This window comes from Marmota flaviventris, chromosome 16, assembly GCF_047511675.1.
Source record: "Marmota flaviventris isolate mMarFla1 chromosome 16, mMarFla1.hap1, whole genome shotgun sequence".
Classification (NCBI taxonomy): domain Eukaryota; kingdom Metazoa; phylum Chordata; class Mammalia; order Rodentia; family Sciuridae; genus Marmota; species Marmota flaviventris.
In genome coordinates, this window is record NC_092513.1 from 16,739,358 (window position 1) to 16,880,083 (window position 140,726).

A 140,726-nucleotide genomic window follows, 5' to 3' on the forward strand; every position below is an offset into this window, starting at 1 on the left:
GTGACCCACCCCTCGGGCCTTCCCACCTACATTCCATTACCGAAAACTATAAAATGGAGAGACAACCGCACTTCCACGGATTCCACCTCTTGGGTCCCCTTCTTCCTCCGGGAGAAGTCTTTTCTGCTGTCCTTTAATAAACTTCGAATTTCTACTCTGACCTTGCCTCGGCGTGCTTCTCTGGTGTTATTCTTCAACATTGGGGAAGAAAGGACTCGTCACCAGTCAACAGCGGTAACACTATGTGTCACAGGAAAAAAGAAAGTAATTAGCTGTCACCGCGCCACCCATCTGTCACTCCAGTTACTCAGGAGGCGGAGGCAGGAGGATCGAAAGCTCAAGCCCAACCTGAGCAACTTCGTAAGACTGAAAATAAATAAAAAGGGCTGGGAATGTAGCTCAGTGGTGGAATGACCCTGAGTTCAATCCCCAGTACTACAAAAAAAAAAAAAAAAGAAAAAAGAAAAGAAAGATAGAAAGAAAAATATAAAGTAGAGTCATGGCAATTCACTGGAGGAAGAAATCTGAAGGAATTCAGGAAGACTTTCTAGAAAGGATCTCAATAGTTATAGAGGACAGTCTCACAACCGGAGAGGGCCTTTGAGGGGTGGGAGGCCATCTGCACAGAAGAGGGGCCACATAATGGAGAGAAGTCAACTGAATAAACCAGAAAGCCATGGCCTGGAGATGATAATGAAGCCAGATTTAAAATTAGGTAGTCAGTGTAGTTAGGTAAATCGGGTCTAATATCGAGTGAAATCTAAAATGGAGGCCGTGCGGAGAATGACTCGGGAAAACACAGGACAACTCATGGAAGTCCCGAAAAGGCCCTAGGCCAAAGTCCACCTCAAAGAAATGTTAATGAACAGCCCCCAGCAAAAAGGTGCTGACTCAAGTCCTTCCTGACCAGATTACTTCTTTGGCCCACCTGTGTCCCACCCCTCGGGCCTTCCAACCTACATTCCATCACCAAAACTATAAAAAGGGGAAACAACCGCACTTCCACGGATTCCACCTCTTGGGTCCCCTTCTTCCTCTGGGAGAAGTCTTTTCTGCTGTCCTTTAATAAACTTCTAATTTCTACTCTGACCTTGCCTCGGCGTGCTTCTTTGGTGTTATTCTTCAACATTGGGGAAGCAAGAACTCGTCACCGGTCAACAGCGGTAACATATTGGAGGTCCCAGACCGAGATTTTTCTACACCGAGGTAAGCGCCTCTCTATGCACCCCATGTCTGTTTGAGGTGCATCTTTCTCTCTCTTTCTTTCTGGAGGGTAAGGTGGGCACCCGACGGCTACTTAAACGCAATTAGTGCAGCCGCCACTCTTCAAGACTCGGGTGAGAGGTTTCCCGGCCTAGACAGCTCTCAATCACCTGTTCTATACAGAGCAGGCATGTTGGGTTCTGCCAAAGCCGCTTCCAACTTTTCTGTCTGGGCCTGGAGAGCAATTGGCGTGAGTACACAGTGTCCCGAATCCCGATCTGCCTCGGATGCGTGGAGGTGGAGGAAGGAGTTTGGAACAACTGCGGAATTCCGGTCTGGGCTACACTCAGATGATTCCTAAGGTTCCTTTCTCTTGAGCCCCCTCCCGACAGCCCTCAGGGGTATCTAGGGTGATCGGTAGATGAATGGCACTGAGGGAAAGCCCCAATCACATTTGCCTCCGTATGGGCCATGCAACACTCCCAACCTCGCATCCATTCCTCCTGGATGCTCCCCTTCCTTCGCAGGTCAGAAATGTTAGCAATTCAGGTTGTAGGACTGAGAAAGGCATGAGATAATTAGCAAAATCTGCCCAGGTTCTCTAAGATGCATAGGTAAATTTCACTAGTCTGTTTTACCGCTCCAATGTTTAAAATGTGTTGTGTTCCTTAAGCTGCTAGAGAGGCATTTTTAGAATCAACTCCTCCGGTAATCTGCTACCTTACAACCAGTAGATATCCCTTAACACTTAGGCGGCTCCTTCAGTCTACAGAGCAAAGGCAACAAAAGAGCACGTTTCTCTTTTGCAATGGGTTTTTAGTGGCAGGGAGGATAAGCAGTAATGCCCTTAAGTCTGAATCCTCCCAGGGTCTCTGGCACAGGGCAAACTGAGACCCTAGCACTTTGCTAAAGGGGACCAGAAACCCCTTGGCAAAGCAAGGTGAGAGACGGGTTTTCTGGACCGTTTAGGAAGCTCAAACTTAGGGAGACGTCCCTAATGAGAACAGTTTTCTCTGGCGCGGCGTGGGCGCCTGAGTCCTGTTTTCTTCTCACTCAGACGGGAGCTTCTCTCTCTCCAATACGCCAGGTGCACTACTAGCCTGCGTATTGAAAAATTGGGACAATCAAGAAAAAGCGCCTCATTTTCTTGGCCTGGCCTCAATACAAACTCTGAAGAAACCTGGCCACCAGAGGGAAATATCAATTTAATACAATTTTACAGTTTGATAAAATTTACAAAAAGGAAATGGTGTGAGGTGCTGTATGTTCAGATTTTCTTTGCTCTAAGGGAAAATCTTAAATTATGCCAACAGTGTAAAGTAGACTTAGCTATGATATCTGCCATGAAGAGAAAAATCTTGGACTCACTGAGAAAAAAGAATCAAGAGAAAAATTTGGGCCGATCAAAGTACATAACCCCTTCCCCCTTCAAGACCTAAGGCAGATAAAAACTGACTCTCCTGGAAAGTTAGGAGACATGCCAGATTGCCTGGGATTGGATCTATCCAAAGGAGCTAATCCTGTAAGTAAAAGGGAAACTGAGGATTCCCAGCAGCTGCCAGAGCCATTTTCGCTTTGGGGAATTTCCTCATTTTTCCCTGCACTGTAAGGATTGCTCCATCTCTGTCCACTTAAAAAGAAGGGACACTGAATGCAGTAAAGTCAGTCACACTGAGACCCTTGATTTTACACCTCTGTGAAAACATCTGGTCCACTCATGAGGAAATCTATGGTGCCACTGATAAGAGTCATAATTAAATGGAAGTTCAAAACCTGGAGAGATTTTTTCTTATCTGGTCTGTTTTAAAGGTTATTATAGATTGTTTCTTGGGGATGAACTTGGCTGAATGTGTATCTAAAAGATTTTTTTATTGTAACATCTGGTATCTAAATGAGTTTGAAGCATTGCATAATCTTGCAGTTAAAAGTTGGGGTTAGGTAATTGTTTAGTTTGTGATTTCAGATAATTCATGCCGGAGAACTTAAATACTTAGGATAGAAAATTAAAAGAACTCTACTTCCAAGTTGGCAAGTAATTCCCAATCATTTAGTTTTATTTTGAACTGGGTAGCCTGAGAAGATTTCACTAGGTGTACCAGTGCATTAACTTGGGCAAGGATAGTAAATTATGATATGGTATCTGTTCCCCTCAGTGTGTAAGATTTAGGAAAAATGTTGAATTGGAACGTTGGTCTGGCTTATTGAAATAACATTGAATAGCAACAGTCTTAAATTTTTAAAGCTTAATTTTGGATATACATGGTAGTGTGGTTTTTTTCAGGTGATTTAATGTAACTTAACTTCAGAACAAAGGAAGTAGCTTAATGATCCTGAAGGAATTTCTTCTGATGGTGGCTTTTGTATTATCAAGAAAGATCCTATTTTCAGTTTTGTGTGAGCAAGTTTTTCTAGTGTAGGAAAATGTAAAGACCACCCATCGCTCAAATGGCTCTCCAGCCTATTACTTCTCAATCGGACTTCTATCATGGACCACTCGATAGACCCGATTTTTAAAGGGGGACTCCAAACTGCTTGCCCAACATCGTCCCTTTTGTCAGCCTGAAGAAGCCAGAACGGTCTTCGCCCCCATTCCTTACAGCAGTAAGGAGTTCCCCAAATTAGAGGGGGGAATGAAGCCAGATTTAAAATTAGGTAGTCAGTGTAGTTAGGTAAATCGGGTCTAATATCGAGTGAAATCTAAAATGGAGGCCGTGCGGAGAATGACTCGGGAAAACACAGGACAACTCATGGAAGTCCCGAAAAGGCCCTAGGCCAAAGTCCACCTCAAAGAAATGTTAATGAACAGCCCCCAGCAAAAAGGTGCTGACTCAAGTCCTTCCTGACCAGATTACTTCTTTGGCCCACCTGTGTCCCACCCCTCGGGCCTTCCAACCTACATTCCATCACCAAAACTATAAAAAGGGGAAACAACCGCACTTCCACGGATTCCACCTCTTGGGTCCCCTTCTTCCTCTGGGAGAAGTCTTTTCTGCTGTCCTTTAATAAACTTCTAATTTCTACTCTGACCTTGCCTCGGCGTGCTTCTTTGGTGTTATTCTTCAACATTGGGGAAGCAAGAACTCGTCACCGGTCAACAGCGGTAACAATAATAAATAATATTTTGAAACTAACCACATGAAAGACGACAGATAAGCTACCACCTCATCGGTTGTAAGTTATCAAGATGCAAAGCAGCAGTTGGTATGTGTTTGAATTGTATTTGTTTTTGTCTTTCCTGGTCGCTTTGCTTTCCCAACACGGAGGAGAGGGAAATGGGCTCAGGACGGTGCTGTCCGGCTCGCATCTGCACTAGCCTGCATGGGTGGCCTCTCGTGGGTTTCATTTAGAAAGGAAATGAAATAGTGCTGTTGGTCGTAAAGTTTTTATTTTTTCCCCCTGGGCTCAGCAGAGCAGCCCTGTGAGGAAAGCTATGTACCTGGCAGAGGGGTTCCCAGGACCAGCCTGAATTTGTAACAGGTATGAAAAAGAAGTGGTTTCCTGGCTTTGAAATGTTTCTCCAGAACTCATGAATTTTTAATTCTGTAAATGAAAGAATAACCAAGTAGGACCCTTGGAATCAGCCAAGCCAATCCAATGCGGAGAGCTTTGCGACAGGCACCCTGACTGAAAATAAAGTCTTTTCACCTCTCCTCTCCTTTGTGACCTTCCTTTGTTGGACAGCAGGAATCTCTACTACACTACGTTTTGTTTTTTGGATGTTGTGATAAACTATACAGAACATAAAGTTTACTATTTTCCCCTTTCAGTTTCCAGAATTGCACCCAGGTATGCAGCATACTAAGCATGCAGCCCACCACCAAGCTACACCCCAGTCTCCCATTTTTACCAATTTTTTTGGTACTGGGAGTTGAACCCAGGGGTGCTCCACTACTGAGCAACATCTCCAACCCTTTTTACTTTTTGTTTTGAGACAGGATTTCACTAAGCCGCTCAGATTGACCTTGAATTTAAAGATCCTCCAACCTCGGCCCCCTGAGTCCCCCCTGAGTCGTGGGATGACAGGCATGCGCCTCTGCACCCAGCTAGAAGTTCCTTATAATCCTCTACCCCTGAGCTTCCCAGGCTTGCCTGGTTCCTGCTCTTAATTCTGTGAGCTGCTCAGAATCACTGAAATAACCTTTTAGGTCTTAGCATTTATATGTCAATTTCTTTTGCTTTCTATCAAAGACCTTTAAATGATAACGATTCCAAGTCCCATTCTTGAATTTCTTCAAGAAATACAGGAATACCCTAAAACTCACTGGACTTGAAAATGATCTATTTTATTATGGTCCATTTCTCTCGGCATGTCTTGACAGCTATTTTTAAAACATGTCATAGGCAAAAGAAAATCTGTTCTGTTTCCCTCTGTGTCCCCATGTTTCTGTCTTTGGGTCTGCGTCTCAGAGGGGGAGGAGGAGGAAAAAGAAGGCTTGAAGAAGGGAGCAGAGAGAGGAATGTTAATATGGAGTAGAACCTTCAATTGTATAAAATGTGGAAACTTCCAAAAGCGTGTCTGTTCCGCTGCTAGGAGTCTACGCCTTTGTACAAAGAGTGTTTCTAATTCAGGGCTTGATTTACTGTCTCCAGTTCTTGGCGTAGCCTCAAAGTAAAGATGCACTTGGGTTGGAGAGTTACTCCCATCTGAGTGAGAAAAAAAATTGTGTCTGCATTTTCCATTATTTGCTTTGTGTTTTCTTAAATGAGAGAAATCCTCTAGAGTCAGAAACTCTCCAAGTTCTCTAAAAACTCGCCTCATTTGGGCCACTGCTCTGTGAGCCCTTTTTTCTAAAGAGCTGCTTCTGGTCTGGATGCTTCTCCACAAAGCGTTTCAGAATGTGTTGGTCTCTTTTTTTCTGAACCACATCAAAGAGCACAGATTGTTTCCTTTCTGAGAACAAAACTCTTTAATGACAAGAAAGAACAAGAAACTGAGCAGCCAATCATCCCTATCAGGGAAGACACCCGTAACCCTAACAATGACAAATGATCCACTTTGGCAATCTCTAACCTCTTTTTGAAATTTAAGCCCAAGTACAGTAATAATGACCTAGTATGTGTCTCTCACATGCAATCACATCTTTCTACTCTAAAACTTTTCTTGAACCTGGGTTAATGATTCATTTTCACAGGGCAGTTTAGTAAAAACCGTCCAATATTTTACAAAACATTTTTAAAAGCTACAAGTAGTTAGCAAAATGAAGAATGAAATTGAAAATATTTACCAAAATTATAAGTATCCCCACTGCACCATACTGAGGATTGAATACAGGGCCTCACGTGTGCTAGGCAAGTGCTACACTACTGAGCCACATCCTTAGCCCTAAAACAACAAGTATTCTTGTTATTTGACTCAGCAAAGATATTTATAGGACTTGATCTTATAGATACATATATACGTGAAATAATATGCATATGTGAAAATAATAGCCTGCCTGTCTGGTGGAGTAGGATGTAGCTGTTAGAAAAGGGTACATTCATGGGGCATGGTGGGGTACACTTTTAATCCCAGGTACCCAGAAGACTGAGGCAGGTGGATTACAAGTTTGGGACCAGCCTTGGCAACTTAGTGAATCCTGTCTCAAAAATAAAAATAAAATGAAAAGGACTGGGCTTCTAACTCAGTGGTAGAGCACTTGCCTGGTATGTGTGAAGCCCTATGTCCCCTGCCCTTCATGAAAGAGAATGAAGTCTTTTTTAAATTTTTTTTTTAGTTGTCAATAGACCTTTATTTATTTATTTATTTACTTATATGTGGTGCTGAGAATCAAACCCAGTGCCTCACACATGCTAGGCAAGTGCTCTACCACTGAGCCACAAACCCAGCACACAAAAGAACTTCTAAGAATCTCTAGTATGTACTGTTAAAAACCAAACAACAACAACAAAAACAAAAACCAAAAAAAGCAAAACAAAATCAACAAGGTACAGAACAATGTGTACACAGTAGTTATTGACTGTGGATGCATATTAGAATCACCTGTGAATTTGTTGTTGCTGTTGAGGGGGGATACTGGGGATTGAACCCAGGGTCTCACACCCACTAGGCAAGAGCTCCATCACTGAGTGACATCCCTAGCCCTTCTATTTTGAGAGAGGGTCTCTCTATGTTGCCCAGGCAGACTTCAATTTGTGATCCTCCTGTCTCAGCCTCCTACATCTCTGGGATTATCGGTATGTGCCACCATACATGGCCATCTGGGAAAAATTTTTAAAAACTGTCATCTGGACCCTTCCCCAGAGATTATGATTTATGTTTTCTGAAAAAAAAAAAAAACTCCCCCAAGTGATTCTAATGTACAGCCAAGGTCGAGATAAACTGATAAATGATATACTTATATTAGCTTAAAAAAAGATTAAAATGCATTCACATTTATAAGCTGAGATATCTCTAGAAGGATACCTACCCAAGGAAGTACTATCAATGGCTATGTTCGGATGGGAACTGGGCATAACTCCATTTGTATACTCTTTCAACCATTTGAATTTTAAATCTTGGGAATTTTTTTTTTTTCTGGGATCAAACCCAGGACCTCCCACATGGTAGGCAGCCACTCTGCCACTGAGCTGAGCCTCTAAAAAAAAAAAAAAAAAAAACAGATTGAGACAGTGTCTTGCTAAGTTGCTAAGGCTGGCCTCAAGCAGCCTTGTGATCCCCTCCTCAGCCCTGGGTGGCTGAGATGAACAGGTGAGCACCACCACACCTGGCTCTGAACATATTACCTATTCAAAAATATGTAAGTGAAATAGAATTTTAGAAATAATCTTCTCAAGTGCTACTTTGAAAAGAGCAGGTGAAAACTATTAAGCAATATGATCTCCTCCTCCCCCTTTTCTTCCATCCTCACAGTTCAAGAGACAGAAGCAAGAGGCAGGTGACTGTGAAATGGATCAAAATATCATTTTTCAGGCAGCCCCTCCTTTCTGGTTGGCCTGAAAATGGAGCTGTCATTCTGACCATAGGGAGGAAAGAAAGACAGTGGCTCCTATCAACTGTTTCCTGTCCGTCCATGCATCCATGCAAAACGTCAATAAAACATGTGTGGACTGCTTACCAGGCACAGGGTCCCTGTTCTTATGGAGCTCAAACTGGAGGGAAAGAAATTTTAAGCAATAATGATAATGATATTGTTAATAAGAGCAATTCACAGTGATGAGGGCTAACATAGAAATGCATACAGATGATTTTGTGTTCTTAAATACTTGGGATTCTCTATGGCACGTAAAAGTGAAAAATTCTTGGACAAGGAATTTCAACCTTACTGACATCTGTGTTATCCTCCCTGGGATCAATACATGGAAGTGGGTAGAGGTGGGAAGGGAATGCCAACAATAGGCAAGAACAGGCTGCAAAATCTTTCCCAACATAGCCATTAAACTTTTTTGGCATGCTGACAAGACTTCTACATTCAGAAATATGAATGAACTGAAGCTGGACACAGTGGCACATGCCTATAAACTCAGCTACTTGGGAGGCTGAGGCAGGAGGATCACAGGTTAGAGGCCAGCCTGGGCAACTTTGTGAGATTCTGAATCAAAAATAAAAAAATAAAAAAGTATCGGGATTGTGGCTTAGTCATAGAGCACCCCTGGGTTCAATCCCCAGTACCAAAATAAATAAATATAAGAAAAATTTTAAAAATATGAATTAAACTTATTGTTGATTTCAATACAATGTTACCCCGGCTGGCCTGGAACTTGCAATACTCCTGCCTCAGCCTCCCAAGTAGCTGGGACTACAGGTGTGTCTCACCACATTCTGCCAGATGCAGATATTTTAAAGAAAGCTTGGTTGGCATAAAGAAAGCAAGGTGTAATTGTAGTTTTCAGGGAAGGTAAGGTTGCAGAAAATATGCACATGTTGTAGACAAAAGTAGGTACCAGCGGGAAGCATGTGGTTGGAAGAGAGTTTAATAAATGAAACAGCCTCAGAAGAGACAGATGTGAGTGTGATTATAGGAAAGACGGTGTTTGCAAACTTCCTGGGTCACAGGGATTACCTAGGGCACTAGGTAACAATAGATTGCTCTGTACCTTCCCAGGAAAGTCTGATTCATGAGGTCTAGGTTTGGGGTCCTGGAATTTGTATTTTCAGCAAGTTTTCCTTGATGACTAGTAAATAACTCTCATCATTAGAAATCTGGGGACACGATGATTGGAAACTCATCAGTGACAGCCCAGTGGAAGCGAATTCATTCTAGGTATTTCATCCACCCGAGTCCTCTGCTGCACCAGCTGAGCTGTTGAAGTCCCCCGCCCCGCCACTCTCTAGGTATCTCAGAGGAATCTAATACCAGGAAGCAGATCTGTAGTGGAAGCAGCCAATCCTCCCACCAGTGCCAACAGAATCCAGGAAACACAGAAACGATCGTCATAGCCAGCAACGCCTGGAGCAACCTGAATGTCCATCAGTGTAAGAATGGATGAGGAGCCAGCATGGAGGTCTACACCTGTAATCCCAGGGGCTAGGTGGGCTGAAGCAGGAGGATCACAAGTTCAAAACCAGCCTCAGCAAAACGAGGTGCCAAGCAACTCAGTGAGACCCTGTCTCTAAATAAAATACAAAATAGGGCTGGGGATGTGGCTCAGTGGAAGCGCACCCCTGGGTTCAATCCCCCAGTACCAGGAAAAAAAAAAAGGATGGATGAAGAGTTGCCATATGTTCATAAAATTGACAGCCCCCCCGGGCATCAAACAGAGGGACTACTGCTTCACACAACGGGAGGACTCAGGGAAGCAGAGCATTGAGCAGAAGCAGCTCGACGCAGCATGGCTCTGTCTACACAAAGTCTCCAGACAGTAAAACTAAACTGTATTATTTAGCATGTCTACCAAGGAGAAAAGGAAGAGGTAATTCTGAAGCTCAAGATAGTGGTGAGCTGTGTTGAAGAAGAAAATAGATTATGGGCTGGGGATGTAGCTCAAGCGGTAGCGCGCTCGCCTGGCATGCGTGCGGCCCGGGTTCGACCCTCAGCACCACATACTAACAAAGATGTTGTGTCTGCCGGAAAAATAAAGTAAATAAATAAAGAAAATAGATTATAACATATTATATTTAACATAATGTATGTATACAGTGTGTGTGTGTGTGTGTGTGTGTGTGTGTGCACGTGCAGGCAAGGGGTTGGGTCCTGGTGTGTAAGCAACAATGTATGTCCTGGCTGGATGATGCTCACATGAGTGTTTGTTTTATAATTAGTCATAGAATGGTGCGCGTATCTTATCTCCTTTTCTCTATGTGTGTTATGTCATTTCACAGTAACCTCTCCTCCCCCCACCCCCACGTCCTGGGGATTGAACTCAGGACCTCACGTGTGCTAGGCAAGCACTCTACCACTGAGCTACCTCCCCCTCCTAAAATGTCATCTTTTTTTTCCTTGTTTTTTTTCTTTTTTGGGGTGCTAGGGATCAAATCCAAGCCCTCACACATGCTAGGCAAGCACTGTACCACTGAACTACAACCCCAGCCACAGAAACATACTTCAAAAAAAAAGTACCAAGGAGTATCATCAATTCAGCGTGCTCCCTGACCAGTGAGGAAACTCCTCTGAAATATGGCAGGGAGGCAGGGAGGCTGGGAGGCAGGGAGACAGATAGGCAGGGAGGCTTGCAGCGGGCTTTGTGCTTGTGACCATCGCCCTCTATACAGCCACAATGGCTGTTCACCCCTGCAGAGAGGGCCCCCCAGCCTAGGCGTTTCTTCGAGGCCTTTCATTCCTACGTGGCCCCCATCTGCACACGCTTGCTTCTTGCCTTCCCAGCTCGTGGCAGATTTAAAAATAAAACAGCAAAATTTCAAGGAAATGCTCAGTTGCTGAGTGCAGGGCACCAGGGACAAGATGGAAGACAACCAGAAAGTGACAAAGCACAGAGAGTCAGGTGTGAGGCCCTGTGGGGACCGTGGGCCAGTAACCTCAGAGGCCTCCCTGCTTTCAGCCTTGCTGCTAGGGCTGGTCCTGGTCCTCTGGAAATGTGTAGGTGACAATCGGTCTGCTCTAAGAAAGCAGGGGTACATGTCATTTATTGGAGAAAATTTCCATTAAAACAAAAATTTTTTGAGGTTTGGCACTTAAAGGGGTAGGCTTAAAAATTTTTAATTTTTAAAAATTGCGCCATAATATATAGAGAGTAAAATTGACCATTTTAGCTATTTTTATACAGTTCTCTGGCATGAATTATATCCCCATGGTTGTGCAATTATTACTAGTATCCACCCACAGAACTTTTTCATCTTTGCAAACAGAAACTCTGTACCTACTCTTTTTTTTTTTGGTGGTGCTGGGGATTGAACCCAGGGCCTTGTGCATGCGAGGCAAGCACTCTACCAACTGAGCTATGTCCCCAGCCCCCCATCTCTGTACCCACTAAGCCACAGCTGCCCACTCTCCCCACCACTCACCCCTGGCACTCACCATTCTACTTGCTATCTCTATGAATTTGCGTACTCTGGGTCTCTGGGTGCCTCGCTACAATTCTTATCTTTGGCTTATTTCACTTAGCATAACATCTTCAAGGTTAAGTGTATCCATGTTGTAGCGTGTGTCGGAACTTCTTTCCTTCTGAAGGCTGAATGATAATCCATTTTAAATCTATGCCACAGCTTGTTCATCCGTCAGCGGGCACTTTAGACTGGAGTTGGTTCCATCTTTTGTCCATTGTGAATAGTGCTGCTATCCATGAACTCGGATATACAAGTGTCTGAATCCCTGGTTTAATTTCTATTGAGTATAGACCCAGAAGTAGAATTTCTGGATTATATGGTAATTCTATGGTGAATCTTTTTTTTTTTTTTGGAATTGGGGATTGAACCCATGGGCACTTAACCACTGAGTCATATCCTCAGCCCTTTTTTGTATTTTATTTAGAGATAGGGTCTTGCTGAGTTGCTAAATTGCTGCGGCTGGCTTTGAACTCTGATTTGCAATCCTCCTGCCTCAGCCTCCCGAGCCGCTGAGGTCATAGGCATGCACCACCATGCTCGGCTCTGGTTGATCTTTTGACAAACTACTGTTTCCCATAGTGGAAAGTGCCATTTCACATTCCTACCAGCAATTTCCTCACATCCTCAACAACACTTACTGTTTTCTTTTTTGTTTGTTTTGAAAATAGCTTCTCCCTAATGGGAGAAGCTGAAACCTTATTTACATGAAGAAACTCATTCTCCAATGATACCCAATAAAAGAAACGAGACTTTTCCATATATGGCCAAGGTGGGTATTTTCTTATCTCTAGAGGAGTGTTCTAGAGGTTTCCCTTGGAGGTAGGCACCTGCCTCCCTTCTTCTATTCAAGAGAACTTCTGGAATCTCTTCTGCCACTCTGGGAACTGTGATGCATACGGATAGATGGGAAGGTGCACACAGAAAAAGCTGAGAACCAGTTTAGAAAGATGCTCAATAGTTGGTTGATTTTACATTTCCACCTGATTTCTGTGGACTTTCCCCTGCTCTCTTTTTGCCCTATTATTTTCCACCTAATCTTTAAACACCAATCTTGCCTTTGCTGTCAGTACACTTGTGCACTAATTAGATATGGTTTTCTGCTCTTTACTCTAAATGGCCTATTCCTATGGTAAATTACACCATTCATAATTTCCAGTTTATTGCTTTTCTCCAAACATTTTTGCTTTCATTACAAGTTCATAAATTAAAAGTCAACTGCCCAAAGATTAAAAAGAGAAAAGTCTGCAATACGGGGGAGACCCCCTTCCAAATATGTATGTTACAGAGAACAGACTTTGAACGGTTGCAATCTACTCCAGCAAGAAGGGTTAGTGAGGGAAGGAAGAACTCCAAGCCCTAGGGATCCTGAGCTCAATAGCTCATTAGCGCCAGTGCAACCAAGAATCCAAGACCAAACAGGAGCACCCAAGGAGGGTGGTAGATTGTGAGCTGCACAGTAATTGGCCAGATGATTCCCAAGTCACAGATATCAACCGTTTTTTAGATGACAACCAAAATGAAACACATTTGTGTGGTGTGTGTGTGTGTGTGTGTGTGTGTGTTGGGGAAAAACACAAAAACTTTAAAACTCTCAAAGGATATTTGTGGCCCTTAGTGGAGAAACTGCCATACGGGACAGCTAGCTGTGAATTCTGTCATCTTTTGGGGCCACAGTTCAGTCTTCTGCTGATGTCTGGTTAGGATAATGCATTGCCTTAAAACAGCTGTGCTCTAGACAAGGAGCTGATTGGACGAAGGGCAGTAAACCTGTAAATTGGTAAAGGACAAAGTTGAGATGGCAGGTGTGAAAGTAAATGCTTGCAAACGTGGATGATATTCCAAAGGATGGAGGGACACGTTTGCTTAAAAAGAAACTGGGGGACTGTGACTGTGACTCAGTGGTCGTGCACTTCCCTGGCATGTTGTGAGGGTTCAATTCTCAGCACCACATATAAATAAATAAAAAAGGTCTAACAACAACTAAAAATATATTTTTAAAAAGAAGAAGAAAAGAAAAGAAATACGTGAACCTATTAGTTCAAGATGTTTTGGGAAGAACAATTGAAAGAGAGAAGCCGGAATAAGGTTACTGATGGTTAGGTGCTATGGTGCACACCTGTAATCCCAGCCACTCAGGAGGCTGAGGCAGGAGGATCTCAAGTTTGGGGCCAGCCCTGGCAATTCTTTTAGACCCTGTCTCAAAAAATAAAAAGAACTGGGGATGTGGCTCAGTGCTAAAGTGCCCCTAGATTCAATCCCCAGTAGAAATTAATTAATTAAAGGCTGCCAGTGTCTCATTAGTGTAACTGACTGTCTTCAAAATCGGCCTTTTTCACAAAATGACCTTGGTCAAAAGGACATGCTCATTATCTTCTCCTAGCTAGATACCAGAAGAACATCAGAATGAAAATTGATAAAATTAACTTTTAGTTAATTCAAAAAATTATTATCCTGTTATGAGAGGTTTATTTTTTTAAGAAATATTATTCTTTTTTTTTAAATTTATTTTTCAGTTTTCGGTGGACATAACATCTTTATTTTATTTTTTTTTATGTGGTGCTGAGGATTGAACCCAGCACCCTGCGCACGCCAGGTGAGCGTGTTACTGCTTGAGCCACATCCCCAGCCCCAAGAAATATTTATTCTTAAGTTTTAAGTGGGGGCTGGGGATGTGGCTCAAGCGGTATCGCGCTCGCCTGGCATGCATGCGGCCCAGGTTCGATCCTCAGCACCACATACAAACAAAGGTGTTGTGTCCGCCGATAACTGGAAAATAAATATTAAAAATTCTCAAAAAAAAAAAAAAGTTTTAGGTGGACACAATATCTTTATTTTACACTTATGTGGAGCTGAGGATGGAACCCAGTGCCTCCTGCATGCTTAGGTGAGCGCTGTACCACTGAGCCACACCCCCAGCCCCGTCAGGAGAGGTTTCTACAGACTCAATCTGAGGCACAGTTAGGTTCAATCAAATCTATTTTATTAATGCTCATCACACTTCAGACATATCCTAATTCTAAGTCCTAACTGAGTCTACACCTAAGGGTCCCACATGCTCACCTGTGATGTGTTTTAAGTTTGGGTGGCTGGAACTTGATCTGGGCCAGAGGAGTCTGGTGCAGGGGGGACAATAGCGGTGGAGGTCTCTGTCTTTCTGTTTGGGTCCTGTTAGTCCTGCTGGCCCCCCAAAAGTCTGGGTTTTTAAGTCCCAGTTCAGTTGTGCTTGCAGCTGGTAACGGGGTGAGTTGTGGGGTGTACGCCCAGGGTGTAGACTCTTACTCACTAACTTAAGTCTAAGTTCTGCAGTTATCCAAGTTTTGCAGTTCACATTGCATCATGAGCATATTGCTTATAGTTTTTTATCCAACACACACACTAATAGAATCAACAGTCAATAATCTATAGTATTTCTGGTACTCACGTCACCTACACATGTTCTTCCTGCTTCCTTTCCTGTCTTTTTGTCATTTTGCTACTGGTCTACTGTGAGAAGTGGTGAGGAAAGAAAATGTATACCAGTGAGGTCATTTGAGCTTTTTACTAGTGTTTTTGTACCAGGGATTGAACTCGGGGGCACTCGACCACTGAGCCCCATCCCCAGCCCTATTTTGTATTTTATTTAGAGACAGGGTCTCACTGAGTTGCCAAGCACCTTTTGTTGCTGAGGCTGGCTTTGAACTTGCGATCCTCCTGTCTCAGCCTCCCTTGCTGCTGGTATTACAGGCGTGCACCAGTGTGCCCGGCTTTACTAGTTGTTTTTGAGAAAAAAAAAAATGATGAAAGAAGTTTGAAAAGTGGTTTGTGGATGATCTGTGGGTCTTAATGAGCCAGGAAATGTTGTGGAGGCAAGGCTATAATAATAATGAAGTCAGAATTAAGCAATCTAGCTCAATAAACGGCATATCCAAATAGTCACACTGGGGAATTTGTTTTTAATTTCAATTCCAAAACCCTTTCTCTGCCTGGGTGAACTTGACCCACTGTCATCAGAGAACAGTTTCTCTGGGCAGGCCTGCAACGTGTCTGGACCTTCAAGGGAACCCGAGAACTGGGCTCCATGATGCTTACCTGTGATCCCGGCTATTGGGGAAGCTGGGGAAGGATTGCAAGTTCAAAGCCAGTCTCAGCAACTTAACAAGGCTCTAAGCAACTTAGCAAGACCCTGAATAAAAATAAAACATTAAAAGGGCCGAGGGTGTAGCTCAGTGGTCGAGCTCTTACCTGGCAGGCACACACCCTGGGTTTGATCCTCAGAACTGGGGGAAAAACATCCCCTCATTTATTTTCTTTTTAATATCTGTAAGCTCTGCAAGAATGAATCCACATCGATTTTCTTTTTCCTCCTTCCTTTAGACTAAGATGGCTCTGTGGATGATTACCAGAAAGACTTTAGGAGTGAGCTGAAATCCATGGAGAGATCCATGCCTGAACTGGAAAGAGCTGCCCACTAACAGTCAGCCACAGGCACTGCCCATTTCTCCCTGCTGTGTGTAAGCACTCCCAGCTCCCCATGCCTTTCCTCCTCCTTCCTGACTCAGGCTCCCTTTGGAGGTCCCTGCAGCAGACTCTAAGCATCTGCTGTCCCTTAGAGTCACTTCCCCTTTCGGGTCTCCTGCTGGAGTAGCAGCCCAGGGACAGGCTTCAGGTGGAGCTCTTGTTTGGCTACGTGTGTCACGGAGCCCTGCACCGAAAGCTTCGCACCTAACATCCTTACCTGTTTGCACCATATACTCCTCACTTGATTTTCATTCTCAGACCCACACTCTCTCATCAAAACCATGTGGTCTTCATGCCATTGTATATATTGTTTTCCTTTTCTGAAAATAATTCCCTTTTAGAAAATTGTAGCAAAATACACAGAACATAGCCCATCGAGGTAGTACACGCCTATAATCCCAGGAACTCCAGAAGCTGAGGCAGGAGGATTGCAAGTTCGAGGCCAGCCTCAGCGATTTAGCAGGACCCTGTTTCAAAATTAAAAAATAAAAAGGACTGAGGACATTGCTCTGTGGTAAAGCACTCCTGGGTTTAATCCCCAATACAGAGTAAAAATAAAAGAAAATAAAATTTACCATCTTTTAGGGGTGCTTAACCACTGAGCCACATTCCCAGCCCTTTTTTTATATTTTATTTAGAGACAGTGTCTCTCTGAGTTGCTCAGGATATCAGATATCAGGAAAAACCACTCAGGATTCAAAGTACTGGTACAGGGAAGTACAATACCATGATTCTCTTAAATTTTGGGGGGATTTGGTAGACAGCATAGCTGTTTTGGAACAGAACCCAGCAAAATCTCCCATATGAAATGAAAAGTGCAAAATGGTAGGAGTTGAGACCAAAAGATTGGAATTGGTTGGCACTGACTGTTAACGGAACAAAACTCGGTTTTAGTCTTGGCTCCACTGTAGCTTTGTGGTTGGACAAACTACTTAACTTCTCTAAATCCTAGCTGCCCATTTGCAGCTGAGGATGACAATACAACCACTTCATAAGCCCTTGATGTTGACTTGGACAATGCCCACAGTCGGGGAATGCTGGCTGTCTACCCTTCTTCCCAGATTCTTTTTTTGTGTTAATCAGCTTTCCATCACTATAATGAAATACCTGAGATAATCAACTTATAAAGAGAACAGGTTTTTGGTTTACAGTTTGGATCACAATCCATGGTCTGTAGGCCCTGTTGCTTTGGGCCTATGGTGAGGTAGAGGATCATGGCGGGAACAACAGGCAGAGCGAAACTTAATCACTTACGGCCAGGAATCTAAGATAGTGAGGAAGGAGCCAGGATCCACAATTACCTTCTAGGGCATGCCCGCAGAGACCTCAAGACCTCCCACTAGACCTTACCCCTTAGAGGTTTCATGTCTTCCCAGTAATAGTATCTAGGTACCAAGCCCTTAGCATATGGGCCTTTGAGGGACACTCAAGATCCAAACTGTAGCATCCTCTCTGTCTTCTAGATCAAACTGGTCGTCACAAGGGTTAGTCTTTTTTTTTTTTTTTGAACTGGGGATTGAACGCAGGGCCACTTAACCACGGAGCCCTATTTATATTTTATTTAGAGACAGGGTCTCATGAGTTGCTTAGCACCTCACTTTTGCTGAGGCTGGCTTTGAACTCGGGATCCTCCTGCCTCAGCCTCCCGAGCTGCTGGGATTACAGGTGTGCGCCACTGAACCCCGCACCAGGTTTTTAGTCTTCTTCCTCTTTCTTACTTTCTTTAAGTGTGTGTCTGAGAGCAGAGTTGGTGTTTTAAAATACAGGCTTTATAATTATTCATGTTTGGGGACACCCATCGATCAGGAGGCAACTGAAAAGACGGTTTTGATACACACAGTTCCCTAGAAACAGGCAGCACAGCAAGCCAAGCCAGAGCATATGAGCAGCCCCGGGGCTGGCTGAAGGCAGAGGGCGGTGGGGTGGGGAGAGCATGGGCGAGAGCCTTTGGTATGGTTTTCACAGGGTGAGTGAGCTGGGCTAGCGCAGTGGACAGGCTCAGGATGGCTAGTCTGAGTAGGTGAGTGGTTCTGCGGGCACTGGATGCAGGGGTCTCTGTTGTTTGGCATCTGGCTCTGGATGAACAGGGGCAGGGGGGACATTGTCTGCTACAGTAAGAGAGCCAGGCACCACCAGAGAAGGTGCTGGAATGTGGGCTTTGCCTTGGTTAGTGTGTCTCTGAAGTGGGCAGTTTGCTATTTCCTGGAACCGACTAACCCTGCGGCAGTCTCTCCACAGTCAGCAAGGCCCCAGTGTCAGAGCATCAGGAACTCAGAAAAGAAGAAGAAATACTTAACGCAGCAGGCGAGTGGGGAACACAGACTCGGGATTCCTGCGCTCCTGGGTTTCTTGGTCCAAATCTGTCTCCAGGGCTCTGGAGCCACTGGATCTACCAGCTGAGAAGACGAGTCATTAGGAACACAGCCTCTCTGCCCCAGGTCCCCTGGATTCCTCCGTGGCTCAGCCTTCTCACCAGCTGGCTCCTCTCGATTCTTCACACAGAAAGGTTTTAAACGGCTCATGATAAATATCTCAGAGAGGTTAAGAAATGACCTCGAAGGGAGAAAAGTAAACACTGGCTGGGAACTTTCAACGTAGGACGGACCTTACAAAAGGGGAAACCTTAAAGGGGGGGAAAAAAAAAAGATGTGCAGGAACACTAGTGACCGTCACAACAAGACATATTTTCAAATGAGGGTCCTGACTCAGCTGTAAAATCTCACCAAAGTCGAATCGTGAAAAAAGACTTTGAAAAAATAAACCCAGCTCCAAATTAGGAGTGCTGGCAAATGTAGTAATTTCTACCTAAGAGGCTTTGTGTCCAAACATGTCATTTGAGATCCCAGGCAGACAAAGGAGAATGCCCTTGGAAACAAGGCGGCCATTCAGCCCGTCGCCCTGGGGCATTGGATTTCCTCTCTGGGCTCAATACATTTTCAGCCACATTAGGCACCAGCTTCAAACCTGGTGGGAAGCAAATTTAAGTGTCTCTTTTAGTGGGAAACAATGAGAATGCTGTATTTCACAAAAGAAAGGAATTCTATCACTCTGGATTGGCAGACTCCAGTCTGAATGATTAAATTTGGCTATAGCTGTACTCTTGGATTTTTTTTTTTTTTTGTACTGGGAATTGAAAGTGGGGGCGCTTTAACATTGAGCTATATCCCCAGCCCTTTTTAATTTTTTAACTTTTGAGACAGGATTTCTCTTAAAAAAAAAAATGCCCCAGTCCTCCCCCCGCCCATTGAGCACAAACTCTTAAACAGTCTAGGGAAAATGTTTATCCTTTTCATATTTATCTTTAAATTCCCAGGGATGGATACATGAACGAATGAATGGGGCTGTGGTTGTGGCTCTGTGATAGAAGGCTTACCTAGCGTGTGTGAGGCATTGGGTTAGATCCTGGCACCACATAAAAATGAATAAATAAAATAAAGGTATTAAAAAAAGTGTTGTATCAGTTTAAAATAATAATAATAATAATAATAATAATAATAATAGTCATAATAATAATAATAGTAATAATAGTAATAAAAGAATGAATGAATGATCCATCCCTGTGTCAGAGAGGTGGCCCCAGGATACGGACATCATAGGAATAAGAGAAGATTTAAAAAGCATACATGACTCAAGTTCACCAACCCATCTATTCATTCATTCACTCTTTTCTTCCATTAACAGATGTATACTGATGGCTGCTGTGAGCCAGGCACTTGAGACACAAAGTTGGCAAAAGAGACGTGTGGTGAGGAGTAGAAACAGAAGCATCTGTGCTAGGGAGTAGGACCTCATGCCTACAGGTGGAGGAGAAAAATTTAGGAGCCACAGGAGAAAAGAGAAGGGATGGAGACAGGGGCATGGGAATGGGCAGGGAGCAGGGTCAAAAATCAAAAAAGAAATCTAAAGAAAAAAACGAAGAAGCCAAGAAGGGCTGAGGTGTGGATAGAAAGCCAAGGAAGAACTCAAGTGTGGTTCAGAGGGTAGACTCCAGGGGATAAGGTTAGGAAGGAGAAATGGTGTCTTTTGGGGAGGGAGTGGGGACTGAGGATTGAATCAGTCCAGGGCCTTGTGCATGCTAGGCAAGTGGTCTACAAATGAGCCACACCCCCTGCCTGGGACATGGTGTCTTTTTTTTTTTAGTACCAGGGATTGAACCCAGGGGCGCTTAACCACTGAACCACTCCCAGCCCTTTTTATATTTTATTTCAGTTGCTTAGGGCCTTGCTAAAGAGGCCGATTTGAACATATGATGCTCCTGCCTCAGCCGGCGGAGCTGCTAGGATTACAGACGAGCCCCACTGCACCCTGTGAGAAATGGTGTCTTCTAAAGCCAAAGGACAATGAACCATCTCTGTGCCACTTCTGTCTCAGTGTGGCTGCTGGGCATGAGTGTTAGACAAGCCCAGAACTGGCCAGAGGAGATCAGCTGGAGGGACCCAGCTCCGTCTCCTGTGAATTGGAGGTGTCCAGTGGGGATCATGGCCCCTGGTTAGGTCGACACAGTAGCCAGCAGGAGACTTGTCAGGGTTTGCCATGTCAAGAAGAGTGGAGAGAAACTGCATGGCTGGAGAGCCCCCCATACCAGCATACTCTTACACTTACATATATTCTGAGACCCTTGTGAGAGGAAAAAATCCTCCAATGTCCTGTCCCCAACTTCTTGTCCTAATTCCCGGGGCCTGGAATACCCTGACTATGTTCCGTTCCATTCAGTGTCAAAAAGGGATTTTGCAGATATCATTAAGGTTCCTGATCAGTTGATTCAGAATTAATCTAAAGGGAAATTATCTGGGTGGACCTAATTCAATCATAAATCCATTAAAAGCAAAGAGTTTTATACAGCCAATGGCAAAAGGGGAAGTCAGAGTGATTGACATCGGGAGAAGGGTGGATGTCCCCTTCCTGGCCTGAACACAGCAGGGATGGCATGTCAGACCCAAGAGCAGCCCCAAGAGTGACCAGGGAGAAGCCCACAAGGGAACAGACCTCAGTCTAAGTTTTGCCATTAATCCAAAGGAGCTTGGAAGTGACGTATTCTCCAGAGACCAGACAACAGCTTGGTTTCAGCCCTGTGAGACCCAGAGCAGGGACCCAGGTAAGCCTACCTGGACTTAGGACCTTATCAGCAGGGACTGTTTTCTATAGCCAAGTTTGTGGCAATTTGTTTGGCAGCAATGGAAAACGAAAACAACTGTCCATTGGGCTGGACAATACAGAGACAGAGCTGCTGCCTTCCAGAATCTTTATTTTGTGGGGACAATAGGTGCAAGCTGTTGTAGAGAAACGTAGGATGAAAGCCAAAGGAGTGGGGCGTGGAAAATCCACTCTTGAGGCCTGGTGGGGTGGTGCATGCATGTGATTCCAGCAGCTCAGGAGGCTTAGTAAGCTCAAGTCTTACAGGAGGCTGATACAGGAGGATCACAGTTCAAAGCCAGCCTCAGCAACTTAGAGAGGCCCTGGGCAATTCAGCGAGACCCTGTCTCTATATAAAATGAAAAAAAGGGTTGCAGAGTAGCTCAGTGGCTAACTGTCCCTGGGTCCAATCCCTGGTACAACGCCTCCGCCCAACCCCCCAAAAATCACTCCTGAGATGATCTGAGGAAGGGGCTGCAGTGATGAGGATGGTGTCAGAGGTAGCTCCAGTTATAGTCTCCAACATTTAGGTGTCTTGGGACCCCGACAGTGCTCTATGGAGGAAGGGGTGTGTATATGGGAACAATTCCTCCCTGCCTTTTAAACATCAAAATCAGTGAGAAATAAAATCAGGGATGGACAATTTAAGGAAAAGATACAGGACTAAAGTTCCTTGTTTCTGAACATTCATGCGCTGTCCTCTAGGATGTTGGTCACAGAGACCATTCATAGACTGTGTCTGCTTTGCTGTAAGAGGCTGCTACTGCCCTATTACCCAAAATTCTGCTTCTTTTCAACAGTACTTTATTAAAAAGTCGGCACATTCACATTAAAGGAATATTTAGGAACCCCAGGCAGAGGCAGGTGTCAGCCAGCTGAGGCAGACACTCTCCTGGGAGCAGATGAATTCCTCCTTTTTGTCTCAGCAGCTCTTCCCCAGGACCCCTGCCCACCACCTACGGTTGAGGATGTCAGCCAAGAAAACACACCTCCACACTTGTCCCTTCTCTAAAGCCTGAGAGGTGGGCAAAAGGGAGGGATGGGGTTGGGCCATGGCAGATGTGAAAGGGAAGCGGACCAATCGCGCTCATGTTGCAGTGACCACGTGCCTGCAAACGCGTTCAGGAGGGGACTGTTGCATCCTGTCAGTTACCAACGCCCAAAACTTCCATAAATGGTTGACAAAAACATCCACTGGCTTTTTTTCCCTTCCCTGCTCTGTGTGAGAGATAGGACCCAAGGTCACTTTACCACTGAGGTACCACCCCAGCTCTTTTTTATTTTGAGACAGACTGACCTTGAACTTGTGATCCTCCTGCCCCAGCCTCCTAAATTGCTGGGATTACAGGGGTGACCGCCACACTCAGCCAGTTTTCTGCTTTGTCGTATTTCTCCACGACCATTCCCTCTTCATTAAGCCTAGTAGAAAACTACTCCGATAAAGGCTCCCGTGCTGTGTAAAACTTTTAATTAAACGTGCATGTTTTTCTCTTGTTAATCTGTCTTTTGTTGGAGGGACACAAGCCTTGAACCTAAGACGGGCACAGAGAAAGGTATTTTCCCTCCTCCCCTCATTCCTCTTCAAGGACTCTTCTTCCAGAACAGTCCCCTTTAACTAGCTTCCCTCTCCTTTGTGTTTTCAATCTTTCCCCTCCCCCTTCTCCACTAGCTCCTACTTCCAGGCTGGAAAGCATCTTTAAATTCTCCTTCATTTAAAAAAAGAAGAAACAAACAAACAAAAACATGAAACCACCCCAGCCATCATGCTGTGTACAAAAATACCCCTTGATGGTTGAGGCCCAAGCAGGGGCAGACACACTGGTCTTTCAGGGCCAGGCAGTAAATTTTTTGTGAGCCACGTACGATGTCTGTTGCATATCACTTTGTTTTTCTTTACAACCTGTAAAAAATATAAAAGCCATTTCATAGCTTGTGGACAATATGAAAACAGGCTGCACACCAGATTTGTCCTCTAGGCAATACTTTGCCCATCTCTTGTTTATGGAAACAAGCATTTGCTTCTGAGACAAAGTCGAACATCAGCCCTGCCTCTGCACTGATGCTGGGCAGGGCCACGGGCTTGCTTGGCTGGTAGAATGTTAGCAACTGTGACATGAGAATAAGCCTTGGGTACCTGCCGGTCCAAGAACAATGACAGACATATGGAGCAGACGTGGATACAAGCTCCAGCTTGGAACCGAGCCTGGCTGGGCCCATCTTGGAGCGGCCAAACCTCAGCCTGTGATGTTGTGCAATATTAATTGTTGACTACTTAAAAGTAAACTGTAAAGCGATCCTGGAATTCCAGCAACTCAGGGAGGAGAAGGCAGGAGGATTGCGAGTTTGAGGCCAGCCTGGGTAACTCAGTGACATCCTGTCTCAAAAAATAGTAAGACCTGGAGATGTAGCTCAGCTGCAGCATCTTGACTAGCATGTGTGGGGCCCTGGGCTTGATCTCCAGGATCTTAAAAAATAAATAACTGAGCTGCCTAAGGAGGAGAATTCAGTAATTGCAGTTCTTTTTGTTTTGCTCAGGAAAGTCTTACACAAGTGTTTCTCTAAGTGTGGTCAGGGACCACCTGCAAGATGTGATCAGAGACAGCTGGGGTGGTTGCTAGGTATCAGTTTCCTAAGCCCTCACCTTGCAGGGAATAATTTAGAATATCTTGGGAGAAAACTTAATAATGTGCATTATTACTAAATTCCCTTGGAAGATGGGAAATTACTGACTTTTTTCCCTTCATTACCAACATGGTGCTGGGTTATTGACCCCAGGGCCACACACACACACTAGGCGAGCACTCTACCACCAAGCTGCACTGCCAGTCCTTTGTCTTAGACTTTTTCTGAGGAGTTCTTTGGTTCATTTGGGCAGTATCTGCTTTTGCAGGGCATCAGTTTGCTCTGCATAGATACATGAACTTAATTTAAAACCTGTTACAACTCACTGGGTGTGTAGTGCATGCCTGTATGTAGTGCGTCTCAGGAGGCTGAGGCAGGAGGATCTCAATTTCCAGGTCAGACTCAGCAACTTATTGAGACTGTGTCTCAAAATAGAAAATAAACAGGGCTGGAAAGCTTGGTGTTGAAGTGACCCTCGGGCTCAATCCTTGGTACTGTTAAAAAACAAACAAAAAATTTGTTACAGCTCTGCGAGGTCGCTGTGACTCTCGAGTCTTATAGCTGAGGACACTGAAGCTTCAGGAGATGAAGTCACTCTCCTTGGGTCACATGAGAAGCCAGAAGCAGGGCAGACTCACCCGGTGATTCTTCTGTGCTTGCTTCCTGCTGGCATCCTTAATTTGGTTGACAGCTTTAGACTCACTTGGGTTATATAACTATGCAGATCCACCTATGCAGTCAGCCTTCCAGCCAGAGAGTCCAGGGAAGCAAAAGGGAAAACTAGAGCAAGGGAGGGGGAGGGGGAGGGGGAGGCATGGGCACCGGAAGCTGTGCCGGGGCCTGCAGGGCAGGGCCAGCGCTGGGTCTGCTCCTCAGGCCTGATTGGCTATTTTGGATTCCAGGGAACCTATAGAAAGGAGTTAGGGAGGAGGAAGGGACCTTAGGAAAGCAGGCTCCGGACAGTGGGGTCAAGTGGTCCAACCTGAAGTGCTTTTCTCACCGTGGAGACAGAAACCTTGAAGTTCATGTCAGGATTCTGGTGGGGTGTGCACTTCACAGCATCCTGGTCTGGAAATGAGGGCTCTTGCCTGGTCTGAGGCAAGCTCCTCCCATCCTGGCTCTGGACCCTCCTGGGCCTCTGAAAGCAGTTGGGCCTTTCAACCTCTAACACTAATCCTGAGGGTCTGCGGGGCTTGCAGCTTTCAGTTACACAGTGTTTGCCCCAAGCCCCAACCTCCCCTCTTCCATGCACAGGAGTCCAGCCGGGATGTGTAGGGCTGGCTCAAGGACGGAGACCTTAAGCCAAGTGAAACCAGAGCGGCAGCCTTTGAACTACAGCAGCCTGCTCCCCCAGCCCTGCCTCCTGTGCAGGCCTCAGGCCTGTAGCAACAATGCAAAGTTCAAATCTATGGCTACTTGCAAGCCCATTTGGCAGCCATTAGGTGGCCCCTGACCCCCCCCCCCCCCCCTGCCCTCTGACATGTGACCCCAGGCCGCCCTCCCTGCCAGAGACTCAGGGTCCTTTCTGAACCAAAAGAAAAATGTATGAGGCCTGTTTGGGGGGGGGGGGGCGAAGAAATGAACTTAAAATACAATCTCTAGTAAATTTTTTTTTTCTATTAAGTAATTGGGATAATTGGCTTCAGTCTGAGATAAACAAACAACAAAGCAAATCCTTTAACCTCCTGTTCGGGGCTGTAAAAGGTCCTGCATTTGTATTTCCCCGGTGCTTTTTATGACCTAAGGGCTGGCCTCTCTTTGCCACTGGACTGGGGCCAGCACAAAGCCAGGCTAATCACAGAGCAGTTTCGGAAATGAGGGTCTTGAATGGAATTTCCTCAACACGCCCTCCCCAGTCTGCAGCCTCCTCACTGAGCTTCCCCTTCTGGAAGGCTCCGGGCTCAGCTCTGGACAGGGCAGGAGAACAAAGGACTGTTTCTCTGAGTGTCCCTGGAGCCCACCGAGCCTGGCCTTGTATGAAATTCAATAAAAGCAACTCTTATGCTCCATTCCCTGTCCTGGGGTTGTCAGAAGAAAATAAATCAAGGGCTGTATATTTATGGGGAGTTTACAATGTGTAAATCTCTGTGGAGGGAATAAAAAATTGTATGTTGTGGACAGAAGCCTTGCCCTCAAACAGCGTAATGTTAGGCTGGAATGTTCGGACGAGTCACAGCAAGAGGGGAAAGTCAATCATGGAAATCATTACTTGTGGCAGCAAAGCAATCTTTTTTTTTTTTTTTTTTCAGTACTGGGGAGGAACCCAGGGGTGCTTTATCACTGAGCTACATTCCCACCCCACCCCTGCCCCTACTCCTTTTTTAAAATTTTGAGACAGGGTGTTGCTGTTGCTAAGTTGTGGAGGCTGGCCTTGAACTTGCGATCCTCCTGCCTCAGCCTCCTGAGTCATTGGATTTCCAGCACGTTCCACCCCTGGCTCAAGCATTCTTTTGGCAAATAAAAGCTATCGGCTCTGAGTTCAGTCGATGTGAAATACATGTTGGATCAGCCAAGATTGGGGATGGCAAAAGCCCTCCATGGCAGCTTGTCTTCAAAGGGGCTGCCATCAATTCTTGCCTTCCTCTGTATTCATGCCCCTCGCTCTGGGAGGCTGGGAGACTATTTCCCCTCTCCTCTAAGTCTGGACTGGCCTCTGACCACCTTGACAGACAGCGCATGATGGGAGAGAAGCTTGACAGGCACAGGCCTCACCTTTAAGAGGGTGGTAACTCTGCTTCTCGTTTCTTAGAACCCAGCTGGGAGAAAGTCCCAGGGGTGGACGACCGAGGCTTCAGGACCATTACCCCAGCTGGGCAACTGGCCCCTGCACTGACTTTCCAGCTCTATGAGCAAGCCATCTCGAGGGGATCCTCCATCCCCCTCAACCCGCCTCTGACTGTGGGGAGCAGGGATGAGCTGTCCCTGCCAAGCTGGGCCCCAGTTGTAAATGGTAGGCAAATCAGGGACAGTTGCTGCATCTCTGCATCTGCCTTGTTCTCACAGCAAGTCTATGAAGAAGGCTTTATCAGCATTATCCCCATTTTGTAGATGAGGAGATGAGGCTGAAGAGGTTAAGTTACTGATCCAAGATCACACGGGTCCTAATGGAGAAGTCGCGGGATACAGGATGTGTCCTGGGGTTGGGGCATGTACCAATTTGGCGGGAGTAAGGAACATTAATTAGGAAGTTGCATGGTATAAAACAGGAAGATGGATGGGCTGGGATAAGATTAAGGGGGGACCCACCTGCTAGGATAAGAAGGTGGCGCTTCATTCAGTAATGGCCGTTTGAAAGTGGTGAGTGGTGGCTTTTGAGCAGAAGTGATGGGCTAAAAAGAACTTAAAAAGAGGTTGGATAGAGGATGGTCTGCAGGGACAAGAGGCTGTAAGCGGCTGGCCCAGCAGAGACCCAGAGTCGGTAGGTGGGAAGTGACGGGCCTGGGGTGGCAGAAGTGGGAACAGAAAGAGACCGACTGGCAAGACTTAAAAACAACAAACAAACAAGCAAACAACAACAAGGAAAGCCCAGCGGCAGGTTCTGACCCGTCAGTAATTTAAAAGGACTTGGACCTGGGCGTCCCCGAGGAGGATGGGTGAAACCTCTCGTGAAATTGGAAAGGCAGGAAGGAAAGTCAGCTTGGAGAGGTTTGTGTACTCAACAGTTTTTTCTTTTTCTTTTTGTGCAATTGGAACAGAACATGGACATGTTAAGACCAAGGAGCCGACAAGGAGTGAGGCCTTGGAAGTCACAGCCTGGCCCAGGCAGCTTGCAGTCCTGAGTTCTCTCTTGTATGTACAATAGCCGCGGGCACACACACACACACACACACACACACACGAATGGGTGCCACACTCATGTGTCCAAACCAGAGAGCAAGTGAAAGAAGTATGTAATAAACAAGAATAAAATGAATGAACTGCCTAAATGTCTGGTACTGAGCATACATACGTACTGTCGTGATCTGGGAGAGACCAGTCGGCCCTGCAGCATCCAAAGGGGTTAGAGAAGAATCTGACTGTAGAAAAGGCAGATCATCACAGGCGTCACACACTCTTTGAAACGTGATGTTCAATGACCACCGAGTATCCTACCACACAAGTAACTACAATTGATTAAACTGATCCTCTAGTTTTTTTTTTTTTTTTTTCAACATGTATGAGGAAGAGAATTTTGGCTATTATAAGTAATGCCAAAATGAAGGTCTCTGTAAATAATTTTTTGGTGTACATCTGATCATTCTTGAAGATAGGTTCCTAGAAATGGAATTAGTGAACTGAAGGGTAAAAAATTTAAAGTATTCTTGATACTCATTGCCAAATTGTATGCTAAAAAAAAAAAAATCACCAATTCGCACTTTCCGCCCCGCTGTGTATAAGGGGCCCATCTCACATTAGGCTACAAAGAAAGTCACTAGAGGCCTTAGAGCTGGGTTTGCTGAATTATCTGTTTTGTACATTAAATCCATGAAGTTAGGTGAAAAGACATGGTAGTGTTGCTGGCCCCAGGGGTCTAATTTTCTTCTGCACACATTTTTATAACTTTCTGAAATGGTATGCGTACTGCCCACAGTTTCTTTCTTTCTTTCTCTTTTTTTTTGGTAGTGGGAATTGAACCCAGGGCCTATAACCACTGAGCTACATGCCCAGTTTTGTTTTGTTTTTAATTAACGTAAGCTTCCCCCGAGCGGAAGGAAAGCCTGAGTGCCTGGATGAAGACTTCCCCAGGGAGCTGGGGGGCAGTGGAGGGTGGTGACCAGCCTCTCCGTGGACCTTGGCAGGGCCTCAGCTGCAGGTAGAGGAGGTCTGATTCACATCCATCACCGACGACAGACAAGAGTCACAACGAGGGAAAACCACAGCTCTCAGGGGAGGGAGGCCCGGTCCTCCTGGATTCCAAGTGCTGCTGGGAGAGATCAGGATGGCCACGCGGGACGCTGTCGGCTTTGCTGTCCTTCCCTTTGTAGGGGAGTAAAGCTGCTGGCCTCCCAGTTGCGGGGTTTGTGGTTGAGGAGAGGGACGCCGAGACGGGGCTGGAGGGATGGTGGAATTAAGCCTTGGCCCCTGCTTCCTCGGGACCAATGGGGAGCTGCCAGCTCTCAGCGGCCAGTGCCCAGCCTCCCCTGAAGCCGGGAGATTAGGGCAATTTAATCCTTTGCTCTCTCCCTTGGCTATTTCTGTAGAGAAGGGGGCTGGGCAGGGCTGTGCGCTGGTTCCCTCAGCAACAGGCCCTGGCCTGGCTCCATTGTGAGGAGGCCCCGCTGGGAAAAGCCGGGGCAGGAAGGGAGGAGATGGCTTTTCCAGGGCCTTCCCTTCTCAGAGGTGGTGGCTGTCAACACCCAGGAGCCCTGGGTTCCAGAGGGGGAGGGGGAGCTTTGGGGACCTCCGCCCCTCCCTGAGAAGGGAAGGCCAGAGAGCGGCCTGTGGGCATGAGTGAGCTCATTGTTTACACGTGGAAAACGCTGCGTTCTCGGGGAGGAGGACCAGGCCAGCCCTTCCATTTGATGGAGCTTGGAGGAGGCCACCAGGCCCTGACAGCCCTGATCCAGCGCGGTGGCCCTCCCTCAGCCTTCTTAGCATTTCTGTTTGCAAAGCCTCTTAAAGGCTTCTGCCCCTAAAGTCCCCTCTCAGTGGTGCCTCTCAGGCCTGCACCTCCCCGGGCGCTGTCTTTACCTGGCTGTGGTGCTCTCCCCATCTCTCCTCCTCTTGCTCATCCCTCCCATCCCCCAAATGAACAGAAATCTCCGTCCTCTTTCCTAATGAAAGTTCTCATGGCCAGGAAAGGGTCGACGGGTTTGCTAAGAGGCTAGCAAGCCATGTTGTGCAAGCGTTGGAGGCAAGCGTTGGTCTATAGTCTTTCTGACGCCTTGGTCTTTGAAGACCTGGGCTTCCAGGTCTAAAACAGAGTCTCTGGAAAGGCCATTTTGTGACCACACCCAGTGAGAAAGATGTTAGTATCTTTTACAAACGAGACTCAATTAAGTTCCTTAAAAAGAAAACCAGTGTCTTCTGGAGGGATACATCGCTGTTTTCAGTAATTCCCACAATGCCACTTCCTCAGGGAGTGTTGGTCTAGCCTGGAATATGTCCTGATACTCCGTGTCACACTGAGGAAACTCAGCCACCAGTTTCATGAGGCACCATCTTGTTGTTGAATGCATCACCCACATGAAGGAGACCAGTGCCCAGGCCCCTGTAGGACGTAGCAAGTAAATCCAAACCCACCTCCTCCAAGGCCTTCTCTCTGCCTCATCTGCCTCATTAAGACACCCGGCTTCTTGGTCTGGGGCTGGGGCTCAGTGGTCAAGTGCTTGCCTTGCATGTGTGAGGCACTGGGTTCGATCCTCAGCACCAAATAAGAATAAATAAAGATACTGTGTTTTCACCTACAAATAAGTAAATATTAAAAAAACAAACAAACAAACACCAGGCTTCTTTCTCACACAGGGAAAGTGCAGTCCACGCTCCTTGGACTTCATTTTCTACTTCTGTAAAAGAGGATCTATTGTGAGGATTAAGGTAAATTATCTGTACTGGGCTGGGGTTGTCGCTCAGAGAGCATGTGCTTAGCATGTGTGAGACTCTGAGTTCAATCACTAGCAACAATGGTGATAATGATAATAATAAGAAGAATGATGATAATAACTTACGTATGTTGAGCACTGACCACAGTGCCTGCTGCACGTTGTCCTTGACCTTTTTTCTTTTGTGAATATGCCTATATTATCTCATGTTACCAAGACTCACGATAAAATATTGTATTATCAAGAATCACAATCAGTGCACAAGGATTGTCCACCTCGATCTGCAGACAGAGGGGTGGAAGCACAGGCAGGGTCAGTAATCTGCCCAGGGCCATCCAGCCAGGTAGAGAGTGGAGTCTGGATTTGAACTCCAAGCGCTCATCAGCGCCAACCGCAGCCCTTTCCAGAGCACCACCGGCCTCTCGGGCATCGTGACAGTGTTATAAATGGTTCGCCTGCCCTGAGTCCCCAGGGGTTGGTCCTGTGGAGACAAGTCCATTATGTCAATGCGTCTGAAAACTGCTGGAGGCAGCCCTTCAGAGCGTGGCTTTTAATGCCTATTAAGCAGGTGGAGAGAGAACAGATCAATGAAGGCGATGTTTTGCAGCTCCCACTAGGGCGTGCAGTCCTGTCCACACCGCCTGGTTCTCAGGCACAACTGAATGCCGAGGCCTGTGAGGAGATCGGCTTTAGGCAAGGACAGAGGAGGTGGGTTTTCCCACAGAGTGATCTCAGGGGCAGAGGAAGGTTCCTCTGGGTCCCAGTGTCTAACAGGAACAGTGTCTGAAACCCCAGGTTCAGGACTCTTCTTCGGGTCTTAGCTCTGTTCAGAGTCCTCTTTTCAAATGCAGTCGCTTTCACAAGAAGGCACGAGTGATGAGCCATCTTCCCAGACAGCAGTAGAGAACCACGAAGCTGGGGCTGCGGGAGGAGGATAGGGAGGTGGCTCCTGGAAAACACAGACAAGGGGAGACTGGGTTCGCAGGACCATGCTCCTTCCCCCCGTGTCCCGGAAAACAGACCTGACTTGTTTCTCGGTTTCTGCTGGGTTTTCTTGCTCCTTTCTGCTAATTTCTGACCAGGGATGGAGAAGAGGAATGACAGCTAGGGGAGGGGCATAGGTAAGGATGAGAGGTGGGGGTGGACAGGAGGGAAGCTGCCTCAGTCCCAATGAACGCGTGAGCACAGGCCACACGGACACCACATGCCAGATACAGCAGACATATGACACACACATACACCCCCACACCCCACACTACATGCACACATATCCACAAACACACATGTACAAGCCACACAGATCACACCCAACGCTCCACACCGTATCTGCGGTCACACACCCTTGGGCTGTGTAAGAGGACAACAGCGCCACCTGGTGGCAATTTACTCGAAGAGCTTTCCCCACCCCCCACAATAACTCAAGAACAAAAATTGTTATTCTGTACTTATTTACTCTTGTTCCCCACAGTTGTAAGTCCTCCTCTGCCTCCTGACCTTTTCTCAGAAATTGAGCCAAACTGAAAATGCCCTTCTGAGAAGTGGTTTACAATTCCCAGTGGCGCCCCGGGTGAGAGGGACGATACTCAGAACATCTTCTAAACAGAACTCCCTGTGCTCAGCCCCTCAATGCTGTGGCACTAAGCCCATTTGGAAAGGAAGTGCCGAATCCAGGAGGCAGAGAATGGTGAGGAAAAGTCTTGATTTTAGGAACTGATCCTAGCCCCTGTCCCAATTGTACTTTTTTTTTTTTTTAAGCTATAAATGACCAAAACAGAGAACCTTGCATTATCGATATCTATTTCTGCTTTTCTGACCCAAACTTGTGATAATTAAGGGATGCCATCATTTATATCATTGAGTTCCTCCCTGGGCCAGGTCCAGTGTGTGGGAGCCCTGACCCCTGCGGTGACTTCATCCTCTAGGACATGCACACACACTACTGATTTGCTTATCAACCAGTAACTCAGCCCAGGTCACAGGTGACCTTTGTCTCCCTGAATCAACGCAGTCACAGGGCTCCCCAGGACCAGCTCATGTGTACCACAAGTGGACCTCATAGCCTGGTGCGGTGTAAAGGCCCGGGATAGCCCCTAGTGACGCGTGCAATTAATAACCATGACTGGGGAGAAACACTAAGCCTTAAGTGCTTTGAGACTTTTACAAGGACTCACGACAAGGCATCAGCGTTTCCAGCTGGGAGACTTATTTATGAAGGAGTTCAAAGAGTTCTTTCCAAATGTTCATTCTCGAATCCTTGCAACATCCCCCGGAAATGCCTGGCCAGGAAAGGGAGCGTTGCTCAGCCATTAATCTGAGAAACATGGCAGCGGAGGTAGGGCAGGGCACAAGCAGTTCCCTGGAGCCTCCCCCAAATCCGGAACCGGAAAACGAGGTTGCAAACCGCCTGGTACTGCCTGCACCCTATGTCCTAGGTACAGGGAGACTCCCTGTTTATCCCAAGGCAAAGGAGGCCGGAACCCTGACGAAAGGCTGGGGACTAAGGACTAGCAGAACACAGGAAGGAGCTGGAGGGCAAACATCCTCCCGCCTCCTCACCCACCCTTGAACACAGGTGGAATCAGGGTAAAATGGGTATGAAGAGGGTCTCACTTGAGGCAGGACTTAGGCTAGGGATGCAGGGGGACAGCAGTGGGACTTGTGGGACTATGGAGGAGGGGTGGTCTCTGGAGCCTGGTGTTGAGGGGATAAGGGTCAATTCAGGTCTGTGAGGCTCAGATCTTTCCTGGCACTGGCTGCCTTCTTCCCCTTGGCTGCCTGTAAACTGAGGGCTAGGTTGGTTACCTCTCCTTCCTGCTGGGTCAAGTTTCTTAGCCCTGTCTGTGAAGGACCTTTCTAAGTCTCCAGAAGAAAGCCTAAAAAAAAGAAGGTCAAGAAAAAATTTAGCTGGCTAGGTGACACATGCCTGTAATCCCAGCTGTTGGGGAGGCAGAGGCAGGAGGATCACAAGTGCAAGGCCAGCCTCCACAATTATTTAGCAAGACCCCGTTTCAAAATGAAAAGAATAGAAAGGAATGGGAGTAGAGCTCAGTAGTAAAGTGCCCCCTGAGTTCAATGCCCAGTCCTGGGGGTGGGGAAAGAAAAAATAAATTAAAATCTATCATCTGCCCATCTGTTAGAAGCAGGGCTTGAGGCCATGTTCCTTCCTAGACAGCCTAGTTCCAGCCTGTTGTTTTTTCTTCTCACCTATTTTAAAGGCTTTTTTTTTTTCTTTTTTAAAGTTTTGTAATGAAATATTTTAAAACTTACGGAAAAATAGTACAGAAGGTCCCCACATGCCCTCCACTCAGCTTGCACTAGAGTTAACCTCTTACATAACCCGACTACAACAATCCAAACTGTGCGATTCACATGGTACAGAACTGTTTACTAAACTGCAGACTCTGCGTGGGCTTTACTGGCTTCTCCCATGAATGTCACTCTGTGTTCCCGGGTCCCAGAAGAATGCTGCTTCCCATCCCGTTGCCATGTCTCCTCGGAGTCCTCTGATCTCTGACGGTTTCTCAGTCTTGCCTTGCCTTTCCCAAGGCTGGACACAGCTCATTTTGAGTTGGTTTAATGTTTTCTCATGACGAGACCCAGGCTGTGCATGGTGTAAGAGTCCCACTGAAGTGATGTGGCCTTGTCTGTGGGCTGTATCAGGGGACGTGATGTTGACAAGCCTCCCCATGGGTGACGTTACTTCGATCACTAGACTAATGTGGTGTCAGCTGGCATTCTCCTCCAGCCTGACCTTGACAGTGGCACTGCCCCTTACAGTTCCAGGGTAGTGCCATCCCCAGCAGGTGGAGCTCCCCCTCTCCTGCAGATCTCAGGATGGGAAGCAGGCTACCTGGGGCCAGGCCAGGGCCTGTATGGGTGCTCTGAGTCTGCTCCTGTTTCCAACTTAAGAGAACTGATTATTTAAATACAGGCTTAGGAAAATGACCAAAAGAGCCCGCTTTATAGCCACAGTTAGGAATAATAGTGACAAAAGAGCTCAATGGTGGAAAGCAAGGGCTTTGGAATCACCAACCTCCACAACCCCCCTCTGCCCTGTAGTCCCACCTGCTGATTGACTTCTGGAGTCTCTGTTACCATCCCTTCCTAGGGAGGTCAAGGGGGTTCAATGAAGTGATGTGCCAATGCCCAGGATGTGTTTGGACTTTTTGGGTTTTTTTTTGCTACTATTTCTCATCATAGTGTAACTTAGAAGTCATAAGAGCCCCTTAAGATGAAGCTATAATGCTATCTTCTAAATTAGGTGCATTTAGTTATCCTCATTTATAATATATACTACATGGAAATTAGCCATAAAGATCAATCATCTTAGGTTTGATCAATAATCAATGCTTTTTCCAAGCGGAGCCGGAGGTACTTTGTTGCAGTACTGCGCATACCCAGTTAGTTTGGGCTTTGTCTGATTCAATGTCTAAAACCCACCGTGGGTGGAGGCTGCTGGGCAGGGTCTACACTGGTCACAGGTGTGAATCTGTGTCAGAAGCGCAGTTAAAAAAAGATGCTAAGCTGATAATTGACTATTAAAAGCCTGGAACTGTAACAACTGCCTTCCCCATCAGAGCCCCAGCCCTTTTGGAGTGAATTACACCATGACTTGGATTCCAGGCTTTCCCTCAGATGAACTGCATTTGATCCGGTTCTGCTGCTTCCTGGCCCTCCACTTGGAACACTTGTGAGTCTGAGTTATTATGAGAACTGAATGACAGAACGCGTGGTTCTTGCCCAGCACACATGAAAGCCGCTCCTTTTATCATTGCCCGTGGTGTGATCTTGACCACATGTAGGGTTCTAGGAGGACTTAGAATCAGTCCTGGGCAGCATCTCAAGCCAATGTGTTGAGCTCACTCCCAGGTCCTTTTGGTTGGCACCTTTTCTTTGCAAACCCTGAAGGCCAGGAGGACACTTTCTGTCCCAGAGCCAGTTCAGGACAAATCATGATGCGTGTGTGGGCAGCATCGTGGTTGGTGGTTCTTCAAAAGCAGAGCCTGAGGCAGGGGCTTTGATGCAGGTGGTTTATCCAGGAGGTGGTCTCTGGAAGCAGAAAGGAAGTGGGGTGGAGGGGGAGATGGGGCAGGGAAGGAGGAACCTTTAACAAAGGTCACATGCATCAGGGAGCAAGTTCCCCCAGCAGACAGCCTGGGCAACCCACGCTTAATCTGGTGTAAAAAACAAGCCCCAGAGTTACCCACCTAGGGGTGTGGGAGCTGAGGGACTTTTGCAGGAACAACGTCCTGGGTCACTGGTCGATGGGGTGGGGGTTGGTAAGAATTCCTGGGCACTATACTGTTAAAGACAGAAGAGAGAGAGCAGGCGGGAAGATGGTATGAGTGGATTTAAGCCCTAACAGGAGACCTTCCCTGCACAGCTTCTTGAAGCTCCTTCATCTTGGAGTCCCTGCGGGCCAGCACTGTGTCTGGCATATAGTGGGCATTCAGTACCTGTGCTCGATTGTTGAGGAAAAGGAGCTTCTATGCCAGGGAAGGGCAGAAAGTGCCAGGAAGCAGCAGGACAGTGAGCAGGCATTGCTACACCCGTGCTGGGCCATGTTTGCAGCTTCTTCATGAGCCTCAGGAAGTCTGTATTTTGGGAAAGGTGTGGCCTGCACCTGGGGTTCCAATCACTTGTGGGCCCTAGAGCAGGCTATTTGAGGCCATTTGAGCATCAGTTTCTCATTTGGATTAAATGAGATCATGTAGGTAAAATCTCTGAGCACAGTGCTCATCACAACAAATGATGCTGGTTCAGGCAATGGCAGTTGCTTTTCTTACCCTTCCTTATTATGCCTTGAGAAGTATGTGTACAAAGTAGCTGCTCAGCAAATATGCATAAATTGTTCAATACGTGGTGAAAAATGAACATGCATGCGGTGTGTATTAGTGTGCAATGGCTGCTGTAACAAATTACTACAAACTTCCTGGCTAAACACAACACATGCTTATTTGCATACAGTTGTGGAGAACAGAATTCTGATTTCAGTTTCCCTGGACTAAAGTCAAGTTTCGGGCAGGCCTGGTTCTTTCTGAAGGCTTCCTTAACCAGTTCAGCTTCTCTTGGCACCTGTGTTCCTTGGCTTGTGGTCTCTTCCTCCATCTTCAGAGAGCGTCTCTCCTGAAGTCTCTGCTCTGCATCATATCTTGTTCCAGTTTCTGTCTGTCTGGCTCTTCTTACATTCCTGTCATAAGGATCCTCGTGATGCCATTGGTTCACTCAGATAATCCAGGAAAATCACCCCATCTGGAGACTAAATTTAATCACATCAGCAAAATCCCCCCTTTTTTCCCCTCAGATAAAGTAACATTTACGGGTTTGAGGATTAGGTGGAGGGCCATGATTCAACTGGGAAATCAGGACACAGAGACTGGATGGTATCAAGGGGAGGAAATTTTTTGCAATATGGAAATCTTCCTGTGACATCGGTCACCCCAAGTCCAGGGCTGGGGAATATTTCTCCCACAGGGTTCTGAGATGTGTGCATGGGAGCTGTGTGTCTCCATGTGTTTCCCACCACAGGGGAGGGGAGGGCCCTCCTGGGACTCTCCTAAGCTCCAGACTTGAGACCCTGAAGCAGCACAAGTTTGTTTCTGAAGAAAGCAAAGACCCTGGAAGCCCAGCTCTCCACCCAGCGGGCTGTGCAGGTCCACTGGGGCAGTACTGTTGGCCACAGTAGCTTCGAGAATGGAAAGTAGCCCAAGCACACTGAGTTTTTTTTGAGGGGAGGGGTACGGGGGATTGAACTCAGCGGCACTCAACCACTGAGCCACTTCCCAGCTTTATTTTGTATTTTATTTAGAGACAGGGTCTCACTGAGTTGCTTAGCGTCTCGCTGTTGCTGAGGCTGGCTTTGAACTCGTCATCCTCCTGTCTCAGCCTCCCAAGCTGTTGGGATTATAGGCATGTGTCACCTCGCCCGTCCTGAGTTGTTTCTGTCTCTGATGAGACTTTTCTGGCTTTGGTTTGGAAAAAGGAATCCTATCCTTCTACCTCCCAAGAGAACCAGATTCAGGTAAGAGTTTTCCACACACAAAAATGCTGCTTCTGAGGGCCTTCAAATTTATGGAATCCCAGAATCGCACCCATCAAAAGAGGTGGAGGGCATTTAGCACCCAGCAGAGGAGCGCCTGTCTAGCATGCAGGAGGCCTGGGTTCCATCCTCAGCACTGCCAACAATGGAGGAGCCTCACCCCTCAGAGTTGAGAGCGAGTGGCATACATGTGTCCCAGGATCCCCAACAAGGTTCTAGTTACAAATCTTCGACCTTGTGCTTAGGTCTGTGTGTCTGGCCACCAAGGAAAGGGGAGCCCTGGGCCCTCCCTCACAAGAGCACAGACCACCCACTTAGAGGTCTGGGCACAACACGTTTATTGCTGTGTACTCCGCTAAGGGTGTGGCACTGAAGTCCCCAAGAGGAGACTCTTCACAGAAGCCCTCAAAGGGGAATGTTAGCATAGAGGTTGAGTCAGCATGGAGGTTGTTAAACGTCGTCACCACCTGGGCATCCTGTGGGTCAATCCTCCCAGGGCCTCACCTTTTTGCTGAATTTCTCTTAAAGGGACTGTCTATGTCTCTACAAAGCTCTGAATGTCCACACGTTTAGGATGAGTACATTTTCCCTCTTTATCACTTTTATACTTTTTTTTTTTTTAAATTAAGAGACAGTCTCCTATCAAGGTACCCAAGTTGTGACCTCCTGCTTCTGCCTCCCAGTAACTAGGATTACAGATATATGCCACTCTGCCTTGCTTTAAGACTTTTCTACTTTTTACAGGGAGAATCAATCTCTCTCTCTCTCTCTCTCTCTCTCTCTCTCTCTCTCTCTCTTTTTTGGGGGGGTACTGAGAATTGAACCCAGGGCCACTAAACCATTGAGCCACATCCCCAGACCCTTTTTCTGTTTTGTTTAGAGACAGGGTCTTGCTGAGTTGCTTAGGGCCTCACTAAGTTGCTGAGACTGGCTTTGAACCTGAGATCCTCCTGCCTCAGCCTCCTGAGCTGCGGGATTGCAGGTATGTGCCGCTGTGCCCAGCAGGGAGAAACTCTTGATGAGGGGTGTATCAATTAGAAATTTGTTCAGCTGAAAAAAACAAAGCAATGACTGAAGCCTGGCTAAACAGAGCGAGGTTTCTCAGCCCCAGCACTCCTGACATTTTGGGTCACATAAGTCTTTGTCATGAGGCTGTCCTGTATATCATAGGATGTCTTGTGGCACCCTTGCCTTCTACCTACCAAAATAGCCAAACTCAGCCAGGGGTGATTTGACCCTTCAGGGGACAAATCAAAATGTCTAGAGATATTTTAGGTTGTCACAACTGGGGATACTACTGGCACCTAGGGGCCAGAGACCAGGGAGACTGCTGAAATATCCCATAATTCACAGGACAGCAAAGAATTATCTGGCACTAAGAATCAGTAGTGCTTAGATTGGAAAACTGTGATCTAAGGAAATTGAAGTGGACATTTAAGTTGATCCAATGGGATGTGTGGAGGAAATCCCAGACGATGACACCCTCTAAACATGTAATTCATATCCTGTTCTTTCAAAACCTGGCTCCTTGTGGATAAATCCAGAAAGAATTTTTTTTTTTCTTAAAATATATTTTTTTAGTTGTCGATGGACCTTTATTTTATTTATTTATATGCAGTGCTGAGAATTGAACCCAGGTCTCACACATTCCAGGCAAGTGCTTTACCACTGAGGTACAAGCCCAGCCTCAGGAAAAATTTTTTGGTACTGGGGATTGAACCCAGGGGTGCTTAACCATTGGGCCACATCCCTACCCCTTTTGGAATTTTATTTAGAGACAGGGTCTCACTGAATTGCTAAGTGCCTCACCAAGTTTCTGAGGCTGGCTTTGAATCCTCCTGCCTCAGCCTCCCTAGTTGCTGGGATTACAGATGTGTACCACCACGCCTGGCCCCTCAGAAAGAATTTTAATGGATTCCTGGGATGAGATACTTCACTGGACACTCTCTGGCCAGAGGCTCACAGTGCTCCTGTGAAAGAAGTGGGAGACTTCTTGCAGGAGGTGAGCACATGTTTCATCCTAAGGCAGCCAGGGAAGCACACGGGAGGGTTAACAGGTGCATGCCTTGCTTACTAGTAAGAGGCTGCAGGAATTCCAAAGCCACCTAATGCAGCTATGCAGTTAATATGAGCATCGGCAATATGCCGAAAAACAAAACAAACCCCAAAGGCCAGATGCAAACATAGCCACTGGAGACAGTGGGCAGAATGGCCTCACCTTTCCCCCAGTTGCCAATGTCTGGGAACACTTCCATCCCAGAGTGTACTCAGACATCGCCCACTTGTGCAGACAAATGAAAGCAGGCCTTGGTTCTAAAAAATAAAGAACAGATAACAAAGGGAACAGGAATGCGTGTGAGCACAAATGCCTCAGCTTCAGGTCCACTGAGCCCTGGGCGTAAGAGGCTGTGTTTTGTTCTGTGGTAAGTACAGCTAGGTGATGATAAATAAATGGATGTGGGTTGTCACCGATGGAAGAGCTGTTCACAGTGTTTCCCCAGGGACAATGCCGTGGGCACAGGTTGAGGGAGAAGGTCAGATAGAGAGAGAGAGAAAGAAAGGGGAGGTTAATTAAAGCCACGCTCTGAAGAGCTGCCTGGGGCACCTGAAATACTGTTGTTAAAACTTCTTCTTTTCCACCTCCCACTAGCTTGAAATGTAAAAGCTCAGATGTGCTTCTTTCCTCTCTGCTCTTTTGGATTAAGAAGTAACACCATTCCTGAGGGCCGGCTCCCCAGCCAGGGCTCTTGCTCAGACTCAAGGCCCTTAAAGAGCTGGACAACTCAGGGAGTATGAAGGCAGGCCAGGCAGAAGCAGGTCCTCTCAGGTGTCACATCCCGAAACATGCTAGGTACTGAGACATTCCCAATTGTTAAGGTCCTCTGCTGCTAGGAAAACTACTTTTTGCAGTAGGGCTGAAACAGAGGGCCCCTGGGGGAAGAGGTGGGTGGTGGTGAATGTGTGGGCACATCTGCCCCTGGTAGCACTGATACCCTCCTTAAAGTACTGGGTGGGGGCGGAGAATTTGCCAGTCTAAATGGACAGTTGGGGCCATTCTGGCTCCCCAAGAGTGTGACTCTAACAATCTTTGAAGTTGGTAAACTTATCCTTCCAGCAGTTCCTGAGCCTTCCCAGGACGGGGACTGTCTGGGTTGAGCTCATGGCTGCACTTGGCACCGGGCACAGGATCAGCAAGGGTGTAGTCATTAGCAATGTCACTGGAGCTGGGTCTGAATCCAGGCTCCACCTGTAGGTCCTGTATGACCATGAGTGAGTCTGAGAGCCCTTGGGACTTGACTTCCTCCTTGTGAGATGAGGAGAGTATCAGCATCCCCACGGTCAAGACCTGAGTGAGTTCACAACTTTGCTCTGTGGCAGATTCCTAGGAAGCTTGCTCTGCCTATTAGCTGTTGTTATTATCAGGGGCTCAAGTTCTGTCTTGCTCAGCTTTCGGCTCATAGGAGGCCATGTATCTAATGCATTTTATTACTTAAAAATTCTGATCATGCCCAGGTCCGCTGTGCTGGCCATGGCACCTTGCTGGGCACCATGGCCACACTGTTGCACTGCTGGGCCCAGCCAGCAGGATGAGTGCCCAGGTCCCTGGCACTGGCTCTGTTCCTGCTGGGGCCAGACACCTGGCTGCTGTGCATGGCCCAGGGAGTCTGCTGTGACCCCCAGGACTCCAGCAGAATCACTGAGACAATAGGAAGAAATGACAGCAGCACAGAGCAAAAAAAGCAAAGCAGGTCACAGCAGCTGAAAAAGATCTTTCAAGGATACCGTGCTGCTGGCCTATCATGCACCTTGGAATCTCATTAGTCTCCTGGGGGGTGTTTTACACGGTGGTTTCAGGTGGGGTGGACAGGCCTGCAGTGCTGCTTAAACTTGAATTTAAAGGGCCGCAGGTCAGTTCAATGGATGTGGTAGCCTACGCAGTCCCTGAGCTGTTTGCACAGTGAGGATGGCATCACCTTAGTCTCTGTGCCCTTCACTGTCAGGTGTTTTTGGAAAGTAGGACTTTTTAACAGCTGCACTTGATGAGCCCTTCAGTTGTAGACCCTGAAACTTAAATTACACAACATGGATTGGTTTTAGGGGTGTAGTTTTTTTTTTCTGGGGGGAGGGAGGGGTGTAATTGCTGTGTTCTTGTGAATTAATTTTACTCTTGTCTGCAAAAATCAGCGTTTTGAATAATCGTATTTTTTTGTTTGTTTTACAGTTTGTTAATGCTAAAAAAAAGAAAAAAGAAAATCCTGGTCCTGATTCCTGAGAACTTCCTTTTGGCTCACTCTGCACGTGATATTTTCAACCTGGCGTTTCAGAGGCCTTCAGACAGCCTGTGGTTATTTTCTGACCTTGGGCAGGGATCTCTTTGGGGTCCTTACAAATACTTCCAGATGAGATGAGGGTTCTTTCTGGCCAAAGGAGGGAGGGTGTGGGGGAGACATGACTGAGATACAGGATGTAGCCTCCTCCCGAGGTGTTCTAGAAAGCTCAAGGGTGCCCAGGGGCTTGCAAGGGCTTCACACTCACCTTGGAATTCCTCGTGTTCCCCCGCCACCCAGCAGTCATTCTCCAAGTCTCTGCCTGTTACGTTTTGGATGTGAGGTGTCCCCCAAAAGCTCATGTGTGAGGCAATGCAAGAAGGTTCAGAGGAGAAATGGCTGCGTCTTAACTCAATCAGTGAATTAATCCCCCCATAGGGATTAACTGAAAGGTAACTGAAATGGTAGGGTGCAGCTGGAGGAAGTGGGAATTGGGGCGTGGCTTTGGGATATACATTTTGTATCTGGGGAGTAGAATCTCTCTCTCTGCTTCCTGATTACCATGTGAGTTGCTTCCCTCTGTCACACTCTTCTGCCACGATGCCTTCCTCACCTAAAGCCCCAAGGAATGGAGCCGGTCATCTATGGACTAAGGCCTCGGAAACTGTGAGCCCTCAAATAAACTTTTCCTCTTCTACAATTGTTCCGGTTGGGTCTTTTTAGGCACAGTAGTGGAAAAAAAAAAAAAAACAAAAAAAAACAACTGACTAAAACACTGCCTTTTCTTGGAAGTTCACTGTATCTGTCTGCAGCTCATTCTGTCTGTGAAAAATCATAAAACCTCGTGTGAAAGCACATAACACTATGGAACTGTACAGTTTAAAATGGTTAGGTCTGTAAGGTCCTTGCTTAGCATCTGGATGGGCATTTTAAGTGACAGCAGCCATTTTAAGAAAAATTTCGCTTTCTTGCCCGAGGGCGTTTCTGAGAAAGGCTTACCACTCCCTCATACCATCCCAACCTTTAACCTCCCGCATTAGGACTCTGATCCCTAAGCCTGCCCCATAAAAGTCATGGATCCCAAGCCTGTTTTGCCTCTCTCTGTCTGTGGAGAGATGGCCTTTATTTGTCAGCTCTGACACGTAAACTCTCGTGTGTATCTCTGCCTGGTCTTTCATTTCTTGCTTGCCTGTCTCCTGGTTCCTCACTTTCCTTTCAAGGTTGGTAAATTTTATGTTTATATTACCATAATTAAAAATAATAGTAGGGCTAGGGAGATGGCTCAGTGGTAGGGTGCTTGCCTCGCATGTGCAAGGCCCTGGGTTCGATCCCCAGAACCACAAAAAATAAAATAAAATAAAAGACATTAGTGTAAAAAAAAAATTCCTTAAAACAATTAGAGTGGGAGGGACATGGGGGCCTTCATTCATGATGTGACACCCAGTTTGGAGTCAGCTCTGGAGAACTTTCCACAATCCTTCAGTCCTAATTTTTTTCTGGTTGGGTGGGTGGGTTTCAAAGCCCACCCAGAACGCGGGATTCTTTTGCTTATGTGTCCTGATCCCTGCTCCAAGCAGGGCTCCAGATGGTGTCTCTTTGTCTCTTAAAGCAGAAGCAGAAGAGGTTCCATGGCTAAGGCCACGCCTACGCCCACCTAGGAATGCTGCTTCTAAACATTTCTCTAGGGTCCCCAGATCTGGGTGGGAATAGGAAGGAGTGGGGAGCGGGCCCCTGTGCAGGTGTGTTCATGGCCTGCCAAGTCCAAAACTGCTTAGTGAGTTGCCTTGGTCCTTGGGGTTCCTCAGGCCTTTCTTGCAACCCCTACCCCCTCACCGTATTGACTCAAGTGTGTGCTGTAGAAATGCCTGGTGTTCCCAGCAGGCACAGGACTTTGGGCAGGTGCAGAGGGCCTGTTGCTGGAGACCAAGACCAAATGCAAGCCTGCACTGCCCTCTGCTGGCAATCCTGGCTCACAGCCCTGGGGAGAGCGAGCAGGCGCAGAGCCTGAGAGTGGGAAGAGAGCAGCGGTCCTGAAAGAGGCGCCCCAAATTCCTAAAGATCCCTCATGCAGGTTCTTGGCCAGTTCATCCCTGCTGAGACCTCAGTGGGTCACCCTGGCCTGCCTGCCCTTTTTGTGGGTGCAGGATGCCCAACAGAAAGCCATTTTTGTAGGTCACCGGGTTTGTGTTCTGTCCCCCTTGGGCTAGATGAGCTTCAATTGTCTCCCTGAGGCAGTTTTGGCTGCTGCTTATTCTTCCAGAGTGTACCATGTCTCCGGTTTGTCCTGCCATTGCCACATACCTCCACGTGCTTTCCAAAATACAAATTTTTTTTTGAGAGAGAGAAAGAAAGAGAGAGAATTTTAATATTTATTTTTTAGTTTTTGGCGGACACAACATCTTTGTTTGTATGTGGTGCTGAGGATCGAACTCAGGCCGCACGCATGCCAGGCCAGCGGAGCGTGCTACCGCTTGAGCCACATCCCCAGCCCCCAAAATACAATTCTTAGTGCCTGCCTACTATCAGTCCCAATCATCCAGAGAGTCTCTGAAGAGCCCTCCTGCCCCCTAGGCCATTCTGGCCTGACTGATCTGCACAGAACATTAATCTGTTTCTGCCATGCTCCAACCTGACATCCTTCATTATATTGGCCAAGAGGGTCATGACCAAGTTGGCATGAAATACAAAGCACTTGAGGTCTAGCTTCTGCCTTCTTTTCCACAATTAATCACAACATTGTTATTCAAACAAGAGGTTTGGAACAGCTTGGATCCTAGAGCAAAACTGTATGTCTGCTAGCTGTTTGACCTGGGCGAGTGCCTCCATGCCTTCGCCTACAAAATGGGTAGTAATAACCTAGAATTCCTAGAACAGTTAACATATAAATAACATGTGTAAAGCACTTAAAACAGTACTTGGCACGTTGCAGGCACTTTATAAGTGTCAGTTATTATTATTAATTGAAAATATTGGTGATGTCTTCCTTTTGACTCCAACTTCTGTTGATCCGATTGCTGGAATATTCACAGGAGCATCCTATCCAGCAACCTCAGAGCAGCAACTTGATCTTAACCCCAGTGCCCTTCACTCCCAGTTAACCCAATCCACCCACACCCACGACCATCCCAGCACTAGTCAGCACTTAGAACTTGAGGCACTGACTTAGAGTTCTTGAACTTTAGTGTGGACGTCTGACCACAAGAGCTGACCCTTGGGCTTTCCCGATGTGCGTTACTTTGCAGCTGCTCAATGCTTTTCCAAGCCATCCGGCTTTTTGGCCTCTCCTTTTTTCTTGGTCCATTAGATCTTTTTAACTTAAAAAAAATTTCCCTACCGAGTTTATACATTACTCATCCCTTGAATTCTTACTAAGATCTTTAATTCTCTTGCACATTCGTTCATTCATTAACCCAATAAACATCACTGATCCTTCTATGTGCCTGGCCCTACCTCAGTTGCCGGCACACATGAGGCACAGGGCACGCTTCTTGCTCACAGAGCTTAGAGTCTAGTACAAGAAGACAAAAACATACACTAAAAATTGTACGATTACTAATTGAGAACATTCTAGAAAGTCATCAGCAGGGTGCTAGGAGGCTGAATAAGAGGAGGGCTTCAGAAAAGCATTCATTGCACTTCAGCAAATCAAGGCCATTGGAAACTTTGGCAAGGATGGTTTCAGGAAAAAAAGTGTTGGGATCAGAATACTTTAGAGTTAATGAGAATGAAGTGAAATGAAGTGAATTAATGAAGTGAGACATAAGTAGAAGTACAAATGATTCATATTGGCTACTCTTGACAAACCAGAGAGAAAGAACAGGAAAATGGGAGATTTTATAGTTGGCAGGACTGGTCCCTTGTTAAAAAATGAATGACCAGTGACAGTGTAGTAGTAAACCAAGCACAGGGCCCTGTGTAAAATGCAGAAGGCACATGCCCATGAAGCTGGCTCTGACAGATTTGTGTGTCAGTGAAAATAATTTGTCAAAAAGAGAGACACTGATAATGTAGGAAAGAAGATTGGGAATAACAGAAGACATAAAATTTGGGAAAGATGAAAGGGAGATGGGATCTAAAGTACACATGAAAGGGTTAGACAGGAGGAGGGACTTGTCCTCCATTATAGCAGAAAGAAAGAACAATATGGTGGTAGATGCACTAAGATCAGTAACGTGACTTAGATGGTGTGTTAGTCAACTTTTTTTGTCACTGTGACCAAAATACCTGATGAAGATAACTCAGAGGAGAAAAGGTTTATTTTGGCTCATAGTTTCAGAGATTCAGTTCATGGTGGGCCAACTCTGTGGCTCTAGGCCCATGGGGAGGCAGAACGTCATGGCGGAAAGATGTAGTGGAGGATGCTCACCTCCTGTTGGACAAGAAGCAGAGAGAGGGGAAGGGGCCCCAGGGAAGATGCAGCCTTCCGGGGTACTCCTTTAGTGACCCACCTCCTCCAGCCATGCCCTACCTGCCTATAGTCACTATCCATTCAGATTAGGACGCACTACTTAGGCTACAGCTCTCGTAATCCAATCATGTCATCTCCAAACATTTCTTCATTAACACAGGAGCTTTTGGGAGACACCTCATATCCAGATCATAAGAGGTGGCTTCTAGTTTTCAATGATGACTTCATTTCCCCGAGGACAAGGGAGGCAAGGTTTTCAATCAATAGTGGGAGGGCAGGAGGGGAAGGATGAGTGGTCTGAGTACAGAGAAATGTTTGTGGAAGATGGTTGGGGCTGGATTTATGCCAGTAAAAAGAAAACCGAGCGAGGTGCGGTGGTGCACGCCTGTAATCTCAGCAGTTTGGGAAGCTGAGGCAGGAGGATCTGTAACTTAGTGAGGCACTAAGCAACTCAGTGAGACCCTAAGCAACTCAGTGAGACCCTGTCTCTAAATAAAATACAAAATAGGATTGGGGATGTGACCCAGTGGTTGAGTGCCCCCAAGTTCAATTCCCAGTACCAGAAAAAAAAAAAAGAAAGAAAGAAAGAAAGAAAACTGAAAACCATCACTGGATGAGTTGGAGATGGGAGATAGGAGAGTGCATCAGGGAGTTGTTGGTGTTTGTGAGGGAGTGATAGTAATATGACAAGTAAGACAAATTCAGGTTTGGCAAGACAATAAGTCAAGAGAGATGGACTGAATCAGAAGGATAAATGGGGTAGCAGTCCAGGTTTACGCAAGGGGTACTTGAGATTTGGGGCTGGAAGGATAGGGTTTGTGATCACAGAGGACAGTATGAGTTGATGATTCTGGAAGCATGCAGTTTCCAGACCATCTGTGGGATGTGTGTGGTTGAGTTATAAGAAGAGATCTCTGTTAATGGGGAATACAAGAATATGAGAAAGAAGTTGGGCGGGCCGTCACCATAGAGTGGAATTTTTCAAGAATGACAAGAAGGCACAGGCTGGAGCACGAGACTTTAGGAAAAGTGCTAAAGAATTCACTATTTTTTCAAGACAGGGTGAAATTATACCCTATTATTTTCTCCCCTACAGCCATATTTTTTCTTTCTCCCTTTTTTTTCCCCTCTCCCTCTTTCTTCTTTCTTGCTTTCTCTTTAGTACTGGGGTTGAGCCCAGGGGTGCTCTACCACTGAGCTACATCCCAGCCCTTGCTAAGTAGCCCAGGATTACAGGTGTGCGCCATTATGCCTGATCTGTGACCAGATTCCCTTGGTTCTCCCATTTTCATTTATTTATTTATTTATTTTAATTAGGTATCTATGACAGCAGAATGCATTTTGATGCATTGTACACAATTGCAGCACAACTTTTCATTTCTCTGTACACAACGTAGCGTCACACCGTATGTACCTAGGAAGTCCATCACATTCCACCATCTTTCCTGCCCCCTCCCCACCCCTCACTCCCCCTTGCCCAATTAAAGTTCCTCCATTTTCCCATGCTCCCCCGCCCATTTATGGATCAGCATCCACTTATCAGAGAGAACATTCGGCCTTTGGTTTTTTGGGATTGGCTTACTTCACTTATCATGAAATTCTTCAATGCCATCCATTTACCTGCAAATGCCATAATTTTATTCTCTTTTAGTGCTGAGTAATATTCCATTGTGTATATATATCACAGTTTCCCTATCCATTCATCTATGAAAGACATCTAGGTTGCTTCCACAGTTTAGCTATTGTGAATTGAGCTGGTATGAACATTGATGTGGCTGTGTTACTATAGTATGCTGATTTTAAGTCTTTTGGGTATAGACCAAGAAGAGGGATAGCTGGGTCAAATGGTGGTTCCATTCCAAGTTTTTAAAGGAATCTCCATACTGCTTTCCAGAATGGTTGCACCAATTTGCAATCCTATCAGCAATGTGTGAGTGTGCCATTCCCCCCAACTTCTCTGCCACTTATTGTTGTTTGTATTCTTGATAGCTACATTCTGACTGGAGTGAGATGAAATCTTAGAGTAGTTTTGATTTGCATTTCTCTAATTACGAGAGATGCTGAACATTTTTTCATATATTTGTTCATTGATTGTATATCTTCTGAAGAGTGTTCAGTTCCTTAGCCTGTTTATTGGTTGGGTTATTTATTTATTTATTTATTTTGGTGTTAAGTGTTTTGAGTTCTTTATATATCCTAGAGATTAGTGCTCTATCTGATGTGCATGTGGCAAAAATTTGGTCCCAAAATGTAGGCTCTCTGTTGCAGCACAACTTATTGATTGTTTCTTTTTGCTGAGAAGAGGCTTTTGAGTTTGAATCCATCCCATTTATTAATCCTTGATTTTATTTCTTGTGCTTTAGGTGTCTTGTTAAGGAAATTCGGGCCTAATTTGACACGATGAAGACTTAAGCCTACTTTTCCCTCTATTAGGCTCAGGGTCTCTGGTCTAATTCCTAGGCCCTTGATCCATTTTGAGTTGAGTTTTGTGCATGGTGAGTTGGTTTTCCCATTTCATCTGAGATACCAAATACCTGCAGGACACAAGTAAAGGACAAAGAAAGACACAGTTCTTTCTTTGGACCAGGAGGGGGCACCAGAGACCCAATCAAAAGGTCCCGAATCTAAGAGGAAGTGTGGGAAAACAGGTGGATTTTATAAAGGAGCTCAGGATACCCTCCCCTGGGCTGTTGTAACAATTACCACTAGCTTGGTGCCTTAAACCTGCAGAAATATATTCTCTCATAGTTCTAGAGCCCAGAAATCCAAAATCACTATTAGTGGGTTGAAGTCAAGGTAATGGCAGAGCCATGCTCCCTTCAAAGGCTCTGGGGAGAAGGCTTTCTGGATCCTTCCAGCTCTGTGGCTGCCAGGACTCTCTCGTTGTGGTTACATAGCCATTTCCTGCCTCCATCTCCATGTGGCCTTCTCTATGTCTTCTTCCTCCCATGAGGATGTTTGTCATTGGATTTGGGGCCTACTCTAATCCAACATGATGTCATGCCAAATACTTAATTACATCTGCAAAGATCCTATTTCCAAATAAGGTCACTAGTGGGTGACTCAAATTTTAGTTTGATGATAGTATTAGTAGATTTACTGGGTTCTGGCTATATGTCTGTGCTAAGCTTTATGTCCACGCTAAACTCTTTAGGAAGGTGCTTAGCATTACCTCATTTTATGTTAAAAAATACATAAAGCCCTACAGCAGAAAAGATGTTGATATATGAGAAAACTGAGACCATATGGTGAGTGGGCTGCAGAGTCAGGTTTGAACCCTCCTACTCCCAGGCGGGACTCCTTGCCTCTTCTTGGTTGGTGGTAATGTTATAGGTTTCTAAAGCCTCTGTTTGTGTTGTTCCCATTAATTGAATGTTCTTTTAAAAAGGTGAAGTTTGGAAGTAGTCATTTCACATGTGACAAAAAGGAAAAAAAAAACTTACCTGTAAACAGTTTAAATTCAGATGCAAGTCTGGCTGGACTAGACCAATGGAAGAACTTGGAATTGAGGTGCTCTGTAGGTGCAGTTCTGGAACCCGGAGGAAGTGTAGGAGCCTGGACAGTCCTTTTCTGACCTTCATTTAAAGAGGTGGAGAACACCATCGTGGGGAGGCAGAGCCTTGGCACTGGTGGCTCTGGTCCTTCCAGAACTTGTCTGTATCCTCTGCCCCTGCATCTGGAACATATCCCTGAGTCATCCTAATGAAAGTTCATTTTTGTTAAGCTCATTTGAGGGGGGGGTTCTGTTAACAGGCACCCCAAAGATGACTCCTTGAGCCAGTTCCTATCCTCCTGGGCCTTTCACAGATTCTAAAGACCAACCTGGAGGAATCTATGAGGATCCTACTCTCTCTTTCCCTCCTTTTTTTTTTTTTTTTTGTACCAGAAATTGAATGCAGAGGTGTTTATCCACTAAGCCACATCCCCAGCTCTTTTTATGTTTTCTTGGAGACAGGGTCTTGCTAAGTTGCTTAGGACCTCACCAAGTTGCCGAGGCTGGCTTTGAACTTGGGACCCTCCTGTTTCAACCTGCCGAGTCGCTGGGATTACAGGTCTGTGCCACCACCCAGTCTTCCTCACTTTTATTTTACTCTTTCCATTCTGGTTTGGATCTTGAATATCCCCCAGAGGCCCATATGTTGAAGGCTCAGTCCCCAAATGCAACAGTGTTCAGAAGTTGGACCATGAGATCTATCCTTATTAGTGGATTAACCCATTAGATGGATTAATAATTTGAATGAACTGTTGGAAGGTGATGGAAACGGTAGGAGGTGGGCCCTAAACGGAGGGGCATGTTCTGGAAGGGTATTTCTCTTGTGCCCACCCAGGTGCTTCCTGACTACCAAGAGCTGAGCAGCATTTCTTCACCATGCCCTTCCACCATGAAGTTCTGCTTCACCTGGGGCCCAAGGCAATGGAGCCAGCTGAGAACAGACTGAAACCTCTGAAACCATGAACCAAAAATAAATCTTGTCTCCTCTAAGTTGTTTTTCTCAGGTATTTGTCACAGAGATGAAAAGCTAACTAACATCCCCCACCCCCTTGATACTCAGTTTATAAAGGAGAGACCTCCTCCTAAAGCAATGGTAGCCATGAGTCATAGAGTTCCTCCAATGCCCTTTCTTCCACCCCCTCTGTGCTGTGTGTTCTCACATAATTTTTCCTATGCTGTTCTTGAAATTAGGAGGGAGGATACATTTGAGAAATGAATTGATTTTGGAAAAACTCCAAAACAAAACAACCTCAGTAATTTTGAACTACATTCTTTTTTTAAAAAAAAAAGTTTACTGAGGGAGAATTCATATGCCATATACTCACACACTTGAAGTCCACACTTGGAAGATCTATAGATCTCACAGCCATCCCCGAAAACAATTTTAGGATATTTTCTTCATTCTCAAAAGAAGTCCGTTAGCAGGCCTCCCTAGCCCCCACTAATCAACCTTTTATCTCCAGATTTACCTTTTCTGTACCTTTCTCTATTTCTCAGAAATAGAACTGTACAATAGAACGACAGTCCTTTATTATTTGTGGTGGGCAGAGGGGTAGGTGTGACTCCTAGGACTTTAGAGTTAGATTCAAATATAAGGCTTATTCTTTCCACAATCAGCCACTGGAGCAGCAGAGATGTAAATATTTGAAGACTTTTTAATGAAAGTAGTTTGGTGGGATGGGGAACAGGAGGATAACCATCTGGATGATCCCCCTTTTTCTCTTTGCTCTCAGCCCTGCCCTTCCCTACCAGCAGCCACGAGAACAAGATAGTGGGGGGAAAAGAAAACTTGAAAGCTTGGGGCTGTGAGGGGAAGAGAGGAGGAAAGGAGAGCAAGAGACAGTAGTGGGGGTGTTTCAGGGTGGCGCCATTTCTCCTCCTTTTTCTGACTGTAGGCCTGGAGTCTCCCTGCAGCTTTGCTGGCAGAAGTGTAGCCATGTGCCTCTGCAGGGAACTGGACTCAGCGAAGCACACTGTACTTTGAATACATTTGTCTATATTCTACATCCCCCACCATACTTTTTTTTTATTTTTGGTACTGGGGATTGAACTCAGGGGCACTCAACCACTGAGCCACATCCCCAGCCCTATTTTGTATTTTATTTAGAGACAGAGTCTGAGTTGCTTAGCACCTCGCTTTTGCAGAGGCTGGCTTTGAACTCATGATCCTCTAGCCTCAGCCTCCTGAGCGGCTGGGATTAGAGGCGTGGGCCACCACGCCTAGCTCTGCCCTATACTTTAAATCATCTCTATTACCTAGTACAGTGTAAATGGTAAATAAATAGTTGTTATACTGTATCAAGCAATATGACAAGAATGTCTGCACATATTCAGTACAGATGGGACTGCCAGAGACCAATGACATCATATGGCAGAGAGCACCAGGGGCCTGCACAGCTGCGAGGTCTCAGCAGTGCGCCTGCATATCCCCTGGTTCATGTGGAGTCAGTGGCATAGTGTTTGGTGTGTGATTTCAGTTTTGCTTTTTGGAACACTTCCCCTGAGTGTTTTGGATCCTCAGTTGGTTGAGCCCACATATGCTGAATGTGCCTATACAGAACTTCTGGTTATTTGGTGACATTCTTTTCAGTCCATGGAAAGGACAGAATCAGTGCTATCTGATTTATCTGAGTGGTCTCTGTAGCCCTCGTCATTCCACACTGGCCTGCCACAGCTTGGGCCTTGGTGACAATGTTGGTCACATACTACGGAGAAGGGTCCAGGACACAAAAACTTAGGAAAGGGCAGTCCTGAGATTCACACCATGATAAGGACCATGTCATAGGTCAGGCCTGAAACGTGATAAGCAGCTTTCAAGGCAAGTCCATGAGTTGATTGAACAGATGACTCCTGCTTTCAGTCAGAAAGGGGCGTTGGTGGAAGACACTGGCAGGATCCTGCAGGTGCCGTTTCAGGCAGGGACTCTCAGTTTGGAAACATTCTAGCTTCATGTCCAAGGCTGGCCAATGACATGGTTGTTTCGGTCACCTTAGCCTCCTGTCATTAACTGTCCCATTCATGTAATTACCCCCCTTGCTTCCCTCATGCTCACAGAAATGCCTCTGCCTGATTTGGTGTTCTGTGTAGGTGTGCTTTATGGAAGAGGATGTCCCAGCATACTGATCCCTGTGCTGGGATAGACAAATACCTACCTGGCCCTCCCTAACAAGCTCCCTCTGCCTTTTAGGTGAGTGTGCCTCTGTGCACCTTGAAACTCAGGTGACACCGCAGTGTGAAATCAGATTTTAAGAAACTTAATACCTAGTTAGCAGCAACAATTGACTCCAATGGGAAGGTACCACATGAAGACTTGCCTTAACATTACCCTCCAGCAAGCCACATCTTGAATGACAAGGTTGATTGAGAGCCAAGTTTGGTGCTGTTTGCTCCAATAGCTAAAACTGCTGGTCAGTACCTGCTCACACGTTTTTCTTTTTGGTGGTTCTGGGGATTGAACCCAGGAGTTCTCAGCCACTGAACCGTACCTCCAACCCTTTGAATTTTGAGATGAAGTCTCCCTAAGTTTCCCAGGCTGGCCTCTAACTTACTATCTTCCTGCCTCAGTCTCCCGAGATGCTGGGTCCACCATGCCTGGCTCTCATGGCTTTTACTGTTGGGAGCAGCTCAAACTGAATGGCTCACAGAAACCTTTCCTTAACAGGAGGCTAGAAGATTCTAGCCCTCTCCACTTAGTTTGGAAATTCTCCATCCCCTTCCTTCTCTCCACTACAGTCTTGAGAGCCACCCAGCTGGTATCATTTATGGCTGAGTGAGAGGAGGAGAATCACGAAACAAAGGTGGGGTCTGCCAAGAAGACTAGAGCCCCAACCCTACCCACCAATGAGGATGTATTCTAACATTTTGAAAACCACTGGGCTCCAAGGTGAGGTCAACTGGATAGGAAAGTGGGAAAGTGGGAAGAGGAACAAAACCACTTACTCAAGGTGGGGCAGAGAACAAGGGGTGCTGAGGTCAGGTATTGCAGGAATCCAAGTCTGGAAGCAAGAGAAGTGTGTGTGTGTGTGTGTGTGTGTGTGTGTGTGTGAGAGAGAGAGAGAGAGAGAGAGAGAGAGAGAGAAAGGGTTAGGGTGAAGATTAGAGAGAAACGATGTACTCTTCTAGGGCATGACAACAGCAATCACCTCCTCCAGCCAAGCCTGACCTGCCTAAAGTTACTACCAAATGAGGGCATTGGAACCAGGATAGAATGTACCATCCATAATCTACTCTTGCATTTACAGGAGGTTTCACCCCTTCTTCTCCTCCTTCTCCTTCTCCCACCTCTTCCTCTTCCCCTCCTCCTCCTCCTTCTCTCTCTTCTCCTCCTCTTTCCTTTTCCTTTCCCCTCTTCCTTCTCCTTCTCCTCCTTCTTCATCTTCTCTTCCGCATCCTCCTTCCTCTTCTTCTTTTCCTCCTCCCCTTCCATATCCTGCTCCTCTTTCTTCTCCTATGCTTCCTCCCCTCCTCCTCCTTTTTTCTTTTTCTGCTTCTCCTCTTCCTTCTTCTCCTTCCTCCTCCAATCCTTCTCCTCCTCCTCCTCTCCTAATCCTCCTCCTCTTCTCCAACTCCTTCCCCTTGGGATTCTCTGTTTTCTCCTCTCCTCCTTCTCCCTCTCCTTATTCTCCTTTTACTCTTCCTCCTCCTCCTTTTCTGTTCCTCCTTCTTCATTTTCTTCTTCTCCATTTCCTTTTCCTTCTTCTTTTCTTCCTCCTTCTTCCTCTTGCTTTCCATCTCCTCCACCTTCTTCTTCTTCTCCTTTTCCTTTTCCTCCTCTTTCTTACTCTGCCTCCTCCTCCTTCATCTTTTTATTCCTTTTCTTCTCCTTCTCTACTTCTCTTTCTCCTCCTACTTTCCCCCGTTCCTCTTCCCCTCCTCCTTCTCTTCTTTCCTCCTCCTCCTCCTTCTTTTTCTTCACCTTCAACTTCTCCTACCCCTCTCTCTTCCTCTTGTCTTCTTCTCCTCCTTTTCTTACTACTTCTTCCTCTTCCTCTTCTCCTTCCTTCTCCTCTCCCTGCCTCTTCTTTTTACTCCTTCTCCTCCTTTTTTCTTTTACTCTTCTCCTTCTCTTGTTCTTCCTTCTTCTCCTCCTCCAATTTTTCTCCACCTTCTTTTTCTTCTTCTATTTCATCCTCCTTTTCTCTGCTTCCTATTCCTCTTATCCTCCTCCTCCTCAGTCTTCTTCTACTTAGTCTTTTTCTCTTTCTTATCCTCTTCCTTTTCCTCACCCTCTCTTCCTTCCTCTTCCTCTTCCCCTCTTCCTTCTCCTCCTCCTTTCCTCCTCCTTCTACTTGTTCTCCTCCTCCTTTTGCTTTTCCTCCTTTCCTCCTTCCTCTACCTCTCCTCTTCTTCCTCCTCCTTCTTACTTTTATGTCTTCCTCTTTTTCTACCCCTCCTCTTCTTCTTTCTCCTCTTTTTAAAATTTTTCTTATTCTTCTTTCTCTTTCCCCTTCCTTCTAATTCTTTATCTTCTAATTTTTTTCCTTTATGTGTCCTCCTTTTCCTTCTACTTCCTTTTCTCTTCTTCTTCTTCTTTCTCCTCCTCCTCCTCCTTCCTCTCCCTCTTCCCCTCCTCATTTTCTCCTCTTACTCCTTCTTTTCCTTCTTCTTCTTTTTCTCCTTCTACTTTTTCTTCTTCTCCTCCTCATACTTTTTTCTTCTTTTTCTTCTCCCCTCCTCCTCCATCTCATTTTTCTCTTCCCCCTTTTCTTCCTTTTCCTCTCCTCCTCCTCTCCTTTCTCTCCTCCTCCTCCTTCTTCTTCTCATCCTCTCACCCTGCTCCTTCCCCTCCTCCTCTTCAACCTCATCCTTCAACTGTTCCTCCTTTTACTCCTCCTTTCTTTTTTCTTCCCTACTTCTCTTCCTTTTTCCTTCTTCTCCCTCTCCTCCTCCTTCTTTTCTATTCATTCTCCTCTTCCTCCTTTTCCCTCCTTTTACTCTTCCCCTCTTCCTACTTCTCCATCTTCTGCTCCTCCCTGTCTTCCTCCTCCTCCTCCTCCTCTTCCCACCCCACTTCCTCTCCTCCTTTTCTTTTTCTTCTTTTCCTTATCCTCCCTCCTCCTGTCTCCTCATCTTCTCCTCCTCCTTCTTCCCTTTCACCTTCTCTTTCTCCTCCTTCTTCCTCTTGTCCTTTGCCTGTTTCTCCTTTTCGTTCATCTCCTTCTCATTCTCCTCCTCCTCTTTTTCTTTCTTCTCTTCTTCTGCTCCCTTTCCTCCTCTCTTCCTTTTCCCCTCCTCTTGTTTTTCCTTCTACTCCTTCTCTTCCTTCTTAGTCGTCTTTTTCTTCTCTTCCTTCCTCTCACTATTCCTCCTCTTCTTTGCCTCCTTCACCTTGTTTTTTGCCTTTCACCTTCTCCTCCTCCTGTCATCTTCCTTGTCTTCTCCTCCTCCCCTTCTTCCTCTCCTCCTCCTCCTCTCCTTCTTCACCTTCTTCTCTTCTGCTTCCCCTTTCATTCTTCTTCCTCCTCTGCTGCCACTGCTGTTTCTTCTTCTCCACCTCCTCCTTCCTCTTTTTCTTATCTCCCTTCTCCTCTTTTTCTGCTCACTCTCCTTCTCTTCTTCTTTTCATTCTCCTCCTCCTTCTTTCCCTCTTCCCCTCCTCCTCCTATTCTCTTCCTCTATCTTCTCCTCCTTTCTTTCTCTGCTTTCTCCTTCTCCCTCTCTCTCCTCCTACTCTTCCTTCTCCCTCTCCTCCTTTCTTCTTTTCCTCCTTTCTCTTCCCCTTCCCCTCCTTCTCCTCTTTCTCCTCCTTCTGCTTCTCCTCATCCTTCCTCTTCCTCTCCTCCTCATCTTCTTTCCTTCTTCTTCCTCTTTTTTCCTTTCCCCCTTTCTTCTCTTTCCTCCTCCGCCTTCTTCTTCTCTTCCTTCTCATTCTCCTCCTCCTCCTACCTCTTTATCTTCCTTTCATCCTCCTACCTCTCATCCTCCTACCTCTCATCCTCCTACCCCTCATCCTCCTACCCCTCCTCTTCCTCCTTCTTCCTCTTTTCCTCATCTTTTTTTCTTTTCCTCCTCCTCTTCATCTTCCTCTTCCCCTTCTTTTCCTCCTCCTGCTCCTTCTTCCTCCTCTTTTCCTTCCTCTTATACTTCACCTTCTCCTCCTCCTCCTTTTCCTTTTCGTATCTTCCTCTTCTTTTCCTTCTTCTCATCCTCCTCTTTTGCTTTCATTCTCTCCTCCTCTTCCTCCTCCTTAGTCTTCTACTTACTCTTCTTTTCCTTCTCCTTCTCCTCCTTCTTGTTCTCCTCCTCCTCCTCCTTCTTCAGCTTCTCCTCTCCCTCCTCCTTCTTCATCTTCTCCTTCTTCCTTTTGTGTCCTCCTCTTCCTCTCCTCCTCTTCTTCTTCTTTTCTCCTCTTCCTTCTTATATATTATATAAAATTATTAGAACCCCCCGTTGGCTGTCTTCCTTCTTTTTCTGAGGTGATGGGTATGAACCCAGGTCCTTGCATGCTGGGCAAGAGCTCTACTCCTGAGGTCATCTCCAGTACAGATGTCTTTCTTGTAATACTGAATTTACCGTAGTATACAAGGTTAGAAGTGGCAAAACTAAAGCTGATGAAAATATATAAAAATGTTTTAAAAACAAAATTTTCCTATCGTAACAATCGTCTCCATTGAGCAGAATATAGCAACACCAATTTTAGGACAGACCTTTTAAAGTTCTTTGAATATGACCTATGGTTTTACAATTATAGATGTATCTTCTACAAATGATCTTTCAATATTTAAGAATATTTTTTCATGGAAGAATGAAATATTGACACTGTTTAGATATTATTAGAAACCCCCATTGGCTGTCTTCTTTCTGTGGTTAGAAAACACCCGAATCAAGCACCTGACCTTATCTAATTCAAGATGCCACTTTTGTTGTCAAAGTAGGACAATTTCTTGCAAACTTCAGTTATATATCTTAGGCACAATATTTATTACTCCATTAAATAAAAGCACTTACTGTCACACCACTTTTGTACCAATTCAAGAATGATTGAATATCTTCTTAATTATTGTACAAGCAGCAGCAGCATTGTGGAAAAAATAATGGGCTGTGGTCTAGATTTGAGTCATCCTGCCTCTGCACTTACCACTTGAGTTATCCACTTGAGTTATCCTGGGATAACAGGTAATCCCACCAATCAGTTTCTTCATCCATAATTGCAAGGGTGTGGAGGGATAAATGAGACTGTTATAAAATGTTTGTATGTAGCATGGAGAAAGTGATACTATCCACTATCCTGGTGCTGAATAGCTTACACCACCATTTTTACAAATGAAAATGCTATTAACTAAACTCAACAGCATGAAAAAAATGTAATGACTTCAGATTTATGGGTAGTATTAGATTTACTCATTTTGTAACAGGTATAATCAGTAATAAGCACCTCTGTAATTATTCATGATATTAAAAAACATACAAGGTACTGTGCACTTTAAGTTTAAGATTATCCTAATGAAAAGGTAAAAATGTGTCCTAAAAATAAGTATTAAACTTGAGCATCATATTTACATTATACATTTGTATGTCTATATTTTAAAATTAGACAATAGTTTTGCTATGTATAAACTTTAGAAAATTCAGGTAAGCAAACAAGGAAAAATAATCCCACTAGAGATAAATACTGTTAATCTTTTAGTAAGTCACCTTTCAGAGTTGTGGAAGTAGTAATACTAAAGTACTTTATACAGTTTAACTGGTGATGTTATATCAGCATGTTTTTTGAAAATAAAATTCAAATGTAACGTATCTTAGAAGATATACCATGCCAAAACTATGAATGTACTTTATAGGAAATACTTTAACAGCAAATATATTCTGTATTGGTACAGGTATGGTTTTGAGAATGTCAGAGTGGAAGAATAATGTTCATCCTTCTCAAAAAGTTGCCACTTTATAGAAATGATCTTTTTTAGTACTGCCAGCTTTTTAAAGTATTATAAGCTCTCTAATTTATACCATCATCCCCAATTTAATAGATAAGGAAATAGGAGCAAAGACAAATGACAACTTCAAGTCACAACATGACTAAATGGTAGAGCCTGGAATTATCTCAGATGACTCCTTACTAAAGCCAAACTTGTGTTTGATGCTGTAGTATTTTTAAAGCTATCAAATAGGATAAAAGATAATATGCACATCTATACAACATTCTCATGTTCTGGGTATATTTTCTTTACTTATACTTTATTAATATGGAAATATGTTGTATAACTGAAGGCACCAAAAAAGAAAAATAGAGCTGTTGATGTAGCTTGAGCACTTTAGCCATGCTTGAGGCCCTGGATTCCATCCCCAGCACTGTGTTTTAGTCAGTCCTGGACAAAATTCACAATATCAAACTGTGATTTCAGTCTGGGCTGTGGCTCAGTGTTAAAGCATGTACCTAGCATGTGTGAGGCAAGGGGTTCAATCCTCAGCAGCACATAAATATAAATAAATAAAATAAAGGTACTGTATCCATTACAACTACAAACATTTAAAAAAAAAACCTGATTTCTTTTTTATACTGGGATTAAACCCAGGGCTTGAGCATGTTAAACACATACTCTACCACTGATCTACACCCCAGCCCCTCAAACTATGAGTCTGAATGACAGTGTCCATCTGAGAAACAGGATGAAGTACACAAGGAATGTATAAATTCTGAGTATTTGGTATCACATGACAAATAAGATATATAAATATCAGAGACATGTGCAAGCAACAGGAAACAGATTCCATCCTCATTAAACTCGTCCCTATGTATATGTCAGTTACCTAAGCTCTGGCTACCTGGTTGAATTTCTTGAATTCGACAAAAACTGTAACTACTGAAGATCCACCTAATTGCTTCATATGAAGTCTCAAAGCAACTGGCCTAAGAGAGTTAAGTAAAATAAAAACATGGCTGACAAAATTAAAAAATGGTACTGTTTATTTTTAAAATTATAAAGCTATAAATAGGTTTTAAAAATGCAAATAGTAGGGTATAAACATGAAAGGTAAAATGTTCTTTAATCTATGTAACTTCTAGTTCTCTACAGCTGCAGTCTAATATGGCAGACATTAGCTATATACATAGCTAAAACTGAAATTTAAAAATATGGTTTCTCACACTAGCTATATTGCAGTTGTACAGCCACCACAGGGGGCTAGAGGCTATCACATTCGATGTGCAGATAGGAAGCATTTCCACCATCACAGAACGTTCACTGGATGGCACTGATGTAATCACATTCAAGCACTTGCACATATACATATATATTTTATTATTATGAGTTCTTTCCAAGTCCCTTATATTTTTCCAAGTCCCAGATATTTTTCAAAATTTTCTTCCTGTTCTGGGGCTGTCTTCTTACTTTCTTAATGGTGACTTAAGGCACAAAAGTTAATTTTGATGAAGTCCTAGTCAACCTAAAGCTTGAATACAAAATGGCTATTTCCTCCCAAGAGTTTCAGTTCCGGTATCTAGATCTGCGATCCATTTTGAGTCAAGTTTTGTATGTGGCATGAGGTAGGGGTCATTTTGTAACTTAGAAGTTGTCCCAGCACCATTAGTGTAAGACTCCTCTGTCCTTACTGAGTGGTATTGATACCTTTGAGAACCAACCAGCAACATCTAAGGTTTCTTTCTGGACTCTCAGTTCTGCCCCTTTGCTCTATTTATTCACACTACACTGTCTCCATGACTATAACATTGTGAAAGTGAGACGAGTCCTCCCACTTTGCTTTTTTGAAGTTGATAGGGCTTTTCTGGGTCCCTTATTTTTTTCCCTTATGATTTCATGTTAATTTTATCAGTTGCTTGTCAGTTTCTGCAAGTAATGTGGCTGGGATTTTGATAAAAATTGTTTTCACTTTGGGTAGCATTGCCATCTTCATTAGATCTTTTATTTCTTTCCACTTTTTTTCTTATGCCTTTATCCTTTTTGAATTATTATAAATAGAATTTTCTTTTCTTTTCTTTTTTTTATTGGTTGTTCAAAACATTACAAAGTTCTTGACATATCATATTAAATAGAATTTTCTTAACCTTATTTTGGGAACATTGTTAGTATAGAAACAAAATGGATTTTAGTATATTGCTTTTGCAACTTTTTGAATTCAGTTTTAAAATGAATTTCCTATGCACAAGAATATGTCAACTGTGAATACATATACTGATTATCACTTATCCCAAACACTTGAGATCAAAAGTGTTTCAGATTTTTGGACTATTTACATATATATGAGACATCTTGGGACATGTATACCCCTTATACACAAAATCTGATGGCAATTTTATGTAATATTTCTAGTGTGTCTGCATTTTTTAAAAAATATTTTTTAAATTGTTGATAGACCTTTATTTGTTTATTTATTTATATGTGGTGCTGAGAATCGAACCCAATACGTCATACATGCTAGGCAAGTGTGCTACCACTGAGCCACAGCCCCAGACTCATGTGTCTGCATTTTGATTGTGGTTTGTCATGTAAGGTCAAGTGCGGAATTTTCTACTTGTGGCATCATTTCAGTGCTCAGAGTTTCAGATTTTGGAGAATTAGGAATGCTTAACCTGTAGTTTTTAACTTGAAAACATCATGAACCATTATGAAAGAACGTTAGATTTTATGTAGTGCTTTTCTGCATCTGTTACTATCTATGTGGGTTTGTCCCTTATTAAAATGGTATGGTTGGATCTTCATTACTAACTTGCTAAAATTTATAACCTCCATTTTGTCATCTTTTTCACTGCTGAGACTAAAAAGATCTGACCAACACAATAATAGAGGAGGAAAAGTTTATTTGAGGGCTCACGGTTTCAGAAGTCTTAGTCTGTATAAAGAAGGCCAGCTCCATTCCTTGGGGTGGCAGAGGGAAGGGGCTCACATCATGATCTAGAACTAGAAAGAATGCACCGGCCAGATACAAATATATACCCAAAGGCATGTCCCAATTCCCATCTCCTCCAGCCACACCCTACTACTTCATTTACCGCTCAGTTAATCCTATCAGGGGATTAAATCTCTGATTGGGTTAAGACTCTTACAACCCAATCATTTCTCCTTGCACTGTCTCACATGTGAACTTTTGGGGGACACATCACATCCAAAACATAACATTCGACCCCTGGCCCCCAAAAGCTTTCAACCATCTCACAATGCAAAATATATTTTTTTCCATTTCCAAGAGTCCCCATAGTCAACGGTTCTGAGATTGCTCAAAGTTCAAGTCCGAAGTCTTCTATGAGGCTCAAGGCAATCTTGCATCGTGAGCTTCTATAAAATTAAAAGCAATTTATAAGTATCCAATATATAATGGTATAGAGTAAATATTTCCAGTTACAAAATTAGAAGGAAGGGATAGGATTAAAGCAAGACTGAAATCCATCTGTGGCTCCATGTCCGGCATCTGGGGCACATGGTATCTTGAAGTTCTCTCCAAAGGGTATGTGTAGCTCTATCCCTATGGCCTTGTTTGTTGAAGCCCAAGTGGCCTTTATGTTGGCTTGTCTCTGCTCAATTCCTGCAGCTTTCCTAGGATGATGTTCCACATTACTGGCATTTCTTAATCTCGAGGGTCTCCACTGCACCTTTGGCTTCCTCCTCACATCTCCACACTGACTTTTCAGGGGGTGCCTGCAGGGACTACAACCCTGCCTGGCTTTCCTTCGAAATCTTGGTAGAAGCCTCCATAAACCCCTAACTCCAGCATCCTGCATTCCTGAATAACCAGCACCACATAGTAGATGCCAAGTTCTGCTGCCATCTTGAGCAGTAGCCAAGCCTCCAGGGACCCTTGTGGTAGCAGTCTCTGAGTGTCTTGGCGGCTGAGGACGTTGAAAAAACTTCCTAGGCCCCCTTTTGCAAGAAGGGTGCTCCACTGGTCTTTTCTCAAGAGAATTTTCACCTTTTACTTCCTTGAGCTTGAGATGGGTATGGTCTTGCCAGCTCCTGAGATGCTCTCAAGCCATCTTTCTTATGGTCTCTAGGCAAAATCTTCAGCATTTCTGTAGTAGCAGTGAAGTCTTTAACAACAACTTCCTTAGCTCTAGTTTTACTCAGGACTTTCAAGTTCACTTTTTCCAAATCTTTCTGCTCCTGATTATCACAATAAATTTGGCTAAAAGCTGCCAGCAATATCTTTGCCACTTCCTGAATGTTATGCTGCCTAGACATTTCTTCTGCCAGATTAAGAAGTCCATCACTTCTAAAATCATCCTCACAGAAAGTCTCTGGACATGGGCAAAATGAAGATAGCTTCTCAGCCAGAACATAACACAAATGGCCTCTACCCCAAATTCCAATAGAGTCATCCTCTGAACCCTCTTGAGCCCTGTCTTCATTGTCTCCAGTCTTATTGGCATTCTGGTCTTCTGAGCTCCCACCAGAATCAGCCATTAAGCTCTGCTTACAACAATCTAAAGTATTTCCAGCTTGCATTATTAAACATCTCCAAATTCCTCCCACCAATTCTAAAAAGCTCAAAAAGCTTCTGAACCACATGGTCAGGTTAGTCACAGCAATAACCCCACTTCTTGGAACAAATTTCTGTCTTAAGTCAGTTTTTTTCACTGCTGTGACTAAAAGCATCTGATCAGCACAATTATATAGGAAGAAAAGTTTTATTTGATGGTTCATGGTTTCAGAAATCTTAGTCCATAGAAGGCTGGCTCCATTCTTTGGGGCCTGAGGTGAGGCTGAACAACAGGGCAGAGGGAAGTGCTGACATCATGATCAGAAAGCAAAGTCTACTTGCCAGATACAAATATATATACTCAAAGCTACACCCCAATTCCCACCTCCTCCAGCCACACCCTGTACTTCAGTTACCACTTAGTTAATCCCTATCAGGATTAAATCCCCCATTGGGTTAAGACTCTTACAACCTAATCATTTCTCCTCTGATCTTTCTTGCACTGTTGTTCACATGTGAGCTTTTGGGAGATACCTCACATCCAAGCCATAACAATTCCCAAATCAACTCTTGAGGAATTTTGTGGTCATTTGTAGACATGTAGAGAGTAGTGAAAAGTTTGTCACCCAGACTACATGTTCCCAGACGAGGCCTAACAAGGTGATGCTCTGCCTTCTTGCTTTAGTTCTCATGGAGATGACAAAAGGATGAAGGTGGAAAGCAGTTCAGTGCAGTTCAACAGTTCAGAAGCTCTGGCTCAGGCTGGACAGGACTTGAATTCCAACTTTGGCACCTGTTAGTGGAACAGCTTCAGGCATGTCACTGAACACTTCTGAATCTGTTTTACTTTTGTAGAATGAAGAAAACAGAATCTATGTGAGACATACATATGTCTATGTGTACACATATGTACACACACACATACCTATTCTCCTAGGAGCAATGGTTCCACAGTCACTGATTCTATGTTGTGGTTACTTTATGGAGCATAACAATTGTGAATAATGAGAGCTGACTATATATTAGCTTAAATGATGTTTAGATGTTAAACCTTGAATTTCTGGCATAAATTCCACTTGATTATGGTATGTAATCTTTTTATATGCTGTTTGATTTTGTTTGCTAGTAATTCATTAATAATTTTTGCATCTGTATTCATAAAGGATATTGGTCTGTAGTGTTCTTGAAATGTCCTTGTCTTGTTTTGGCCTCACAGGATGAGTTTGGGAAACGTTCTCTCTCCTTTCTTTGGGAAAAGTGTGCAAAGACTGGGTGCGGATTTTAATGTTTGGTACAATTCAGTGGTGAAGCTATCTGGGCCTGGAATTGTCTCTATGTGACTTTTAAAATTACTAAATCTTTTTCCTTGTTATTGCCAATTTTCTTTTAAACCTGCTTTTATGTAGGACACAAAATGATAAGGATATTATCTCTTAAGCCCATTTTAAATTACTAATTCTCTATTTTCCCTTGTTATTTCTAGCTGCATTTCAATCCAGCTTTTAGGCAGAATCATATAAGAATATCATCTCTTAAGTCCAGTTAAGTTCAAGAAGGAAACTAGGCACAGTGGTGTATGCCTGTAATCCCAGCAGCTTGGGAGGCTAAGGCAGGAGGATCATGAGTTCAAAGCCAGCCTCGGCAACTTATTGAGGCCCTAAGCAACTTAGTGAGATCCTTATCCTGTCTCAAAATATAAAAAGGGCTGAGATGTGGCTCAGTGGTTAAGCATACCTGGATTCAATCCCCAGCACCCCCCCCCCCCAACAAAAAAAAATTCAAGAGGAAAATATATGTCATCAACGTTTGGAAGATTCAGATAAACATCTACCAAAATTACATCTCTATTCTTAACTCTGCTGTCTAGCTTCAACACAGATAAACATGTCATCACCTCTCGTGGTTTTGTGAAATTATGAACAAGAAATTTCAGTCCTTTCTACATAAGATTTATTTACAAACAATCTTAACTGACACTTGCAGCAAGGTCCTGATTATTAACTGAAGTTTATACATTGCTCAAGATAATATACAGATATGTGTACCTACCTACCTGTCTTTCAACCTATCTACAAAAGTAACAGTTGTCTCAGAAGCTGTCAGGAAGGCAGGAGTAGAGAAAACATGGGAACAGAATTCTGGAGTCTCAGTTCTGATGTCAGCTCCAACTTACACAAGAGACTTTAATCTTTTTCTCCCACTGATAAAACTAGGTTAAGCCTGATGATCAACAGGATTCCTTCTGGTGTAAAATATACAATGACTTATTCTACAACAATGCCATTCCCATTGCTACTAACTCAGAGTGATCAAAATGAAAAGATTTTTGTTATATACATGTACATACACAAACCCACACGTCATTCTTACAGAACCAACCAACCACTTTCACAAAGTCTTAAAAGAGAAAAAAGAGCAAGAGGAAGTCTGTGGTTAAATAATATAATTCCAACAACTCATAAAGTCCTAAGCCCGCTATGAAACAGTTGTTGCTTATTTTCTTTGTATATATATATTATACTTGCCTTTTCACAATGCTCACTTTTTAAAAAGCACTATTTCATGTGAGGCATCTAATAAGAAGGTCACTTTTCAGAAATCATGAGCCTATCAGAGAAACTGAATGGTATTTCATCAGTTGTCTCGACTGGCACATTACTTCTACTGAAGTGGCAGGAGTAATGATGGGTATGATAATTTGAAATAAATGCATTAGGAGTCCGGCTGCAATGACACCTGTCTGATGGCATAACACTGTTTGAATTACTAAGATGTGAATGGTAGACACCATGGAATGAGTCCTGAGATGAATGATAGTGCCCTGCTCCCCCCAAGGTGGATGTGGAGCTATGGTAAGGCCCATCGGACATAAGACGTGTATGAGGGCAAGTCTTTCTTCCCAGACTTCGGTGCATGTCTAATTTAGCGATGAGAGGCTTCCCGACGTTCACTTCCTGCTTCTCCTCCACAGTGTCTTCCAGTCCTGAGTACTGATAAGACAAACATACTGTGAAGATTAGATGTTCCTGAAAAGGAAAAGAAATGAGGTTTACCATTTTATCAATGTTAAAAATATCAATCTTAAGATATAATTCCCATACATACAACAAAAAGCCATTCAGCCCTCTATCCCAGGTTCCAATTCTCAAGGCATCCTCTCCCTCTCCCCTAAATCAAAAAAGGCTGGCCATTAGCCATCTTCTTTTCCTTCCTTCAATACTTAACTGAACAAGATAATGGGCTAAACCTTTAAGAGATGACTTTAGCTAGTACATAGTTATGTGGCTATGAATAAGTTAAAAACTCAACTTTTCTAAGGATATGACTTTATTAGAAAGTTTAACCATGTAGAGCTAGCTTCTCATTAGCAAATCAACTAGAAATTTAAAAAGATTAAAGAGAAATTCCATATAAATTTGCTGTATATTCTGTGGAAAGTCATAGAACAAGGAAATGATGATTCAAAAATGCTAAGATATTTAAAAGTAGAATATGCTCTATTTTCCTAACTTCTCAGGAGTATGGATGATAAACACATATACTCTCACACAAAAGTCCTCAAGCCACTACCAGGGATAGAATATAATGACACTGAGAGGACCCACTGTAGATCGGTTATCTCAACTTCAATTTAATAACCAATAAAGCAGCATATGTATGGATTTTGTCAACAGACTTTTCAGTTTCAAATTTTTCATTAGTAGCTATAATTAGGAAAAGTAGTACCTTTAATTTTTGCAGTGAACTGAGTCTTGTATACAGGCAATGCTTGGGAAGATCCTTTGATACTAAATAGCTGCCAGTTTCTTCAGGAGTTCCTTTATTTGCATCTTTTGGATCAATATCCAGGTCCTGCGGGGGGAAAAAATCAGTGAATGTTATTAATGAAATCAATCAGTCACACACTGTCTATGGTAGAACATCTTGACAGGTATTGCTCTCATGAATTTGACATAAGTAGTGATTCCTTACCCAGGATTAAAGAAGCAATGAAAACCACATTCTATGATTACAATAGAATTGTAAATTCTGTACTAATATATTTAAAAAGTAAAGTTAGCTCTGAAAGGGTAGTGCTAACTTTACTACTCTTTGAAATACTTATTATCCTACTCAAGTTTCTTTTTCAGTAGACAGAACGCCATTAGTAATTAGCTCCTGAATTCTTTCTCGTTATGATCATATGTTTAGAATATTTAAGAAGAATAAATGAATAAGCTAAAGTCAGCCCTTCCCTTTTTCTTTTTTTTTTTTTTAGTTATCAGCAGACACAACATCTTTGTATGACACAACATCTTTGTTTGTATGTGGTGCTGAGGATCGAACCCGGGCCGCACGCATGCCAGGCGAGCGCGCTACCGCTTGAGCCACATCCCCAGCCCTCCCTTTTTCTTTTTTTAGAGTCAAAAACTGGTGAAGGATACTGCCCTTCTGCTTTTATGGAGGGACACCCCAGCAACACTGGGTGGCCTAACCTGAGCAGTGCTGCTATCACTGGAGGCCGGTTGGAACTAACTGAGGGATTCCGTACTAAATCATTTGCTGTCACATGAAGCAATAGGTTCCATGAAGTCTCTATAAATAATAAAAGAGACATTTTGGACTTGTTTCTCTTAGTCCTTGCTTACTTCTCAGTTTGTCATACCTATGTAGAAAGATGGATACTATTTATTAGATTCTTTTGATCAATAAAAAATAAATACTAGAAATAAATGTTTGGAAATAATAGAATTAGACTTCTATTCTTCCAATATATGACCATAACTTTACAAGTAAGTTTTATGTGTTATAATAACACAATGGAAACAATAGTTTTTAAAAGAAAATCCCCCCACTTTATATATGTACATGTATGTATAAATAAAATATTTTGTTCTTCTACATTTGACATCCTATTTAAGGTCTGAGAAAGGCATCTTTTCTGAGTGAACTTTAGACATTTTAAAATTAGACAAACTTAAGGTATTTTGGCAAAAATAATAAATATCATGATCAATGTTTCTAAACTACAAAGAAGTAACACTTATATAAATATATTTCCCTTATATTTACCATCAACTTAAAGACCTAAAAAGAGCATGCTACAGGGACACTGCTACATCGATGTTCATAGCAGCACAATTCACAATAGCTAGACTGTGGAACCAACCTAGATGCCCTTCAATGGATGAATGGATAAAAAAAATGTGGCATTTATACACAATGGAGTATTACTCTGCATTAAAAAATGACAAAATCATAGAATTTACAGGGAAATGGATGGCATTAGAGCAGATTATGCTAAGTGAAGCTAGCCAATCCCTAAAAAACAAATGCCAAATGTCTTCTTTGATATAAGGAGAGTAACTAAGAACAGAGTAGGGTCGAAGAGCATGAGAAGAAGATTAACATTAAACAGGGATGAGAGGTGGGAGGGAAAGGGAGAGAGAAGGGAAAATGCATGGAAATGGAAGGAGACCCTCAGAGTTATACAAAAGTACATACAAGAGGAAGTGAGGGGAAGGGGAAAAATAATACAAGGGGGACAAACGAATGTCAGTAGAGGGGGCAGAGAGAGAAGAGGGGAGGGGAGGGGAGGGGAGGGGAGGGGGGATAGTAGAGGATAGGAAAGGCAGCAGAATACAACAGACACTAGTATGGCAATATGTAAATCAATGGATGTGCAACTGATGTGATTCTGCAATCTGTATATGGGGTAAAAATGGGAGCTCATAACCCACTTGAATCAAATTGTGAAATATGATATATCAAGAACTATGTAATGTTTTGAACAGCCAACAATAAAAAATTAAAAAAAAATAAAAGTTTAGAAGTTCTTTTTTTTTTTTTTTTGTATGTGTGTGTGTGTGTGTGCACGCTGAGTACTGAACCCAAGGCCTCCTCACATGTGCTAGGCAAGTGCTCTACCACTGAGCTACATCTCCAGCTCAAAAGTTCAGTTCACAATACCCCTTTTATTTTTCTTCCCAGAACTGGGGTTTGAAATCAGGGGTACTCCACCACAGACACACATCCCAAGCCCTTTTTTATTTTTTGAAACAATGTCTCATCTTGCTAAGCTGCCAAGGATGTTCTTGAACTTGTGATCATACTAGCCTCCTGCCTCAGCCTTTTGAATTGCTGGGATTATGGTAAGTATCACCACGCCCAGCTAATATCAATGATTTTAAATAAAAAATAAAAATAAAAAAAGGAGAGACTTACAAGTGGGAAATCAGTAACATATGCATCACACATTATTATCTCAGGTGGTTTGTGGACTATACTTGTATAGATTATCATGACGTTGGAAAACTCAGCTGCAAATCCTAATTGAATCTGAACACCACATTGAAATTTAAGACACATACTTTCTGGAAGTTCTGAAAAAGAACAATAGGGACAACTTATAAAGAGTGCTTGGTAAATTTTCTGATAAAATAGCTAGTATTCTGTATAGGATAAAATACAATTAGAGACTTTTCTTTTGCTTAAAAAATGTTATATAACCAATATTATTTAAACACATATTTTTGCTGGCTAAACATATCAAATCTTTTATTATAATTCTTGCCCATCTGCATATATACTTTACTTAGTGGTAATCAAGAGTATATGCACAATTATAGATATATTTTCACTGATGTCTCAATCTTCATGACAATAATTTTTTCTGGTTCTGGAATGAAATCCAGGGTCTCATGAATGTTAGGCAATGCTCTACCAGTGAGCATTTTTCACTTTTTATTTGAAGACAGGGTCTTGCTAAGTTGCCTAGGCTGGCCTTGAACTTGGGATTCTCCTCCCTCAGCTGCTGGGATTACAGATGTGGGCCATTGCACTACCTTCTCTTACCATTTTATATTATTAAAAAAACCAAAAAAGCTATCTACTTATTAAATTTGTTACAAATACCTTCTACCTGACTTTCTAGTCTTATTTTATAGAAGGTTTTGTTTCCTATTGATCTTTACCACTGTCACTTTGTGTTGTTCAGACTTATTTACAGAAAAGACATTCTATTTTAATTACTATGCAATTATCTGGAATGCCAATATAATATGTTTACAGCACTTTACCCTTTAATGTGCTCTAATATGTTAATTTGCTAAAACTATTATAAACAGAAATATGCTTTATAGGCATTCAATAAATGTAATTATTTTTCAATTATTTCTAGCAAGAGATTCACAGAATAGATATTTGGAACTCAAAGGAAAAATCTAAAATCTTTATTACAGTCAATAATTCAAACTTATTTTTTCACTAAATCATAAAAGTTAAACTGCAAAATAATTGCCAAAATGTAATTTAGACTACAGATAGGATTTTTATCTCACCTTTTCCCTTTTATAACCCCAAACCAATAAAGTGTCACAGAGAGAATGGCAGTAATATTCATGGGCCACGCATGTCTTTCAATCACAGCAATCCTATCTAGTAGGATTTCACCCTCATGTTATAGATAACATGTTTACCAGGTGATAGAAACCAGGTCAGAACCCAGACCTGACTAGACAGCTACACACTTCAGTAGTTACAGTATAAGACAAGCTAAAGACTACATACTACACAAATAAAAAAATTAACTCATTTAAAAAACACAAAAATAAAACATACTCAGTTAAATTTTACCAATGGTAAAAACAATGGGCTAAAATTTTTGAAATCTTTAACATTAAATAAATTGGTATAATATCTATAATTTAAACATTTGAATTTGCCCACTAAGCCAAAAACTTTCACTATAAAATTAGGAGGAAATCTATTTAATCAGAAAAAAAAAAAACTTAACAATTTAAAGTAAGTTTATGATAGAAAGATTTCACAAGAAATCTACCATACCATGAGCCTTGGCCCACTGTAGATTGCGCACTAGAGATTCTGCAGAATGAGCTGTGCCCTGAATTGGATCGGTGAGTGCTCTCTTCTCAGACAAACTGCTTCGAATCTCTAGAGCTTGTTTGCCTTTGGTAAGGTGACATTTACCCATATCTAAAAAAATAAGAAAGTAAGTAGTATTTTTAAAGCCAGCAATTCTTTTGTTATGTTTATAACATTTAGCTAAGAACTCTCTTATAAATCAGATTATATTCTCAAAATGATCCACTGACTCAAAAAATGTTTACTGAGCACTTACTCAGACATAGATTAAGGTGCCAGTGATGTAGCAGTAAGCAAAAACAAAAATACTGGACCAGTTTCTAAGAGCTGAAAGTATTTTTCTAAAAAAGCAGTCATGATAATTTTGTGTCTATATTGGCTTACACTATGACCCAGCAATTCTAAATCTTAAATTTATATCCCAAAGAAACTCTTGTAGGCACACCCTAGGAGACATATACAAGAATGTTACAGCAGCACTATTCCCAGTAGGAAAATGCAGAAGTAACTCAAATGCCCATCAACAGGAGAGTAGGTGGAAAGAAAACTTAATATGTTTTAATAGTGGAATTTTTACACAGAAGTCACAATGAATGAATTATAGTTATGTAATAATATCAATCTTGGCAATATAATATTAATTGAAAAAACTTTTAGTCAAGTCCTGAGGGACTACATATTATGTAATATCTTTCTATAAAGTTAAACACAACCTAAAACAAAAATATACATAATTTTGGGGGACATATGGAAACTCTTTTTTGCCCCTTTCTTGGTACTGGGGACTGAACCCAGGGGCACTTAACCACTGAGCCACATTCCTTGTCCTTTTTATTTTTTATTTTGAGTCAAGGTCTCACTAAGTTGCTGAGGCTGGCCTTAAACTTGCGATCCTCCTGCCTCAGCCTCCTGAGCTGCTGGGATTACTGGCATGAACCACTATCCCTGGCAGAACATATAGAAACTCAATAAAACTATGTAAGAAAGAAACTGAGGGCTGGGATGTGGCTCAGTAGTAGAGATGTTTACCTGGCATGCATGAGACCCTGGGTTCCATCCCTAGCACTACAAGAAAAATTCACACACCGCCCCCCCCCAAAAAAAAAAAAAAAAAAAGAAACAAACTAAAGAAATGATAAATGGTGGTATTTAGAAATGATTATTATCATGGAAGGTGGCAGGGAACAGATAGAGGAAACATAATTAGATGTAGATTTCTGTAAATGTCTTAGATTCAGATTGTGCATCTGTTCACAATACATACCTCAGAAGTAAGTTTGTGGGTACTACTAATTAAATAAGCTTTTTTGTTTTGTTTCTGTAGTGCTGGGATCAAATCCACATGCTCGGCAAGTCCCCTACCACTACGCTACATCCCCAGCCTGTTTTATTCTATTTTTAGTCAGGATCTTGCAAAGTTGCCCAGGCTGTCCCCGAATTTGGGATTGTCCTGTCTCAGTCTCCTAAGTCACTGGGATTATAGGCTTGTGCCACTGTGCCTGACTAAATAAGTGTTTATTTCTAGCAGGTCTTGAAGTTTAAATATGAAGATCATTTTCAGATATCTGAAAGCCAAACTGACGAACTAGACTAGTGAGCATTCATTTTGCCATTTCAATCAACTGAATAGGCTGTACTGAATAGTACAAAAAATTATATTCTGGAGCTACAACTATTACAGCGAGAAATTTATTTCATATTTTGTTTTACTTGTACATAGCTGGAATTGGCAATTTTAATTAAGGAGACATGGTAGATCTAAAAAAGATCAGCAAAAAGCAAAACTTTCCTAAGAAGTTTATAAGAAATTAAAAAATAATCACATTACATACCAAGATGCCATTTGTTGTCATGGCAACTTGGTAAGTAAACCTATATGGGTAAGTGTGGAACTTTTTTTTTTTTAATACTTTAAAAAATAACTTTATTTAAACTGGAACAAGACAGATATACCCTCTTTCACCACTTCTATTTAACATAGTTCTTGAAACACTGGCAATTAGATAAAAGAAATTAAAGGGACACATATAGGAAAAGAAGAACTCAAAATGGCACTATTGGCTGATGATATGATTCTATACCTGGAAGGCCCTAAAGTTCCACCAGAAAACTCCTAGAACTAGTAAATGAATTCAGCAAAGTAGCAGGATATAAAATCACACCCATAAATCAAAGGCGTTTCTGTATATCAGTGACAAATCCTCAGAAAAGGAAATGAGGAAAACTACCCCATTCTCAATAGCTTCAAACAACAACAACAACAAAACAAAAACAAAACAAAACAAAAAAAACACTTGGGAATCTTGGATAGGCAGAATTAATATTATCAAAATGACATACTTCCAAAAGCACTATACAGATTTAATGCAATTCTGATCAAAATTCCAATGACATTCCTCATAGAAATAGAAAAAGCAATCATGAAATTCATCTGGAAAAATAGAGACCCAGAATAGTAAAGCAAACCTTAGCAAGAAGAGTGAAGTAGGTGGCATCACTATACCAGACCTTAAACTATGCTACAGAGCAATAGTAACAAAAACACATGGTATTTGGCACCAAAATAGACTGGTAGACCAATGGTACAGAACAGAGGACACAGAGACTAACCCACAAAACTACAATATTATTTTATATTAGACAAAGTGCCAAGAACATGCATTGGAGAAAAGAGCCTCTTCAACAAATGGTGCTGGGAAACCGGAAATCCATATGCAACAAAATGAAATTAAACCCCTATCTCTCACCATGCACAAAACTCAACTCAAAATGGATCAAGGACTTAGGAATACAACCAGAGACCCTGTGTCTAATAGAAGAAAAAGGAGGCTCTAATCTCTATCATGTGGGATTAGGCCCCAACTTCCTTAATAAGACTCCCGTGGCACACAAATTAAAATCAAGAATCAATAAATGGGATGGACTCAAACTAAAAAGCCTCTTCTCAGCAAAAGAAACAGTCTGTGAGGTGAACAGAGAGCCTACATCTTGGGAGCAAATCTTTACCCCTCACACAGTAGATAGAGCACTAATCACTAGGGTATATAAAGAACTCAAAAAGCTAAACACCAAAAAAACAAATAACCCAATCAATAAGTGGGCCAAGAACCTGAAGAGACACTTCTCAGAAGATGATGTACAATCAACAAATACATGAAAAAATGTTCATCATCACTAGCAATTAGAGAAATGCAAATCAAAAACACTCTAAGATTTCATCTCACTCCGGTCAGAATGGCAGCTATTATGCATACAAACAACAATAAGTGTTGGTGAGGATGTGGGGAAAAAGGTACACTCATACACTGCTGGTGGGACTGCAAATCGGTTCAGCCAATATGGAAAGCAGTATGGAGATTTCTTGGAAAATTGGGAATGGAACCACCACTTGACCTACCCAGCTATCCCTCTCATCGGTCTATACCCAAAAGACTTAAAAACAGCATACTATAGGAACACAGCCATATCAATGTTTATAGTAACACAATAGTAATTCAATTCACAATAGCTAAACTGTGGAACCAACCTAGATGGCCTTCAGTAGATGAATGGATAAAAAAAAAATGTGGCATATATATACAATGGAATATTACTCAGCAATAAAAGAGAATAAAATCATGGCATTTGCAGGTAAATGGATGGAGTTAGAGAAGATAATGCTAAGTGAAGTTAGTCAATCCCAAAAAAACAAATGCTGAATGTTTTCTTTGATATAAGGAGGCTGATTCATAGTGGGACAGGGAGAGGGAGCATGGGAGGAATAGATGAACTCTAGATAGGACAGAGAGGTGGGAGGGGAAGGGAAGGGGCATGGGGTAATTAATGATGGTGGAATGTGATGATCATTATTATCCAAAGTACAGGTATGAAGACACAAATTGATGTGAATATACTATGTATACAACCAGAGACATAAAAAATTGTGCTCTATATAATAAGAATTGTAATGCATTCTGCTGTCATATATAGAAAAAATTAAAAAAAAATAAAGTTAATACCTAAAAAAATAAACTTTTATTTATTGCCTAAAAAATACTTTTATTTTTTAATTTTTTATTGGTTGTTCAAAACATTACAAAGCTCTTAACATATCATATTTCATACATTATAAAAATACTTTTAAAAATAACTTTGTCTCATTTGTGCTAGGCGAACCCTCTACCACTAAGCCACAACTCCAGTCTGGTGCTTTCTGTTGTTTTAAAATAGTTGAAATATTCACTCATTCATGATACTAGGGATTGAACCCAAGAATATTCTGCCTCTGAGCTACAACTCTAGCCCCTTTTGTCCAAGCTGGTTTGTGATCCTCCCTGTTTCAGCCTTCCTAATAGTACACAGAGCTTAAAATATACTTTAAAAATGAAATTAGACTAAAAACACTTTAGAGGCTCTGAAGCACCTTAATGGATCTCAGTATAAAAATAACTAATATAATCCAAATATTTTACTTTTTTTTTTGTTTGTTTGTTTTAAGCAGAAGAATCTTTTCTTCAATTGACACTTACAGGGAAGCCCAATGTGTAAATGAATTAAAAGCAGAACTTCTCTGGAAAAAAACAGGAGGGTGGGGAGAAAACCCAAAGCCCTGGCAGGCTACATTAAGTAAGAGAGTGGTTAAGTCATGGGGTATAACTAAAATATCTACATTGACAAAAACATGAAAATAAATGTGACTGACAGTTGCCAGTGAAATAACTTACACTCAAACTGTCATCTCAGGAACATCCATGAAACTCATTTTTAGGGAGTGCTAGTTTGCACTAGCATTACCTTATTTTTCGTCTGGATCATAAAAGGACATTTCCACAACACTGTAATCTACTGATGTAACACATACTTATTCAGACCTGACAGGAGCACAGACAGCAAGCACTGTACTAGAAGGCAGGGCAGGGGACAAGAGGATATAGAAGACACAGCATTAGACCTCTAGGATCAAGCCTTTACAGCAGGCTTCAAAAATACTAAGTTCACCAATTAAAGAATGAACTTGGCTTTTTCTATCAGAGTGTCAAAATTTCTGTAAGATTCTCTCTCTAATCCCAGAAGAGACTGTTCACTGGCCTTTTATCCCTCCTTTCTTCCAGGCAAGTACAGTGGGCAGCATCAAGGCACCAGGCACAAAAACAAGGTATAGTTCTGAGGATTACTTTATCACTGTGTCTGATGTCAGCCCTGTCAGCTAAGTGATACTGCACAAATGCCATGAAGCTAAGACTGCATGGAGAGAAGAAAGGAATTAAATAGCAGGAGCTCTGATGAACATTACATTTAAAAATTGTTTTATAAAATAAATGTCAATTCCAAATCCACATGGTACTAGTAAGAATAAAATAATCACCAAACAGGGAACCCTGAGTAGGTTTATCTCCCACTCCTTTTTCTGAGTCGATTTCTTTCTTTAAATTTTACCTTCTGCAACTTCATCCAGTAACACAGTAATTTTTTTATCTTCTAATAATCTATCTTTTAAAAATTTCATGAAGATTCCATTTGCCAATCCAGAATGCTGGATTTCAAAAGCTTCTGCTCCTTGACACCTTAAAAACACCAAGAGAAAGAAGTGAAATAAACCAGTCACAGAAAGCCAAAAGCCACATTCTTATTTACATGTGGAGGCTAATCAAATCAAACACAGAGAAGCAGAAGGCAGAATGGTGATTCCTGGAGACTGGCAAGTAGGGGGAGTGGGAGTTGCTGGTCAAAGGACAAAATGCTATTAGACAGTAAATATCTTGAGGTGATGAATACGTTAATTTGTTTGATCCATCACTCCACTTTGTACTCCATAAATACATAAAACTATACTTTGTCAATGTCCACTGAATAAGAAATTAAAGAAAGAAGTTTTTAAAGAAGCAAATACTTGCTACCTGGAGTATCCATGTACAGTGATGAGCTTCATTCTCTCTCCTCCTCCCCTACAATGACATCCCTAATTAAAGAGTTATCTTTAAGCAGGAACTAAATGCATTGGTGCTTAGTAATAAGATACCAAGACATTAGGTGCTGATGTCAAGTATTTAAAACTTTGCACCAAGAACATCAAGGAGGCAAATTTATGTCTAGATATCTATGCATCTAGGCCTCTAATCTCCAATCAAAAGAAAACATCAAAGAATAAATAAAGGAATCTCAACATAAGCATAAAATTTTCTTACGTGGCATATCCAAACACAATATTGGCAGTGACTTTTAGTGCATCCAAGATTGGAATGGTGTCATCATAATCATTTCTATTTAAAAGGAAGAAAGGAGAGAAGGACAGATACAAATGTGAAAAGTTGAACAGTATTCTTTAAAGAATATAAATAATATAATGAAAAATACAATATAATTTTAGTAGAAATTATTTAAAATTGCAGGTTCCAAATTGCTTCATCTAGTCAGCAATTTATTTACCAAAAATAATCTCAGGCTCCTACACACACAAAAAGGCAAACAGTCACATCTTCTGTTAGCTTTAAAACTGGAGGTACATTTAAACTTGGGCATTGGGTTTGATTGGTAAATGCTGAGAAAGTGAAAAGCAGTAAATCCAATAATCATTGGTTCTGTTCCTTAGCAATGCAGTGGCAGGCAAATAGGATCCAAACCTTTAAACATTTGCTTCAGCTATCCTTTCAATATTTGCAGATCCAGGGCTAACTAGTGATGTGTCCTAACTCTAGGGGTATGGTTTTAATTCCTGAAGGAATAACTGTAGTGACTGTCAGAAACATGTTCAGGCATTCTGGAGAGTTAACTCTTTGTAGTGTGATAACCATGCCTTTTAGTTCTTCACTTTTATTCTCTGACAAACAGGAATAGAATAAAAATAATTTGATATACACAGAGAAACAAGGAATTTTTTCTAGTTTTCTTCTTTCAGTTTCAATTTATAATCAGAAATTCAAAAATTCAAATGGTTCTTGACTTCTTACAAGTTTCCCTTAGGTTTAATTTATCAAGGTTGATATTTAAAAACAAAAGTAATTTAATAAACATTAAAATTTTACCTTTTCCTACACATATCCAACAAGAATACATTGAGTCCAGTTTCTTTTTCTTGCATCAATTTCAGTATATTTTGTACACACAGGCAATTTTCAGACCTATATGGATTTGGAGCATCTACAGGGACCATAAAGCTGTTTCCAAAGTTTTCATAACCATGTCCTGCATAATATAATAACCCTGGAGAGAGGGACAGGGAGAAAAGAGATAGATGTTAACTCTAAGAAACACCCAATATAAATTCAGTCAATGTTAACTTCCATTTTAAATTATTGAGGCAACAGTCTTTACTTAAATTCTGCATTTAAGACATCAAGATGCAGTATGAAGTGTATTCTAATTCATACAAGAATATATTTATAATATGAATTGCAGTTTTATCTCAGGTTGTATAAAGAAAAGGGTGTAGGACTGTTTTCCTGGCTCATTTATCTCAAAAGGTGAAGATTTCCTTCAGTGCACAGAAGTCTTAAATTCATCTGTGTATTCCTGGCACAAGGAAGGAGCTTAGGAAATATATAAAAGATGAACAGGCAAGCAATGTTCAACATCATGAGCCACTAGGAAAATGCAAATCAAAACCACAATAAGATATCACTTCACACTTACTAGGTTATCTATAGTAAAAAGAGAATAAAAAGTGCAAGTAAAGATGTAGAGAAATCGAGATCCAATTACTTCTGGAGGGAATATAACATGGTGTAAGAAGTTTAGAAAGTTTAACAATTCTTCAAAAAGGTAAACAAAAAATTACCATATGACCCAGCAATTCCACTCCTAGGTACATACCCAAGAGAACTGAAAACTTAAGTCCACTTAAAAATGTGTACCCAAAAACTTACAGCAGCATTATTCATAATATCCAGAAAGTGAAAACAATCCAAATACCTACCTGCTGATGAACAGACAGGAAAAATGTGGTATATTCATATAGTGAAATATTATTCAGCCCTAAAATAATAAAGTCTGATACAGGCTACAATATGGATGAAACTTAAAATTTTTACACTAAGTAAAAGGCAGACATAAAAGACTATATATTAAATTTGCATTTATATGAAATGTTCAGAATAGGCAAGTCCATAAAGATAGAAAAAGGTAGGGTATGGAGGAAAAGTACTGACTACTAATGGGTTTCTTTTTGGGTTAAAGAAAGTAGAGAGTTGGTGATCACCAGTGCACAACTTTGGGGACAGTCTGACCCACTAAATTATACATTTTAAAAGTAAAATTGATACTAAATATTCAAAATATGACTCTATTTCCCCATCAGTGACTTCACTGTTTATTTTGAATCTTCATGACTTTTATTCTTTGATTGCCCTATATTTTAACCTATCCTCAAACAGCATCTCAAGTTCAGACTCCTGGGCAAGTTATCATTTGCTTATATCTTTCTCCCTGCTTTGAAAAGTGGTGGCAGTACTTTTTAACAATCACTGGCTTTGACTAACATTGTATAGTTGTACACACACTTCATTTTTTCTGATAGAAAATGATCATAGTGACATGTACTTTCATACAATCTAATTTTAATACATATAACACAATCTATAAATTATTCCTACCTACATAGATGAGAAAATTAAAAAGATTAAATGATTTGCTTAAAGTCATACAACTGATAGGTGAATAGACTCCACAGACAGTGCTTTGTCCCATTATATTAAGGAACTATAATTTTCTTGAGAGAATAGATCTTGTTCTTTATTCTCTATATTGCTCTCAGCAGTAGCACATTTCTTATCTGGACTGTGGATATGATAGGAATCCAGTAAGTACTTACTGAACTGAATTATATCAAACTGATCAAGACAGAATCAGATATAGAGCCCTTTTATAAAGGGTCTGATTTAAGTAGAAGTGGTGCTATTCTAACTACGGGTATTAGAGAGCATCAACCAGAAAGCCTGGGTGCTACCCACATCATACCATTGAACATGCATAGCTTTAGTAAGATTTGGTCTGGGAGAAGAAGCAAATTAGGGAGGGAAGAGAGGGAAGGTTTGTTTCCATTCATCTAGAGGAAAGCTAGGTATGGTTTTACTGTGTCAGTCATATGCTCAGCCTTGTAACTGCTGAAATCAAGGTACTTAAACCAAAATACGTCTTCTTCCCAAGAAGATTCATGAAAAGTATAAACATTTTCTATTAAAGCCTGCAACCAAATTATATTAAGTGTTTTTATGTAAAGTAGTTGAGATTTATTTTAAAAATTCCATCTCTAGTAATAATAAACTAACCCATTACTCAAGGACAGAAGACAATATAGATGTCTATAAAATGTCAAAGAACCTAACATAGTCAGAGATATAATTCTGCACAATAGATCTTCAGGGTATTTATTTCTCTGGAATATGATTTTCAGGAATAAAATTTGCCAAAGCTATTTACTTCTGACCACAGAGGAGATATTCACTTCTCTAAAAAACTCTCCCTCCAGAGAGGATCTGCGCTCCACCTAGCACAGTGCTCTGATGAGGTCAACCCCACCTCTGGGAGACTCAAGAGAACTTGCTGTGCCAGGTCTGGCTCCAGGACAGCACTTCAGTTATGTGACCTCATATAATCCTCAGGACAAGGTATATAATATTATATTATCATTCCCCCTTTACAGATGTGAAAACAGACAATAATAAGTTTATAAGCTTACCTGAATTCAAACCACTAAAAGTGACAGAATCAGAATTTGAATGTAGGCCAGTTTATCACTGTGCTGTATTATACTGTCTCTATTATTTACTGCTGACTTTTTATTTAACATTATTCTCAGGAAATATAAAGTATAAAATGTTAGTATACCAGTTTCTCACCATTTTAATACTTTATAAACTCCTCTCCCCCTACCTCCTTAGAAACCTAATGGAGGCCCAAAGCAGAATGCTGCCTAGTCTAAATCCTCAACCTAAAAATAAAGGTTGAATTAATTTCCTTAATAAATTTTCAGGAAGTCGTCACTGCTGCAATATTTTGAGCACTTCAAGGTGCTAGGCACGGAAGTAATTATTTGCTCTTACGTTTCCTTTACCAATCCCATTAATTTATTACTAATCATTTTTTGAGATCACTGTTGGCTTAGAAAAGGTAAACCACCTTAGTTACACTGCTTGTAAGCAGAAAAGCCAGAGCCTGAGCCTGGGCTAGCTTACTCTGAGGCCTCCTTCTTAACCACTGAGCTGCCAAGAACTGAATGACAAACTCTTCCTCGGTGAACAAGGCTTCTGCCATCTTTTGACCAGACACTTTTATTTCTTCCCCACAAAAGCACAGATAAGCTGCAGCCAGTGATGAACATACTAAAGCATTTGGTGGATTGATAATAGGCCAAACAGTTACTTTTTACCTTAGCTATCTATATAACTAAAAATCTTTATCTTACTTATCTTCAAGGACACCTAATATCATTCAATTATTTCTATTTTTAAGGCATTTGTAAACATACGTTTCATATGTTTTGAATTACTTATTTTCTGTTCTACTGTAACTTATATTTTACAAGCCCATAAATAACATAATAATATAATGGCATAAACTTGAGTCCCTATGTTTTTCTAACCTAAAATTGTTCAAGCTGAAATCCCCATGACTCTACCTTCACCTCCTCTCCACCCCTCAGGTACTACCAGTCATCTGGGGATATCAATCAGAGTCAAAGGCACAGTCCAAACAAAAATTAAAGGTTTATTTATGAAATGCCCTAAACCCTCAGGCCTTTAACACACTTACATTTAATGTAGATGTGTCTGATGTTTTGGATAGTCACAATACTTCAAAATAAAATGCAGCCACCCTGTTAAGACATGAATCAGTGGGATTTAAAAATGTTCTAGCTTCCTTAAGCTACCATTTTGCCTTAACATGTCTCTTTACTCTGTACCCCAAGATGATTGTTTTTATAGTGGGGCCTCAACTGAAATCTTTCCCCAGCTTTTTATATTTCTGGTTCTCTATTTAGCAGGGACAATTAAAGGTTTTGATTTGATTAGCCAAATAAAAGGCTTAAAAAGCAAGGTGACACTGTCAATAAAAATAAGAATAGAAACTCAAGTACATACCTTTTCAGAGAATTCCTTCACTCTCAATAGTTTACCAATCCAGAAATCTAAATTTACCAATATTTTTTCTTATATCTCATTGCTTCTAAAGAAGTTTTGAAGACTTTTCCTGTTTAAGCTATTTAGGTACCTTAAAAACTGAGATGAATACACTTAAGCAATCCACCTGAGTCTAAGATGAAAGTATAAGTCAGTAATAGGGCATCTTAGTACAGTATATTCTTTCCTATTTTCATAAGAAAAATGGATGGTTGCACCCATCAGTTATCATCCCATAATGCTCATTAGCAAAGTTATACTATTACAACATGAACATAATAGCTGAAGTTGCAAATAGTAGTTACCTTGTTAACTTCAGCTGTGTCACAGTGGTAATTCTCATTATTCAGAAAATGAAAGTCATTTAAATAAGATTTTTTTTTTCCTTTGGTACTTAACCACTGAGCTATATCCCCAGCCCTTTTTAATATTTTGTTTAGAGATAGCGTGTCACTAAGATGCTTAGGGCCTCACTAAGTTGCTGAGACTGGTTTTGAACTTGCAATCCTCCTACCTCAGCCTCCTGAGCTATTGGGATTACAGGTGTATGCCACCATGCCGGCCTAAATAAGATTTTAAGACTTTTCCTCATCTCTTATACTCAGTGTGCTAAATCTTGAAAGAAATGCTTTTTGTTCTATTACAAATTCTACTTTGAGAATTATGAGCAATTCTGCCAACTTGCCTGATTAATCAATCTAATTATAAATAAAAAATCAAAATCCATAAATTATTAAAGTAAAATTACTTGAAACATATAAAAGTAAAATTGAAACTTTTTTTTTAAAATTGATTGTATGCCTAAGGATAGCCCTGGAAGTGTTATTTTCCTGGCAGTCAAATGTTACTGCACAATGTCATAGTAAGCACAATTTTCAGAAATACAGTTCAGATGAGCTCAACGGCTGGCCTACTGATGTTTGAGGTTGCGCATATTAAAAGAAATAAATTGACAAATTACCACTGAAAACATATTCTGTTGCTTTAAAAATTCTTTATCAGACATGCAGTGTCTTAATATATTTAAGTAAAAGAATGGGAAAAACCATTAACATTTGAATCATATCTGTATAGGCTCTCTCTCTCAGTACTGGGGATTGACCAAGGGCACTTTACCACTGAGCTACATCCCTAGCCCTTTTTTTTAATTTTTAAAATCTGACACAGGGTCTTGCTATGTTGCCCAGGCTAGTCTTAAACTTGTGATCCTCCTGCCTCACCCCAAGTTGCTGAGTTTAGAGGTGGGCACCATCATGCCTGGCTATCTGGATTTTTAATTTCTAAACTGACTAGGCCAGGGGTATAGCACAATGGCAGAGCATATGTGAGGCTATGGGTTCAATCCCCAGCATCAAAAAAGAAAAAAAGAAAAAAAAATTATATACCTTGTTCACCAACATTTCCATATTAAAATCTGGTTCTCACTAAAAAACTACAAAACACCACGCAATGATTAGGAAAAAGGAGGAAAAAACCCCCACAGTGTATATTCCGGTACAACCTTTCATATTTATTATTTTACATATATGAAAGTATCTTTTCCTATTTGATCACCAAGCTTTACTATATGGTAGCTCTCATAATCAATAAAAAATAAAATCACAAAAGACTGCTAATAAGTCTAATAAGAACAATATTGTTTTGATGAAATAAGAAACATAAAAGTAAAGACATTGAGCTAAAAAGTTATCAGTTATACATGGAATGAAGATCAAATTTATCTTTTTTTATAAGAAAAATAAAACTCTTCAATAATGTATTTATCTTACCTTTACCCTAATTTTCAATTCTTAACTTGTACAATGAGAATAGTAGATAATTATAAAGAGATTATAAATATCTTACCATATACTCCTTTGTCTAGAAGCAGTAAAAATTCATCCACGGCATTACGCATCTCATATTCAGTAAGATCCAATAATGAAACAACTTTGAAATCTAGCTGTCTTAGTAAGTTGGTCAATTCATACACATCCACCAAAGGAGCTTTAAGTTTGGGGTGCTCCCAGTAATTCATATTTCCTATCAAAAGAGCAACTTTGTCCTTTGCTGTAAAAAAAAAAGGGGGGGGGCATCGTAGGTTTAAAGGAGGATACACAAATTAAAACCTATGGAAATGATATCATTTTAATGTACTTTTGCTTTAAGACTGTATCATTTCATTTCAAATAAGATTTTATCATAATCTAATTTCATTTTAGTACTATTGCTTTATGTAGGAAATCAACACATGAAGGGACTTAAGAGGCTATATGAACAAACAACTGAAATTAAGCTTACAAATACTTTTGAGGACCAGGTAAAGGATATTTGTTAGCTGCAAAGAAATACAATGGTAACTAACATTAAAACACACTTTTATGGCCAGGAGCAGTGGCGCATGCCTATAATCCCAGTGGCTTGGGAGGCCGAGGTAGAAGGATCATGAATTCAAAGCCAGCCCCCGCAAAAGTGAGGTGCTAAGCAACTCAGTGTGATCCTGACTCTAAATAAAATACAAATTAGGGCTGGGAATGTGACTCAGTGATCGAGTGTCCCTGAATTCAATCCAGTACTGCCACCGCCCCCCCCATACTCTTATGGAATTACAACAAAATAATATTCAACTAGACTTTCAGAGCAAATTAAACAAAGAATATTTAGAATTGAGTCCCCATCAAATTAGGTCCTGTTTTGCTGAGAACAGAAGAGGTAAAAACAAAAGAAATACCTAAAAAAGAGACATAAAGAAGTCTTATCAGAGCAAGTAAGGGAAAAGATCAGAGAAAAGAAGAAACTCCAGCAGGACTGTATTATTTGTTTCTGCAGTAGCTCTGTAAAGCTACTACTGTCTTCTTCTAAATTCTTTTGAAAATACTTCCTGTCTGTCATGAGGCTATTTGAGGGATATGTGAGCTCAGTGTACTGTGAGACTTTGCTAAAGAGTGGGTTCTGATAAAAATAGGCTTTTCTGTGTGTGTGTGTGTGTAAGATACCTATACCTAATGCCTTAAAAGTACCAGCTAGCTTAATCAGGTGTGTGACTTGCTCTAAACAACCAGCTTAGGGCTTAAGAGACTTTACCACTACCTTTCTTTGAGGGTCTAGGGTGGGGACAAAAGGTGTAAACAATATATTATGCAGCCTGTCATATGAAAATATAGCACATTCAATGACCTATAGGACATATTTGAAAAGGATAAGTGACTATGCTATTAGTTTATATATTTTAAATTAATCAGTGTTATTGTAGAGTGTACACCTTCTACTTACACTAAAAGAAGTTCACTGTACAATTGCCTTGTTATGCTGACAGCAGTCTCATACATCTTATGTTTACTATATCTCAACTGTACTGGGGCCACATTCAGTAGTTGACCTACATGGCCTAACAGAGCATTTCTCAGAACATATTGCTGTCATTAAATGACACAGACTATATTTGGGAAAGAAGAGTACAGTTTAGAGAATGCCAAGGTTCAACAATTTGAGAACTATATGCCTTACAATGTATGTATCAACAATAATGGCCCATAACTCTTCCAAAATTTTCCCCAATGATAGTTTTTAATAGGCAGTTCCTAAAATCCCATAGAGCATTTTCTTCAAATTAATGTTAAGAAAATTTATACAAGTAAATCCTACCTTGCCTCATCTACTTGTGAAGCAGTTCCTTGATGGCAGGAGAACTGGGGTGGATTTAGAACAGAGAAGCAGATGCTATGGTTGAAATGAGAGATGACAAAGACTTATTCCAGAAAACTGGTTGTGGAAAGAGAAAGAAAGAGTAAAACTTTAGAGAAAGGACAGAGAAAAAAATGGTAAAATTTGAATTTGAGGAGTTAAGGGAGAAGAATAAAGAAAAAACTTCAAAACAGTAACTATACAATTTATGTTTGGGTTTTCATATAAAAAAATAAATGCAAGAAATTTTTTATGAAAACATTAACTGTAAGAACCATCCACAACTTTTTGAACACAACCCATTCATTTAGTGGAAAAAGAAACATGGGGTTGAGGGTGTAGCTCAGGAGTAGAGCTCATGTTAGCATGCATGAGGCCCTGCATTCCATCCCCAGAACTGCTACCCCCAAAAATAGGATTAAAAAAATAAACAAAAATGCTAATTCATTACACAAAAGAAAAATGAAACCATTTCAGAAAGATATTTTAACTACATGATCTAGACCTCTTCTGAAGTTTAATGCAGTGTTCTTCAAAAATTGGTAAAGTTTTATATGATTAATTTTGTACCTAATAAGTCTAATTATTATGTTACTTATTCAAAATGAGTTAATATCCCTTAGTACCTAGAAAAGGGACTGGTACAAATTAAGTGCTATTAAATATTTGTTAAATAAAAAAAAATCTTTGCATATGCATCAAAAATTGAGTAACAGCATACAATCTGACTGGCTAAATATATAGTCCTTATTATTCTGATGCATTAAACTTTTTAATGACTCTCCCCCCATGTTTTACAAACTAAAAATACGTGAGCAAAGCTATCTTGGATGCTGCGGTCCTGATCACTAAGTAACTGCACACCAATGATTGTTTCTAAAGGAAAACAGTCAAGAATCATCTGCTGAACCCAGATGAACTGCAGAATCATGAGAGAGAAGAAAACTCCTGTTTTTAAGATAGTAAATTTTGGAATACTGTTATTCAGCAATAGACTACACTACCACTCTAATCTGTAAATTCCTTTCCTAGGACTCTGCCTTCCCACAGTACTGACCTGCTTATTCCCTACCCAGGTCTCATATCTCCATGCTCACCATGCTTCATTCCTTCTGCCTCAAATACTATTCTCACTTTGTCTACTTGGGATCCTCCTATTTATCTGAAAATTCTCACCTGGGCTTTGCCTCTTAGGTAACGCCTTCCCTGGGTTCTTCTTGAACAAATTTGATTACCATCTTCCATGAACAATTTCTGAACTATTTCTAAATTCCTTACCTATTTCTTGTATGGCATGTATTATATATCTATTTGTGTTATAGCACGCATCATGTACTCATTATTCACTTAACATCTGCGTCCCTTATTAGGATTGCAATGCCCTGAGTTCAGGAGCCAAGGCTTATTCTCTTACTTCACAAAGGGTAGCATAGATGAGACATTTAACGTTTGGTGAATTTCATGATAAAAGCTAAGCTGATCTTTAGTTTATCTTACTATTCTTTCAATTAGTACAGCTTGAGAAAGGACACCCAACATAAAAGAAGCTGTGGAACTCCTGGGTATATCAGGGTATATCAATACTCCTGGGTATTGATCCTCAGCTATGAAATTTGTAATCCTAAACAAGTTTCATTAAACACTTAAAGAGTTTTAGCTGGCACAATGGCTCATGCCTGTAATCCCAGTGACAGGAAGCTGAGGCAAGAGGATCAAAAGTTCAAGGCTTGCCTTAGCAATATAGCAAGGTCCCAAGCAACTTAGCAAGAACTTATCTCTAAATAAAAAAATATAAAGTACCTTGGGTTCAGTCTATAGTACCAACAAACCACTTATAGCTTTAAATTATCATCTACAAAACATGAGGAAAGTGTCTACATCTCAAGGCATAATTATACATTTCACCAAGTGAAAACACTTAGTTTACTGGTATTACACTAATATTAGTGTATTTGATATTCTACGAAACCATCTTCAACTATCAGCCGGTTACATTTGGACCTCATCATACTGTGTACTTACATACTTATATAAGGATAGAATAGCCATGGCTTTGTTCAGGATACTATTCTAATAGGACTTCCTTAATAACTGAGGCTTAGGGTTCTAGAGGAAAGATAACAGACCTGCAATGCACTACAACTTACCACTATGAATGAAACAGAGCAGCTTTTTAAAAAAATGCAGTAATTCCTAGTCCCTTGTCTTCTTTAGCACCAAAGGCTTTACCTTCACTGTTGCCAGTTCCATGAGCAAATCCTGAACCTTGCTGTCACCTAAGCTGCTGCACCTCTGAAACCCCAAACAATGTTATTTCTTCTTTGGCCTCTTATTTGTTAACATTTTTGCCCCTATATTTTTTCTTTCAACTCAGTAAACTCTTAGTCTCCTGATCCTCATATTCTCCTGCTTTTTCTTGGTAGTACTGGTGGTTGGACCCTACTGGGGGTTGAACATGCTAGGCAAGTACTCTTTCACTGAACTACACCCCCAGCCCATCTACTAAACTTTTTAAGGCTGTCTTTCCTTGTGTAGTCTTTATCCCTTGTTTAATTTCTCTAAATACTTGCTCCTTCTGGATGTGCCCTGTAAACTCTACCTCAGTGCCTGGCTTGCAGAAAGGAGCAGGAAAACTAGTCCATCAGTCTTCCTTCTCTAAGAAGCTGAATTGTTACAGAGAAGTCACAAAACTGATTTGTACCATTATAAATCCTAATTTTTTAAAAAAATATTTATTTTTTAGTTTTAAGTGGACCCAATATCTTTATTTTATATTTATGCAGTGCTGAGGATTGAACTCAGTGCCTCAAGCATGCTAGGTGAGCACTCTACCATTGAATCACAACCCCAGCCCATAAATCCTAACTTTTAAAAGTCTTAGTTTGACTCCTTCCATATTCTTGGAGATGGTAGCTTTAATTTTCTTTAGCCCCTAAATCTCTGCTATTGCCCAAGTTCTATATTTAATCTTACTCTACTCTTTTTCTCAATTCTTTAAACAGAATTACCCAGAAAGGAAAACCATCAATTGAAAAATGTCATCTTCCTGACAAATCTTTCTACATCTTTACCAATCTCTCCTTCCTGCTAAATCACCCCTCTCTCTCCCACAAAATAAGGTTTCAATATTCCACTTAGAGCCAATTTCTCCTTTTCCCATCTTGGCCCAAATCCCTAATATCTCTATGAACTTACTCCATAAATTGTCTTCTCTTTGATGGAACCCTGTAACCTCTCACCTGCAGTTTCAGGAGAGCCCACCTCTCAAATGTAAAGCCTTGTATTTCTCCCACCTTTTCAAGAACATTGATTATACATCTATCCAATGAATCTTGCATTGCCATTTTCCTCAACAAACTAATTTGTTTTTGTTTTCACATGTTCACTTCTTTTTTTTTTTTAAGTTTTTAGTTGTAGATGGACACAATACCTTTATTTTATTTGTTTATTTTTATGTGGTGCCAGGGATCAAACTCAGTGCCTCATACATGCTAGGCAAGCACTCACCACTGAGCCCCAACTCCGGCCACATGTTCACTTCTGAATTATTCTTTATCTACATATTTTACCTACATCTGAACCGCCAGCAAAAGCTCAGTAACTGACTCATGTTAGGTGGGCGCTGTTGACATTTCACTAAAAGTAAAAATGGCTTCTTCAGTAATCAAATCCAGTGGTGAATTTTAGATATTTCCTTACCTGACTTCCACTGAAATAAATATATTGACTGTTTTTACCCTTTTTAAATGTTAATCTGCTAACTTTTACATGGTATGAATCTCCTGGATATTCTCCAATTTTCTTGGTTTTCTCCCTTATATTTTCTTCTCTAAGCATTCTTTAAATGCAACTGTTCAGTTATATCTTGCCCTTCATTCTCTTCTGTTCCCACTGGACAGGATGGGAAATCAAATGCCAAAATTTACTGCAATCCCTATGGCTTTTCTAATTTCTACCCCACCAAGAAGTCATGTTAAGCACTTCCTTTTTATGATCTATTTAACAGGCACATGTTTCTCTTTGATTACATATAGTGAAAAACACAGAAATCACGCCACAAAAACCGACCCCTGAAATGGAATTTGTCATCTTTTTAAAGCCTCTTTCTTTTCTAATTTCTTCTAAAAATATTAAAAATAAATGCTTGGTCCTAAATGGATTACACCTGTAATCTTAGCAACAACTTGGGAGACTAAGGCAGGAGGATTACAAGTTCAAGGCCAGCTCTGGCAAGTTAGCAAGACCCTGTCTCAAAATAAAAGTAAAAATAAAAATAAAAAAGGCTGGGAAGTGGCTCAGTGGTAGAGCACCCTGGGTTCAATCCCAGTACCAGGAAAAAAAAAAAAAAAAAAAAGGTCTCAACATTCAAATGTTTATAAAACCAAGTTAAAATATCTTAAATCCCTTCATGATCATTAAAAATAGAATTAAATTATGTTAATTATATTTGATTATGCACTTTAAACTCTACTCACCCAAAGGCTGGTCAGTTGTTTGCTCTTTATTATCTATATAAAGATAAAGAAAGCAAAATAGATGTTATTATTTATGATACAAATATTTTCAGAGCTAAAGATGTGAGAAAAGTAATGAATGAAAACATCAGCAAAGTCATTAAAATGAAGAATATGGTAGAACAGAATTCACTAAAGGCTGGAAAGGGGAGGGGAGATAGACAATGGGCACCAAAACACAGAGGAGGTGAAGGAGTTCTGTCATACTATACCCAAAGGACTTAAAAACAGAATACTACAGGGACACAACCACATCAATATTTATAGCAGCACAATTCACAATACCTAAACTGTAGAACCAACCTAGATGCTTTTCAGTAGATGAATGGATAAAGAAAATGTGGTACATATACACAATGGAATATTATTCAGCATTAAAAGAGAATTAAATCATGGCATTTGCAGGTAAATGGATGGAGTTGGAGAATATAATGCTAAGTAAAGTCTGCCAATCCCCCAAAAACCCAAATGCCGAATGTTTTCTCTGATTTAAGGATGCTGATTCATATTGTGGTTGGGTGGGGGTGTGGGAGAATTGGATGAACTCTGGATAGGGCAAGGGGGGAGGGAGGGGGTATTTGGGTAGAAAAGGTGGAATGAGATGGACATCATTACCCTAAGTACATGTTTGAAGACGAATGATGTGACTCTACTTTGTGTACAACCAGAGATATGAAAAACTGTGCTCTATATGTGTAATATAAATTGTAATGCATTCTGCTGTCATATATAACAAATTAAAAAAAAACCCTGCAACTGCATACACATTTCGAAATAATGAGAGAAGCATTTGAAGGTTCCTTACACACAGGACTGATAACATTTGAGATGAAGATGCTAATTATAGCGTGATATGATCATTACACACTGTATACATGTATCAGATTACATTGTGCTCCATAAATAAGTACAAATATTATATGTCAATTAAAATATAAAGAATTTAACCCTGGGTTCAACTGCAAGCAAAACAAAACAACAAAAACAAAGAAAGACTTTAAAAGGAAAAAAAAGTACATCTAGTTCCTAATAACTAATTTACTGTTTTAAAATTTTCAGATTTTTAAATTAGTGCTTTAGAGTTATGTGTTATAGCTGGGTTCATCCCAACAAATTCATATATGCATGGAATTCAATTTCAGATCATGATCCCCCACTTTTCCTTTCCATCCTCCCATCCCTCCCCTGTTGTCCTTCCTCTATTCCTTTCATTCATCTATTTATATTTGATTATTTTACTTATACATAAAGGTGAAATTCACACACACACACACATACACACACACACGATTTTTAAAGAATTCATTCTGTATTACCCTTCCATTTCCCATCCCTCCATTCTGCCTCTAAAATCTTCTATACTACTGATCTTCCCTTTAAGAATTCCAGATTTTTAATAAAACTATATAAGGATGAATGGAATTGGAATCAAGGTAGGGGAGTTCCTTTGATAACTGAATGACAAAACTGGGGTAATAATCCTTAATACTTTACTAGCAATAACAATCTGAAAATGGGAGTGGTGTTAAGAATAAGTACCAGCAGTAACACTGATGCTTTGGTTGGCACTGTTATAACTGCTCTCTACACAACAGATTTAATTAGACCTCACTTTACCCCATGAAGTATGTGTTATCATCAACTCCATCATACAGATAAAGAAAGAGGTTCAACTCAGTCACTTGCCCAAAGCTGTCAAGCTGGTAGTAGCAAATCTAGATTTTGACTGAAGGAGTCTCATTCTTTTTTTTTTTTTTTTTAAAGAGAGAGTGAGAGAGAGAGGGAAAGAGAGAGAGAGAGAATTTTTAATATTTATTTTTTAGTTTTCCGTGGACACAACATCTTTGTTGGTATGTGGTGCTGAGGATCGAACCCTGGCCGCACGCATGCCAGGCGAGCGTGCTACCACTTGAGCCACATCCCCAGCCCAGGAGTCTCATTCTTGATCCTACACTTTTACCTTTATTCTACATAGAATGAAATCCCTCTCATCCTTGAAAGCCACCAGGAAGAGAGGGAGGGAAAGATGCAGTTCAATCCACTGTATGCCCAATTCTGTAGGGAGGGTAACTATTCACACATTTAGTAAAATAAATGCTACAGGAGCCTATTACAAACACAAACTTTGCCCACGTCACTTTTTTTTTTTTTTTGTACCAGGGATTGAAACCAGGAGTGCTTAACCACTAAGCCTCATTCCCAATCCTTATAATATTTTATTTAGAAATAGGGTCTTGCTGAGTTGCTTAGGGCCTCACTAAGTTGTTGAGGCTGGCTTTGAACTCGCAATCCTTCTGCCTCAGCTTCCTGAGCCATGGTGATTACAGGCATGTGCTACTGGCCAGCCATGTGTCCCTCTTTTTAAACTCAATTTTTTTGTCTCTATGAATCTTGGGGAGTTAAGGAAGAAGAGGGGCAGGAAAATTTTAGAAGTTTAGTAATGGATGTAAGCAGAAGGTTTTATGAAATAACTTCACAATGTTCATAAAAGGGCAAGAAATAATAAATTTAGGAATAAGGATTCAATGTAGACCAAGTGAAACAACATCTGATGGTTCTCAACTGTATTCAGTTCTGCATGTTTGAAGCAAGTCTCAGGCTTCACATGAATTCGAGGATATCACAGCAAGGAAACTGATATATTTTGGTAATGGTGTTTTGTTTGTTTTTTTTTTTTTGCTTTATCTAGGTTGCCAATAGGCAATTAGCACAGCTCAAACAGCATTTAGAATGATAGATCTTTATTAATGAAATAGAAAACTATTAATTAAATAGTTTAAACTATTAATTAAATACTTCATTTAATTAACAGCAAATAGCAAATAGGAGCTTGGGTATAGCTCAGTGGTAGAGTGGTTGCATGGCATGCACAAGGCCCTGGGTTTGATTCCTCACATTGCCAAAACCAAAAACCAAACAAACAAAAACTCCAAACAAAAACACACAAACTAGTTATGTGTGTTAAAATAACGAGAAATAATGACTTTCTATAGACATTAGATTATATAATTCCCTTCTTAATTATTGCTGCATGCTTTTACTTTCAAATCTATTCACAGTCTCACAAATCTATCTGCACCTTTTAGAATGCTCATAAGCTATACTGACATCCTCTGCTTTACATTTTGATAGACCTTTTATCCTAGTTAAAGTCTTCCTTTATCTTGTTCAGAAATCTGTTCTGATTAAAATCAGCCTAGATTCTTAATACAGCCTGCATATTCTTGCCATCTGTCAGTCTCTTAATGGTCACTGAGAAGCCTACCTGCATAGTGCCAGCTTTCCCCATTCACACACATCTCACCTCAGGTGAAGGTGACCTACCCAGCTACTTCAGATGCATTCTTTGCCTCCAGAATGGAGAACATGGGCTAAAGTATGACCTGTTCGGAAATGTAGCCTGTCACTTTTTTTTTGCAGTGCTGTGAATCAAACGTAGGGCTTCAAGCATGCTAGCCATGAGTTGCACTGAGTTGCACTCCAGCCACTATCACTCTTTCAAACCTACTTTCCTTTTACCAAATTAAAGATCATCATATTACCCATTAACTCTTGTTTATGATATAAGGAATAATGCACAATTATAAAAAATACAATAGTATTTTATGCTGCCTCAAATACTTAGTTTTCTACCATTAGTTTTGTTTCACTTGCATGAAATTCAACTTCATGTAAGTAATTTCAACTCTAAATTATATTCTTTCAACAAAAAAATTACTATTATTACTGTACCAAGAATTATCTATGGTGTTTTTACTGTATTCAATCACTTAAAAATTTAAAACTAGGGGCTGGGGTTGTGGGTCAGCGGTAGAGCGCTCACCTAGCATGTGCAAGGCCCTGGGTTTGATCCTCAGCACAACATAAAAATAAATAAACAAAATAAAGGTATTGTGTACAATTAAAAAAAATATTTAAAAAAATTTAAACTAAAACATTTTATGTTTGTACTACTCACCAGGATGCCCAAAATCATTTAGTTCATCTGAAACAGAATAAGGGAAAATACATTACTTTAAATAATCTGCCAATTTCACACAAACAGACTAGAGAAGTAGTTTTTGAGTTCTTAAATTATGTCATAATGTTTTATTAGTTTAGAACTTTTCAAACTAAATGAAGAAGCCATGCAAATACTGCATAGGAAAGAATGCTGTTGTGGACATCATTTAGGACTATTAAGCTACTGTTGCTTTCATTAAATACTGAAAATTTAAATAAATTCACTCACAATTTGTTCAAAGTTTTAGATATTCTGGCCAATTATGGGGGGGGGGAACTCACAAGAGGTCTATTTGTGGCAACTGTAAACTTCTTGAAACTAACAAAACTTTAATTTTAGAACATTATAAAATTTACAAAACTACTGAAAGATAGTGAAGAGGGGTCCTGTACTCACTGACTTAGTCCCCTCCCCCCTTTTTAATCATCTTAGGTTAGTATGGTGTATCTGTCATGACTAATGAGCCATTTTATATTCTTTTTTGTTCTAGGACTCCATTTAGGAAACAATTGCTCAGACATTCCTTATTTCCAATGAATTTGACAGTCTTGAGGAGAAATTGGTCAGGTATTTTGTAGAATGTCCTTTTACTGGGCTTTACCTGACGTTTTCCTCCTGGTTACTCATGGTTTCTCAAAAAGTGATTATGCTTCAGGGAAGTAGAGTGGTTTTAGAATTAGCCTGTACCCACTCTGGGTCATCTTACCATGGCTCAAGAACAGTTAAAATATTCCAAGCAAATGTCCATGTCAATATAGCCACTATTTCTAAAATTCTTCAAAAAATTTTATGAAGGTAAAAACTAACATTAACAATACATTGCAAATGTTATACTATTCATAAAGTGTTATGCAGAAATTTTATTATTATATGTGGCATAAATCAATCTAAGAGTGGTATGAAGCAGTGCATGGGGTGTGGAAAATTTCTTCTGCCTTCAGTTTTAGACTACATTCATTTCCAGTAGTTATGTCAGTACATTCTTAGCAAGGCTGTTTCACACGTTTGTCATACAGTTAGGTGCTTTGGGCATATTCTGCATTCCATTGTGGGGGACCCTTCCTCTGGTCTACTAAGTGATTGTTTAAAATCTGTACATGTGCATTACTGCTGCAGTTTTAACATAGGACAGATTCCATGCCACCCAAACCCCTAGACTTCACCTATTCAACCTCTGTCCCTTGTCCTAATCAAACATTTTAACAAAATACACAAAATGAAATAGAGGACATTATATTTTGTAGGTTAAAAAAAGATATAACATGGGATACTGTTCACAATATGTATCAATTCACCAACTATAAAATATCTCATCTTTATAGGCTCTTTAGAAAAAATTGGATCTAACTTTTCATTCTGAAATTTTTGGAGCAACTTCACCACTAGACTTTCATCTCTACGTGTTCTGAATAGAGCTGTCTGAAAAAAACAAATTTTTGTATTTTTTTGCCACTGAAAAAAATTACTTGAGAAATTGTGCAGGTATAGAAGCAGCATGGCAGGGTGATAATCACATGCATCACCATGAAGCCAAATGACAGTGCTCTCTTTTTATTTATTTTCACAGTGGTCAGGTATCCAATATTAGGATGTTTAAAAGAAAATATGCAATTAGGCAAAAAGGAGTTAGAGAGATGTTTGATGAGTAAATCTTCACATGGCTCTCTCACCTAGGGTTAACAGATCATGGATTAGAACTCCCTTATGTGAGAAAATTCTTATTTATTACCATGTACCAGGATAAAAACAATAGTTACAGTATTTTAAAGTGATATGATATGAAAGACAGGAGATATGAAAGACAAGAAAACCAGAAAACATGATTTAACATTATTTTCTTACTTTATCCAAGTAGAACCCAAGATTATGTAGTAGTCTGAAGAGGCAGCAAGTGAAAAAATACTTTGCTATCCACAGACATAATTTTAAAAATCAATGCGACAGCACACTAAGGGAAGGTATCTAAGTTTTAATATTTACTCTTTACTCATTACAATTTAAGTACAATGTTTGGCTAATTAAAATATATTAGAAGTTTGTGTTAAAGTAGATTTTCCATTTTTTACACATTATGGTACAGGTGACTATAATCTATAGATTTGTAGCTTAAAAAATTCTTGTATTATTTTCAGAATATTTACTATTTGATTAAAACATGTAATAAACAACAAATCTCCTGTTCTGAAACTTTTATAGTAACTACATTTGCATTTGGGAGGCATCTTATAAAGGCTAACAGATAAAGTAATCTAAACAAATATTCATGACAATATAGCTACATATTATATAAATTTTTGTATGATAAAAATCAACATTAAGGATTAATCACAAATGTTCATTATTTAAAACAAGTTATGCAGGAGCTTTGTTATATACAACAGAAAATCAACTTAAGACTAATAATTTCAGAATTTCGGTTTAATAGCATCTGTGGCAATTCATAAAACTTCAATGACTAACATACATTATTCTTCAATCAAAATAATTTCTTAGAGCTAGTATTTTTTCCATCACTGCACTCAGTAAGCTAGAGCACTTCACCAGTCCCCAGAGCAACCAGCATGCAAGAGCCTTGGTCTTGAACCAAAGAATTACACTACCTTCAGTGCACTCCACTGCCTCATCTGTTCTTCCTTGTTTCAGAGAAAACAAATTTGAATACATTATAATTCATGATCTTATGAAGGGCAGCCATCAAGCAAAGAGATAAATAGCACAAAAACATGTGGGCACACCAACCCATGCATCACCATCATCTACTACTAACAACAGGATCACATACATAGTAAGCTTCAATAGCATAAACTCCCCAATTATGCTGTTAATAGTGGGGATTGTTGAGTAATAATTATGTTTTCCTTTATGAGTCTGTGATGTTTACTTTTTAAAATGTTTTATTAAAAATCTTTTTCTGGGCTGGGGTTGTGACTAAAAGGTAGAGCGCTTGCCTAGCATGCGTGAGGCATTGGGTTTGATCCTCAGTAACACATAAAGTAAAATAAAGACCTTACACCTAGAACTAAAAAGTAAGTATTTAAAAAAATCTTTTTCTATCAAATCAAGTTTTTTTTGTATGTAAAGCTTTAAAGAATATGTTTTTTTTTTGCCATGAATATTTAAAATAAACTAAAACATTTCAAGAAAATTAAAATTACCTAAATGGCTTTTGTTTGGATTCACTTTGCTTTTTGTATGTGACTCTAGATATGAATTTAGTGTGCATTCTCTCAAATTCTATATAAAACAATATAACTCCTGACATCAAACACACTGTTAAATAGTATGGGGTTAAAATGTAGAATTTCTTTTGCATAAATGTTTCAGTTTATATAGCTTACATTATATGAGTAATACAGCTTACCTATGATGACATCTACCTTCTTGCTATCCTGACTGTCTCGATCATTATAAACATGACACCAGTAGGTTCCTTGATGTTCTAAATCCACATAGGGCACCTGTATCAATATTAGAACACATACACATTTCACCTTAAAGTTTTAATTTAAATTGGCTTGGAGAAAAGTCATCTTGTACTAAAAAAAATTTCTAAAACATTTCAGAAGGCTTTAAACGTTCTTAGATTATTTCCATTTACTAGGCTAAATAGTAGCAAGGAAATAATATGATTTCAATATGGTGAGTTTGGCATAATACTATTTGGAATTTTATACAGATGCCAGGATTAAATTCTAATTTAAGAACCAATTAATTTAATTTATTTTTATTTTTTCAAAACAGAAAATAAATATTTTAATGTACTGTTACATTCATTTCCATTAGAATATATTTATGGAACTTACACCGATACCATTTTTAATTGGCTATTCTTTCTATTTACATGTAGTTATTTACCTCTCAGAGGTTAGCAATTTAGGAATAATTATTAAAATAATAATTTACTTACATATTGGTTTTCCCCAAGTGCAGGATTAAATATCAGATACTAAATTTATAACCACATTTGTCAACACTTTATATTTTACCTTCTTATACTAACATTAGGAGGAAATCCTTGATTTTACAATGTAATGTTAGAATGTGCAAGTATTAAAAGTTCATTAGAGTAAAACTGAACCTCAAGTCATTATATGTCATAATAACCAAGGTACATAATTTTACATAGTTTTGTAACTGCAATATTATTATATACAAAAATGTCCTATGTAAGTCTTAATTTGGCTTATGATATCAATTAGCTAAAAAATTATTCATTAGCAAAATAAAGCTTTATTTGAGAAAGTTATCTTATTTAAGTTAAATACATTTTAGTACTGTATGTAAAGTTTTAATATTTGGTAAGGAAAATTTATTCTTATCATCCCTTCTTTTAATTTATTCTACATACATTTTTGGTAATAGCTTCTATTTCCTATTATAGGGAGAATCTTGCCCTGGGTTATACAGTACAGTGGGTTATAATTATTTATGTAACTTTTATCAATTAATTAAACTTAACTTTCATGATATCCTTTTATTTATCTATAAAATAAGGGTAATGAAATAATATATTACCCCTAAGATCTCTTCCAGTTCTAAAATATAATAGTAAAGAGTAAATTATATAAATTTGTACATTTATAAAAATGTACCTCTTAAAATGATTTCAAAATAGCCTTGTAAAATATGAATTTTTATGTTGCAAAACTGTCAACCACAATTTACTTTCTTACTCAGTTCTAAAATATACTTACTTTATCAAGTCTCCTTAGAATATGTTGAAATAATGTCAAAACCAAGATGTTGTATTTGAGCATTATAAACATTGTCGGTAATGCTTATATAATTTTTGGTTAACATAGATACAGCCCTCATTATGAAATGAAATAAAGTCAGCAGAACCAATTAATTTTAAATCAAAAGGGACTTGAAATAAAAATATTGAAAACATTCAAGCACCTTGAAGAATATGAGTTTTAGTGTTCACTTTTCATTTTAATTCTACCATTTATTTCCCCAAACCCCCCAAATCAACTACCTACCATGTATAGCTTTTTTGTCTCATGTGGTAATGGTGATTCATTTTTGAACCACTGGTAGTGAGGAATAGGGCTTCCAATAGCAACACACTGTAAAACCAATGTGCTGCCTAGCATTAGCTTTTGGGACTTTGGTTCAACACAAATTTGCAACCTGGATTCAGACAAGCTATCCGGACTTCCTTAAATTAAAAGAAAAAAATCTCTAGGTTAAAAATAAAAAACACATTTTTCCTATAATTAAAAAAAATACATAAGTCCAAGCTCACTATTCAGTTTTTACAATCTTTAAAAACATTTGCCAAATTAAGTTTCTCAAAACTGTAGTATTACCAGAAACATTAAGAGCTGTTCTGAGGATAAGCAAGTGCTATGACAAGTAAGTTCAGAAAATTCTGAATTAAGCAAAGTTAACAGGCAGGTAATGGGGAGAAAATAAGCTTGAGATGGAGATGCTGTGCATGAAGGCAGAGTAATAGGTAATGTAGGTAATGGAAACTGCAGGGTAGAGGAGCTCAGCAACAGGGACCAGACTGAGAAGATTCTGTGTTATCTTAGAAGATGGCGTGAGCATGCAAGTGTGCATATGCACGAACACACACACACACACACACACACACACACACACACGAAAGATGATTAAACCACATGGGGTCAAATCTTAGTGACTAGTGACAATGTATTAGACAAAGTATGTATGTGAGCTTTTGTTACTATTTTGACACTCTGAAGTTCTTTTAAAGTAAAAAGAGTTAAGGCAATTCATCAATCAATATTAAACTTCTTTTGTCACTTACTCCGGAAGCTTTCTGTTACTTCTGTCACATCACAAACATCCAGCTGTGACCACTGGCTGAATTCAAAGGTAAGATTATTATTAACACGACAGACATAAAAGCCTGCATCTTTTACATGCACAGTGTTAAAAATAAGTTCTGATGCATTTCCATATGGAATCTGTGAAGGAATAAGGGAATATAAGTGTATATTAATCAAAAAGGCATCTTAAAATATATGACATAATTCATGATATAAATTTGGTAATTTTCCCCCTCCAAGTTCTGAAATATTAAAAAAAACAAATAATAGCATTTGGAGTTATTTAGGACTTGAGTTAATATAAATCAAGAGCCTTTTTAAAAAAAATCATTAAAAGGAGTGAGATGTCCTCCAAATATCTTCTTGAAACTAATAGAAAAGCTGCTCTGCTATAAAAACAGTTCAAATGTTCAGTACTGAAAGGATTTGCAAATGCACCCTTTGTAAGTTAAGTAGCATATAACATGATAAACATCACTGTGGTGTGGAGAAAACACAATTAGACCTGGCTATAACTTTAAGTTCAGACCAAATGAGCTGTGAATACATGGACACATTATTTCACCTCATCTACAAAATTCTGTAAGAGGATAATCTTCTTTAACAAACCATATCCAGCTGGGCAGAAAAGGGTTATGGAAAGCATGTAAGTGATGGGAGGGATGGCCACCCAGGGTCTCCTGAGTTCTTCTGCCTGGGCTCTCTCAGTGTATTAAGGTTTCTTTCACCTTTGCTGCTCCCAGCAATTCATCAACTCCACCCAACTTGGGCATACTGCCAAGGGGCTTCCTCAAGTGCTGCCTCATTATGTTACAGCAGCCCCTTGCAAGGTTATTTCAAGGAGACTGCAACTCTTCCTTTCCATACTCCAACCAACTCAACTCTCGGTACAAGAGCAAGAGCATTTCACTGAAAATGGAACTACTGGGATGAGAGGCTGTACTTAGCATGGCCTGACAATCCTTTTATGTTACCCTGCTAAGCCTGCTTTCCCATTAGATGATTCAGTAAACTTTCAAATCTCTTGCAATCCTACTTCTCTCAGGCATTGAATACAGAGAGAAATTCTTTCCTCTTGCTGCCACTGAATCACAAACCCACCTATCAGTGCCCATGCCTATTTATAACTCCCCTCTTCCTTCCTGTTCAGATGGAAGATGCATCTTTCTAACAAAGACTGCTTGGGCTAAAGACCTGTGAAGACCCACTTGGCACCTCAAGAGTTGGTGTGAAGATTGTATTAAATGAAAGACATCTGGGATTAAACAGAAGCAGAAAAAAGTCTTCTCATATGTCCCTTTTCTGACCAAAAGAAGAAAATTCTGGGAAATGAGGCTGCTATAAATTCCCTCCTAGGGTAACTTCTGCTCCTTGGAAGGTGACCAGAGTAAACTTACTATAAATCCCCTCTCCAGTTTTATGGCTATGAAGAACAGGAAAAGACTCAGCACCACTCAAAGATTATCACAAACTTTCCTACTCCCCTTATTCTTCTAGAAATTCTTTGTTATTTTCCACAGAAGTTTCTATGCAACTTAGGTATTTAACCAGTTAGCAAGTAACTTCTTTGTAGATTCCTGCATATATATGAATAACCTCCTTCTCTTGCTATTTGCAGGTTCCCATCACTGGAGGCAGAGCAAACACTTTTCTTTTCCAAAAATCCCATCCCCTCTGATTTTGCTCCTGCAATGCATCTATTTCTCCCATTTACTCTATCACTCTCCCAAACACACTCTAGTACCTTCTACCTTAAGTCAAAAAACAAACCTGCCTTGACTCCACATGCCTCCTCCAGGAAGTACTGAAGAAGCTGACCACCCTTTCTTCTTGAAATACTTTATTTTTTATTTTTCCTGGTTTCTTTACTGGTTCATCCTTTAATACTGAACTCTCAATGTTATCTATCTCACCAGATATCCAAACTGCCTAGCTGATTCACTTGGATGTATAATAGACATTTCAAATTTAACATGTCTAAAGTCAAATCCTTGATGTTTCTCCCTAAATCCATTGCAGTCTTCTCAACACCTCAGCATAAATATGTCCCAGATGCTCAAGTGGAAAAACCTAGTCACCATCCTCTACCTTTCTTCCTTCTTCCTCATGTTCCACATCCTAGCTATCAGCTGACCAACTCTATCCAAAATACAAGCTGAAATACTCTGGGATCCATCTCTACTGCTTTACCCAACTCCATACTAGGATTATTTCTTTTCCAGCACAGTCAGTAGATACCTGGTCTTCTTGATGTTCTCTGTTTCCTTCAAATGTTTTTGTGTTAAAAACATAAATCCTCTCATACTACTTATCTTGCTTAAAACCTTTTGTGGCTTCTCACTTTATGCTTATTTTCTTACCACATGCTTATTTTCTCCTAGCTCTGAACTCAAAGAAATGATCACATTTGCTTACCATCCCCTCCCCCTGAAATGGGCAGAGACCTTGCATTTTACTGCTCCATTGTTATGCCTTCGAATGTGACCTGGCACAAAACAGGTGCTCCACAAATACTTAAGTGGATATCTCCTAAAATAGACCGAGGAACATAAGAGTGGTCTGGTAAAACTTGACTTGTTAGAATTTTCAAATCCACTACAGGGCTGAGGATGTAGCTCAGCGGTAGAGCATTTGCTTAGCACCTATGAGGTCCTCGGTTTCATCCCAACAGGACACACAAAAAAGTCTTTTCTAAAATCCACTTTAGCTCTTCATATCTAAGATGTACTCCACAACCACTACATTTACACCTTTCTCCAATCAGGAAAAACCTAAAAAATGTAGGTTTAATGCAGTAGGGTTTTTCTATTACTTATCTTGCAAAAGGTGTTTATTCAAATAAAAGCAACTTTGCAATAGAAAAAAAAATGGTAAAAATACCTTTCACTACTATGTTCCAACAGCCAAGGCACATATTTAATTCTTATAACTCCTGATGGTAGGAGTTCATGTGGTGAATAACAGTAGTCAGGGTTCCAACACAGACCTGTCTAGCTCCAAAACCTACATGTAATCTTTTTACTACATTCCATAGTTGCTCTACTTTACCTATGAAGGGATGGAAATAAAAAAAAATGATATAAAACCACAAACTTTTTCTATGGTTTAAGGTGATTCCATGTAAGCAAAGATCATAATCTCATGGCTCTTTTACTTGGTTACAGATTTGCAAATGGAGCCTTGGCATCAAGTTTAAGGATGTTGAATTTACTGTGACGAACAGGTTGAAAAGAAAATGCATGGAGTTTCAAGGTGTAATGTTGGAGAAAAGTGGGTGAAGGAGAGGGAGTGAAACAGAAAAGCCCACAAAAGTGGATATACATGGGACAACTAGACAGAAATCCCTAATGGCAGGGTGGCTCAAAATTTTTCAAGAAAAGATAATTCTAATGTGATTTTAAATTACTTATTGAGAGGTGCAGGCATCTAATCCTTCTACAAGTGGAATAAATGCCCCACTCTGTGAACCTTAATTTTATTTAAGAATGGATAGGACCAGGGGTATGGCTCAGTGACAGAGTGCTTGCCCAGCATGTGCAAAGACCTGGGTTCAATTCCCAGCAAAAAAAAGAAGGTCTATATCTTCTAAAATAACATAGTTCTGTAGAATTCTTCAAATAATAACATTGCATTAGCTTTTCATGTAGCCTTCAAAGACTTTTAGCTAAGAATTGTGGTTGAAATATAATCTGTTGTAAAGAAATTGGAAGATATGTTAAAATGTACCAGTGATGGTTCCTATTTGCTAACACTGTTGCCCTGAGTAATCCCTATTTCCCACAATTTTTATAGTGGAAAACTGATTTCATTATTGTTTACATTGTTTTGGCAATTTTGGAATTATGTTACCATAATAAAGATTTTTGAATACTTCATTAATAATATTAACAATATCTATCAGACTCTTAGCCAAATTCCTAAAATTGCAGTTAGGACAAAAATATTAATTAATTTTCAATCTTTTTCTCTTCTTGAAGAAATTAAAACACTTAAAAAAATTACCTCTTTATTCATTTTGAACCATTGGTATTGTACAAAAGGATGTCCAGTTGCCCGGCAACACAGTTTCACAAACTGTCCAGCCAAGACTGCCTTTGATTCTGGGTTTACAGTGATCTTTAATCCTTAAGAAAAAAAAAAAAAAGTTGTGTAAATAAAGTCACAAAAGATGGGTTCTCCTTGTATATGTCTGAAACCCAAAAAGGAAATATTTTGAAAATAACCTGTATATTAATCTTTGTCATAAATGTGTTTATTCAAATAAAAGTAACTTGCTTCTACATTAGTTTATGAGGTTGTGAGCTGTAGGCTTTGTAGAATCTTGAGGAAAGAAACTTACCTGCAAAAGACATTGATTTAATCTACTTCCACATGACTGGAGGAGAATTACATTTCTTCAATTCTTAGACATGTTTTCCCTACATTCTAATACTTCTGAAATCAGGATGCGCGTCACAGCAGACGCTTGCCAGGCAACAGTATACTGTAGTTCTCAGGGACTGTTCATGCAAATACCTGGTCCAAAATGCTCACATGGCTGGGATTTCAACTGAGTTAGGTACACTATTAGTAAAATAAGAATTAAATTTAAATGTCTGCTGTGGGGTGTCAATGTGTCACCTAAAATTCGTGTGGTGGAAATAGTCCTCCAGACAACAGTGTTGGGAGGAGGGCCAGTGGGAGGGGTTTAGATCATGTGGGCTCCATCCTCACCAATGGATTACTACACTATAAAAAGAGCTCTCAGGAGTGAGTTCACTCTCTTGCTTTTCTGCTATGTAAAGACACAATAGCCATGCTTGCCATTCTACCTTGTGTCATGTGAAGCTAAAGCAAGAAGGCTCTCATCACATATCCATGCCTTGATCTTAAACTTTCAGCCTCTAGAAATGGAAAAGTAAATTTTGTTCTTTAGAAATTACCCAGTCTGGCTGGGTGTGGTGGCACATGCCTGTAATCCCAGTGTTCAGGAGGCTGAGGTAGGAGGATCACTAGTTTGAGGTCAGTCTCAGCAACTCAACAAGGCCCTAAGCAACTTAGTGAGAATTTGTCTCAAAATAAAAAATGCTGGGGATGTGGCTCAGTGATTAAGCATCCCTGGGTTCAATCCTGGGTTAAAAAAAAAAGGGGGGAAAGTAATTTCCCAGTCTGTGGCATTCTATTTAGTAGAACAAAACAGATTAAGTAAGATGATAGCATAAAAATGTCATGAAATGATCATATTATGACTTAGCACTGATATGAAACCTAAGCTTTGGGGTAATCTATTTGCAGCAATAGATAACTGACATTACAAAGTTAGGAAGTTTTATATTTGCCAAGATTATAATCCATAAAACTTGGTTAACTTATTTTCAGGAAGAAGAAAAGATCATTAAAACTTCCTGATCCTACTTGTTTTCTCACTTATCCTGAATGTGATCTCAAAACTGTTTTTTTTCCTCTACAACCCACTAATCCAAAGTAACAAAACAAGATTACAAGTAATGAGGAGAGATTAGAAATAATAGCAATCTTAATATATCAGAGGTACTAAGCTTTTATAAAAAAAACTGCTTAAAAGTAAAATGTGAAACCATACCAGAAAGATACCAAATAAAAACAAAACTTGAGTAAATATTTATTGCATACCTAGCACAATTGATGATCTGGAGAAATCCTAGACAGTCTTTAGCAAATTAGTACAATTTCTCAAAAAAACAAAAAATTAAAGCTCTTGACAGGGGAGAGACTTCAGTTTCATTAATCATTTATATTGAGGATGAATGAAGTTCAGAATTTTTCTGAAATCTGTGACACATATTGGTGGGAAAGTTTTATTTATTTATTTATTTATTAATATATATTTTTCAGCTTTCGGTGGACACAACATCTTTGTTTGTATGTGGTGCTGAGGATCGAACCCGGGCCACACGCATGCCAGGCGAGCGCGCTACCACTTGAGCCATGTTCCCAGCCCCAACAAAACTATATTTTAATGACTCCACATTTATCATTATCTACTTGGGAAGTCTTACAGCACAATTTTAAAATGTAGATATTCTGATTTTCCAGGTTTAGGTATGATAAGAAGGGGAGACAGTTGCAACAATGATGAAAAGGAAAAAAATAAATCTGAAAAATATAGCTTTGATTAAACTGGCTTTAAATATGGATGGCCTCAGTACCTCCAGACACAATCAGACTGCCCCGCCAGTTCCTGCAGGTTTCCAACGGGAAAGGTTGCAGCCTACCATCATCTGACCAGTTACTCAGGATTAAAACTTGGAGCAGTCATCCTTGAATGCTGCCTCCTCATTCGTCATTCTGCACTTGCAATCTGTATGCAAGCCCTGTCCATTAAGCTTTTCCATGTCTCACCATCTTTCAGTACCTCAATCTTTTTTTTTTTTTTGTACCAGGGGTTGAACCTAGGGGCTCTTAACCTCTGAGCCACATCCCCAGCCCTTTTTTCTATTTTATTTAGAGACAGGGTCTTACTGAGTTGCTTAGGACCTTGATAAGTTGCTAAAGCTGGCAAAAAAAAGTACCTTCTCCTACCTCAGCCTCGAAAACCACTAGGATTAAAGGTGTGTCCACCACACCTGGCTCAAGTGCCTCAATCTTAATCCAAGCTGCTGTTAGCTATGGAGTGATAATAAGCCTGTTCACTTATTTCCTTACTTCCAACCAACAGTCCAAATATCTACTAAAACATAAATTAATTCAAAATCACTCATGTAATTAAAACCCTCGAGTGCCCTTCCACTATACTTGGAATAAAATTCCAACTCCTTACCACAGTTCACAAAGCCCCACATGAGCTTTTCTCAATCATTCAGCTCTCTTACTAAAATGTTAGCAGCTTCTCTGGGAAACATCTCTAAATTAGCTACCTTTCCACCCCAAGTTCCCTATTACCTGAAATACCCTTTCTTGCTGCCTATCTAACCTATTAAAATAAAAACTCTGTGAGAGCAAGGACCATGTTTGTCTTAATCACCAGTTTACTCCACACCTAGAGTAGTGCAGCACCTGTCAAACATAGTGGTACAGTGGGGTTCAACATGCAGTTGTTAAGTGAATGTGCAGAATAATAAAAATTATTGTAGCAGTAATTTACTGGCTGTTTAATATGCACCAGCATTTTTATCATTACCCTCCAAAATAACTATAAAATGTAGATATGAATTATATCTATGTTGCAATAAAAAGAAGTAATTTACAGAAGATCACACAAATTATCTCTTTTTTCCTTGTAAAAAAAGGCAGAACCAGGATGTGAATCTGTACTTTTTCCAGTGATTGTCAATGTATTCGCCACAGTAATCTTATCTTTGCCCCAATAAGCCTTTCTTACTGAAGACAGTGTCAGGCAAAGCAACTCTGTACCATAATACTGCTTACAAATTTACCATGGCACTTATTCTCTGTAATTATATAAAAAGACAAGAGACAATAACTACAGAAATTAAAAGGCTTTCTTCCTAGAGAGTCTTATAATGGAATGAATGACTTTACTGGAAGAGAATCACATGGCATAGATGTTCTAAAGGCATCTTTCCTTTGTGTGGGACACAAAACTAAATGATTTCTAAAGAAGATTCCAATTCAGTTTGTAAACTGGCCCTATACCAAAAATTTTAGTACAGTCTAGTCTTTAACAACAAGTACATATATTTTGTTGTTATGTATATACACATACAGATATATGTATACATATATGTATGTGTGTGTATATATATAAATAAATAAACCCTATCACTTATTGCTTCAAAGACTGAGAATTTATAGGCAAAATGAGATTTGGAAACTGCCCCCAGTGAGTAGTAAAGCAAAGAAATTGCAACACCTCCCATTTAAACCACACACATTTCCTTCCTCCCACGATGCCTTGTATGACAGGGAACCATGGTCAACCCTTAACCACCCCTGTGCAGCGCCAACTAGTCAGAAGGTGCTGAACAAAGGTAAGGAAAGAATCTGGCATCATGCTATGTAGGATGTAGCAAGGTACACAACTGAAAGTTCTATTTTAAATGGTGAATGCACAGTTTCCTGGCAAACAAGCATATTTTCAGATAACATCTGCAAAGAAGTCAAGAGAAGTTACTTGATTTCCTGTAAGCCTGGGAGAATGTGACTAGATATGATGGAACTAAGGATTGTGCTTTACAAACATACACACACACACATAGACACACACACATATTATATTAAGCAATAAAACAAAGTTTAAAATATTGCTAGAATTACAAAAAAGGTAAATTAGGACGATTCTTGGTTTGAAAAAAGGATTCATCATAGATTCACTTTAAGTTATTTTCACAATTCATGTAAATATTGATGTAATTTACAAACACCCTTTCCAGAAACAGATCTATTGAATGTGTTTAAATACATCTAACTTTCAGAGGCCATGAACAAAAAACAAAAACAAAAACAAAAAAAAACCCCAAAAAACCATCAGCTTCCAACTAAAATGTTTTCTCAAAGTTACTCTAAAAATTTCTAAGCTATCACAGCAAACTATCAATGTACCCTACAGCATTCCAGAATAAACACCCCTCCTCTTCCTGTAAGATAACATCTCCCCTTTTATACAACCAGTGCATGCCCATGTAAGAAGTGTCCTTCTTACATGTCAATTTGCTTCTATGAGGCTAAATCTAGTCTCCCCCATCCATCCCTTGTTGTGCTGCAGGGCCCAAGACTGAACACTCCACACCCAGAAACACATTCTTTCAGACCTCACTTAATACTCCCTTTGCATCTCTATTTTTTAATCTTATTCCCATCAATGCTATCTCTGTCTTTTTTCACTTGTTGTTATTTTCTTTTTCAGGAATAACTGCCAATTTTCTGGATCCATGAAACAAGCAAAGATCCTTATAAATAAGAAATAGCATTTAAACACTTTTAAACTTGGTAATAAGAAAAAAAAATTGAAATCCATGGGTCAAAGAGGCACCTGAGGTAATAATCCATAACTAAGTTTCTCAAATGACCTAGAATTTTCTAGCATTTTGAAAATGGTACTTGATTCAGCAGACCTAGTTTTTAATCTTACCTTTGTCCATAACTAACTGTGACTTTGGCCAAATTATAACTTCCAGAAGTCTCATTTTCCACATAAGTATTTGCTGGTTAAGATTAAATGTTCACACTTCACTGAGGTATGAAGATAAAATTGAAGTTCAGGTATTTTGGACACTAAAGAATACTGTTCAGTAGTCTCTGCACTTATCTTAGAGATCATTTGACAATAAAAATTGATATAAAATATAATGAGTTTGCTACAAAGAATTCAAGAATAAAAGTGATATGAAATCAAAGAAAGGGGTGGGGGCAAATGGAAAAGATGCTCCTGAAATCATGTGCTGTTTCATAGTTATCTGATAGGTATCCTCAATGAAGCATCTTTTATATGAAGAATGAAATAAAAACAGCAATATCACAAAACCAGGTTAAGAAACTTAGAATTCATCCTAATGAAACCCACATATACAATGTTAATTATCTTTAAATGTCCTCACATTTCCAGCCCCTGTTCTACCAATTGCAGGTAAGTATCTTACTTCCTTAGGTAATCATTTCATGATCTACATAAATATAACTGATCGAGCTTATAAGTCTGTGCTCAAAATGTTTTCACTTAGAATAAAAGCAGCAAAAATATCTTGAATTGCATATCTAAATTTATCTACATCTTCCATGACTATATATGCCACTATTGTTGCTTTGGGATCAGAGTCTTTGACCCTTAAATACAATAAAGATCTGAAATAAGATCTCTGGTTAAAAACAATTTTAGCACATTTGATTACCTCCTTGTCCAATTCCCAAAGGAATAAAAATAGAGAAACACTATGAGTGCTGGAAACCAGGAATGGATACCAGCCACACAAAAACACAAAATAATTTCTCCAACATATAGTTCAAGCAAGACTGAGAGGAAGCTGGACAACTACCTGCTGTGGAAAAGTGCAGTGAGAGAGAAAGCAGAAGGGAGGAACTTTAGTCTGGACTTCAGAAAATGTATTAGGTGCCAGAGCCTAAAGACAGCAAGAATTTCAGGATGAGTTCACACTCACCTAAGACTTTACATTAAACGGCCACTGAAGCTGGCTCCAAATCACAGGGATTATTCAGTTAGAGATGGAGGAACATTCACAACTTTAGCTACTTCTGGGCTACCAAATATATAAAGGAAATTTGGCCAGTTTCTTAAAAGACATATCAAATACTACAGTTATCTCTCAGGGTTATTTCACATTATTGTTTCATAACAATTGGAATGGAATATAGCAAACTAAAGTTCCTTCTGTCAGAATATACCTAGAATTTCCCCTCCTCCTTGCATTTGGACTTGTAAAGACCTGTTCTAAGGCTCACAGCATCTTTGACAGAATTCATATTATTAACCCTAACCAGAACCCTATCAGAGCCCCTAACATCAGAGAAAAATCATCTGACCCCTATCAGAGAAAAATCATTAGACTTTCTGTGGAATAAGGACTAATATCATCCTGTGAAATGATATTAACTACAAAATACAGAGAAAACATTAGAATATTTCTTAGTTTTTACTAAGATTCAAGAATATAGTACACTGAAAAGGAAAGCTAGAGATTAGATAAACTTACTTTACATATACTTATTTTTACAGTTGTCCTGGCTATGATGTTTGCCTCCCCTACTAAACTATGACCTTCAATAGGTAGAAACTATTATTTAATTCAGCTCTGAATTCACAATACTTGACATCTGAGATAGCAAAGTATTGGAATACAGTAAAGGTTTACTTAATGAATGAGCAAAGTCACAAATTGAGGTGATTCTATCAGAGCTTGCAATCTTCTCTTTTTAAAAATATTTTTGATGTTGATGGACCTTTATTTTATTCATTCATTTAAATGAGGTGCTGAGAATCAAACCCAGTGCCTGACACATGCTAGGCAAGCACTCTACTGCCGCAGCGGCAATCTACCACTGAGCCACAAACCCAACCTCAGAGCTTGCATTCTTAATATAATTATAATAGTTTTTCAAATGCCAAATGTCTTCTTTGATTTAAGGAGAGCAACTAAGAACTGAGCAGGGAGGAAGAGCACGAGGAAAAGATTAACATTAAACAGAGGCGAGTGGTGGGAGGGAAAGGGAGAGAGAAGGGAAATTGCATAGAAACAAAAGGAAACCCTCAACGTTATATGAAATCACATGTAAGAGGTTGTGAGGGGAAAGGGGGGGAAAAAAACAAGGGAGAGAACTGAACAACAACAGATTAGGTAGAGAGGGAAGATGGGAGGGGAGGGGAGGGGGGATAGTAGGGGATAGGAAAGGCAGCAGAATACAACAATCACTAATATGGCATTATGTAAAAATGTGAATGTGTAACTGATGTGATTCTGAAATTTGTAATTGGGGTAAAAATGGGAGTTCATAACTCACTTAAATCAAATGTATGAAAGATGATATGTCATGAGCTTTGTAATGTTTTGAACAACCAATAAAAAAAAAAGAAAAAAAATTATAATAGTTTTTATTTTTGATAGCCTTGATATTAAAATTCTTCTTTATAAATCTTACATTTCTTTATTCTAATACCTATAGTGTAAATTTTAGATTATTGGGGAGCTATAGATATTAAACTAACAATAGTTTACTGCTTCCTAAAATTACTAAGCTTTATTAAATCCCCAAAATATTTCCTTTTAAATAAATAATATTCAAGTAACAACCAATTTTATTGATACCATGTGGTTAATACAACAAAACCTTCACAGAAACAGCATACAAGTGGTAATATAAAAACTGTTTTCCTATTTCCTACAAAAGAGCCCTATGGAATGATCTTGTAAAAACCTGTTTGCCACATATCAGAACAACCTGAACAGGGCACACTGACAGGAGAGTGCTCTTATTATTTGGAGAAAAGCACAAAGAGCAAAACTGGATTTTTAAAAGGAAGATTACTGATGTTTACTAGGGAGGCACTTTACCAGTTGCTGGCTTGTCAAAAGTCAAAATATAAAATATTATTTAAAAAATTCAGGCAGATCATTACATATCAATAAATTTATGACTCAATTTCAGTGAAGCCTGGTTTCACATACAGAAAACTTTAATTGGGAACCATAGATTTCAAGGTCAGTGACTGCACCACAAATTTAAGAGATATGTTTGGCCCCTGTCACTGTCTAGAAACAATTCAACACATCATTATTCCATGTCACTCCTGCTCTTCTGACAGACAGAACACTCCACTCATTTTATAGAATTGATAACCAATGGTCAGAATGATTGAAAAAGAGAAATGAGATTCAAAAGTGTTATTAAATTCCAAGAGAAGTTTCTTAAGTTTTCAGAATTGTTCTATAAAGTATGAGAACCTAGTGCCCTAATCTGGTGGATTTTGATCCTCACAACTACTGCGTACTCACTATTTGAGGCATTGGGCATATAAAAATTAATAAATAGTATCTTAAGAAGTTTACTGATTGGTGATGGACAGAGTTACATACTGGGGCATCTGTGTTAGCAGCTAGTTATTCCTAGCCTGCAACACTTGATATGAAGAGGCAGTGGGAAACAAAAGCCAAACATTTAAAACTGTGCATATCTCAAAGGAAGCATTTACTGGTGGCTTATTTTACCATCTACATTAGTAAATTGGGATGACTTGGGAGTCCATGTTTCTTCTCATTTGTTCATGACTTTTTGGTTATATCCCCAGCATCTGTTGTTTCTGTTTTCCATCCAGCAGGTCTAATTTTGTTTGGTGATCCATGTGGTTCCTGGAAAGCTGACTCAACTCAATTCACTACTGGCTTTAATCCAGGCAAATCAGCACATTCCATGTCCCTGGCTACAATGACAGGTTTAGGGACAGGGAAGTATACAAAACTAATTAATGAGAGTGAATCTTTTGATTTTTCTGGGAACGTGGGGACAAAGATGCGTGAGACCAGGAATGGATAGCAGACATCTTGGGCTAATGGAGCAACAGTCTTTTTAAAAGGAAGCTTATGTCAAGAGAAGAACAACAAAGACAAAAAACAACCAGTCCCTTAGAAATAGGCTTTTCTGTCGGGACAAGCAATGTATTCCCTTTATTCTATCAGTTTGAGTTGGGGTTTCTGGTACATGTAAATCCATAGTTCACTGCTATACCTTCTGTCCCTAAGTCCTTATTTAACATAACAATATATCATAACCAGGTTGGTTATATAATGAAGTGGCATACCTGAAATTTACATAAAACAGAGAGCATCAATTACTTAGTCTATGGCCCTTCCAAGCCTGGCTGGCCTCTTTGCTTTCAGTGGATACTTGGGAGCCTGCAGTACTGTTGCATCAGGCAACTCTGATACATGTCTTTCCTGACACCATTGCAATTGACTAACTCTAACTATAGCTACAGAGAGGAGGAACTGTTTCCTATTCCTCATTTGACTTTGGAAGTAAGATGCCTTACTCAATTTTGACATATTGAGGAAAAACCATTGTGGTTTATTTAATTACACTTCAAAATATCATGTTGGCAAAAAACTCAAAACATTAAACATCTGGCAGGTATGGGGGCACATGCCTGCAATCCCAGTGGCTCTGGAGGCCGAGTCAGGAGGATTGCAAGTTCAAAGCCAGCCTCAGCAACTTAGTGAGACCCTGTCTCTAAATAAAATATTAAAAAAGGGTTGGGGATGTGACTCAGTAGTTAAGCGGTCCATACCAAAATCAAAACAAAATAAAATAAACATCTGTCCTACTTCCTTTATCATCCAAATACATACGTATACAAAAATAATTGTGTGAGTTCACTTTTTTGGCTAACTGTTTCAGTGTCTGTTACTTATAACAGATAATACAGACTTATCTATAATAAGATTATTATAATCTTACCTATAAATATTTTAGCATGCATCTCCTTGGAATATATTCCTCTATAGAACTACAATATTATTGTATGAACTCCATAATGTCAAATATGTAGGCTACATTAAAAATTTCCCAATTGTTTCAAAAACATCTCCTATAGCCGGTTCTTTGAACTATAATCAATGTTCATGCATTCTTATTTGCTTTTTATGTCTTTTTTGGTTTCGATATGGGACAAGAAAAAATTTAATGAAATTTACCTGGTAAATGAGATGTTTTTCTCTAAGTTTTACTCCACAAACTTCTACATAATATTCCTACCAGAAAACCCACCTGGGGGGCTGAGAAGCTGAAGAACTTCAGTGTGTTCCATAGCCTGTAGGAAGTCGCTCAATTCTGCTACCGTGCAACCTTTTTCACCCATTAGTTTTAGTAAACACAGGCTTGGGCTTCCTTCAGGCTCCAACACCTTAAGAGAACACTGCTCCAGGTCCAGACAACTGAAAATGACAAATTTATTCAAGTCAACAACCTCTTTTCAGAATGATACATCTACTAAATAGCTGAACCATTCCAGGTACTATAAGGAATTAATCACAAGTTGGTGTGTGCTGGAAACTATTTACATTATCAGTGCTAGTGTTCTTTCCTCCTCCTTCTTTAGAATTTCCTCCTCTTCTTTATTCCCTTCTCTCACTCAGTTCCCAGAGTTATTAAGGCAGGAGAGTTCAAGAGAAATCTTGAAGCAGGATGTGAGAGAAATTCAGCCTTGATAGTGATCGAAATTTTTGTCTTTCATGTGAAAATAAGAACTAGGAAGAACAGAAAAAAATTCTTTTTAACTTCTTCTTTGAAGATAATGAAGCACAAGATGATCCAAAATGAAGGTGCTAAAAGGTTAAATTCTGCTGTTTTCTGAAAGGAATATGCCTTCATTCCATTGGGGAACTACAATATCTGAAATCATGGCACATGAGCAAATACAAATAGTGCTAGTAGGGCTCTAGAGAAAAAGAGAAGCCAATGACTCAAAAATGTCACTAGATAAAACAATCAATGTTACAAAGTTAGCAATCGGAAAAGACTTGACACCCAAGTCAAGCCAAGGAACAAACATGGAAATAGCATAAGGACTACTAGGCTTTTTTTTTTTTTTTTAACTTACAACATAATGAATGAGTTTATATTTAATATAATACTTCTCAACATGGGATGTTACTCAATTAATACAAAGGTTGTTTTGCTTACACTGAATCTCTTCCAATGTCAATATAAAGGGTTCTTTTTAACTTTAAATCTTTTTCCATTTCAATATAATATATATTAAATACATTTTTCCAAACCTTTTTCCCCCTATAGATGTTTTAATTTTGGCTATTTGATATGTAAGTACAATATTAACTTGGTATATAAAGCAAATATATAATAAAAACATGGAGAAAAAGACTCCTTAAGGATTCAGGAGGCAGTGATAACTTGATAGTGGAGATCTGCCAGATTCTGGACAAGAGATTCTTCCTTCCTATTTCCTGTGCTTTGAGAATTCTGAAACTTTCAACTACTACTTACTTTATACCATCCCATGTCTTTGACACTTTTTCTAAGCAGCAAATACAATTTATAGGCTGCAGTTTTCAGTACATTATTTGTTATAAAGAAAACATTTTTTTCCATGTAACAAACATCTATTTGTTCTCATTTCATGGGAAACAACTAAGAATAAGAAACCATTATCGTTCACTGGGAAGTTTACAGACTAAAGCTCAGGTTTATCCTCAATAACACAAAAGTTTTCAGGGCAAAGTTTGATTCAGGAGGCCCTTAAAAGTTACATCTGTCCATTCTGCTTTCATGCATACACACCAAGGCAAGCACAAATGCCTGCAATGCTGAGAACCACATCTAACAAGGTAGCGATTGCGTCCCCGGTTCCTAGTGTTTCAACAACTAGCAGAACCAAAAGCAATGAAATGAGGACTAAGAACAATTGTGTTGAAACTGAGGTCATGATACTGGGATCTTGAAGGCTGAGAAATGGTACATATAAAAATTTATCTGGCTTGAAATATTCCCTTTTTGGAGCTCTGGATGCTGAGGCTAAGAGAGTACATGTGACACCGCTTCTGGGAAGCAGCCATTACAAGAATCAGGATTATTAAGTTTTTAAATAATTAGAATGAGATTTTTAAAAATAAGAATACTATATGCTAAATAAACTTGTTTTATGAGAAGTTTGCCAGGATCTAATACATGAAATTAAGACGTCATCTCATTAAATCTGATGCTTTAACTGTTTACATTGATATAGAAACACTTTGACTTTTCTTCCCCAAAAGACCAAATTTAAGTAATCAATTTCTCTTCTTATACAGAGGCAAAGAGAAAAGCAAGATTCTGAGTCTCCCTTCATTGTACCAATTTTCTGCATGGGTACTGGCTTTCAGCTAAGATGATGCATGAAATATACTCAAATTTTATCTTTCCTTCCTTATATTCCTGTAAGTGTGCTTCCTGAGCCCTAATTCAGAATTTTTGAATTACATTTAAAAACTGCTTTATTACTGAAACAAATGGGCTTTGCTTTTTATAAAATCAAATGGAACATATTATAATGGCATTTTGGGGGGGGGTATAAACCACAGAATTGCTTTTAGGTCCTTCTGCTTCTTCTCTTGGTACATTTACTCTCTGGAATCTTCATTTATTAATTCAATTTATCTATCTATCTATTTATGTAATTAGTTTTAATTTCTCAGCATCAAAATTATGCCGGACAACTTATTTATTAATCACCCAAAATAGGTAAATTTTTTCTAGGTATTGAGGATAGAGCAGCAAATAATATTTGCTACCCTCCTGAATTTTTTCACTTTAGAGGAGGATAGATAACACACAACCCCCCCCCCTCTCTTTTTGGTACCGGGGATTGAACCTAGGGGCACTGAACCACTGCGTCACATCTCCTATCCCCCCTGCCTTTTTTTTTTTGAGTTAGAGTCTTGCTAAGTTGCTTAGGGCCTTGTAAACTTGCTGAGACTGGTTTAGAACTCATAATCCTCCGGCCTCAACCTCCTGAGTTGCTGGGATTACAGGTGTGCACTGCCATGCCCGGCACATCTCCTGATATATATCCATCTATCCAATGTTTTGGAGAAAACTAAAACAAAGCAAGGGGACAAGAAATACTGGAACAGATGTATGGGGTAATTTCAAATCTTATAATCCGTAAAGTACTTATCCAGAGGATGGCTTTTAAGCAAACACTTGAAAAGTGGACAAGCAAATCATGTAGTTATTTGTGGAGACCACCTCATTCTGAATAAGCAGCAGGTACAAAGACACTACTATATTCAGGGGGTATGATTAAAGAGGTGGTGGTGGAGAGAGATTGATTAACTGTAGGATGTAAGGTTCAAGCGTTAACTAGTATCTAAATAGCATTTTTACACTGAGATAGAAAAGCAACTAGAGGGTTTTGAAGAGAGGATAGACAAAATACGATTTAATGTTTTTAAAGAATCTTCTATGCTGAGAACAGACCAGAAATAGGTGCAAAGCAAAAGGAGGAAGAAGTTGAGTGGCTATTGGAATAATCCAGGTGAGAAATAATGGTAGCTTGGCCCAGTATGGTAGATGTGGAAATTGGATTCCAGATATATACTGAGGATTTGAAGATAAAAATAACATATCTAGAAGCAGAATCAGGAATGACTTGATTTTTTTTTTTGGCCCAGCAACTGGAAGGATAAAGTTGTCATTTATAGAGATGCAGAAAACTGAGAAAAAGGTTTGCGGGAGGGGACATGTTAAGTTTCAGACATGTTACATTTAAGATATCTAAAAGACAATCAAGAGGAGATGACAAATAGACATCTACACACACCCAGGGATTCAAAGCAGATATATTGGGAGTAATTAACTTAATGATATACAAAGTCATATGACTGAAGAATAACACCAGGAGACTAGGTTAACAAACAAAACAGAGAGATACAAAGCCTGAGCTCTAATGTACGATAAATTCAGAGACAGGAGATGGAGACGAGGGAATCTTTGGCTAGAACTTTTACACATATTCTCACTCCTGTTATAAGCTGAGTGAAGGCAGGGTTTCTGTAGCTAAAGGAACACCTTTTACATGCATGTATGAAATGACTGATGGTTTTTCCTTGGTGCGTGTTCCACAGTCCCATTTTTTAGCCTCATTTCTTAGCTTCTGACTGAGCAGAATTTAGGCATTTTAGAGCTCCCTCCCCGCAAATCTTTGCCCATCCCTGAAGCTTATAATTTACACTATGGGCAAGACACTCAGACTCTGTGCCTATATACAGCAGTGTCCAATATTAGATCAGTTTGGAATGGAACCATGGTTGGTTTTCATGTAGGTCATTCATGGTTGTGGCAAACTAAACCATAAGTAAGCAATCATGCTGAGTCATCAACAACCGTGTGAAAATATTTACAAGTATTCCTAATTATCCTGCTGGACAGCTCTGAATGGACTTTTCGTGTGGTTTATTGATTTATATTCTTAAGTAAATTCTTATCTAATTTGAGGAAAGATATAGAGTCAGGAAAAAAGTAAAGAGAGAAGAAACAACTTTCAAGATATTTGGGCCGTGAATCTAATTAACTCTGAGGAAAAACTCTTCACATTCTTTTGTGACTCATTGTTCACTTGGATCAGACTCTCTCACTACAAGTCTTGTCTAACACTAGAGAAAAACACTTTTAGGACCTTCAGATGCTCTTCTCCCATCATGGTATGAAACCACTTTAACATAAGCTTTTTTTGGTCTTAAATAGACTGAGAATCACCAGCTATCCCAGACCCTTGCCTATCACTCTCCAGCCCCAAGTTTCCCCTGCTAACTTTTATAATGGCAGCTTAACTCTTCTGATCTCAATAGACACAACCTTAAACATCCCAAATTCTCCAACTCTCCCCACCTCAACTAACCTACATGGAACTAATCTTCATCATCCTGGAAGACTGGTGTAACTCACCTGTCTTGTCAGGCTTCCCACCCAGAATTCCCAGATTTCACAAATGCATGCCCTTCCGTGCTTGTCACCTCTTGCTAGGGGATGGCCCTCCTCTCTATATTACTCCACAGAAAAGTGGCCTCAAAGTTTTCACCAAACTCCCAAAGCTAACAGCATTTTGCAGCCTCTAGTGACTGAAGGCTTGGGAGGAAAATGCAACACCCAGGATCAGGTATCCACTCTTTGAGATCCCAGCAGCCACACGTTTTGCTGGCAAAGTCTTACTGACTTTCTTCCTTTATCACCAAGTGGTAGTACTCTCCAAGAAGCCCAGATTCTTTCCTAACTAGGTTCCTGATTAATGCCAGAACAACACGAGGATCTGCCTCCAAAGACAGTTTGGTTGTGTGTGTGTTGGCGGGGAGGGTACTGGGGATTGTACTCTCAGCTCTACCACTCAGCTACATCCCCAGCCCATCCCCCCCTTTTTTGATTTTGTAAACTTTGAGACAGGTCTCACCAAGTTGCTGAGGCTGGTCTAGACTTGTGATCCTCCTGTCTTAGCCTCCCAAGTCACATGTAACACCACTCCCAAGATGACAATTTTTTACATTATGATGAATCTAGAAATTCAGAAATCTGAGGACTTAGACTAATAGTATTTTGCATTTTCTCTGTACAGCTAAAAGCCTAATGTGTTTTTCCTGGAATATAAAAAACTTGCACCCTATATCTGCTTGACTTTCTTAGCTTACATTTCTTACCTCATTTCTGCATGGGAAATAATCCCAAATCATCATTAAGTTTTGCTTCGATCTTAACTTTGCAACTCAGGGTTGTTGGGAGGGTTAAAGTAGATAATACATGTAAACACTTAGTACATTGTTTGGTACTCTGTACTCAATAAAAAATAAAATCCATTTTTAGTATTACATTCAACATGGCAATTAATGTTACTGTGAATGTCTCAAAATTCTAGTCTATTGCTAGATAAACCCTCATGAAGAGGAATAAAATATTTAACGTTTAATCTTCTGGAACTTTTAGCTAATAGCAGGCCTCAATAGTTTAAATGAATGACTCTCAATTCAATAAGCACTTATTGTCTAAGACAAGTTCTATGCATAACAGTATTAGGAGGTGACTTTGTATAAAGATATGTACAAATAATGGTAGAACAATATGAAGTTTGATCACTTGAGAAGTTTATGGTCTCAGAAGCCCTGCTGCAGTTCCTGGACCCTTTCAGGAGGTTCACAGGTGAAAATGTTTTTTTCATAATAAGATTTTATCAAACTTTTTCATTCATTCTCCCAGGAGTGTACACCAAAGTGTCCACTGTTGCTATCTGCCGATTTCAACAGACTGAATACAAAGAAACATAAAGAATCCAGTTTTTGTGATTGAATCAAGACGTTAGAGATTTTCAAAATGTAAATCAATGCTACTTTGCTAATTATGTTTTAAAAATTTTGGACAAGTTTGCTTTTCTGCAAAAATGTTGTTAACCATGTAATGGGTTCTTTTAAAATAAATTAACGTCTTGGAAATTTCTTGCTTTTACTTTCAAATGTGGTAAATGTCAATATATATAATATATATGTAATACAATAACCTGCATAAAGGCTCTCTGGGTCATATATGTGTGTGTATATATATATATATATATATATATATATATATATATACACATACATACATATAATATTTTATACACACACACACACACACACGGGGTGGGGGGGGAGGGAGGTGCTGGGATCCCAACCGAGGGCTTCATTCATTCTAGGATAATTCTTAAGAGTGTAAAGGAGTCCTGAGACCAAAAACTGCTGAGAGCCGTGGCGGAGTCTGTATGGCCGTGGCTCTCAGCAAAAAACTTCAAATATCATTAATAGCATGGACCCTTTCCTTATCAGGAAGTTTCACTTATCAAGTTTATGCTCATGACGAAGTCAAGAAGAAAACCTGGTAACTTGATTTGATGGAGGAAGATGGTGAGTTTAGATTCAATTTTTCCCTCTTTCCTTTTCTCTGCACAAAAATCTTCAGGAATCCCTGCACCCCAGTCCTTGGCTTCACTCCCTCTTCACCTGCACACCTGCCTCCTGACATTCCTTGGTCCCTCAAGGGCAGGGTCCACATAACTTTCTTCTGCAGTTTAAGTTCTCTGGAATTACACTCGGAGAGAATTTCATTCTCTCAATATCTTCCCGGGTCAACCTCGACTTGTGGCTTTCAGCTCCAGGGTCAGAGGGCAGGAAGAGGGTGCAGCGCCGCTGGGCCACTTCGGCCTCTCCCCCTCCGCGCCGGGATCCCACCCCGCACTCCTCGCATTCCCAGGACTTTGCGGTTCGGGCTCTCGGAGACTCTGGGGAGGCTCTCGGTAGCCGTCCCCACCTGCGCTCTCTCCTCACCCCGGCGACGCGCTCCAGCCCTCCGCCCCAGCCCACACGCCCGCCCGGGCTCACCTGAGCCGGAGGCGCCCCCGACTGCCGGCCAGCTCGGCCAGCCGCCTCCAGCCCCGGCCCTCGGGCGCGCGGTCCAAGGTCTCGCCGAGCCTCCGCAGCAGCGGCTCCCCAAGGCGGAGGAGGGTCGCGCCGGCCAGGGAGGCTAGCGACTGCCCCGAGGGCGCGCCCGGAGGCGGCTGCAGGGCCGGGGACGGCGAGGCCTGCAGCGGCTCCCCCCTCAGCGACATGGCCCGCGCGGGCCGCGGCTCCGGCGCCCTTCCGCTAGCCCCTCGGCTCGCCTCCGAGTCCTGAGACAGCGGCGGAAGGAGAATTCGGGCAGCGCAGCGCAGCCCTCGCAGGAGGAAGCTCTGCTCCCCGCCCCGCGAGACAGGTTCTCCCCGGCACCCGCCCGGCGGGCCGAGGGCGGGGCCTCCGCTGCGCGCGTGCGTGCGACCGCGCCTCCCCGCCCTCCCCCACAGCCTCCGGGCCCGCGCGGCGCCCGCCGCGAACCCGTGGAGCGAGACGGCGCGGGTGGCTGCTGCTGCAGGAGGAAGCTGTGTAGGAACTGCGCCTCGGCCGCTCCTCCTCGGCGAGGAAGCCTGCGGCCCCGGGGCTTCCCGAGGCCGTGGGAGGAGGCTTGCCTCATGCCGGGGAGGGGAGCACTCGACTCCCGGTCTCCGGCCCCCACGCGCTTGTTCCCGAGCCGCGCTCGCCAGACTTGGGGACTGGCGTGTGTCAGGCTACGCCACCAGCTCCCGCGTTGGGCAACCTCAGTGGACGCTTCCTTTTTTTGGGGGTTAGATGTGTATGGCGTTGCCAAAGGGAAGCAGTAGTGCTGGAGCTTCCTATACTTGACAGGAATCGCCCGAAAAGTCCGCCTAGACTTTAATTTTAAAAACTGAAGGGTCGAGAGTTATACAAAAGTACATACAAGAGGAAGTGAGGGGAAAGGGAAAAATAATACAAGGGGGACAAATGAATGCCAGTAGAGGGGGCAGAGAGAGAAGAGGGGAGGGGAGGGGAGGGGGGATAGTAGAGGATAGGAAAGGCAGCAGAACACAACAGACACTAGTATGGCAATATGTAAATCAATGGATGTGTAACTGATGTAATTCTGCAATCTGTATATGGGGTAAAAATTGGAGCTCATAACCCACTTGAATCAAAGTGTGAAATATGATATATCAAGAACTATGTAATGTTTTGAACAGTCAACAATAAAAAATTAAAAAAAAAAAAACTGAAGGGTCGGGCATAGTGGCATATGTCAGTGTTAGGGCACCTGCCGAACGTGCACAAGGGCCCGCTTCCATCCGTCGTTGCACTGCAAACAAAACAAACTGAGCTGTGGTGTGTTTGGCTAATACAGATCTTGGAAATTGTTTTCTCTGGGTCAGACTGCCACCCACATTCGTAATCAGAGTAGGTAACCTTACAGAAGATGCCTTTCTCTGGACTGATCCACAATAGATAAACTGATAGACAACTATACTGGAGCTTTCTTAGCTATATTCAAGGCCACAATCACATTGGAAAGTGTAGGCTAGTTTGGGACAAAAGCAAGCAATTTTATGAAGTCTGTCCAGCCAGGTAGCCCTGAGATACAAGGCTGAGATTCTGGCCCAGCTTCTGGGTCCATTAACTTTTTCATTAGACCAGACAGCAGGATTTTCTGCAGCAATAATTTGTACGCCCAGATTTTCATACCTGTTAGTGAGGTACGCTCCATACAGGCTCCCCCACATTCCAGCATAATCAGTCATTAAACCTTTTCACTCCTGTAAGAGTTCAGACTTCAGAATGCAGTATAATGGTAAAGAGCATGACTTTTGGATCCAGATATATCTCCTGGGTGCAGGTTTTTATGACTTTGAATAGGTTACTTAACTTCTGTGCCTCCTCTGTAAAATGGGACTGAAATATAGTTTATGTAGGTTTCTGCTAGTGAAAGAATTTGATGTATATAAAGCACTTAGCTCAGTGCCCGGCACATGGTACACAATAAATGTAAACTCCTACTCTTAACAATACAAATGCTGTTTCACGTTCTGTTTGACTTGGCAAGTCTCTTCCAATCACTTTTAGTGCTTTCCTGTTTTGTCCTCCATCACTGGACAAATATTTTCTCAGAGTCATTACCTTCATATGCCAGTTGGGGAAGTTAAGTCTTCTAGTCTTTATTAGAATCCTACCTTTGAATTTAAATTCAGTAGACTTCTTTTCTAAACCTACCTTGTGCAGGGTGTTACTTAAGCAGCTCTTCATATGTGAGTATGGACTAAAATGGGTAGCTGTGTTATATTTATTTACCCTCTAAGTATCCTTGTCAATCTGATCCAGTGTTCTTTACTCAATACAGCTCAAGGGGGCACTACATTGACTCTCCTTCCCATTCCCCTACTTCCTAAGTGAGGGCATCCTTCATTTCACCCTGTTCCCAACCCTGTTTTCTACCTAGCCATCTTATAGCCTATCCAGTCACCCTACTTATCACCCTCCATCCTGTACTCTGGATTGACATTACATTTTTATGACTGGTCTTTTTCTTTTTCTTTTTTGTACCAGGGATTGAGCCCAGGATGCTTAACCACTATGCCACATCTCCAGCCCTTTTTATAATTTATTTATTTGGTACCAGGGATTGAACTCAGGGGCACTTGACCTCCGAGCCACATCCCCAGCCCTATTCTGTATTTTATTTAGAGTCAGGGTCTCATTGAATTTCTTAGAGCCTCGCTTTTTGCTGAGGCTGGCTTTGAACTCACAATCCTCCTGCCTCAGCCTTCTGAGCCGCTGGGATTACAACTATGTGCCACCACACCCGGCTTTATATTTTATTTTGAGACAGAGTCTCACCAAGTTGCTCAGGACCTTGATAGATTGCTGAGGCTGGCTTTGAACTCACAATTCTGCCTCAGCCTCCTGAGTGGAGGATTAAAGGCGTTCACCACCATGCCTGGCTGCTTACTGGTCTTTTTCTGCTCTCAATCAAATGTTAATATTTCTGCTACATAATTTTCATTTATGTTCTGGCGCATAATGGTATAGTAGGAAATACATGATCTTCAATTCAAATCTTGATACTGCCACTTATCAGTGGTGTGACCTTAGATGGTTACTTAAACTCTCTAAGCTTAAAGTTTTATGTCTGTAAAAAGCAGAAGATAATAGTACCCCAGCATATAGTGTTGGGGAAAAGCAGGGCAGTATATATAGCCACACTTTGCTTATGGTTGGGGATATGTTCTGAGAAATGCATTATTAGGTGATTTCATCATTATGTGAGCATCAGAGTGTTCTGGATGGGCTGGATGTGACATGACTGGGCAATATGATCTTATGGGACCACATTGGTATATGGTATATTGACTAACATTTTGTTATGTGGCATATGACTACATCAGTACTCTAAAAATTGCACATTAATTCTGGAAACAATATAATCAGTAATTCAGCTTCCTTTTCCTGTCAATTATGTATATATAAAGAGGAGAAAAGTTGAGAGTATGGATCTGATTTTTAAGTGTCCCTTAGAAGTTCATGCATATAGATAATATCCTTGGGAGTTCTTTTTCATTTAGTTGAAAGTGATATAGATCTTTATAAATCCAGACAATTTGCAGGAAACTCATGGTTTCATTCTGTGGAACTTTACTGATGTAATCTTCAAAACACTCAACAGATGTGGAAGTTGACTCATAGCTTTTTTTCCCTTTATACAATATGACTGTAGATGGTCTCCAACTAAAAATGGCAGAATGATATATAGTATAGAATACCTGTGGGTCCTTGGATCTGTTTACAACTGAGAAAAGGAAACAGGAGTTATGTGATTAAATAGTGTTCACTGTCTCCCATCTCTTATGCCATGCCTGGAACCCTTGGTGACCTCTCTGACTCAGCTCCTGTATTGGGGCCACTTGGGCAGCCTTCAGACAAGACTTGCCTTGCCATATCCCCTGTAGCCTGTTCTTGCTAACATTTCTGAAAGGATTAGGGGAATTTCCTCAACTCAATTTCAACTTTGGAATAGAGGCCAAGAGTCACACTAGTATTCCACACCCTACTTTCAGGATGAATCATCCAGACCTAAATACTTGATGTTGACCATGGCAAAGACTATATTTACTTGTCTAACTGTATTATTTTATTAAATTATTAACAGATATGTACTGCGTGTGCCTACTTTGTGGCAGGCTGAAGGCCAAATGATGTTAAAGGATGGTTTTGAAAAAGAAAGTTAAAATCATGATTCCCAAGAAGTACACAATGAACACGTGTTAGAGGCTTTAATTCATTGAGTTACAACCACTTCAGAGGAGAACCCAAAGATTTATTAAATATGTAATTTTGTCAAAAATGCCAAAGTATGTTTGATTCATAGATACAAAACTGGCTTCTTTCTCATCAGAGGAGGGAGAGCAATTGGACTGCCACTTTACAATTATTTATAAACAAGAATGATATGTACTACTAACAGTTTTCTACAAGTCAGCTTCTATTTCACTGAGTTGTAAAACAGCCTAGTCAAACACAATGCAAGGGAAAGATCAGCAGGTCTTCTGACCAAATGAGCTGGTCAAGATGTCCAGTATATTTCAGCCTTCTAGAAGTGTTTTGTTTGAGTACAATATTGACAAAATCCAAGGACAGGGAGTGGAGAGTACTCTGCTGATGGCAAAGGAAGTGTAAAAATGCTGAGGAGGGTCCTTCCGTCCACATGAGCAGATGAGAAGAAATGCGTGGAGAGAAGGACCGGAAAGAAGAGCTATGTAATGATCACAAAACATCATGGCAAGTTGGTGACCTGCAGTTGGTTCAGGAGAGCTGGCAACACACATGAGAAAAGGGCAAGGACCAAAACCAAGAAGGCAGTGAAGATCCGATTGGGTCAGGCCAAAGGACCAGGTTTTTACCTTATAGGTCTGTGCCTTCCAGAGGATCATTTGTGCCTCTTTGGTGATACAATATACTTTGGAATAGCACATGGATGTTTTTGTCTTCATAGTTATACACTTATTTAATACAGAAAAGAAAAAAAAATCTGCCAAAGTTGCCATTTCTCTGATAGTATTGATTAGGATGAGGCCAACTTTAAGTTAAAATGTGATTTCATTTAAAGGAAAAGGAATCTATTAAATTTCCAAGACTACAGGTGAAACGTGAATATGTCAAAACTTAGAAAGCAGGTAAATGTTTAAAGTTTGAGAAATTCTGCTTTAAGTAAGTGATGGGGAGTAATGGAAAATTTTTAAAACTCACTTTGGCAGCATTGTAGGGAGGGACAAGACTGGAGATTCAAGAAGTATTACAATATAGTATAGATGAGAAATAATGGCCTCTGCCAAGAGTCTTGATTCTGGGCATGAAAAGAGGGGACAGAGTGAAGAAATGTTGGGGGTTACTTTTTGCCAGTCCAGGGTAGTGTTAGGCTGCATGAATCACTATGCTTTAAAGAATGTTTAGTTTAAACTTTCATAGCTTGTTTTAGCCAGCAGGAAATGAAACAAAACATTTCTAGTGTGTGGAATGTTGTAAAAGTACAATAGAGAGGGCAAAGGTATTAGAAGGTCCTGTCCTGTTGTTTTCCATTTTATTTATTAACTTCCTTTTTTCCCATGCTGGAGATTGAATCTAGGGCCTCACACATGTTAGGCAGGTTCTCTACCACAGTGCTACACTCCAGCCCTAGCCCTGTTGTTGAATGAAGAAACTGGAAAGGTAGAGAAGATGAATTATTCCCAAGAGGAGAATTGTGTATATATGTATCATCAGCAGGTTCTGTGTGATAATAAGATTGAATACAGTGGGATTTAAATAACTGGGTATTCATAAGTATTATAATAAGTAACCAGCAAACGTTTCCTATAGGCAGAGTTTCGAGTTGGATCTTGAAGGCAGGGATGAAAATGTTCCATATGGGGAAACAAAGGCCAGAGGGACTGGAGGTGGACTTCAGCATTCAAGGGTTGGAATACACATTGTCTTGGAGAGAGAAGTGGATAGTAAAGGGAAATGAGAGCTGTGAAGGGCTGTGGTTGACAGCAGGTTTTGGATACCAAGAGGAGTGAGCAGGGTTTGAAGGGCCAGGCATACAATGGAGCACAAAGAAGCATCTACTTCTCTGGCTCTAGGGCAACATTTGCTAGGGATTCTTTAAGTTTTAGTGCCTTTACTATTTGAAATCAGCTGTGACGTTACTAGTCCCTCAGTATGCTCAGGGAATTGATTCCAGGCTACCCTTCCCCACAGCTACCAAAATCCTCAGGTGCTCAAGTCCCTTATACAAAGTGGTGTATTTGCTTATATTACTATGCAAATACATAGGTATATTTGTATATATCCTATGTACATTCTCCTGTGTACATAATAATCTCTAGATTTACTTATGATATCACATGTAAATGCTGTGTAAATATTTGTTACACTGTATCATTTACAGAAGCATGACAAGAAAAAAGCCCATATATGTTCAGAACAGATGCAAGTTTTTCCCAAATATTTTCAATCCTTGATTGGTAGAATGAGTGAATGTGGAACCTACATATAAGGAAAGCTGACTGTCCAGCATTTCTCCAAACATATCTGCTTATTGGGCCTAGTTTTACTAAACATATCCCAAAACTAGTGTTCTAGAGATATCCACAAGAACCTAGAACCATTCTAGAACCACCCAGATGTGAAGATACACAGCTGCTACATCTCCTCTCAACTGAGTGTCCAGGGAGCACTGAAGTGCCACTGCTCCTCCTGCCCCACTCAATGACCACAGTGGATGACCTGGAACACCGTCCTTATCCTCACATTCAGTAATGATTGTCCAAATTCAAACACGTTTTCAAAAATGATGAAACAAGACTCCTCTCCCCCCGCAAAAAGAGAGAGATTAATTTATTTGAGAATGGCACGTCTTGAGGCCTTCACTCATTATTCCTTAGACCTGTTGTCAACATTTTCTTTCTCAAAGTTCACTGTGGGATTTCTGTATTTACCCATGTTATGCATGTATACATTCTTATGGACTTGTAACCTGTATACATTGAGGTCTGGGATTAAAAACTACAGGGAACCTACATGTATTTCCATCTCCCGCCATCCTTCTCTGTCTCCGCATCCAGAATCCCAGTTGATTCCTGCTTGGAAACAGAACCTGCAAATCCAGAGAAATAGTCCAATCTGCATACAGGGTAACAAAGCATTCCAAAAGGTAGTTGATATTTCAGAATAGACAACTGTTGGGGAGGAAGGACATATAATTGTGTAGTAAAGTATCCTTGCAGTTCATTTTTAGGTACACATTTTTGTGCCTGATAGAAAAGAATAATTTAGCAATGCTTTATGAGATGGAAGACGTGCACAGGAGCAACATCCCTCCAAGGATATTACCATCTTATCTTTCCTCTTTAAAATAACTTATCTGAGCATGAGTTTTATGACATGAGCAATATTAGGCATTATGATAGAATTGCCATTATAATAGGAAAAATACTGAATCTGATTGAATTTATTATCTACAAAGGAAAATGTCAGACATTTGGATACTTAAATTACCATAAGAGATACATTTCAACTGCAGGTAGGAATTATAATTGAGGTGTTATTTCTATTGAAAATTAGACACTTTCTCGGGATTTTCAACAGGGTAATAACCACATTAGTCCACAAAACAGGTTTTTGAATTTATGACAATAACAAATGCAGTAGGTTACAGTGAAAATGGAATCTCTGAAGAAATTATTTCAACAATGAATTCATTCTTTAGTACCAACTACCAATCAGTATACTCACTTTAGTTTTAAGAGTGATGCTGCCCATACCAATGTTCCTCAAACTTGGCTATACATTAGAATCAAATGAGGGAGCATGGTGGCACATACCTATAATCCTAGTTCCTTGGGAAGCTGAGGCAGGAGGGCCACAAGTTCAAAGCCAGCCTCAGCAACTTAGTGAAGCCCTAAGCAATTTATTAAGACCCTAAATTTATTTTTAATAAAATTTGAAAAAAAAGGGATGGGGATGTGGGTTAGTGGTTAAGCACCTTTAGGTTTAATCCCTAGTACCACCTCCTCCAAAAAAGGAGAATCACATGAGGGTATGTTAGTTCCTCAAAAATTAAACATGGAATTGGCATACAATCCAACAATTCCTCTGCTAGGTATAAACCCCAAAGAATAGAAAGCAGAGTCTTGGATCCTGCTTAGGGTAAACATATCCCTCATGTATATGTTTAGAGTCACATATTCATAAAAGCCAAAAGATGGAAACAATTCAAACATTCAGCTACTGATGAGTGGATAAACAAAAGGTGGTGCATATACACTATTGGAATGTTAGTTAGCCTTAAATAAGAATGACATCCTGACACGTGCTATATCATGAGTGAACGTAGGGGGCTTTGGGCTAAGTGAAATAAGCCAGACAGAAAAAAACAAATATTGTATGATTTCACTTATGTGAAGTATGTGGAGTAGTTACATTCACAGAGACAGAAAATAGAATGGTGGTTTCTAGGGGATGCAGGAGGAGAGAATGGAGGAGGACTTATTGTTTATTGGGTACAGAATTTCTGTTTGCGATGATGAGGAAGTTCTGGGAATGGGTAGTGGTGATTTTTGCACAAAATCATGAATTTACTTAATGCTACTGACTTAGATACAAAAATGGTAAGTTTTATGTTATACTGTTTCTCTCTCTCTCTCTCACACACACACACACACACAATCATCTGAAGAACCCTGAAACAGTACTCCATACCTGGGCCTCAATCCCCAGAGACTTAATCGGTCTGGGGAGGGGTGTTTTTAAAAGCTTCTTAGGTATCTAAGATGCAGGCTGGCCTAAGAAGAGATGCATAATCTCCAGGGCAGTGGTGTTCAGTCTTGACTTGGAAATTTTAAAGTATACCAATGTCTGGATTTTATATGGTCCTGGGCCAACAGTATCACTATCTTTGGGGGAACTTTTAGAAATGCAGATTCTCAGTCCCCAACTCAGACTGTTTGAATCAGAACATCTGGGGACAGATCCAACAGTATGTGGCTTCACAAGCCCTGTAGGTTATTCTGAGCTTGCTAGTGCTCCCCCAACACCTCAGCTTCAAAATATCTTGGGGCAGTAACTTCTCTTAGATGGCTTTCAGTCACAGAGAGAATTACTTCCTGTTTTATGTCTAAATTTATCTCCCTAAAGCTTTGAAGGGGAGAGCACAGTCTTCAAAAGTATAGACACTTTTCTCACGTTCCTTTGTAGGTATCAGCAGAAAAGGAACCAAGCCGAAGGAGGAGATGAAGGCAGAACTGGCGCTGGGCAGGAATGTGGGGAAAACAGGGCTGATTTTTGCCCTTCTTTCCAACCATTGTTTGATAACTGAATACCTCAAGATCCACTCCAAAGAGGAGCATGGCATAGTCTGGCATGAGTCATGGGTACTTAAGATTAATAACACTAGTCAAAGGACTTGGGGAGAAACTTCGGAGCTATGTAGTGGAGATGATGAGAATCTCACATAATGGCTGACATTACTTCAGAAATTGTCTGAATAAAGCAATATAGAATAGAGAAGGGCAGAGCCTTCTGGGTGCTGAGCACAGAGAGGGAAAAATATGGCCCCAGATGACTGGTTGTGACTTAGAATGTGATGTTTATTTCAAGGAATTCAGGGAAAATTTCTTTTTAGCATCCCATTACTTGTATCTTCTGTTATGGTTTGGACCTTAAATGTCTTCCCAAACTCATGTGTTGAAGGCTTGATTCCCAGTGCAGCAATGTCCCTTGGGGAGGTGATTTGATCATGCTGGCTCTGACTTCATGAATGGATAAATCTGTTAATGGACTATCAGGAGCTGGTAGAAGCTTTAGGAGCTGGGGTCTAGTTGGAGGAAGTAGGTCATTGGGGGCATGCTCTTGAAGGGTATATTTTGTCTCCAACCCCTTACCCTTTCTGTGTGTGTGTCTCTCTCTCTCCCTGACCCCTTTCCAGCCATCATGCAGTGAACATCTTTGCTTTACCATATGTTCCCCGTCATGATGTTCTGCCTTGTCATAGGCCCAGAAACAAAGCCAAGTGACCAAGGACCAATCCTCTGTGAGCCAAACTAAATCTTTCCTCCTTACAAGTTGATTATCTCAAGTATTTTGCTCTAGTGACAGAAAGCTGACTAACACATCTTTCTTAAATTGGCATTTCCCTAGGGTCATTGATACACTACCTAGTAAATTTTAAAGCTCACACATCTTTACTACATATAACAGTACTCTTGGAAGGACTACTACCTTCTTCCCATGAGAAGCATATTCCTTTGTGCTCCCTTCACTTCCTGACATCAAGCCAGTGCCTAGCTGGGCATGGTAGTGCATGTGTAATACCAGCAGCTCTGGAGACTGAAGCAGGAGGGTCCTTTGAATTCAGGAGTTTGAGATCAGCCTGGGTAACATAACAAGACCCCATCTCAAAGCAAACAAACACCACCAAGCAAATGCCTGAACCTTTCTTCACATGTTTTAATCCAATGTGTTTAGAAAAATTGGGGTTTTGTTCTTTTTGGTGGTCTTGGGGATAAAACTCAGGGTTTTGTGCATGCTAGGCAAGTGCTCTCAATGAGCTATGTTCTTTAGTGCAAAATTTGTATTTTGTGTAGAACTTTTGATAAAGAATTTTATCACTATAAATAATTTATGTCCCCTAATTTGCATAATATTAATTGATTATATCTTCCTTTCTCTGGGTACTATGTTATTATTTACTTTGTGTATTGTTTGTGCAATTAGATTTCCCTATCTTTATTACAGATTCCATGAAGTATTATTGGCAGTTTGACAGCTTCTAGCTCAGTGGTCACCTGTAACACCAGTTTGACTGATGGTCACTCAGTTTCATCTTCAGTGAATACAGCCCAGTATTTATTCTGGTGACTTAAAAAACTGAGTTTTCAACACCTCTTTTTAATTGAATGCTTCAAAATTATTTGCTTCAAAAGATACTTGGACAAGACTATTTCTAGAATAGAGAGCAAAGACAAAAGCAAAGAAAGTGTGCCCATGCTGACTCTCTCCTTCCTGAACGCACATTTGCTCTGCATTAATCTACACAGACAGCAGCAACATGGTCTATGCTTTGGTTGTAAACTTTTGGTTTCACCTTGTTAGGTCTCCTCCCTTTGTGGTTAGCCACTTGGGAGGGGATTTCCGGAGATGCAGGCTCTACAGATGGTTTCCCAAAATATTTTGCATTGTTTTGGGTGACAGAGTGGGTTGCCTACCCCATGATACCTAGGTCTTGGAGAGCTGATATGATTTATAAAGCATAGTCACATGATCATAATTTATCCCACTGGTGAAGGAGGGTGTGTCTGTCAAAACGTGTTCTTTCATAAGAAAACTTAAAAAAAATTTTTTAATTGTGGTCAAATATAAACAACATAAAATTTGCCACGTAAACATTTTTAAGTGTATGATTCAGTGGTATTAAGTTCACAACGTTGTAAAACTTACCACTATCCATTCCTAAAACTTTTTCATCATCCCATACAAAAACCCTGGTCCCATTAAACGATAACTCCCTATTGTCCTTCTGTCCAGTCTCTGGTAATTTCAATTCTACTTTCTATCTCTATGAATTTGACCATTCAGAAGGCCTTATAAGTGAAATCACACAACATTTGTCTTTTGTATCTGGCCTATTCCCATAGCACAAAGATTTCTAGGTTCATCCATGTTGTAGCACGTATCAGAATGTCATTCCTTTTTAAGACCGAATAATATTCCATTGTGCATGTGTGTGTATGTATAATCACACCAAAACACAAATTCCAAGCATATAAAGTAGTTTTTTAATCCATTCATCCATTGATGGGCATTTGAGATATTGTATTGTGTACAAGGATCTTTGGGATATATACCTAGCACTGGAATTATTGAATTGTATGGTAATTCTGTTTAACTCTTAGAGGAACTGAAGAAGGACAACTTTTGAAGTATATGTTTTCTTCACTGACCACCAGTTGACTTCCCAGGCTCCAAATGTGATATGAAAGAATATTTCAGAATATGCTGTTGCCATTTAGAATCATGGAGTTTGGGCCTGTCAACTGCCTTAGAAGCTGGTTTGGTGTTCCTGACAAAGAGCATGTTGGGGAAGGCAGTTCAGTCTAGGGTATCTTATCTGGACCCCATGATATTTCTATACAGAAAAGATCCAGGTCTTTCCCCAGGAGGATACTGATTTTTAGGGCAACTCCAAAAGTAAGCCTGCATCCTGAATGAAGCAAACTGGAGCTTTTACAGAACTGGACTAATCCTAGCATTGATTCAGTTAAGACTAACACTTTTATTTCCTAAACTGTCTAATCATATTCATCCACGTTCTGACAAGTTCATTGCTACATTCTATTTTACTCCATTTCTACTGCTGCAATCTGGTCTAACTTACCTTCAATTCCCTTGTGATCCCCTTTAGTAGTGTATCTTTGGCATGTACTGTTGTATTTCATACTGTAGCTAAAATGATTCTTTCGAAATCCTAATCTGATCATATTGCACTAGGATTTTGTGTGTGTGGGGGAAACCAAGCAAAATAACTATAAAATTCACATGGAAAAGTAAACAGGAAATAATCAAGAAGTTTTTGAAAAACAAGAGCAAGAAGAAGGGACCAGCCCCATCAAAAATCAAAATAGATGATAAAAGCCATAAGTACTAAAATGGTTTCTCATCAGTACATAGACAAATCAATGGAACAGAATACAGAGCTATAAATGAGACCTGAGACCCAAAATAGATTTAATGAATTTAAATTATAATAAAGATGCCATTTTGAATCAGTGGGGATTTTTTTTTGGGGGGGGGTACTAAGTATTTAATGCAGGGGCAATTTACCACTGAGGTACATCCCCAGCACTTTTTATTTTTGAGACAGGGTCTCATTAAGTTGCTTAGGGCCTTGCTAAATTGCTGAGGCTGGCGTTAAACTTGGAATCCTCCCGTCTCAACCTTCTGAGTTGCTGAGATTACAGGCAAGCGCCACTACTCAGCTGGTAGGGAGATTTTGATTTTGCATAATTAGGTATTGAGAGAATTAGAAAAAAATTTCCTTAATTAATGCATCACACCAAAACAATTCCAAGAATATGAAATATTGTGGGTGTGTGTTGCTGGGATCCCAACTCATGACCTTACACATGCTAGGCAAATATGCTACCACTCAGCCAGCTCCTAGCTCATGAAAGATTAAGATCATGAAAGATTTAAATAATATATTTTTTAAAAAAATGAAAATATGAAAAACAAGAAGAGAATTCAGGAAAATATCTTTATATTTAGAGTACAAAGGGTTTTTTGAAAATGGAAAGTCTCAAAAGCCTTCAAGAAATGATTCACAAATTATTCTACATACAAATTAAGCTTTTTAAAAAATATTATAGGTTAGGTAAAAACGTACGTGACAAATTGGCAAGTATGTTAAGGACAAGGAGTAACATACTTTTCTTTTTTTTAATATTTATTTTTTAGTTGTAGTTGAACACAATACCTTTATTTTATTTATTTATATGTGGTGCTGAGGATTGAACCCAGGGCCTTGTACTTGCTAGGTGAGCACTCTACTGCTGAGCCACAACTCCAGCCCAAGGAGTAACATAAAGTACTCTTACAAGTCCATATAAAATCAGTTATCAAAGAGAAGATGGGGGGCTGGGGATGTGGCTCAAGCGGTAGCGCGCTCAGCTGGCATGTGTGGGGCGCTGGGTTCGATCCTCAGCACCACATAAAAATAAAATAAAGATGTTGTGTCCACTGAAAACTAAAAAAATAAATATTAAAAAATTCTCTCTCTCTCTCTCTCTTAAAAAAAAAAGAAGATGGGCAAAGAACATGAACAGGCAGTTTGTGGACAAAAATCATTCAAATGGCTTTTGAAAATATACTTAGATTCTTTTTAAATAACAGAAATGTAAGTAAATAATATGATAATACTAATTCCATTCATCAAATTGGCAAAAAAAATTCTGATATATTGTATCACCAAGAGTGTTTCAAATTCCGTGTCTCAAATGTTAAGAATTTAAGTTAGTATTATTCTTTAAAGGCAATTTAACAATAACTATCAAAATCAAAATGCATTTACTGTTTAACCTAGCAATTGCATTTCTAGGAAAAATTTTCTGAATTTTTTTCTTGCCAGGGGGTTAAGCCATGATAATAGATTATTAAACCTACACTTGAAATAGCATTGTATAGATAAACCTAAGGAAACAGATTTCTCTACCCAGGTAATTAACAGCTTCTTTATTTGACGGGTGCAAGGCATATTTGTATATTAAGGAGGATATCTTCTTACTGTCCCCGCTCCCATTGTTCTGATTTTCATCAATGATAGTGATATCTTCAAATTAACCCTCTGGGTTTTTTGCTTTGAGGTAAACATTGCTTTCTTTGGGCATTCTATTTAAAGTACAAATATTCTCCAAAGTTAAGGCATGAAGTTTATTAAGGCATTAATGTCATAGTCAGTATGAGTTTAATTCAGATAAATATTACCAGCCTACTGTGGGGTGGAAAAAATACTAGGTGAAACTGATGATGCAATTGGTGAAAAGTGGTTGATAGTTGATAAATGTCTGAAAGTAGTGATTCCATTGTGTTGTTCACTAACTGCTTGCTCTCAGAGACCTTGTTGAAAATGCAGATTTCTGGCCTTGATAGCACTGAATAAGAATCTCTGGGTACCTAAAATCTGTATTAAACAAGAGTCCCAGGTAATTCTGATGCATACATAGGAAAAGTTCAAAACTAACTGGCTTAAAAGTCATTTAAACGTCAAATAAAATCAGATGAAAATATCTTAGAGCCTATATTTTGTTTTTATCTCTACTTTCAAATTGATGTTAAAATTGGGGAGTGAGTGGAATTCCACAACATTGCACGGTCAGAGCAGAGGGAAAACTGATGAGAGGGGTGAAGGACAGATAGTTGATTATCAAAGAAAAGGAAATGGGTAGATAGCACTAGGTTGCTAACAGCCTCCAGGGGAAGGGAAGGATACCACTTTCCAACACAAGCAATCACCCTCTGGAAGGAAACCTAAAATCTATAAAGGGGCAAGACATCCCTACTCCCTTGGGTACCGCTCTGGGCTCTCTCCTCTCTGAAGTCCTTCCCCGCCCCTTCTGTTCTATCCCTTAAATAAAAACTTATTTTCTTGCCTTGGCATTTCTCGGATATTTAATCTTCAACACCAGGGGAATGAGGACCAGATCCTAATTTTCAAGACCCATATTAATGAGATGGGGAGAAAATGGAGTGTAAAGAACAGGCCTGGGAAATGATGTTTCCAAAATTCCATCTTTCCTGCTGGGGTTGAGACTGGCCTGCTGAGGCTCCTCAGAATAACTACAATTGATTTTACCTTCCACTTTAATGAGTGCCATATCATAAATTAGTTTTTTGAGAGTGAATGAGGAATGTATTGCTATGAGAAGACTATATGTTTAAGATCCTGCCATTCATTCACTCAAGGACTGATTTGAGCCTGTGCCAGCCAGACACTGTACTAGGAAAGAAAGAGTGAGCAAGTGCATCTCATAAAGCTTACAGACTGGCTGGGGAGAGAGGTAACAAGAAAATGAAATCAATATTGTCATTTGTTTCAAAACAAGTTTCTATGCTAATGGTAAAAACGGCAAGCTATCTTTGTTATTTTGTTTTACTGTATGAGGAAAAGCTAAAATGAGAAAATCCGTAGGGCTTACAGGCTTTTTTTTTTTTTTGTAACGAAAGAGCTATCCAAACAAGAGTTAATAAAGCATCATGGTACAAGCAATGATTTCAACAGCAATATAAATACATCTCTCACCATCAGGAAATAATTTGTTTTAATGGGGTGGTTTTCAGAATTACTGTCTGCTCTCCGCTGCCACCAGATCTTTGGGTTTGTCTGAATCTGTCAGATGGTCAAAATGAAGAAATTGGATTAGGTAATTGTGAAAGGACCTTGAAATTGTACTTGTTCTTCCAGAAAAGAGATTTCCTCCACTCCTTTAAACTGAAAATGGAAAAGGAGTGAGTTAAAAAAAAAGATCCAAGCTGTATCTTGGTTAAGTCTGGACAGATGTATCCAGATGAGGAATATCCACAAAAATGCCCATTACAGGCACAATACTGTGCTAACCTGGGCCGGAAACCCAAAGAATGAAGACAGGTCGGCAGCCTGTAGGACTTAACAAATACAGCTGAGAAAATTGTACATACCAAGTGATGTTCCTCTGTAGTCAGAGGAAACAGCTAAATGTATTTGGTTGTGGCTGCCTTGTCTCCCCTCTTGGCCAAGGGAGGAGGTAAGCTCCATCTTGCACTATCTTCCCACCACCAAGAATCTAGGGAACTCAATGTGTCAAAATAAATGGAAGACAGATGAGTTCAGAGAAGGGGGATGCAGGAGTGGGGAATTGGAGCTGCTTGGAAGGGCTCCCCTTGAGCTGAGCTGTGAAGGAGGTTGGAGGAGTGTGGTGCAGAGGTTAACGTGCGGAGCTTGGTCACAGGGAAGAGGTGGGCCTGGTTGAAATACAGAATGCTGGGGAGTGGAGAGCAGAGTTCAGTGGAAGCAATTCTACCTAGGGCTCAATGTATCATGGTCCTGGGAATAAGCCTCAGATGGTCCAGCTTCACATTAGCTTAATGCCAGTATAAAATATGTTCTCTGAAAGATCTCCGAGGTGCTAATGATAAATGCCACAGACAATTTGCCATGGACTAAATTCTGATCCATACATATTACCAATCCACTGAGGAGATCGTATGGCTGACAATTGATACAGAAGTTGAGTAAATGAGGTAGGGAGAATGCCCCCATACTCCCTATGGGAGAGCAGACTGCAGAATCAGGGCTGCAGTAATTGATTCTTTGTTGACTTGACTGGGCCAGGGGGTGGCCAGATTGAAGATTATTTCTGGAAGTGTCTATGGGGGCATTTCCAGATGAGATTAGCATTTGAATCAGTGGACTCAGTAAAGCAGATGGCCCTCCCCAAAGTGGGTGTCCAGGGCTGAAATAGAACAAAAGGTGAAAACAGAAGTAATTTACCCTTTCTGCTTCCTGCCTGCCTACTTGAGCAGGGTCACTGGTCTTCTGTCTTGAACTAGGATTTACGCCATTGGTTGCCCTTGTTCTCAGGTCTTTAGACTTGGCCTAGAATTACCCCACCAGCTTCCCGGGTCTCCAGCTTGTAAGTGGAAAAACATGGACCTTCTCCACCTCCGTAATCACGTGTGCCAACTCCTCATAACAAATCTCTTCATTTGTTTCCTATTGATTCTGTTTCTCTGGAGAACCCTGAGTACTACAAGGACCTACTTTTTTTTTTTTCAATTCATTTCTGGGTCAGCTTTATCACAGGACAATAGAGGACTCAAGAATGTTGGTCCAAGAGGTCTTAGATTTATGTCAAGCCTCAGGGAAGACTTAACAAAAAGTGAGAGATATGAAAAACCACAGAGTTCTAGAGGACTGGCCCGATGGCTATCTGCAGAGCAGCTGGCAGTGGCTGCAAGTGGTGGTGATGGTGGTGGACCTGGATAGAGGAGGGTAGGGGCTACTGCTGTGGCCCTGTCTGTGTCAGGTCAGGGTGTTGGATAGGAAAAAAATGGACTCATAACATGCCCATGAAGCAAATGAGCATGGATGAGTGCACGTGGACCATGCACAGATATTAACTGCTTACATTATTGGTCACATGCAGACGCCTTGACAGGTTGGGATGATGGCTTTCACTTTGGAATGAAGTTCTATTTATTTATCAGGAAGACAGGTCTGAATTACCTTAAGAGAGAGAGGGCTGTGGAACAGAGAAGGGCCATGTTCTCAACAGTGCAGCCACAGCTTTGCCTCCCAAAGATGGGAGTTTGCGGGGCTGGCAAAACAGCCCAGAACTCAGCCACCTGAGCATTTTATACCAAGAGAAGTTTGACCAACTTGCACAAAGCCTAGACAATACTTTGGAGTTCCATAAAGGGCAATTGGGGTGAATTGTGCCTCAGAAAGCTATGACTTGGAGTGATTCTCTTTTGTGAAATTTTGCTCCAGGGAAGGAACTTAGACTTTTCCTAACCTTTGTGGTTGTTGTTAGATATTGTTAGATGCCTCCTATCAGGTTGAGAAAATTACCTTTTATTTTTAGTTTGTTGAAATTTAAAAAAAAATTGAAATGGGGTCCAAGTTGCTCAGGCTGGCCTCAAACTTGTGGTCCTCTGGCTGGGGTAACAGGTGAGTGCCAGTGTTGGCTATTGAGAATGTTTAATCATGATTGGCTGTTGTGTTTTTTTAAAAAATTAATTAATTAATTAATTTTAATTAGATATATATAACAGCAGAAAGCATTTTGATTCATCACAATTGCAGCACAACTTTTCATTCCTCTGGTTGTACATGATGTAGAGTCACACCATATGTGCAGTCATACATGTACCTAGGGTAATGATGTCCATCTCATTCCACCATCTTTCCTGCCCCATGCCTCCTCCCTCCTCTCCCTTTTGTCCAAAGTTCCTCCATTTTTCCCACGTCCCCTGCCCCCATTATGGATCAGCATCCACTTATCAGAGAGAACATTTGGCCTTTGGTTGTTGTGTTTTGTCCTACTTTTTCTGCCTCTGTTGAGTGGATGATGTGGTTTTGTCTTTTATTCCATTAACAGAGCATTATATTAATTAGATGTTAAAACATCCTTGCATTCCTAGGATCAATCTCAGTCAGTCATGGTGTATAATCCTTATGATATATTTCTGGATTCAATTTGGTAAATTTCATTAAGGATATTTGTATTTATGTTTCTGAAAGCTATTTTTTTTTAGTTTCATTTTCTTGCAACATTTTTGTCTTGCTTTGGTAGCAAGGTAATACCAAGAAACAGTTTCTATTGACAGTTTTTTTTTCCTCTGTAAAAATATACTTTTCTGTTTCTTTGCATGTATCGTAAATTTTTGTTGCAAACTTGTCATTTTAGATTGTATATTGTGGTAACTCTAAATTACCCTCTCCCTGCCAAAGGTTGATGTTGCTTTTTGGTTAATAATTTATTATTAATAATTAATAGTTTAATAATTTGCCTAGAATAAATCTATAAGATTTGTCTTCCCAAAGTGTGTGAAAATGGATCTCTCTGCTCAGTTATATATATATTAAATCTTGATTTTATTGTTTGTTTTTGTTCTTTGAGATTGTATCTCATTATGTTGCCCAGGTTGGCCTCAAATTCCTGCACTCAACTGATCCTCCTGCCTCAGCCTCTCATGTGCTGGGACTTTAGGTACATGGTACCATGCCTGACATACAAAAAAGCTTGACTTCCTGGGGGTGGCCCCCTTGTATGAATAACTTTGTGGTCAGCTAAGGATTGGACAGAGGTGGTGCCCAAATACCTTGAGCCATTAAATCTTCTATCTTCTGCCAGTGAGTTAGTGTGTGGATAGGGGAGTACATTCAAATATCTACCCTGAAGTTTACTTTCTGCTGGGCCT

At 40.6% G+C, this 140,726-nt stretch overlaps 2 protein-coding genes across 3 annotated transcripts; both read right to left on the bottom strand.

Annotated features, from left to right (window-relative positions):
- Positions 1 to 61,363: 61,363 nt before the first annotated feature.
- Positions 61,364 to 121,607, bottom strand: Malt1 (MALT1 paracaspase). 2 transcript variants are annotated; one of them, XM_071602712.1, is made up of 17 exons: positions 121,242 to 121,607; positions 114,118 to 114,284; positions 103,930 to 104,051; positions 99,906 to 100,065; positions 99,112 to 99,290; positions 97,491 to 97,587; positions 96,730 to 96,762; positions 94,085 to 94,111; positions 90,088 to 90,120; positions 83,795 to 83,998; positions 77,858 to 78,035; positions 77,021 to 77,095; positions 76,272 to 76,399; positions 70,818 to 70,967; positions 69,198 to 69,355; positions 66,720 to 66,845; positions 61,364 to 66,019 (listed from the first exon to the last, which is right to left on the bottom strand). In XM_071602712.1, the coding sequence occupies exons 1-17, from the start codon at positions 121,466 to 121,468 to the stop codon at positions 65,579 to 65,581; spliced, it is 2,505 nt and encodes an 834-aa protein (XP_071458813.1). In that variant the 5' UTR covers positions 121,469 to 121,607; the 3' UTR covers positions 61,364 to 65,578. The 2 variants fall into 2 exon arrangements, with proteins under 2 accessions (XP_071458813.1, XP_027804829.1); XM_027949028.2 differs by lacking the exon at positions 96,730 to 96,762.
- Positions 115,634 to 115,792, bottom strand: LOC114103362 (small integral membrane protein 30-like). The gene has a single exon (XM_027949029.1). The coding sequence runs from the start codon at positions 115,790 to 115,792 to the stop codon at positions 115,634 to 115,636; it is 159 nt and encodes a 52-aa protein (XP_027804830.1).
- Positions 121,608 to 140,726: the final 19,119 nt, after the last annotated feature.

Bases quoted from the DNA above. Each gene is read 5' to 3' on its own strand.
- LOC114103362 (XM_027949029.1), bottom strand. From the start codon at position 115,792: ATGACCTCAGTTTCAACACAATTGTTCTTAGTCCTCATTTCATTGCTT.
- Malt1 (XM_071602712.1), bottom strand. From the start codon at position 121,468: ATGTCGCTGAGGGGGGAGCCGCTGCAGGCCTCGCCGTCCCCGGCCCTG. The intron at 97,588-99,111 runs GTAGGTAGTTGA...ATATTGATACAG, and splicing joins AGACAAAAAAGCTATACATG to GTGCCCTATGTGGATTTAGA. The intron at 78,036-83,794 runs GTAAGATATTTA...CCCTCTCTCCAG, and splicing joins TCTAGACAAAGGAGTATATG to GGTTATTATATTATGCAGGA.